Source organism: Rana temporaria, chromosome 7 (assembly GCF_905171775.1).
Source record: "Rana temporaria chromosome 7, aRanTem1.1, whole genome shotgun sequence".
In the NCBI taxonomy this organism is placed as follows: domain Eukaryota; kingdom Metazoa; phylum Chordata; class Amphibia; order Anura; family Ranidae; genus Rana; species Rana temporaria.
The window spans coordinates 172,626,822-172,771,000 of record NC_053495.1 but is presented as its reverse complement, the minus strand read 5'-3'; the positions used below and the strand labels follow the sequence as shown (position 1 = coordinate 172,771,000).

Below are 144,179 nucleotides of genomic sequence, written 5' to 3'. Positions count from 1 at the left end.
TCCCCACTGCTTGTAATAGCAGTAGAATGGCTAATTAGCTAAAATTGCTATTAGCTGACCGTTGGCTCTAAAAAAAAAAATAAAAAAAAATAAATAAAAAAAATGGTACCGGGATGATTCCTACCCCATTACCCCGGTACAACCACAAGTCAAATGATGAACCAGATATGCGATTTGGTCGAAAGTAGTTAATCGCCACTGTTTTTTTTTTTATTGTTTGTTAAATAAATAAATGAAAAAAAAAAAAAAAGTTGTAGTTTCTGTTATATTTTGAAATTCAATTATATTTGTTCATAAATTTAGGCCTGCTACATTTCTTTGGTGAAAGCAACCCAAATCAGTGTTTAGTCACCTGCAGGAAAGTTATAGAGTTAAAACTGTGGTGTGTGCAGGGCTCAAGTCCTGCGGGAACGCGTGGGAACGGAGTTCCTGCACTTTTTTCACAGCAGGAACGCAGTTCCCTTTGCAGGACTAGAGCAGCTGAGAGCAGCCGAGCCAATCCTTCACTGAGCGGCGATGCCCAGCTCGAGTCACTGTCAGGGGCAGGCGAACCTTAGTAATCCTTTATGTTACTGGCCGCTTCCTGTATATGGATTCATCGGGTAGTGTGCGGGTATTCCGTCACTTCCTCGATGCCGCAATGTCTCCTGGGAGCTTTTATCATTGTTCCCAGGAGACATTGCGGAGGTCTGTCGCGAGTTATCGCGGGATTTAGAAAGAACTTTTGAGAAAGTGACGGAATACCCGCACACTACCAGATGAATCCATATACAGGAAGCGGCCAGTAACATAAAGGATTACTAAGGTACAGTGGATCGAAAAAAAAACACATGCGGTTTAGTAATTATGCATATGAGTGTATAATTTATTTATTTTTGGTGGGGGAGTGGATCTTGGGTGGGAGTTCCCACACTTTTTTCCCCAGGACTTGACCCCTGGGTGTGTGTGTGTGATATATATATATATATATATATATATATATATATATATATATATATATATATATATATATATATATATAGGCATGGGAAGCCAGGACAGTACTCCCTCCCCCCCAAATGACCCCTTTTTGAAAAGTAGGCAGGTATTTAGTAAGAGGCACAGCAAGTTTTTTGAAGTTGTAATTTGTCACAGTTTCTTGGAAAATAAAGATATTTTTGACGGGAAGAGAATAATTAAGAAGTTGAACTCACCCCAAAAGAATTTGCCCATTGGATGGCCAGGCTTTGCCAAACTTCCAAAAAGCATCTCCTTACGATTAGAGTCTGAGGGCCGAGCAAGCTCATATTCTAAAAGTAATAACACACAAATGTTTATATTTTGTATATAGTACGTTTACTGGTGGAAAATGATAAAAAAAAAAACAGAGAACCAATCTTACCGCTATCCACAGCCTGCACTTCCCGATCAATGGCATCTCTGACCATCAGTGGTGCAATGAAGAACTGTGCCCATCTGAGGAGAAACGTGGAGATATAAAAGGTCTAAATACTGACATACATAAATAAACAAGTTAATCTTTGTAAAAAAAAAAAAAAAAAATTATAATATATATATATATATATATATACACACATATACACAACAACAACAAATCTTTTTTGCAGGTAAAAAAATTGCATTTTTCTTTATTAGGAGCCTGCAGAGAATTACATCCATAATCAGCAGATTATGGAAGCATCAATGATCTACCTGGAGCACTCATCAGCCATCAGCCAAAATGGCTAACAGTAGTTGTAGTTCCCCCATTTACAGAACTCTGTGAATGAATGACACAGTTGGGTGTGGGGAGAAGATCCCCAGCCTGCTGTCACAATGGAAGCAGCAAGGTTTAGCGCCAATAGAGTGCAAGGCTAACACTGGTACTTGTAGTCACCACAAGAACCTTGGAAACATTTTAGACCAGGTTCACTTGAAGTTTTCCCCTACCAAAAGGGTTGCTGCATTCACACCTGAACGTTTTAAGCTTGCTAAGCGCCCAGAGGCGATTCAGTGCGCATGTGTTGCGCTATATAAGTTTCTCACTCACTCACTAAGCTTGTAAAACGCCAGACAAAACGCCCAACAAGTGAAATTTATTTTATACTCTCTCATGGGATTTTTTTTCCCCAAGGTGCATTATTTTACATTTAGAAATATTGAACCACTGTCTCCACTGCTTTAACCAATCTTCCAGCAATGCCAAATCATGTTCCATCTTACAGACACCTCCAGGGATATCAACCCTATTACACACCTTTGCATCATCAGCAAAAATACATAACTTGCCCAACAAACAAATAGAACAGGACCCAGTATCGATCCTGGACCCAGTATCGATCCAGGACCCAGTATCGATCCAGGACCCAGTATCGATCCAGGACCCAGTATCGATCCAGGACCCAGTATCGATCCAGGACCCAGTATCGATCCAGGACCCAGTATCGATCCATCTCTGATATCTATCCTTTAGAGAACTGCATATCAATTGAACCACCCATGTCCTAGCTTTTGTATTAGATCATTATGTGGAACTGTATCAAATGCCTTGCTGAAATCAAGATATGCTATGATCACAGCACCACCCTGGTAATATAGTCCAAACATTAAATCAGATTAGTCTGACATGATCTGTCCTCAGTAAAGCCATGCTGCTTTGGGTCCAAGCTGTGTATTTTTAGGTGATCGATAATCCTTTTCAGGAGTGATTCCATTAAAGCGGGGGTTCACCCATAGAGAACACATTTTCCCCTTAGCTTCATGCTCGTTTTCTCTAGGGGAATCGGCTAGTTGTTTTAAAATATGAGCTGTACTTACCGTTTACGAGATGCATCTTCTCCGCCGCTTCCGGGTATGGGCTGCGGGACTGGGCGTTCCTTCTTGATTGACAGTCTTCCGAGAGGCTTCCGACGGTCGCATCCATCGCATCACGATTTTCCGAAAGAAGCCGAACGTCGGTGTGCAGGCGCAGTATAGAGCCGCACCGACGTTCGGCTTCTTTCGGCTACAAGTGACGCGATGGATGCGACCGTCGGAAGCCTCTCGGAAGACTGTCAATCAAGAAGGAACGCCCGCTCCCGAAGACCCTTACCCGGAAGCGACGGAGAGTATGCATCTCGAAAACGGGTAAGTACAGCTCATATTTTAAAACAAATAGCCGATTCCCCTAGACAAAACGAGCAGGAATCTAAGGGGAAAAGGTAAAAAAATAAATAAATGGGTGAACTCCCGCTTTAACTTGACTACAACTGATGTTAAACTCACTGGCCTGTAAGTGCCAGCTTCTACCTTGCTGCTCTTGTGGATAGGTACAAAATGATCTGTCCACCAGTCATGGGGAACTTCTCCTGTTACAAGAGATCGATTAAAAATATCCGTTAATGGTCCAACAACTATATCTCAAAGTTCTCTTAGAACTCTGGGATAAATACCATAAGGACCCATTGCTTTATATAGCTTTAACCAAGCCAGTTCCTCTGCTACCTCTGTCTCCAGAAATCCTAGAAATGAACCATCATGATTCCCCAACTTGTGCATTTTATTTCTGAGAAAACCGAACAGAAGTAATTGTTTAAATGATTTACTACATCCTTGTCTCCCTCAACATATGCGTTGTGCCCAGTTTTTATTTTAGTGATCCCATTGCATGTTTTCCTTTTATCACTAATGTAACTAAAAAGGTTGCATCTCCTTTCTTAATAGATTTAGCAATTTCCTCCTCTTTCTGTGCTTTGGTAGCCCTGATAATGTGTTTGGCCTCCTTTTTTATACTCCTCTCTGTCTGCTACACCTCCTGTTTCCTTGAATTTTCCATATGCAATTTTTTTTCCTTTACTATCCTACTTGCCTCTTTAGTGAACCATATTGTTTTCTTTTCCTCCCTTCCGTTTATTCTTACTAAGGCTTCTTTCACACTATGGATTGTATGTCCGTTTTATAATATCCGTTACTACTGTTATTACACCTATTAACGGACGTTTATTAACGGATTTAATAACGGATACATACGGATAAATATTTTACCATTCTTCCTTTATTGAAAACGGATAATGTTTATCTGTATATATCCGTATACATCCGTTATATCATTCCTTTCTAACGTCCGTTAATAAAAACCATTTCACCCTTTCTTGAAGTCCAGCTCCAGAAGTCTTTACTGAGCATGCTCAGTAAAATTAACGTCCGGTAACATAACGGACATTTACGGAGACATTTACTAACGTCCGTGCGCCATAGACTTCAATGTTAAAATATAACGGACGTTAATATATCCGTTACTTGCAACGGAAAAAAAATTAGTGCAAGACCCGTCACATATTCCGTAATAACTAACGTCCGTACGTTATAACGGACTATTACGGATCTTTACGGAACATAAAAAAATCCCATAGACTTTAATGATATTTTATAAAGGACGTATAACTTCAGTTTTTTAACATTATCTGACGGATTTTAATACGGATTATTAAAACGGATTTATTTTGTAGTGTAATAAAGGGCCTTACTTGCCTGACATACAATCTAGTCCCCCCCCCCCTTTTTATACTTGCCTAGGTGTATGCTGCATCTGTGTCCACCGCCGCCTCTGCACTGAGAACCGAGCCATCGAACACCGCCGATGGCTACGGTTCTCACAGATCCCCGAACGGAGAGCTGCCAACTGTCAATTAACAGCTCTCCTCTCTGCTCTTCCACACTCACTGGAGTGCTGAGCTGTGGGGGGGCGGGGAGCGGCCATCTCGGGCTCTCTGCGGCGACGCTGTGCCTGGATTGAATTGCACTCCTGTGACCCAGAGGAGAAGCCCAGCGAAACGAGCTCAGGCTGGACTTCTCCTTTAATAGTGCCCACCAATTACTTACTCCAGTCATTCAATTCCAACCTTTCAGTTAATTTCTTAGAAATTTCCCCATTTCACCAAAATTTGTCCTTTTAAAATCTAAAACGTTTGTACATGATTTTTCAGTTCCTGTTTTAATACCAAACCAAAATAAATCGATGATCACTAGAACCCAAATTCTCTCCCACCTCAATATAAGACATTCGGTCCCCATTTGTCAGTAGTAGGTCTAGAATATGGTCTACATTGTTAAGATTGTCACATTAATAAAAAAATAAAAAATAAAAAAAAGAAGAAGGACAGCCGATATGAGCTGGAATTTCAACAGAACTTTGCTAAGAGGTGTTAAAGTAAAACATACCGATCCAAAGCCTCTTTGAAATGTTTCCGCTGTACATCAAACTGGAAGATGGTGCGTTCGCAGTCAGTGGAGGCGTTGTCACTGCCACCATGTTTTTTAAGGAAAGCATCAAAGCCATTCTCATCTGGGTATTTTTCACTGCCCATGAACACCACTACAAAAAGACAAGGCACAGACACCATTATAGGCTATAAGACTGCAATAACACCAAAAATGTATAAAGTGTCTTTGACACCAAGTTTAAAACAACTATGGCAACCCTTCCCATTACACAGCCCTCTGCACCTCTGTCACCCCTTTACCTTACACATTCCCCTGCATTTCTGGACCTCTTTACATTACACATTCCCTTTGGGGGAAGAGAGAGAAGAGAAAAGAGGGAGAGAGGGAGAGAGAGAGACTGGGCTACTGCGCAGCCCTTTTCAAGCAAAACAGATAACATAGCATAAGGCCCCTTTCACACTGGGGCAGGGGCGACAAAGCAGGACGCTTTTAACCCCCCTAGTGACCGGAAAAGGGTTAAAGCCACCCGCAAAGCACCGCTGTAGCTGAGCTGTTGATTTCAATGGGCAGAAGTGGTACAGGAGCGCTCCTTCTCTGCGCCAAAGATGCTGCCGTCAGGCATTTTTTTTACGTCCTGCCAGCGCAATCACCTCAGGCTTTCATACTGAGACTGCAGGGGAGCCATTTTTCAGGCGCTTTACAGGCACTATTTTTAGCCCAAAAGTGCCTGAAAAATCGCCCCAGTGTCAAACATCTTGGGGAAACCTTTGTATAAGCTCACCCCAACAGCATACCTTGGAAAAAGATGGACACCCATGCACAACAATTTTATCACTGGGTGTAAGCTTGCTTTCCCTGTCTAACCACCGTATGTGGACAACTTAATGCAGCACACAATACTCACTATGTTCCAAGAAGTGCGCTAATCCTGGCAGGTCCTCCGGATCACTGAAACTCCCCACTCCAATGCAAAGTGCAGCTGCAGACTAAAGAGAAAGGAAAAATATAAAACAAATCCCCACAAAACTTACAGAGGCTCTAATCCTTCTCCTACTCCATCCAAAAACAAAGAGAAGGCCTCAAGGTGGCTCTACAAATCCGGGAGGCCGTCTTTTTTGGCCTCGGGTCCTCCGGCCACTGGGGGGGGGGGGGCGTGCGCGCCCAGCGCGTCACCGAGATGCCGCTGCGCATGCCTGGTGGCCGCGATGTCCACCAGGTACCCGCGATCGACAGGGACGTGGATCTCTGTGTGTAAACACAGAGATCCACGTCCTGTCAGGGAGAGGGGACACAGATCAGTCACCTCCCCCACTCAGTCCCCCCCCCACAGTTAGAATCACTCCCAGGGTACACATTTAACCCCTTCCTCGCCCCCCTAATGTTAACCCCTTCCCTGCCAGTCACATTTATACAGTTATCAGTGCATATTTATAGCACTGTTCGCTGCATAAATGTGAATGGTCCCAAAAATGTGTCCGCCATAGTATCACAGTGCTGACAAAAATCGCAGATCGCCACCATTACTAGTAAAAAAAAAATATATAAAAAAAGTCAGAATTCTATCCCCTATTTTGTAGCCGCTATAACTTTTGCACACGCTTATTGCGATTATTTTTTTTACCAAAAATATGTATCTGAGAAAAACTAAACTGAGAAAAAAATGTATTTTTATTTTTAAATTTGATATTTATAACAAAAAGTAAAAAATAGTGTCTTTTTTCAAAATTGTTGCTCTTTTTTTGTTTATAGCGGAAAAAAAATTAAACCGCAGAGGTGATCAAATACCACCAAAAGAAAGCTCTATTTGTGGGGAAAAAAGGGACGTCAATTTTGTTTGGGAGCCACGCCGCACGACCGCGCAATTTTAATTTAAAGCGACGCAGTGCCGAAAGCTGAAATTTCACCTGGGCAGGAAGGGGGTATATGTGCCCAGTAAGCAAGTGGTTAAAAAATATCCAGAGCTCTTTGTATTGCTTCCTTTGTGTGACATCCCTGGTGTTCCTGCTTGTCCTCTGCTTTCCTAATAAAAGCTGACCACACTAAGCAGAACACACTGTGGTCAGTTCTCTAGCTATGGTGGGAGCTCAGCCTGCTCTCCTCCAATGATCAGACTTATCCTGACACATGGCAAGACCAGTGTTCTGCTGTTTCTCCTCCCCCAGCTCGTATGCAGCTAAGAGGAGAGGGAATGTCACTCTCCAGTTTTAAAAAATCTCGCCCACTATGACCAGCGATACTAGAACATGAATGAATGAGAACCTTCATCCAACTTTATCACACAGCACAGTGACAGAACAATACCAGCTTTTCTGTACAGCCTTTCTTGTCCTTGGAATGCAAGCTGTCCGATTCCTCATTTTCATCCTCCTCCTCATCCTCATCCTCCTCCTCCTCATCACCCTCAGATTCTTCTCCTTCACTGTCTTCCTCAGAGTCATCTTCTTCATCATCATCTTCATCGTCATCTTCTTCTTCATCATCAGAGCAACCAGAGGCAGTGTGACCGAGAGATGTCATATCAGAGATCAGCAAAACCCTAAGGCCACCGTCAAGCTGTATAAACCTAGAGGGGGTGCAAAAAAAAACGGGTTAGCATACATACGTAATACAACCACTGTTGATTGGTCTCTGTGGGTTACTGAACCCTGCTTCCATTAAAGTAAAGATGTTGTGTGTTTTTATGTAAAAGCAAAGATTAAAAAAAATGGCAATTTCACTTTTCGGCTCTATTCAGACTGTGGTGGTACATTACCATATTCATGTTAACATGCGTTGCGTCAATGTAATACATCAGGGATATGCAATCAGCGGACCTCCAGCTGTTGCAGAACTACAAGTCCCATGAGGCACAGCAAGACTGACAGCCACAAGCATGACACCCAGAGGCATGATGGGACTTGTAGTTTTGAACAGCTGGAGGTCCGCTAATTGCATATCCCTGTAATACATGATCATCTAAGAGCAGCCATGCCACTGGAAAGAGATGCTAGTAGTGGAAGTTCTACTGCAGATAGAGATCTGTTGGTTAACTATCCTAGAGTGAATAGAACACACATTAAGGCCCCTTTCACACTGGGGCGGGAGGTGCGGTGGCGGTATAGCGCCTGCTAAAAAATAGCGGCGCTATACCGTTGGAATTGCTGCGGGATTCGGCTGCTAGCGGTGCGGTATTAACCCCTGCTAGCGGCTGAAAAAGGGTTAATACCGCCCCCGGCGTGGTTTGATGGACACCACGCCAGTCCTGAGGAGCTGCGGGCAGGAGTTTTTAGACAAGGTCGCGGCTTCGGCCTAGTCCACAGCGTCCGGCCTCGTGGACTAGGCCAAAGCCACGGGCTCGCCTAAAGACTCCTGCCCACAGCTCCTCAGGCTTTGGCCTAGTCCGTGGTGTCCGCCTGACACCGTGCCGGTCCTGGTGAAAAAAAAATATTAAAAATCTGAATCGATTTGACCTTGCAACTCGATTCAATAATAATAACATGATATTCTGATTTGAGTATCAACAATACCTTCATACTCTATCATATTCATGCCAAGATCTTGTTAGTACACAATGACTTTATACTCTTATTACAAATACATATTGAATCATTATGGGTGTCGTCTGTTTTTCCTAGCCCCCCTCCCCCCCTTCTCGCAGGTTCACACCCGAGACTCCCTGCAAGCCTGTGTTTGGTTGACTCCCGCCTGGAGTGATGGGGGACGTTCATCATGGGGATATTGGGATCCTTTGTCTGCACCACGGCCATCATCTCTGGTTACATGTCACCTTCTATATGCTTCGAGCGGTAAATATATCCTCACTATCTGTACTATGGGTGCCAGCATTTTACTTGAATGTTAGTATCCTAACATACTTTTTTTGACATCTTTCCAGAATACAAATCCCCCTGAAGAAGACCAAATTGTGGTCGAAACGCGTCGGGGAATTCTTATGGAAGCTACTTCATCAATGGCACTATATATTATTCCATTGTATCATTTAACATTTAATTGTTGTTGAGATAGGTCTCCAACTGTCTGTAACCTGAATGTATTTTATATTACAACTATCTGCATCTTCATTACTCGTGATACAGAAACCTAGTAAAGAATTTTTTTTATTTATTTCCATGTCTTTGAATTTAATATACCTTACACAATATGTCGCTTAAAAGCCCCCGGGGGGAATTTCTCCATTTTTGTCTCTACAACATTTTGGGGTGTGCGGCCCTTGGACTCTCAATATATGCGTTTTTCCTTGTCTGCAACTCGATTCAAATCCACTTTTCCCCAGCCCTAGGTTCCTACTGCACAAGCACCGCTCCTGCACAGTACAGTGGGGTCCTTATGCACAGGGGGAGATTTTTCGGCAGACCACCGGCCCTGCCCTCTGAGTTCACAGGAGGAGGGCATCAATACACGCTGGCAGTACTCACCGTCAGCACGCATTGAGAACAACACTGCACACAATATTTTTTGCCGGATATACATCTGCCACAATGATGATTTGTGGTGAACTTCTGGTGGATAGGGCTTCGCAGAACCCCAGTAGAGAAACCCTGCTTTAAACTTTATATAACAAGCAAATAGCTGTAATGTTATAACGGCACCTCCAGAACAAGTCACAAGGAGGATAGCAGTGTCATCTGAGAGACCTGGGAGGTTTATTCAAAGTGGAGTCAAAGAAAAAAACGACGGTGCCAAATGCCTTGATGTGTTTTGTGCTTCCTGCACTAAGGCCTCCTTCACACCTACCGTATATACTTGAGTATAAGCCGAGGCACCTAATCTTACCACAAAAAAAAAAATGGGAAAACGTATTGAGTATAAGCCTAGGGTGTCCATCTGCGTGCCTCACTGTGCCCATGCCTAGACTGATGTTTAAAATGGGAGTCTATGGAAGGGGTGCCCGGCTTTAAAAAATCACTCCCCAGCCAACAAACTTTGCACACTTGTAGAAGAGAAATGGGGCTACATGTGTGCCAAGTTCCGGGTCCAGGGGACCTACAACCGACCAGTACTGGGTCCCCAAAGTCACCAGAGAAATTACCATTTAACATGGGAGTCTATGGAAGGGGTGCCCGGCTTTGAGAAATCTGTGCTCCCTGGCCGTAGGTCCCCCAGACAACAAACTTTGCGCACTTGTAGAGGAAGAGTGAGGCTACATGTGTGCCAAGTTTGGGGTCCAGGGGACCTACGGTCAGCCGGTACCGCGTCCCAAATTCCGGGAGATCAGGTGCAAAAAGGTGACTCGAGTATAGGCCGAGGGGGGCATTTTCAGCACAAAAAAAATTTGCTGAAAAACTCGGCTTATACTCGAGTATATACGGTATATGTTTTCTGGTGCTTTGTGCAGAAACGCACTACAGTTCATTTAACATGTTTTCAGCCGCTGTATTTTTGGAAAGGGTCCGGGACTTTTTTAAATGCAAAACTGTGCGTTTTTTTTGCTTTTTAGGTTCAAAAGACTTTAATGAAGAAGCTGCAGAAAAGCATGTAGTGCGTTTTTGCCAACGATTTTGCCATGATCTGCTTTTTTTATTCTGCGCAACAACAAATTGGCCAAAAAAAAACATAAAAGAATGCAAAAAGCAAACGGAGGTAAAATCGTGTGTGCAAAAACGCACAGCAAAAAGCCCTGCAGAAATGATCAAAAGCAAACAGCATAGGTGCGAACCGCGTCTAATTGCACCAGGATTAATGCTTTATGCACAGGGGTGCATTTCCCCATACAGAATAAACATGATGCCCTGTACACACAATCGGAATTCCCGATGGGATAAAATCTGATGGAATTTTCCGTCGGAATTCCGTTCAAGTTGTCTTGCATACACACTGTCGCACCAAATTCCGACCGTCCAAAACGCGTTGACGTAAAACACCACGACGAGCCGAGAAAAATTAAGTTCAATGCTTCCGAGCATGCGTCGACTTGATTGTGAGCATGCGTGTTTTTTCTCCGTCAGAATTCCACACAGACGATCGGAATTTCTGATAGGATTTTTTTCCATCGGAAAAAAATAAAACATGTTCTATTTCTCCTCTCCCTTCTCTCCATCACAAGGATGCTGTGCAAGTCCTGACGACTTCCTTATCAAGCCGATAATGTCATTGGTTGGTAGGAGGCCAGTGGTTAGAAGGTCCTAATGGTGCGCAAACGAAAACCCGTGCCTATATAATAAAAGGCAGGCTTCACCCAATCACTGGCTTGTATACAATTTTTGGGCAATTTCTAGACATTTTGTCAAGACACCTGTGACAGTGATGGGGGTGGGGAGGAGATGTCAGAGGGTGCGGGGTGGAGGCAGTGATGTCAGAGGGTGGGGGGTGGAGGCAGTGATGTCAGAGGGTGGGGGTGGAGGCAGTGATGTCAGAGGGTGGAGAGGAGGCGGTGATGTCAGAGGTTGGGGGTGGAAGCAGTGATGTCAGGGTGTGGGGTGGAGGTGATGTCAGTGTGGGGTGGAGGCAGTGATGTCAGAGGTTGGGGGTGGAGGCAGTGATGTCAGAGGGTGGGGGGTGGAAGCAGTGATGTCAGAGGGTGGGGGGTGGAAGCAGTGATGTCAGAGGGTGGGGGGTGGAGGCAGTGATGTCAGAGGGTGGGGGTGGAGGCAGTGATGTCAGAGGGTGGAGAGGAGGCGGTGATGTCAGAGGTTGGGGGTGGAAGCAGTGATGTCAGTGTGGGGTGGAGGCAGTGATGTCAGAGGTTGGGGGTGGAGGCAGTGATGTTAGAGGGTGGGGGGTGGAAGCAGTGATGTCAGAGGGTGGGGGGGGAGGCAGTGATGTCAGAGGGTGGGGGGTGGAAGCAGTGATGTCAGAGGGTGGGGGTGGAAGCAGTGATGTCAGAGGTTGGGGGTGGAGGCAGTGATGTCAGAGGGTGGGGTGGGGTAGAGGCAGTGATGTCAGAGGTTGGGGGGGTAGAAGCAGTGATGTCAGAGGGTGGGGGGGTAGAAGCAGTGATGTCAGAGGGTGGGGGGGGGTAGAAGCAGTGATGTCAGAGGGTGGGGGGGTGGAGGCAGTGATGTCAGAGGGTGGGGGCAGTGATGTCAGAGGTTGGGGGTGGGGTAGAGGCAGTGATGTCAGAGGGTGGAGGGTGGAAGCAGTGATGTCAGAGGGTGGAAGCAGTGATGTCAGAGGGTGGGGGGTGGAAGCAGTGATGTCAGAGGGTGGGGGTGGAAGCAGTGATGTCAGAGGTTGGGGGTGGAGGCAGTGATGTCAGAGGTTGGGGGAGGAGGCAGTGATGTCAGAGGTTGGGGGAGGAGGCAGTGATGTCAGAGGTTGGGGGAGGAGGCAGTGATGTCAGAGGGTGGGGGCAGTGATGTCAGAGGGTGGGGGTGGAGGCAGTGATGTCAGAGGGTGGAGGCAGTGATGTCAGAGGGTGGGGGTGGGGTAGAGGTAGTGATGTCAGAGGGTGGGGGTGGGGTAGAGGTAGTGATGTCAGGGGGTGGGGGTGGGGTAGAGGTAGTGATGTCAGAGGGTGGGGGTGGAGGCAGTGATGTCAGAGGGTGGAGGCAGTGATGTCAGAGGGTGGGGGTGGGGTAGAGGTAGTGATGTCAGAGGGTGGGGGTGGGGTAGAGGTAGTGATGTCAGGGGGTGGGGGTGGGGTAGAGGTAGTGATGTCAGGGGGTGGGGGTGGAGGCAGTGATGTCAGAGGGTGGGGGTGGAGGCAGTGATGTCAGAGGGTGGGGGGGGGTAGAGGTAGTGATGTCAGAGGGTGGGGGTGGGGTAGAGGTAGTGATGTCAGGGGGTGGGGTGGAAGCAGTGATGTCAGAGGGTGGGGTAGAGGCAGTGATATCAGAATATGAGGACAGTGATGAAGCAGGAACAGGAATATAGTCAGGAGAGGCAAATAAGTGAGGTCAGAGAGTAGGACAGTGACGTCAGACACACAGGGCCCTCCTCTCTCAGGCACTCACCGGTATTTCTTGGGGTCACTGGGAGATTTAATGATATCGGCGTCCTCGGTGTTCTCTCCTGCCTCAGACTCCATCCTGCCCCCGGTATTATCACCCCGAGCGGCGGGGCACGGGCAGGCGGCTTTGTGAGAGTTCCTGGCAGGCATGTCTCGCTGATTCGGTGCCCAGAGTTCTCCACCAGCCGGTATCACAGGCCTCGCAGTGCCGGGGGTGAAAGCCTTGGCCAATCGGAGACTTACGAGAAGTGCACGTGACCTGCTCATCCTCTGCCAACAGGGAGCGAGGGCGGGGCTGAGAGTGGGAGGAGGGCAGGTGACCACGTGACATGGATGCGGAAGTAGGTACACGTGGTGGTGTAGTGATCATAGTGAATGCTGTGTGGTGGATGGAGGAGGGGGAGGAGATCTGGTCCCTCTGCTTTCATTGTACTATAGATAGTATGGAGGGAGGTGTACATTGCATTGGCTGAATTCCAGTTTGTTTAGATAGAGTAGGGAGGGAATGGATACAACACCGGTCAGTTTTTTTATTATTTGTTTATTCCTGTAGTAAACACATTGCAGGGATAGTGGGAAATCTTCCAGTAGGGACACTTCTTCTCTCAGTGAGCCCCATAGGACAGTCAGGCCTCATGCACTGGGGGGTTTGGTTCTGAACACTGTGTTCCTGGCAGGAGAAAAGCATTGTTTAAACTGCAGCTGCTGACTTTTAATACATGGACACTTCTCTGTCCAGGGATCCCGCAATGGCGGCACCCAGCTAGGGTCGCCACTTTTTCTTTAAGCCAACCCCAAACACTTTAGCGAAAACATTTATTTTTAATATACACTATAGCAGGGATATGCAATTAGCGGACCTCCAACTTTTGCAGAACTACAAGTCCCATGAGGCATAGCAAGACTTTGACAGCCACAAGCATGACAACCAGATGTAGAGGCATAATGGGATTTGTAGTTTTGCAACAGCTGGAGGTCTGCTAATTGCATATCCCTGCACTATAGGATTGTAACAGACCTGGGACACCTTTGGGCACTCCAAAGTGAATAGTAATGTGGCGTGCATAGTGCCCTCTCCCCCTCCTATCAGGCTCTGTTCTGAGCCACATTCCTGTCTGAAGATTTTGTCCCGGTTTCCAACGGACTGAAACCCGGACACATGATTCAAAACCCAAACTGTCCGGGTGAATCCCGGGCAGGTGGCAACCCTAAACCCAGCCTATCTTCATATCTGCTCTTGGGTGCTGCCATTCGTGGTAAGAGAACAAGGCAGTGAAGCCTTTTGGCTTCACAGCCGGTCCCCTACTGAGCATGCACAGAGCGCAATGTGCTTTCTAATTGGTCCAGCAGTGGAGGAAGAAGGAAGGGGGGCTGAACTTCTGAGAGACCGTGCTGCGGTGCCGTCTCCCAGAAGTGGGGAACGGTACCTATATGGCATGGCTTCTCTGTGTTGGGGGGTCGAGGTACTCTGAGTTGGGTATAAAGCTCCATAACAAGTGCACTAGATCAGTGTTTCTCAACTCCAGTCCTGAAGGTGCCCACCCCCGACAGGCCATGTTTTCAGGATTTCCCTCACATGAAACAGCTGTGGTAATTACTAAGGCAGTGAAACTGATCAAATCACCTGTGCAAAATAATGGAAAGCCTGAAAATGACCTGTTGGGGTGCCTTGAGGACTGGAGTTGAGAAACACTGCTCTAGATAACCTGAACTTGGGTATCCGCAACTGTGACTTGATACAGCAGGGTGCACTCCTTCCTTTAACCACTTGCCACACACCGATTTACGTCAGCAGCATGGCACGGGCAGGCAAATGGGCGTACCTGTACGTCCCTTTGAATTTGCCGCCTAGTGGGCGCACCCGAGCCGTGGGAGCGTACCCGTGGGTCCCACATACTCGATTTTTGCCGGCAGCCTGCGATTGTGACACGGAAAGGCAGAACGGGGGGGGGGGGGTTGCCTTTGTAAACAAGGCATTTCCCTGTTCTGCCTAGCAACATGACAGGGATCTACTGCTCCCTGTCATCAGGAGCAGTGATCTCTGTCATGTTGTAGTGAGACCATCCCCCAAACAGTTAGAACACATTCCTAGTACACACTTAACCCATTGATCACCCCCTAGTGTTTAACCCCTTCCCTGCCAGTGTCATTTATACAGTAATCAGTGGCTATTTGTAGCTCTGATCACTCTATAAACGACAATGGTCCCAAAAAAGTGTCCGTCATAATGTCGCAGTCACGATAAAAATCGCAGATCGCCACCATTATTAGTAAAACAAAAAAAATTATAATAAAAATGCCATAAATCTATCCCCTATTTTGCAGTTGCTATAACTTTTGCGCAAACCAATCAATATACACTTGCGATTTTTTATTTTTATTTTTTTAACAACTATGGGGTGGATTCAGGTAGACTTACGACGGGCGTATCAGTAGATACTCCGTCGTAAGTCTAAATACCCGCTGTCATATATTTAAGCGTATTCTCAAACTGCATATTTACGCTGGCCGCTAGGGGCGTGTATGCTGATTTACGCCTAGAATATGTAAATCCGCTAGATACGCCTATTCACGAACGTACGCCCGGCCGTCGCAGTAAAGATACGCAGTTTAGGTAAGGGGTTTTCAGGCCTAAAGATAAACCACAAAAAACATGGCGCAGCCAGTGTTAAGTATTGACGTCGGAACCGCGTCAAATTTTACGTCGTTTGCGTAACTCGTCCGTGAATGGGGCTGGCCGTAATTTACATTCACGTCGAAAGCATGACGATTTGCCAACGTCATTTGGAGCATGCGCACTGGGATACGTCCACGGACGGCGCATGCGCCGTTCGATCGAAACGTCATTTACGTGGGGTCACAGTTAATATACATAAAACACACCCACAGCTTCAACATTTGAATTAGGCGGGCTTACACCGGCCCTAATACGCTACGCCGCCGTAACTTCGGCGGCAAAATCTTTGAAAATACCAAAATCGCCTCTCAAAGTTACGGCGGTGTAGCGTATAGGAGATACGCTACGCCCGCCTAAAGGTACGTGAATCTACCCCAATATGTAGAAGACATATTGGCCTAAACTGTGGAAGAAATTATATATTTTTATATATTTTTGGGGGATATTTATTATAGCAAAAGATAAAAAATATTGCTTTATTTTAAAAATTGTCGCTCTTTTTTTGTTTATAGCGCAAAAAAAAAAAAAAATGCAGAGGTGATCAAATACCACCAAAAGGAAGCTCTATTTGTGGGGGGAAAAAAGGATGTCAATTTTGTTTGGGTACAATGTCGCACGACCGTGCAATTGTCAGCTAAAGCGACGCAGTGCCATATCGTAAAAAAATGCTCTGGTCAGGAAGGGGTAAATCCTTCTGGGGCTGAAGTGGACAACTTGAGATCTTTTCCTCCTCCTCTTCCGCATTACTCTACATTCCAGAAGACTGGATTCAAAGGAATTCATCTTTGCTATGCCGTCTGTCTGCCAGCCTCCAGAAACAACTCCTGGCTAAAATCTAGCTGACACCCACTCCAGCTTACGCTTTCCCACATATTTTTTTAAACCAATCACTGGGGGGTCTGACCATTGTCATAGTTATCGCAAACTTGGACCAGTATTTTATTATCGCATTTATTTATTTCCTATTGTGAATTGACTTTAATGCCTTTTTATGCAGTATTTGACCACTTAAAGACCGCCTACTGCAAATATACTGCGGCAGGGTGGCTCTATTGCGCAAAGCGACATACCTGTATTCCGTGCTATAGAAAGCGAGGGTGCGTGTGCACACTGATTGGCCAGAGGGGGAGCCAGTCAGCGGGTACGGCGAACATGATGTCCGCTGGGATCTGCCGATTGTTCTCCAGAGAGTATGTAAACGAGGTAGATCACCGTTCTGACAGGGGAGAACATAGTGATCTTGTGTTCCTGCTAAACAGAAATACGTATCTCTGTGTTTCCCCAGTCAGTCCATCCCCCACACAGTTAGAAAGCAGGGGACACACTTAACCCATTGATCGCCCCTGATGTCAACCCCTTCCCTACCAGTGCCATTAGTACAGCAACAGTGCATATTTTTAGCACTGATCACTATAATAATGTCACTGGTTCCCAAAAAAGTGTCAGATGTCTGATTTGCCTGCCGCAATATCACAGTCCCGCTAATAAAATCACTGATCGACGCCATTACTAGTAAAAATAAATAAAAATGGCCTCCTGCCACTCTTCTCTCTTCCCGGCTAAAGTCGATGGGGAATCTCAGCCCCTCCCATTGTAGTCCTCAAATTGGGGAAGGAAAGTGTCGGGAGGTCACGTGAGCGCACACCGGCGCTCTGAAAAAATGTATTTCCTTGCATAATTTTTGAAAAACGGACACTGCACAGTATATCTTTCTGTAACGGAGGCAATTCCAGGATTTGTGATTTTCCAACCACTTTAAAATAAAAATGAATGCAGTCATCACATCTAATGACTGTAAGCTGCAATATATTACATTATGCCAAACCATCCTCTCCGCTCTTCTCAAGACCTCCTACTGTCAAGCTCTCTCGTCTCCTCCTTCCATGCTCGTCTACAGGATTTCTCCAGAGCCTCTCCCATGCTCTGGAACTCACTACCTCAACCTGTCCAGCTATCCCCTACTCTTGCTACCTTCAGGCAATCCGTGAAAACTCACCTCTTCAGGGAAGCCTATCACGTCTCCAACTAATTTTTTACCACTTCCCTCAGGTCATTCCCCACAGTTACAACTTTTTGTACCACCTGCCCCACCCTACTAGATTGTAAGCTCTTCTGAGCAGGGTATTGTATTGTAACTGCATTGTCTCTCTTTTATATTGTAAAGCGCTGCGTAAACTGTTGGCGCTATATAAATCCTGTATAATAATAATAATTATTGTTCTTGGGTTTTGTTATCCTTTAGTCCTTCTGTTGCAAGACCATTTTTTTATTTTTCATTTACATTCTAAAATGTGTATTTTTGACATGAAAATGTACTTAAAGCGGGAGTTCACCCATTTAAAAAAAAAAAAAAAATCTCCCCTTAGCTTCCTGCTCGTTCGGTCTAGGGGAATCGGCTATTTATATTAAAATATGTGCAGTACTTACCCGTTTTCAAGCTGCATCTTCTTCCGTCGCTTCCGGGTATGGGTCTTCGGGAGCGGGCGTTCCTTCTTGATTGACATTCTTCCGAGAGGCTTCCGACGGTCGCATCCATCGCGTCACTCGTAGCCGAAAGAAGCTGAACGTCGGTGCGGCTCTATACTGCGCCTGCGCACCGACGTTCGGCTTCTTTCGGAAAATCGTGACGCGATGGATGCGACCGTCGGAAGCCTCTCGGAAACCTGTCAATCAAGAAGGAACGCCCATTCCCGAAGCCCATACCCGGAAGCGACGGAGAGGATGCGTCTCGTAAACGGGTAAGTACTGCACATATTTTAAAATAAATAGCCGATTCCCCTAGTAATAACGAGCAGGAATCTAAGGGGGAAAAGTGCCCTCTAAGGGTGAACCCCCGCTTTAAAACTCCCCCAAAATATAACTTGCCTAAAGAATAAAATACCTTTACAGTTAACCTTAAAGCGGGAGTTCACCCGGAAAAAAAATGTTAAGATTAGATTGATGCTCATTTTGTCTAGGGGAATTGGGTAGTTTTTTTAAAAACGAAGCAGTACTTACCGTTGTAGAGAGCGATCTTCTCCACCGCTTCTCCACCGCTTCCGGGGTATGGTCTCCGGGACTGGGCGTTCCTATTTGATTGACAGTCTTCCGACAGGCTTCCGACGGTCGCATTTATCGCGTCACGAGTAGCCGAAAGAAGCCGAATATGTGTGTGTAATGTTGGGGGTTCTTTAAATTTTTCTTACAGTATACAGTATTTCACATTTAACCACTTCCATACCGGCACATATACCCCCCTCCTGCCCAGGGGAAATTTCAGCTTCCGGCACGGCGTCGCTTTAACTGACAATTGCGCGGTCATGCGACGTGGCTCCTAAACAAAATTGACGCCCTTTTTTTCCCCACAAATAGAGCTTTCTTTTGGTGGTATTTGATCACCTGTGCGGTTTTTATTTTTTGCGCTATAAAACAAAAAACGCAACAATTTGGAAAAAAAAATCAATATTTTTTACTTGTTGCTATAATAAATAGCCCAATTTTTTTTTTCCACAAATTTTTTTCTCAGTTTAGGTCGATACGTATTCTTCTACATATTTTTGGTAAAAAAAAAAATCGCAATAAGCGCTTACAAAATATGGGGCAGAATTATTATTATTATTATTTTTTTTTATTTTTTTTTTATAGTAATGGTGGCGATCTGCGATTTTTTTTTTTTATTGGGACTGCGACATTATGGCGGACACATCGGACACTTTTGACACATTTTTGGCGCCATTCACATTTATACAGCGATCAGTGCTATAAATATGCACTAATTACTGTATAAATGTGACTGGCATTGAAGGGGTTAACACTAGGGGGTGAGGAAGGGGTTAAATGTGTACCCTAATTAGTGTTCTAACTGTGGGGGGAGGGGGTGACTGGGGGAGGTAACCGATGCAGATACAGATCGGTCTCCTCTCTCCCCTGACAGGACGTGGAGCTCTGTGTTTACACACAGAGCTCCACGTCCCTGCTCTGTCATTACCGATCGCGGGAGCCTGGCGGACATCGCGACCGCCAGGCACGCGCATCGGCATCTCGGGGACGCCGCCGCCGGCGCGCTTGCGCGCCCCCCAGTGGCCGAAGGAATCCAGGACGTCAATTGACGTCCTGTTGGATTTCCAGAGCCACCGTGAAGCCGTCATTTTACATGACGCGGTGCTCAAGTGGTTAAAATATCATCATAGTTTTCTTTATTATTCTCTTGGCATCAAGGTTTTTCTGGAAACATGTGGAACATTGCCTGACCTTGTGACATGGCCAAGACTTCCAGGGAAATTAAAGACTTGTCCTTGGCTAAGTTATGTGTCGCCTTAATGTCTAATTCCTTTTTTTCTTTTTTTTCAGCATGCAACAAAAGTTTATCTGAATGAGCATACCATTCGCATAACATTATAAAATACATTGTTTTCAATGAGGCTGGTTCACATATGTGCGATGCATTTGCACTGTGCATTGCCGAAAAAATGTGTGCTTTTTCTAGGCATTGCAGTGCGGCTCAGGTGCGAATTCAGGCCCATTATCTTCTATGGGCACGCATCTGATTCGCAGATGTGTTCATTTCTCTTCAGGATTTCTCTCATTCAGCTCAATACACTTCCCCCCTCCCCCTCCCCTCTCCCAGGTCTCCAAATTCGCATTTAAAATGGAGCTGATCTGCTGAACAGTTCTCCATTTCGCACCACACAAGTGTGAATCCGGCCTCAATCCAGAAAGGTACAGACTTGGCGAATGCATGGGTTAATCTAAAAATTTTAAGTGAATCTACGAAGACAAAAATATGGTAACTTCCATTGCTAACTTGTTTTTAGAGGTGGTTCTGGTTCCAGTTTTAAAACCGGGTTGGCACTAACCAGGGCCACCATCAGAGGGGTACAGGCAGTACACCTGTAAGGGGCCCGGAGGTCCCCAGGGGCCCGGATGGCAACATCCTTTTTTTTTATTATTATTATTTTTTTGTAAGGGGTCCGAGGTCCCCAGGGCACCGGATGGCAACCCCCCCCCCCTTCTTTCTTTTTTTTTTTATTAAAGGGCCCAGAGGTTTCTTTTTTTTCTTTTTATTAAAGGGCCCAGGGTCCCGGATGGCAACCCCCCTTTTTTGTCTTTTTTTTTATAAATTTTTTTATAATAATATATAATTAAAGGGCCCAGAGGTCCCCAGGGCACCGGATGCCCCCCCCTGTTTTTTTTTTAAATATATATATATATATTCTTTATGCCTGTTCTTTCAATTAGCGGCGGCACCCCCCCCCCCAGCTTCTCAATTTCAGGCGGCAGCACCCCCCCGCTTCTCTGCTCCAGGGGGCCCATGCCTGAAGCTGTGTAAGGGGCCCCATAATTCCTGATGGCGGCCTTGGCACTAACCAAAAACAAGTCTGAAGAGGCTAAGCTCTTGTCCTGTTTACTTGCTTCATGTGAATGACTCGGTGGGTAGCAATGCCAGAACCAAAGCTGCTTCCATATCTCAATCCTTACAGGTTCTCTATGAGGACAATCGCTTCCTGCTGACAAGTAGAAGACAGGGCATGCTGCAACTTGTAGTTCCCCTTCAGGTACGATGCCTTATAGGAAAAGCAGGCACACAGATGACTGTGGGACAACAGATTAGCTGTCATGTGGAGATGAGGAAGGGATTATTCTAATCAGATAAGATTATGCGGAAGAGAGACATCACAGCAGGAGGAAACAAATTGCATATGTTGTCTTTGGATCCACCTAAAATCAGCAATTTAAACATGGGATAAAAGTTGAAATTATTAAGGATTAGTTTCACGTGCAATGTCATAGTAGCCTTGGTTCTGCACTAAACAAGATGCATTGTCTGGCATGGACAAAACAGGTTCACCTTAAAGTGGAGGTTCACCCTATAAAAAAATTCTAACACTACATCCAGCCCAGTTCTGCAAATAAAATGACTCTGACCTTTTTTTTTTTTCCCTGTAGATAGCGTTTAGCCATAGAATTCACCGCGGCTTCCGGGTAGGGAATCCCGCGGGAGTGGGCATTCCTATTGACATGCCAATTGATTGACATGCTAAACGACGGCGCACACAGCGCGTCACGACTTCCCGAAAGAAGCTCGGGTCGGCTCGGCTCTATTTGGCTGTACTTCTCCTGTGGATCACATTATCGCTCGGTTCTCACAGCTTCCTGAGCAGAGAGCCTGTGACTGTCAGTCACTGGCTCTCTGCTCTGCCCCTCTTGCTCACTTGAGCGCTAGGCTGTGAAGGGGTGGGAGCGGCCGGCTCAGGCTCTCAGAAGCCTGTCAGCTGACATCACAAAGCCAGGCCAGTCAGAGAGCCGGTGACGGACAGTCCTCAGCTCTCTGCTCAGGAAGCTGTGAGAACCAAGCAATCAATGGTGTGTGAACACTCAGTTCTCAGTGGTCCCCAGCGGTGGACAGATGCAGCATCCACTTGGGTAAGTTTAAAGAGGGGGTTCACCCTATACATTTTTTTTTCTAGCATTAAATTAAGCATAGTAGCGCGAGCTACAGTATGCCTTTATTTATTTTTTTTGCCCCGTACTCACCGTTTAATCCTATAGTGAAGATTCCGACTCCCCGCGGGGAATGGGCGTTCCTATCCAGAGGGAAGATGATTGACGGCCGGCTCTGGTGCGTCACGCTTCTCCGGAAATAGCCGAAATAGGACTTGGCTCTTCACGGCGCCTGCGCATAGTCTGTGCGCAGGCGCCGTATAGCGCCGTGAAGAGCCGAGACCTACTCCGGCTATCTTCAGGGAGCGTGCCGTGCCATAGCCGGCCGTCAAACATCTTCCCTCTGGATAGGAACGCCCATTCCCCGCGGGGAGTCGGAATCTTCACTATAGGATTAAACAGTGAGTACGGGGCAAAATAAATAAATAAAGGCATGCTGTAGCTAACGCTACTATGCTTAATTTAATGCTAGAATGTTGTTATTGAGGGTGAACCACCACTTTAAATCTGCAAAAAAAAAAGTCCATAGTGTTCAACTTTACATAAAAAAAAATTAAAAGGTAAAATAAACACTGTACACCCTCCCACCCCCTGGTCCTGCTGTACTTACCTCTGATGATGCTTAGCTGCCAGGGCTCCTGCAGCCGGTCCAGTAGTTCAGAGATTTGAAATCCATGCTCCCCCCTACTTTTCTGTACATTACTTCCGGGTGGACCAAAATGATTCTGATTGGTGAGCGCCTGCACAATGAATCTCCCTGATCCATGCCGGAAGTGCTGCACAGGGTAGAGGTAAAAGAGGGATTTCAAGTCACTGGACCGGCTGCAGTAGCGCTGACAGCTCAGCATAGCTAGAGGTAAGAACAATTGGGGGGGGGGGGGGGGGAGGTAGTCCAGTGTTAACTTCTTTATTTATTTTTCTAAGGGTGAACATTTTACGTGGAAGATGTGCAGCGACAAGGTCTCTTTAAGCTATACTAGCTAATGATAGTAGTAAGAGTCCTGGTTTGGTAAAATCCAGAAGGGTGCTGAATGCTAAGTGTGAGGCCCCGTACACACGTCCGAGAAACTCGACGGGCAAAACACATCGTTTTGCTCGTCGAGTTCCTTGTGAAGCCGCCGAGGATCTCGGTGAGCCAAGTTTCCTCATTGACTAACGAGGAAATAGAGAACATGTTCTCTATTTGGCTCGACGAGTTCCTCGTCGGTTTCCTCGGCCAAAAGTGTACAGATGACCGGGTTTCTCGGCAGAATATGGCTCCCATCAAGTTTCTGGCTGAATTCTGCCGAGAAACTCGGTCGTGTGTACGGGGCCTAACACTATTTTCATGCAATGATTTTCAGTGATTTTTATTCTCTGTTCTTGATCAGTCCAAAATTTTGTTCAGCATTGTTGAAATTTATTACATACAAAAATGATAAAGAAAACATACAACCAAGATTCATTCCTAACAAAGAATGACTTTAATGGCAATGTCTTTAGATTTAACATCAAAATATATTTATATATGTACATTTCTAAAACATTAAAAAATACCTGCAAACACATTGAAGACACAAAGATTTCAACAGTAATAAAAATGCCAGTATAAGAACAAAGACTAACACAAATCACACACAAGTAAGACAATGTAGTCACTGTAAATGGGCAAGGGCATGCTGCCACCTTCAAGACTTCGCATACACAGTTGGCACGGCATGCTGGAACTTATAGTTTATCAACTGATGAACAGCTGATTCTTACTTCTCAGTGAGAAAGTGGACTTCTACCAAAATTCGGTCCCAGATTTGACCATATTTAGCAGAGACCATTTCCCACCTTTGGTAAGACGTGTTTTTTGTCACAATAAGATCATGACTGGTCAATTTTAGGACAGTTGGGATGTATATTGTAGGTTGCCCTTGCTTATTTTAAAGCATAATATGACACACAGGCATTACCCTTCCTTTGCACACAGAGGTCAGCAGCTAATTTCTAGGGATTGATATTCTGCTTTGTGGGATCAGATCCCAGCCCTTTTATCTGGGGAGAGTTCTAAGTATTGGTATGGTGGCTCCAATGAAAATGTTACCATGGTTTGGAGTTCAAGGGGTCTTGGTTGGTCCCAGACAAGGTGGTAATTGGGTTAACATGAACACTTTTGTTGTATAGGGGGATTGGAGTCAAAGCGCAAGTTTTTGCCTCCACTGGCCGCCGAATTCTCATTTTCAAGACTCTCGGACATCTTGTCGCAGATGATATCAACAAGGCGTTCAAAAACTTGTTTCACCTGAATATTCTCCTTGGCACTGGCTTCAAAGAATTCAAAACCTGTGTACATAAAAAAATATGATTAAGGACTGAAATCTGTATATATTAGGCACATTAGGTGGAACTATATACAAAATTAAAAAAATACAAGTACAGTGCCTTGAAAAAGTATTCATACCCCTTGAAATTTTCCACATTTTGTCATGTTACAGCCAAAAACGTAAATGTATTTTATTGGGATTTTATATAATAGACCGACACAAAGTGGCACATTATTGTGAAGTGGAAGAAAAATTATAAACCGTTTTCAATTATTTTTACAAATAAATATCTGAAAAGTGTGGTGTGCATTTGTATTCAGCCCCCTTTACTCTGATGCACCTAACTAAAATCTAGCGGAATCCATTGCCTTCAGAAGTCACCTAATTAGTAAATAGAGTCTACCTGTGTTTAATTTAATCTCAGCATAAATACAGCTGTTCTGTGAACCCCTCAGAGGTTTGTTAGAGAGCCTTGATGAACAAACAGCACCATAAAGGCCAAGGAACACAACAGACAGGTCAGGGATAAAGTTGTAAATAAATTAAAAGCAGGGTTAGCTTATAAAAAAAGAAATCCCAAACTCTGAACATCTCACGGAGCACTGTTTAATCCATCATCTGAAAATGGAAAGAGTATGGCACATCTGGGCCAATAACCCCTTTGGGAGGAACCTAGTCCTCTATTCACGATACATAGATGACATCCTTATTATATGGAATGGCAGTGATGAAGAACTCGATGGCTTCCTGGCACATTGTGAGAGCAATCTATTTGGTATCTCATTCACACATGTAGTGGATAAAGAGTCACTAGTATTCCTTGACTTGGAGCTGAGGGCTGAAGATAGTGGTAAGATCTACTCAAAAATCCACTTTAAGGCTAGTGCGGGCAATTCTTATCTACATGCCCGCAGTCACCATCATCCAAGATGGATTAAAAATGTCCCATTTAGCCAGTTTTGCCGACTCAGGCGGACCTGTACTCTGAAAAGGGACTATGAAGACCAAAGTTTGATCCTAAGGAACAAATTCAAGGAAAAGGCATATGAATAAGTGCATATCGAGGAAGCCTTCCAAAAATTTCTACAACTATATGAAGAAGACGGTCCAGTCAGCAATAAAACTGTGAGGCAAGCCACTGATGAAGCACCAATGGTACGATTCTGCACTAGGTACAATAACAGAGTACCAACGATACAGAAAATCTTCCAAAAAAACTGGAAGATCTTGGTATCAGATCCTGTCCTAAAGAAGTGTCTTCCGCCCCACCCAAATCTAGTCTTCAGAAGGCCCAAAGATTTGAGGAGCATTATTGCCCCAAGCAGAGTAAGGAAACGTAGAAATAACTGAATGGATGGTCCCTGGACCACAATCTTTGACCAAAAAGGTAGCTATAGATGTGGAGTGAGCAACTGTGGAAACTGTGTGCATATGTGCCACAGGAAAAAAGCTGTAACTGGGGTAGACGGAAGAAGCCACAGGATAAAACAATTTATCAATTGTGGCATTGCCTACGTCATTTATGGCATGCTCTGCCCATGTGGTCTCTTATATATAGGTTGAACATTATGACCAATGAGGACCAGGATGAACGAGCACAGGAGCAGCATCCTAAAAGAAAAGGATAAATGTTCAGTGCCAGGACACTTTAAGGAAGTCCACGACAGCAAAGTGGACGGTCTCAAAGTGTTTGGCATAGAGGCCATCTCAAGTACTTTGGACAGTGGTAAGAAGTATCAAATCCTCTGTAAAAGAGAGGCCTTCTGGATATTTACTTTGGGTACCAGGGCCCCACAGGGTTTGAATGAGGAGATAGAGTTGCATAATATTGTATGAACCTGGTAAGAGGGGTAGGGAACATATGGATAGTGAGTTCAGTCACCACTTTGGACCCTCCTTTTTTTTACCTTCTATGAGTATGTCATGCCTTTGGGTTGTGATCATGCTCTACTGTGTGTGGGGGGTAGTTCTCCCAGGTTGGGCCAGATAGTACTGGGCGCTGTTGGTTGTCCACCAGCTGGCCCAGTGGGGCCCTCCCTTGGTGAACTTCCCTCATTTAAGAGGGATCTGTTTAATAATCAATTATTAATTTATAAAAATTTCACATTTTTAAGTGTATGTATAGACTATCATGGAAGGAGGTATTTTTGTAGCAATTTAATTACTGCATTGTGATTTATTGGGTATATGTGGTGGTCAGTGGTCTCCCTGCAGGCCCGTGAGGTCTCGGACATTTTGGATGAGGCATATGGGTCTGGTACGCAGTGGGGTAGAAATACTACTAATGGGCTGATTATATAAGGATCTATACGTGTATTTTACTATTATACATATTTTATCATTTTCATTTATAATAATTTTTTTCAGCCACCCGATGAAGGAAGCCAGGGAAGGACCTATCCTGGAGAGGGCCATGCAAGAGGCTGGTACCTTGGGAGAAGGCCTGGAAACGTCATCGAAGAATGCACCGTATACTGAGAAGCTTGATAGTGTCGCCTGTCGGATCTAAAGTTCTAAAGAAACAAAGCTAAAGAGATCCGGGTGCTGAATCCTGTGGCAGGGGATTCCGGACCAAAGTGTCTCATCTAGAAAGGAAGGTCTGTGTCAGAGACTGTACTTTACTTTGTGCGCCATCCCGGCTGCTAGGTCAGTGAGAGGGACCTATCCGGGTGAGCAATACCCACTTTGACTAGAGTGGCGACGAGAACTGTATGCTGAAAAAGGTGTGTTTCCCTACTTTGATTATGCACCTGAACCTACCTACCCTTCCACCCCTCATCCTTCTTTTCTTCTAAAGTTCTTGTTACAGCCAATCACGGTGGTCACATGATCAGAAACCCTGCCTCCCAGCATCAGAAAGGGCCGGGAGGCACCGGTGTCAAGGTTCTTGCATAAGCCCAGTCATAACTGGTTCCCTTCAAGGAATCTGCAAGATACAATCTGCATTTTTTTATATATATATTTCAATTTTTTTGAGCTTTATGACATGCTTATCAACAGAAGAAAATTTAATCTTACAGGACTTTAGGTTTCAGTAGAGATGGATAGAGCATAGTTATGTGTTGCCCCTATCTAGTCTGGATCAGAAGTTAGGATGGCTCTGCTAGCTATACAGCAGGTTTACAATGCAGACTGATGACTAGGGATGTTCTATAGAGCAACACTACAATGCACACAATCAGCTGGAAGGATAACAAAGAGGAGCATGGATTTCAGCTGATGCTGTACTTGTGACTTCTTTACAAAACCATCAGCTGCCATTGTCATCTAGTGCTGATCACAGGGTGATGGGTAGAACGTGGGGACATGTGGTATAGGATACTTATATAGCAAGAAACCTGAATCGCAGCAGGGCTCATTCAGGCACCACAGGAGTTAGTCTACCCCACTTCTACAATATGATTGGCACCTCTCCTTCAGAAAAAAGGATTTAAAATTCACCACACAGCAGGGCTGTGGATTCTCACTCCAGGAAAGATGAAATCCTGGGAAGATTGCTTTGCATGCATCATGCATATTCTCTGCTCAGTACACGTCAGATAAAAATCCTATAGGGTGTCTGCTAAAAGCTGATCAAAAATTAAAGTTCAGGTCTGCCCTAAAAAAATCGAGAGGTTGGGAAGGTGCACAAGGGTGTTTAAAATCCGTTTAGCACTTTTATAACTAGGTCACGTTCATTTTATTATAACTGATGGCTGAGTTTTTAAGTGCATTGTTATGACTGCAAATACCTGCATTAGTCTTCAAACTGAGCTATGTACCCCATAGAGCAGTGGTCATCAACCCTGTCCTCAGGGCCCACTAACAGGTTTGCAAGATAACTGAAATACATGACAGGTGATATCATTTGCTGCTCAGTGATTGCAGTATTCTAGTCTGCATCTCCCCAAGGTAATACATAAAACCTGGCCTGTTAGTGGGCCCTGAGGACAGCGTTGATGACCACTGCCATAGAGCACCTGGAATCCTAGAACCTAGTCTGTACATGGATTCTCTATTTCAATAAACCCAACCGTCTGTCATGTAACCGTCAAATGCAAGGCCTTAATAATCAGTACAGGCTCTGACATTTGACAGCCGAATGATGGAGCAGTGGTGGTCAAGTTTCTTAATATGGTGGGCTTCAAATGTGGTCCTCAACTTGACCAAATGGCTGCACATAAAATTCAGTGAATATTTAGCATCAGAAACAGCAGACACAGAACAGGACAGACTAATTGCATGAAACAAGAGATGGTTAGAGACTGCAGACAATGGCACAGGAGACATTCGAGGACTGCAGACATGATGCAAGAGATGGTCAGAGACTACAGACATGATTAAAGAAATGGTCAGAGACTGCAGAAATGATACAAGACATGATAACAGACTGCAGACATGGTACAAGAGATGGTCAGAAAGTGTGGACATGATGCTAGAGATGGTCAGAGACTGCGGATATGATGCTAGAGATGGTCAGAGACTGTGGATATGATGCTTGAGATGGTCAGAGACTGCGGACATGATGCTAGAGATGGTCATAGATTGCAGACATAATACAAGAACTAGTCAGACTGCAGATCTGATACATGAGATGGTCAGAGACTGCAGATATGATACAAGAGATGGGCAGAGACTGCGGACGTGGTACAAGAGATGATCAGAAAGTTTGGACATGATGGTAGAGATATTCAGAGACTGTGGACATGATGCAAGAGATGGTCAGAGAGTGTGGACATGATATTAAAGATGATCATAGATTGCAGACATGATACAAGAAATGGTCAGAGACTGCAAATATGATACATGAGATGGTCAGAGACTCTAGCCAATATGCTAGGTTGATGCACAAGGTTGTCAGAGGCTGAGAACCTGCTAATAGGAGTTATTGTAGACTGAGGATAAGTGTCAGGAACGTTACTTACCGAGGCCGAGATGCTGAGGGCGGCTCACCTTTGCGACCCTGTGCAGACCACTCCCTGGAGTTAGAACAGAGGAGGGACGGCACAAGGAGGCACCTGTGCCGGGAACTGGTAGGCAGACTTGGTGCAGCTGACGAAAACAGGGCAGGTGCAGAGGACTGGAGACAGTCGTTGATCAGGCAGGAACAGGCAGGTAAGTCCAGAAGGGACCAACAGGAAACAAAGGCAAATCCGGGTCACAGGCCGTGGGTCAGGAGTTGGAGAGATCAGAGGAAGTCCGTGAGAGCAAGCCAAGGTCAAGGGGCAGGAGACAACAGCAAATCCGATAAGCAGGCAGGGGTCAAGTGTAGGAGACGGCAGAGAATCGTCAAGGTCCAATCCGGGTCAAGCAGGTCTGGGTATACAGGTTTCCAAGGTTCTCTCACAGGGTAAAGCTGACAACGAACCAGCAATTAGCAAAGGGGAAGGGGCTGGCTTAAATAGGCCGCACTGGCCACTGATTGGTCCACAGAAGTACAGGTTTCAGAACCAGGCTCCAATGGACAGCACACAGAATAGAACTGAGCAGTGGCTCAGAGACAAAAGAGCTGGACCTTCAATGGAGAGATCCTGGGTTCGATTCCACCCAGGACCAACTAGGGAAAGAGACCGTAAAAGGTCTGTGCCCTGACAATAAGCTTCAGGACATGTATTACATGAGACTGCTGGAAATCAGTGCTATAACAGGGCAGTAGGGAAGCACAGATTACTCCCTGCTGGAGCCCTGAAGGCCACACAAATAGTGTCATGGGCCATAGGTTGGGCACCAGGGGGCATAAACAGTTGAAGTAAATATATTTTTACTATTACACCTTCTAAAGAGATTGTAATTCTGTTCAGCCCATCATACACCTCTATAACCCTGCACAGAGAGCCAGGCAGGTGACTTCTTGCTTCACCAATGCAGCTTTAAATATGTAATTCCTCTGGCTCTAGCCTGCTTAATGCCAGATGACCAAGCATTATCACCTCTGTCCAATGTGCAGGGATGCTAAAATAGGAGGTAGCATCACTGACTCAAATAGGAAGTTATCATATAATTGAATGGGGCAAGGAGGCCGGGTGGATGCTAAATATGCATTTTCTGTAACCGGGGATTCGCAGCAGAAATTCAGTTTGCCGCGAAACTACCAACTTCACTTTTTGGACAAAATGTTGTCAATGTTTGCTTCCAATGTACTCCAATGCATTCTGCTGCAAATCATCGTTCATCCCTATTTGTAAGCAATCTTCCATTCTAGCACCATCTTCTGTTGTAATTATCACCATCTTTCAGTGTCTCCAGCTGCCATCATCATTGTAAGGGTATAAAATCTATTATTTTTGAGCAGGTTAGTAATAACTATTATATCAGTGGGAATGTGAAATTTTGCTAAAATAGCCATATACATTTAGGACTCATCTTACTGGGTAGGACAAAGAGGAAAATCTACACAAGAGACAATAAATATACTTAGCAAAAAAGTGCCTTTAAATTTGTCTGAATGCCAGCAGAGGGTGCTGCAGCACAACACATACCAAGTTGTTCAGCTAGGTGCTTTCCTTTCTCTGCAGGTATCACTCTCTCATCCTCCATGTCACACTTATTTCCAACCAGTATGACCTGTGCATTGTCCCAGGAATAGGTTTTTATCTGTGTAGCCCTAAAAAAAAGAAGACAACATCGTTTAAGGAATCAATTATTAGACTTGTGTATAGATTTCCTATACAATGCCCGCAGAGTCTCAACACAGGTGCCAAAAGACATCCCTCCTTACCATCTAAGAAAGCTGGTTTGGTGGCATGTAAGACCTTTCTTGCAGGGAGTCATTTTATATATCATATATATATATATATCATTTTATATATGGAAAAAAACTTCCATTGACATTTATTTCGAAAATCAACAGCTGAGATCATATATTTGATTTGGTGCAATAATACAATGACAACATTTTGCACTTGTCTTGTTCATAATTAGTCTTGTTACTCATTGAAATTACATTGAGTGATGCCCTAGCTGACCATTCTGCGATAGGGACTAACAAGAAAACATTGTTCGACTGCCACTATTCCCTTGCAGATAAGATGGTGCTGCAGTCTGAGCATCACCAAAGCTCCAATTCTTTAACCTTTATGTGGAGACTTACAATTACTACATCAGTTTTAATTATTACTGCTAAAAAAAATGCAAATTTTTTTTGCCTTCATTTAGCACAGTGTATAAGCTATGTTTAGTAGCATTAGTGTTAAGGAGCGGGGCCGCCACGTCCTTAACAACCAGTCAATATCTGCTTGTTAAGGAGTGGGTCAGCAAGCCGGCCGATGCGTCCTTAACATAGTATGAGTAAAAAAAAAAAAGTCCGCACCCGACGAAGTAGCCATCAAACAGCTCTGCCACCTCCCACCCCTAAATAAACAAAAGGGGTGGTGCCACCCAGTGGCATCACTGTGTGGCCCCCCCCCCCATTGTTACATCATCGACTGGGGCAATGACATCACAAGGGGTGAGGGTCACCCAGTGGCTCCACCCCTTAGTTTATTAGACGTCTGACGATTGACGATGGATCTATACATTTTTTGTTTTTTTTTCAATAGAGGACTTTGTGTGTGTTATTTACTTTTTTAAACTTTTTGGGTGAATAAATAGGGGTACAATGTACCCCTACTCATTCACAGAGGAGAGGCCCTGGGATCTGGGGCCCCCTTGATAAAAGTGGCTTCCAGATTTTGATAAGTCTCCCCCCACACAACCACCAAGGCCCTTGTCCTCATCAACATGGCAAAGCACCCCCCCCTCCCCATGTTGTGGGCATGTGGCCTGGTATGGTTCAGGAGAAGGGGGCTCGCGCTAATCCCCCCTCCCCTTTACTGGCCTGCCAGGCTGCATGCTTGGATAAGGGTCTGGTATGGATTTTGGGTGGGATCCCCACACAGTTTTTTTCTACAATATTATATTTCCGGCAATTGTTTTGTTTACATTAAGCTGTCAGCGGGGGAACCCTGCTAACAGCTGATGACTCGCCCGTTGTAAAGGACATAGTGGCCTCCGTTTAGAGAAAAAAATGCTGGGTACCCGCATTTAGCAGAGTTTAGGATTTTTTTCTGCCAAAAAGCTGCTGTTCCAGAACACGCAGGCAGTGGGGGGTGGGGGGTTAGGGGTTTCCGTCACTAAACTCTCTTGCCATTAAATGCTGCTAAAAGCCTATGTGTACATGAATACATAGGATAACATGCAGGGGAGTTTAGAGGCAGTAAAAAAAATTATCCGACGCCCATAACAGTAGCGTCAAAAATGTCTAGTGTGCATGAGGCCTCAATACCCAATCCCAATAATGACATTTTTTCAGTAAAAAAGTATAAAATGTCTTACCGAGAACTTTTATCCAAAACATGACAGTAACAAAATTAACAAATGGCATGCCTTAAATGTGAAAAACTCCAGTGGAGTGTGGGGTGTAGCAAGATGGCGGCGACGGAACGTCACCTCCATTACAAAAGCTGACGGGTCGCCTAATCTGACGAAACACTGCAATAGCTGGAGGGCCACAGGTTGAGCAGCCATGGTCTACTTCAACGTTTCTCAACCAGTGTGCCGCGGCACACTGGTGTGCCGTGAAGAGTCCCCAGGTGTGCCGCGGCAAAATGGTCCCAAATATTGTAACACTACTGCTGGGCATTTGTCTTTACAGCGGTGCCGGTCCGCTGTGTAAAACTCACTTCCCGGCACTCGGGAAGCTGTGCTGGCTGTGCGGGCCTCCCGACCGCGTCTTGCCAACCGAATACGTCATCGGTTGCTATGGGAGGGTCGGATGCACGCACTGCTTCTGTGACGTGAGAGCCGCGGGTACCGTCCTTAACTCTGCCTGGTGCGCTTTTCCCTGAGGGGGAAGAAGAAAGGGTAGAAGAGCCACTGTGACCGACACTCCTCCCCTGCACGCAGACATGGCCACCCACTCAGAGAGGGAGAAGGCCCTGAAGCTGAAAAAGCAGCACCAGGCCATCCTGTCTCGTATGCTGAGGGAGGAGGACAACAAGTATTGCGCTGACTGCGAGGCCAAGGTTAAGGTGGTGAGGGGGGGCTCTGCTATGAATAACCAGCTGTCACAGTTACTGACACCCCACATCCTCCATTCATGGCTACAGCACTCTGGATCTGATTGGTTGTTGTGCAGCTCTGACAGTTCTTCTTTCAGTGTATGTGTGCATGTGTACACATGTCTGTTAGTGTGTGTCTGACAAAAGTAGTTCTGATGGTACAGGAATAGGGGGGGGTCAGGATTAAAAGTAAAATACATACAGACAGATGCGCACGCACACAAACCGACGCACAAAAACGTGTGTTTGTACGTGTGTCTGTTTGTGTGCGTGCGCATCTGTCTGTATGTATGTTACTTTTAATCCTGACCCCCCTATTCCTGTACCATCAGAACTACTTTTGTAGGGCTTGTTCGAGATAACAGCAAGGACTGCTGCTCCTCTGAAAAGCAATTTGTGTTCATATCGCTTTTCAGGGGCATTTGTCAGCCAGTAAAGAGGCATATCTTGCCTCCTCACCACCTGTTTTAAGCCCGTAAATGCAATGCACACAGTTGCGGGGTAGTTGCAGTACAGCCCCAATCACCCTGGGTATACCTCCAGCTGCAGCCACAGCATGTTTACACCCCAGCTGTTGCCTCTGCAGCTAAAGGGGCAAAAGTTGGGGGTGGTAAAAACGGCTCAACCATGTGGTTTTACTGCCCCTCCAGCCTGACATGCGAACAAGCTCTTGGTTCTGTATGGATGCGTGCTGCGTGTAGGGCAGCCCATTCATTTCCCTACCCACAGTAATGCGGGGAAAGAAGTCCCCGACCCTTTTTTTTTAAATTGTGCCACAACAAAAGCAACCCATGTTTGCCAATGGATGGGGCACCATTAAGATTTAATGGCACCCCTAAAGAGCAGAGCATTTGTCTGTGTGTCAAGAACGAGCGCGATTTTGCACATGTTCCGCAACACACAGCGACGTGAACCAAGTCTTGGACAGGGGTGCCTCAAGACTGAAAATATTTTTCAAGGGCGCCCCGACTGGAAAAAGGTTGAGAAACACTGGTCTACTTTATAGCCTTCCCACAGTTACAGCCCAAGCTGTTCTTATGTTGCTGTTCCAGCTGAACTACTAAGTAAACAGGAGATCTTCAAAATAAATGCTGCTGTCTAAAGCATTGGTGACCTTTATTGAAGTGAGAGATCAGCCAATGTGAAATCTGATTATTTACCTAATAAAAATCATATTACCAAAACACATAGGCTTGGAGTCATGTTGCTCAGCACTGAAGGGAGCTTAGAACAGCATTTTCTCTAGGAAAAATATTTATTTTGTCTATTACTCTGCCTCATCAGGCAAGTATGTTAACATGGCTTTACATCCAAGTTAACCACTAGGCGCCTGCGCTACAATGGAAAGACGGCTACAGCGTGGACCCCAATTGCCGGAAGGATGTCAATAGACGTCCTCCACTTTGCACGCGCCCCCTGACGCACTGTGATCACCGAGTCACTGAGACTTACCACGTGGTCAGCTGAAGCCTCATGAGCGTATATTAACCACTTAAGGACCGCCTCCTACACATATACGTCGGCAGAATGGCACGGCTGGGCACATCCACGTACAGGTACATCCTCTTTAAGTGCCCAGCCGTAGGTCGTGGGCGCGTGCCCGCGACATGCTCCAGCGACCCGGTCCGAAGCTCTGTGACCGCAGGACCCGCGGACCCAATCGCCGCTGGAGTCCCGTCATCGGTCCCCGGAGCTGAAGAACGGGTAAACACAGCTTCCCCGTTCTTCACTGTGGCGCCGTCATCGATCGTGTCATCCCTTATATAGGGAACCACAATCAATGACGTCACACCTACAGCCACACCCCCTACAGTTAGAAACACAGATGAGGTCATACATAACCCCTTCAACGCCCCCTTGTGGTTAACTCCCAAACTGCAATAGTCATTTTCACAGTAAACAATGCATTTTAAATATTTTTTTGCTGTGAAAATGACAATGGTCCCAAAAATGTGTCAAAATTGTCAGAAGTGTCCGCCATAATGTCGCAGTCACGAAAAAAATGATCTCCGCCATTAGTAGTAAAAAAAAAAATAATAAAAATGCAATAAAACTATCCCCTATTTTGTAAACGCTATAAATTTTGCGCAAACCAACCGATAAACGCTTATTGCGATTTTTTACCAAAAATAGGTAGAAGAATACGTATCGGCCTAAACTGAGGAATTTTTTTATATATATATATATATATATATATATATATATATATATATATATATATTTTTTTTTTTTTTTTTTTTTTTGGGGGATATTTATTGTAGCAAAAAGTAAAAAATATTGCATTTTTTTCAAAATTGTCGCTCTATTTTTGTTTATAGCGCAAAAAATAAAAACCGCAGAGGTGATCAAATACCACCAAAAGAAAGCTCTATTTGTGGGAAAAAAAAGAACAACAATTTTGTTTGAAAGCCACGTCGCACGACCGCGCAATTGTCAGTTAAAGCGACGCAGTGCCGAATCGCAAAAACTGGCCGGGTCCTTTAGCTGCCTAAAGGGCCGGGTCTTAAGTGGTTAATGAAGGAGAAAAATTACCCGTTTGGCAATTTTTTTTTTTTTTTTTCAAATTCTGTCTTTATTTTTTTTTAACAAAAAATAAAAACCGCAGAGGTGATGAAATACCACCAAAAGAAAGCTCTATTTGTGGGGAAAAAATTATTTCCAATCACTCAATTTAGCAGATGTGGCAAGGACCACTGCTGGATAAAACTGAACTGTGCACTTGACACTCCTGGAGGATTTATCTTCTACTTACCAGTCCTGAACAGCATTATAGGACTCCTCATTTGTGATGTCATACATGAGTATAAATCCCATTGCACCTCTGTAATAGGCAGTTGTGATAGTCCTGTATCTCTCCTGACCAGCTGTATCCTAAAAAGAAAAAAAAAAATTAAAGTAAGAATTTCAATTCTATAATGTGCTTAAAAGGAATAGTGGATGTATATATTATTTATTTCTTTATAATACCCCGGAATTCAAATACATTTTTAGGTCAGTTAATATTAATATGCAATATGTCATATTATGTCCTACCAGAAGGTGGCACTCTAATCTTACCATTTCATAACCCTCAGCTATGCGAAAAGAATTGCTTTTCTTCATAGACCTGTCATCAGAGCGTTGACTCTTTCCTTATCGGATACCTCAATCTAAGGTTTCTATCAGGCAGACGAAGCTACAAAGCAAGATGCTCTGCTCTGCTCTGCTGTTTGTCCCCCCCCCTTTTATTACCTGTAGTGTTTTGGGGACCCATTTGTAAATAAACGGAAAAAAAAGCTTAAAGTGATACTAAAGTCTATTTTTTAAATAAAAAAAAAGAGATCGGTCTTACTTCCTCTGTGCAACTATATTGCACAGAAAGGTCCTTTACCTCCTCTTCTAGCAGTCCCCCCGCTAGCATTGTCACGTTTTCAAGGTGACTCTGTAGCAAGTTAGGTGCTAAGAAGTCCCCCATGTGTGCACACTCCCGTACCGGGTTGTGTAAACCCTTCTGAACAGGAGCCCATGGCTCTGCTGTCCTCAGTTTCACCTGTAAAAGCAGAAGTGAGGAGAGCTTTGCTACAGCTGGAGCAGTGAACACACCAGGTACGTTTTTAGAGACTGGGGACCTAGGACAGATAGTGTTTTTTTTTTACCTTAATGCAGAGAATGCGTTCAGTTAAAACACTTTAAAGTGGAGGTCCACCCAAAAAGTAAATTTTTAACATTAGATTGATGCTCATTTTGTCAAGGGGAATCGGGTAGTGTTTTTAAAATCGGAGCTGTACTCGTTTTAGAGATCGATCTTCTCCGCCGCTTCCGGGTATGAGCTGCGGGACTGGGCGTTCCTATTTGATTGACAGGCTTCTGACAGGCTTCCAACGGTCGCATACATCGCGTCACGATTTTCCGAAAGTAGCCGAACATCGGTGCGCAGGCGCCGTATAGAGCCACACCGACGTTCGGCTTCTTTTGGCTACTCGTGACGCGATGTATGCGACCGTCGGAAGCCTGTCAATCAAATAGGAACGCCCAGTCCCGAAGACCATACCCGGAAGCGGCGGAGAAGATCGCTCTCTAAAACGGTAAGTACTGGTTCAATTTTAAAAAAAATACCCAATTCCCCTTGACAAAATGAGCATAAATCTAATGTTAAATTTTTTTCGGGTGAACTCCCGCTTTAAGACTTTGAAACCACTTTAACAAATGAAAACGAATGCAAACACCAACTGTAAGCATTGGTAACCTGAAATATAATAAATTGCTTTTGGGTTTAATATTGTTCCAGAGGTTTACTTCCGTCTTCAACCTCACTGTTCAGTCCACTTCCTGTCCCTGTGACCAGGGCCGCCGATAGGGGGGGGGGTACCCCTACAGGAGGCCCAGGCACACAGGGGGTCCCGGACAGCAGAGGATCTGTGTGGCGGGACAGGAGGACATTTGCAGAATGTGCCTCTCCCTACAGCAGCTAAAAGCTGGTTCCTCCTTCTCTCCCTCTAGCCGGCTTTCAGCTGCTGGAGGGAAAGACACAGACATAGTGCATCATTCTGTAATTGTCCTCCCATCCCACTGCACTGATCCCCCCTCCCTGGGCTGCCCACATCCGATTCCCCCTGTGTAGACAAGCCCCCCCCAGCATCGCTGCAAGCATTCCTCTCCCACCGGCTGCTGCGGGTACACAGGGGAATGGAGAGTGGAATGGAGAGTGGAATGGAGAGTGGGGGGAAGGGGCCAGTAAATATGTCATTTACTGGCACCTTCCTTTTCTGAATTGCATGCAGTGAGCGATCTGTACTGATTGCTCCTGTGTCCATTGGTAACTGAGCATAGAAAACTGTGTTTACTATGCTTCAACTTATGAATTAACAGAACCCTCTCTTTCCTGTTCAATACTGCACTCTAGTCCGGTCACGTGATCTCCCTGTATCAGCCAGTGCTCGATAATGGTTGGGAGCAGAGACAACACCCATAGGCTCCCAAGGCCCATCCAATGTCATCGCTCCCTCCTCTCCCTTGCAGCTGCCACTGGCTGAGGCAAGGGAGCTGAATCACATGACCAAACTGAAACGGCTTGAAGATAGGTAAGCATACAGATCTTTCTTACTCAGGTTAGTCAGAATACATGGTTTGGATGGGGAGGGGCATTTTTAAGAGTAGTTATGTTTTGCCTAGAATTCTTCTTTAATAATATTGCATGTATTAACCACATACAGGTATCAAAATACAGTATTTTTTGTGATAGGACATAAACACAGGAATGGATTCCAAGAAACCCCTCGGGCTTTACCACTGACAATTTAACTGATAAAAATAAAATAGCAAAATCCTTAATTAAAAAAAAAAAATCATATATGGCTCCAGTCAGGGACTTCCCCCCCCCAAAAAACAGGAAGGGGGGGAGCGATAAGTCAAACTAAATGGGTAATAGCCAGTGGCGGCTGGTGAAGTTTTAGGATGGGGGGGCGCAATACCCAGCCCTTCCACATTTGGTCCCTCCCACTTCTCATAAGCCACACCCCTTATAGAATCCACCACTCCGTCCCCTGTATTCCACTTGCTTCCACTCAATGTCAGGAGTATACAGCTCAGCGTCACAGCACAGAGTATATAGCCCCAGCATCACAAATCATGGTATATAGCGCAGCCTTACAGATCGGTGCAAACAAACTAAAATATGACACTGTTAGTAATGAAGGACTCGAAATGGGCAGGAGATTACCAGAGACTGCGGACATACTGCACAAGATTACCAGAGACTGTGGACATACTGCAGGAGATTATCAGAAACTGCGGACATACTGCACAGGATTACCAGAGACTGCGGACATACTGCACAAGATTACCAGAGACTGTGGACATACTGCAGGAGATTATCAGAAACTGCGGACATACTGCACAGGATTACCAGAGACTGCGGACATACTGCACAAGATTACCAGAAACTGCGGACATACTGCAGAAGATTACCAGAGACTGCAGACATACTGCAGAAGATTACCAGAGACTGCAGACATACTGCACAAGATTACCAGAGACTGCAGGAATTACTTGTCATGCGACTTGGGACTTAAATGTTGCATGACAAGTCGTACCCCATGATTTCCAATGAGAACCGTTCATATCTGTGCGACTTCAAAGTAGTCCCTGCATTACTTTGGTCCCACATTGATGCAACTTGAGGTCCATAGACCTCCAGAATACACAGGCATTGCTTTAAGTCACATCAAAATTGCAGTAGAATTGTGCAACTTTCAGACTGCATTAGCCTGAAAGTTGCAAGATTCTGCCACAATTTTTTGGTGCGATTTTGCAGCGACTTGAAGCAATGCCTATGTATTCTGGAGGTCTATGGACCTCAAGTCACATCAAGGTGGGACAAAAGTAATGCAGGGACTACTTCAAAGTTGCACAGATATGAACAAACTAAATGGGTAAATCATCGGGTCCAACTTATCCTGCAACTTTCCAGTCCCAAGTCGCAGGACAATTTGCAAGCGGGGGGTGGTGTGGTGTTGACGGACGATATTTTCCCTGCACATTAAGTATAAAAAAAGTTTTTTTTTTAATAACTGAATTTTTTACATAGAAAAGAAATGTTGTTAATAAGTGGGTAAATGAATTATAAAAAAAGCCGGTTATTGAAAAAAACTTTTTTTATAATTCATTTACACACTTATTAACAACATTTCTTTTCTATGTAAAAATTCATTACAGCACAAATAGCGGCCGGTAACACTACCCCACCAGACCACCCCCCCAAAAAAACATTGATTGGGGGGGGGGGGTTGTTGCCTGGCATTATTTTCACTGAATATTAAATATTAAAAAATATAAAAAAAAAAAATTGGATTAAGCAGGGGGGGGGGGGTGGAGGGTGGATGCCAACCGCCAATTTTTTTTTTTTTAAATAAGCGGGGGGTGGGGGGGGCCGCCGAATAGTGACGTCGGAACGAGCACAGAGACGGGTGGGTGCACACAGAAAGTGTATGCACCCGCCCGGCCATAACAATACACTCCATCGCGCGGGGAAGCAAGTGGCGCGATGGAGAACGCCACAAAGGCATATTTTTTGTGCCAATGTAGCGCCGCGTCTGCAATCCCGTGATTGCACAGACGTGGCGCTACTCCTACAGCACTGTGCCCGGCGTCTGGCGCGAGGACACAGTGCACATAAGGCCCTTTTTTGAATTTTTTTTTTTCTTAAAGGGACAGATTTAAAAAATGTTTTTTTTTTTTTTTTTAACTGACTGGGGGATGGGGGGCGGCGCCCGGGCGCCCCTATGGACGGGCCGCCACTGGTAATAGCCCTCAACACCTCTACAACTCCCCAAATTGACCAACCAAATCTCTTAAACTGGACTCACTAACAAATGTGAGATATTACAGATACTCGTGCCATCAGATCAACATGTATAAATACATAAGTGGTCCATAGTGTGAACTTGGTGTGGAGTTATTCACTTTAAGGTCATCACAGAGGGCAAGGGGCACTTTTTATGTCTGGAGTAAAGGAGATTTAATCTCTAAATAAGGAAAGGTTTCTTCACAGTAATGCCCCATACACATGATCACTTTTTTAAAATGTCATTTTTTGTGTCGTAAAAAATGATCGTGTGTGGGCAAAAACAAAGTTTTAAACCCGCACATACCCAGAAGCAAGTTATGAGACGGGAGGTAAAACTACCATTCATAATGGAGTAAGCACATTCATCACGCTGTAACAGACAAAAAAGCACAAATCGTCTTTTACTAACAAGTAACCAGCTAAAAGCAGCCTCAAGGCGAATAGAACTTCCCCTTTAGAGTGCCATCACTTTGTTCATCATTTTTCAAAAACGATGGTGTGTGGGCAACATCATTTTTAATGATGAAGTTGGAAAAATTTCATTTTTTTTATGATAAAAAATGAAATTTTTTTTTCATCACAAAAAGTGATCGTGTGTACGCGGCATAAGAGCTGTGAAAATGTGGAATAGACTTCCTCAACAGTTGGTTGTGTCCAGCTTAGTAGATTGCTTTAAAAAAAAAAAAAAGCCATGACTTCTTTCCTAAATGTACATAATATAACTGGATACTAATATTTATAGGTAAAGTTGATCCGGGGAACATCCGATTGCCTTTTGGGGGATCAGGAAGGAATTTATTCCCCCTGCTGGAGCAAATTAGATCATACTTTGCTGTTTTTTTTTGCCTGCCTTCCTCTGGATCAACTGTGGGTATGGGATTGTGTATATAGGATTGTAAAAAATAAAATACAATTATATTTATATATATATATATATATATATATACACACCGTGTTTCCCCGAAAGTAAGACCTACCCTGAAAATAAGACCTACCTTGGTTTTCCAGGAGGGCTGCAATATAAGCCCTACCCCGAAAATAAGACCTAGTTTGAAGTGGTTGTCTCCTCCTCTTCTCCTGCTTGTCAGCGGGGGATCTTGACCCCCCTCCCTCTGCAATGCTCGGCTTGTGGAAGATAGCTCAGGCGGGCTATGGAAGCCCAGAACGGCACTCAGATCTCCTTCTCCTGCCTGTCAGTGTGGGATGTCTGCCCCCCTCCCTCTGCAATGCTCGGCAAAGAGAGCTCAAACGGGCTGTGGAAGCCCAGAGTGGCACTCAGATCTTCTTCTCCTGTCAGTGGGGGATGTCGGCCCCCCTCCCTCTGCAAAGCTTGGCTTGTGGAAGAGAGCTCAGGCAGGCTATGGAAGCCAGGAGCAGCGCTATAATAAGGTGCCTGACACAATACATTTTACTTTACTTCACACACGGGATTCCTGTCAGGCAGAAAGGGAGAGGGGTAGAGAAGACCGCACAATAGTAAGCCCTACCCCGAAAATAAGCCCTACCGTGTTTTTGGTTGCCAAAATTAATATAAGACCCGGGCTTATTTTCGGGGAAACACGGTATATATATATATATATATATATATATATATATATATATATATTCCCCATTTTATTGCTTTTTCAACCAGACTAACTATGTAACTAAGTATTGATGCACATCTACAAAACATGTAGAAAATTCCAACACCCATCACCAACCACATGGCACATAAGAATCTATTATACGTTATATTCGTTAGTAATATAGTAATATTAGCTCTTAAGTATAAGTGGTGTGGTTGAAACCTATTTGGGGGGTTGTACACATTTTGGGGGCTAGTACCCCTTTGGAAAGTTGGTACCATTGTTCTGGAATACATTCCTATCTCTATATTCTATATAAATGTGGGATGTAGGTACTTGAATTGTGCTGACAGACAGCCCACACACTATTGATGCAATAATATATAGTATTTATCACAATTGCAGTTCTTCAAAAATGGTATTTTGAAAAAGAAGGTCACAAAAATTGCAGCTTTAATGAGGCATTCCAAGGAGTCTACGTCAATCTATAATCCTCCATCATTATCTTTCGTACATCAAAAGTTATACGCCAGTAACACAATATATATTTAAATAAAGATGTTATGATTGGTGTCTAAATTTCTCAGCTTAGCAGGTTAAAAAGCTGCCATTTCACCACAGATCTGTCCTTTCAAACACTCTAAAAGGTCCATCTGTATTTCAATGCAGGTCAAGTCGATCTTTGATGACAAGTCATTTTGCTAATGACCTGATCCATTTGCCTGCAGCTGAGCAGAGCAATTTATACATATCCAGTGATTATGCACAGCAATTAGCGGCATCAGTAAAATGAGCACTTTCCACGAGAAGGTTACAGACTCTTTCAAACTCCTCCACAGCATCAAATTGTACCTACGGGATGGAAGGTGAATTGGGAACTCTTCAGCTATGATTGTGAAACAGCTACGTAAGTATCTAGGCAGAGTGGAGAGAGGATAATGGTTGTTGACTTGTCCTCATGAAAGTCCTTACAGAGAAGAGGTTTTGCAAAAATATCTGTTGCAATTTATAGTTAAAGAGAACCTATCATTGAAAAAGTATATTTTATTAATAAAATAATCTTTCACGACATTTTCATCCTTTGTTGCATCTCAATACTGCTGATCTGCAGCCTCTTTGCATTCCTTTCCTGGCTTCATGGACAGCAATGGCTGCATGGAATTTCTCATGGTGATTTTCTGCATAGTGACAACAGTGGATCGTGCCTTCGTAATGTGTGTTGAAACAGCTACTAGTTTTTATCAGACGTTCATGTGACAGGATAACAAAACAGGAGCACAATTGGGAGACAGAGCATTGTCACCCTATAACAGGAAGGGCCAGATCCACGTAGCGCCTCACATTTTTACGCCCGCCGTAACTTACATCGTATTTTCCGTATCCAGAAAGAATTTGCGCCGTAAGTTACGGCGGCGTAGTGTACATGTGTCGGCGTAAGGGCGCGCAATTCAAATCACTAAGTTGTGGGCGTGTTTTATGTTAATACATCTTGACCCGACGTAAATGACGTTTTTTCTGAACGGCACATGCGCCGTCCGTGGGGGTATCCCAGTGCGCATGCTCCAAATTAACCCGCAACAAGCAAATGCTTTCGACGTCTAGGCAAAGCCCTATTCGCGAACTTTTTACGCAAACGACGTACACAACGGAAAATTCGACGCTGGCCCGACGTCCATACTTAACATTGCGTACGCCTTATAGAGCAGGGGTAACGGTACGCCGAAAAAAGCCTTACGGAAACGACGAAAAAAAATGCGCCGGCCGAACGTACGTTTGTGGATTGGCGTATCTAACTAATTTGCATACTCAACGCGTAAATTGACGGAAGCGCCACCTAGCAGCCAGCGTAAATATGCACCTTACATCCGACGGCGTACTAAGACGTACGTCAGACGGATCTAGCCCAGCTTCAGGCGTATCTTGTTTTGTGGATACAAAACAAAGATACGCCGGAGCAACCTAGAAGTTACGCGGCGTATCAATAGATACGCCAGCGTAACTGCTTCGTGGATCTGGCCCGAAGTGTCTAAACAAAGACCTACATGGCAGGACCATTACGTATAATTTTAATGAATTTGGTAGACTTATATTAGCTACTTTTAAAAGTACATTTGCGACATTTGAAATGTAATTGAGTTTACATATAATTAATAGGAGTACCAAAGAGGAGTTCCAGGCTCCTCCCGCAAAAAAAAATAAAAGTCAGCAGCTACAAATACTGTAGCTGCTGACTTTTAGTATAAGGACACTTACCCATCCAGGGATCCAGCGATGTGCTCACCCAAGCTTTATCTTCAATCGTCTTCGGATGCGGGCGCCGGCATCTGAAGTGAGGGAAACAGGAAGTGAAGCCTTGTGGCTTCGCAGCCTGTTTCCTACTGCGCATGCAAGAGTCGCGCTGCGCCTTGTGAATTGTCCCGTAGTCTTCTGGGACCTGTGATGTGTGCCAGAAGACTGCGGGGGAAGGAGGGGGCTGAACTTCCGGCTCAGTTCATCATGGCAATCTGAGTCAGAAGTGGGAGCGGGTACCTGTCAAATGCATTCTATGTATTAAGGTGAAAAACCTACTGTGCTACAGCTGCCCTCAGAGCACCCCCCTTTTTCTTACCTGAGCCCGTCCCTTCCAGCGATCTGCACGAGTCCAATGGCTCCCGTCGCTGTCTCTATCCTCATTGGATAGATTGATAGCAGTGCTGTCAATCAAATCCAGTGACACAGGAGCGGGGTTGGCAGGGCTGAGTCCCGCTGTCTGTGTCAATGGAGGCAGCAGCAGGACTCAGGAGCTTTCCATGGAAAGCAGCTCTCCGTGGCGGCACCCGATGAAGGGAAGGAGCCAGGAGCCCCGTCGGGGCACCCCAGAAGAGGAAGATTGGGGCTGCTCTGTGCAAACCCTTGCACAGAGCAGGTAAGTATAACATGTTTGTTATTTAAAAGAATACATTGGAACCTTTACAATCACTTTAAGAGACACTGCAGGTGCCAGTAGCTGTCCATCAATGTGTTTGGAGGGGGGAGAAGGAAGTAGGAATATGGCTTGCTGTGGACTGTGCGCTGTATGGATGCATATATGTTCAGTTGTAATCCCAGCTGGGGGCATGCACACAAGGGAGGTTCATAGGTCAATGTAAAGGAAAGGAGCCAATGATTGCTCACAAAAGGTTTTTCAGCGTTGTGCCGAAAGAAAAAAAGTGCCGATAATGGATGTCGAAAACGCAATTTATGATGCAATTTTACCTTGTTTATGATGTGTTTTTCATAGGTCATGTGACGTTCTTGCTGCATTTTCAATGCATTTCAATGGGGAGGTTCGTTTTTGGTGCGGTTTATCAAATATGCACCAAAAATCCAGCAAGCGAGACCTTTAAAAAGGTGCTGATAATGGCCGACAATAAATTCATATTCATTATATTAATTACAAAGTCAAATATAATACAATTATTTATAAAAATATATATATATTTTTTTAAAACCGTCAATTTTGGTTTAATTTTTGGCCTGAATTTTCGGTTTCGGTTTTCATTTTGATGCACCACTAACAGAAACATGTATTGTCTTTCAGTTAGGACGTTATTTACGGTACTACTTTTTATGGCACTTGTGAGGTCTGGGACAGAAGATGCCGCAAATTATTAAAAGGTATAATTACCAGTGATAAGCAGGGCCGGATTTGCTCTCCCTGCTGCCCCAAGGCCAGGTTCCACAATGCACCCCCTCCCTGCCAACCGATCCACCCCCCCCCAAATCAACGGAGAATGGCAACTGGTTAGTTCAAATATTTTTTGTTTCTTTCTTTTTTAATTTTTTATCACTTTTTTTTATTTTGGAGCTTGTCGTTTACGTTTTTTTTATTTTTGTATAATTTTCTTATTTATTTTAATATTATTTTTCTTATTTTTCACTTTTCAATTAATTTTTTATTTTTATAATTTAATTATTATTTCTTATTTTTATTTTTTTTATCAATTTTTTCACTTAACTTAATTGCTATCACACAGGAGAAAGCAATTCCCTGTGTGATAGCAATTGGAGGTGACAGGTTCTCTTTATCGACCCTGTCACCTCCAAAACAGGAGTCCTAGCACTGTGCTAGAACTCCTGTCACAGCTGAGATGGGAAGAGCACAGCTCACCCCTCTCACTGTGTACATCGGCGGCAGGGACAGTCACAGGAGACAAACTCGGTGGCCTGGGGGAGGACGGAGTCCGAAGACAGAGCCAGTAGAGAGAGGTATGTGGGGGGGGGGGACGGACGGACGGACGGCAGCACACATTTTACAAATGATTGCGGTGACATCACCGAAATCACTTGTTGACGAGCGAGCGGATTCCAGAAAGCAACTTACCGCCCTAACTAGCCGTCGGGGGATTCCATTCCACTGCCGCCCCTCTGCACCCTTCCACCCCAAGGCCCGGCCTTGGTGGCCTTGTGGGAAATCCGGGCCTGGTGATAAGTGAATATGTAAGGATCAAGCAAATTCATCTCAGCAATACATTTTTTGAAGTGTGGATTATTCACCATTGCCCAATGGCAGTCAAGTGAATTGGCAGTTGACTACTGCATCCTGTGCTAGCTTCTGCCCCCTCCAATTTGTGAGTGATTGGCCCTATAGCTGGCTGTCAAACCTATAGAAACTGGCGTAGAGCACTAAAATACTCATCCCAAATATTTTTCCCCTCTTCTGGCCACCTCTAGGTATCTGTGACTAAATCCAAATAAAGCATAGTAGGTAGCAGACAAGGTCCACAAGATAACAAACAATGTCTTCTGTTGTGTAGCCAATCTGTACAGACAATATGCTGCTCTCGATAATACATTCTATTTTGCAAAAAAATTTAAGTGACAAAAATGAGCCTGTAAAAAAGGATGGTGTCATCGTGTACGCCCAAGGCAGCATGATGGCAAAATTTCTTCTCTTTTCCAGGTAACAAATGACAGCAGAAGCAAAGAACAATCAAACCCATTTTGATTTCCGTCACGCCGGTGCCAGTGGTATACATGACTGGTCTATTGAAGATAACTGCAAAATAAAGAGTCTTCTGTGACTTGTTTCTGTAAAGCACCTCTCAGGCATTGCTCAGAATAACTTGCAAACATCAGGTCCTTATCTCACAGACACACTCACATCGCAGATCCGGCTCGCTTTGCCACGCTGTGTTTACCGATGAGCTATGCTGACTCAATAAAAGATAATTACACATCCTGGTTTAAATGGGATATCAATCTGTAGGTGAAAGAGTTATTAAAAGTGGTCAACGGTCAGAAAAATCATTAAAAAAAAAAAATGTTCCTTCTACTCACTATCCACTTCCAGACCTTAGGTGTTTTTCAGATTGGGTGTTTGCAAAACTAAAACAGTTTTTTCTGCTAGAAAATTACTTAAAACCCCCAAACATTATATATATATATATATATATATATATTTTCTAACACCCTAGAGAATAAAATAGTGGTCATTCCAATACTTTTTGTCACACCGTATTTGCGCAGCGGTCTTACAAGCGCACTTTTTTTGGAAAAAATTCACTTCTTTGAATTAAAAAATAAGACAACAATAAATTTGGCCCAATTTTTTTATATATTGTGAAAGATAATGTTACGCCGAGTAAAATGATACCCAACATGTCATGCTTAAAAATTGCGCCCGCTCGTGGCATGGCGTCAAACTTTTACCCTTAAAAATCTCGATAGGCGATGTTTAAAAAATTCTAGAGATTGCATTTTTTGAGTTACAGAGTAGGCCTAGGGCTAGAATTATTGCTCTCGCTCTAACGATCGCGCCGATACCTCACTTGTGTGATTTGAACACCGTTTTCATATGCGGGCGCTACTCGCGTATGCGTTCGCTTCTGCGCGCGAGCTCGTCGGGACGGGGCGCTTTAAAAAAAAAAATTTTTTGTTTTCTTATTTATTTTTATTTATTTTATTACTTTTTACACTGAAAAAAAAAAATTGATCACTTTTATTCCTATTATAAGGAATGTAAACATCCCTTGTAATAGAAAAAAGCATGACAGGTCCTCTTAAATATGAGATCTGGGCTCAAAAAGACCTCATATTTAGACTAAAATGCAAAAAAAAAAATTTAAAACTGTCATTTTTTCAAATGACAAAAAAAAAATTGTCTCTTTAAGAGGCTGGGCGGGACTGACGTTTTGACGTCACTTCCGCCCAGCAGAGCTATGGGGACGGACGAAGGAGATTTTTCCTTCAGTCTCGTCCCCGCTCAGCTGCCGAACAGTCGCGATCTCCTCCGCCGCTACCGACGGCTCCGGTAAGTGGCGGAGGGCGCGGGAGAGCGGCGGGAGGGGGGGCCCCTCTCCCGCCACCGATAACGGCGATCTCGCGGCGAATCCGCCGCGGAGACCGCCGTTATCATGTACCAGACCGCGCACACTAAAGATCGATACCTCGGTTGTGGCAGCAGCTGCTGCCGTTACCGAGATATCAATCTTTAAAAACAGGACGTACATCGTCGTGCGCAGGTCTGGAAGTGGTTAAAGAGCGTAGGTCATATTTATAAAATTATTTCAGGTGGCTTTTACATTGGAGTATATAGAGCAGTGTTTCTCAACTCCAGTCCTCAAGGCGCCCCAACAGGTCATGTTTTCAGGCTTTCCATTTTTTTGCACAGGTGATTTGATCAGTCTCACTGCCTTAGTAATTACCACAGCCATTTCATATGAAGGAAATCTTGAAAACATGACCTGTTGGGGCGCCTTGAGGACCGGAGTTGAGAAACACTGATATAGAGACATTGCTGGTCAGTGATATATGTAGCCTGGCAGAAAAGCCCAAATCCCAGTCTGTCATGTAGAGAAAGTGATGCATTGATTGAACAGAGATCCCAGACAGCACTGAAGACCCAAACATGTCCTAGCACTTACACCAAAATAGACTATGGGGTTCATTTACTAAAACTGGAGCGTGCAAAATCTGCACAATATGCCGTTTTTTGTCAAAGCTTAAAGGGGTTGTAAAGGTTCGTTTTTTTTTCACCTTAATGCATCCTATGCATTAAGGTGAAAAAAAAACCTGGCAATGACGGCCCTCCCAGCCCCCCCATTTTACTTACCTGAGTCCATTCACCTGCTGCGCTCGCCCCCGACGTCCTCTTCTCCACTCAGTCTGGCCGTTGCTTGGCTAGATTGGATGGATTGATAGCAGCGCAGCCATTAGCTTGCGCTGCTGTCAATTACATCCAATGACAAGGCGCCCGGGGGGGGTGGGGCCCCCATGAAGGGGGTTAGTTCTTGCGGGGAGGAGCCGAGACAGCCGCAGAGGCACCCCAGAAGACCAGGACCGGGGCCACTGTGTGCACAACGAGCAGCACAGTGGAGGTAAGTATAACATGTTTGTTATTTTATTTTTTATTTTTAAAAGGGAACCTTTAGGCCCCATTCACACCTGAGCATAGCGGTTTCAGGCAGAAAGTCGCACAATTTTACTGCGATTTTTGCCGAGATTTTGTACAGGTCAAAAGGTCACCAATGTAAAAATCAGAAATGCCCAAATCTGCCTAAAAAAAAGTCCCAGAACTTGTTTGAGCTTCAGGCATTTTGGAGCTTCTGGCTTCAGGCGTTCCTCGATGTCTTCTTCCGTCCTCTGCTATGATTGGACGCCTGATAGGCGCTGTCCAATCACAGTGCCTGTTGTTTCAGCCAATCAGGTAGCAGCCTTGAGCACCTGATTGGCTTAGAGGCGGTTCAGTGTTAGGAAAGCGATTCATTCGATTTCCTAACACAACGCTGAGTGAACAGCGAATGCACAGGATGGCGCCCGCTGTTCACCTTTTTGGACGCCCATTAGCTCTAATCAGGTGCTACCAAAAAAAAATACCCCGCCGCTGTAATTCAGGTGCCCGGCGCCCAAAAAGTGGTCAGGCACATGAATAGGGTGTGGCAGCAGCGATCTGATCTGATGGGGGGGGGGGAGGGGTGGTGAACTACATATTAATGCCCATGTTTTTGAGTGGGTTGTCCAACAACCAGCATATAGGTAAGATGGTCAGGAATCCATAAATGTTTGACCATATAGTTTAACAACCACACTTATCTCGGGAAGGGAGGTCAGCTAAGGAGGTATGCTGATTGGCTGCCTTTAAATATGACGGAGTTCAGCGGCTTTAATCAATGTGATTTTAAACTTTATTTTTTTATAATGAGTTGTTAAACACAGAGAATAATATTAAAGCAGATGAAAGCAACAGGTACATGTGTTCTCACGATAAAAATAAACTAGGTGTTTCATCCTCTTTCGTCACACTCAGGAAACCTTGAATACCTTAATTCTGCAAATGACACAGAAGTATTAATACTACAAGTGTTACCAGATTAGATGTTGTCCTGTATGGTCACTTTTGGAGTTATGAAATAGATACATTTAGACTAAAGTTTCTCAACTGCTGTACTGTGTATGCATTAGCAAGAAATATTTAAAGCAGAACTCTAGCCTAAAACAAGATAAAAAGGTCTATAGCTAAAAATTACAAAACCAGCTTTTCCTACAATATTCACCTTCAATGCAGAATATTCCCTTGCAGTAGTTTTTTTTTTTTACTGGCACTAGTCTAAGGCCGGGTACTAACGAGCAAACATGTACGATGAAACCGGTCCGTCGGACCGTTTTCACCGTACATGCCTGCCAGAGGGCTTCTGTACGATGGCTGTACTAACCATCATACAGAAGTCCGCGCGTAAACAATACGCGTCGTCGCCGCGACGATGTGGGCGGGCCTGCCATTTAAAGGCTTCCACGCATGCGTCAAAGTCATTCGACGCATGCGAGGGACGGCGGGTGCTCGGACATGTACGGTAGGTCTGTACTGACGACCGTACATGTCCGAGCGGGCAGGATTCCAGCGGACGGTTTTAAAACACGTCCAGGAATATTTGTCTGCTGGGAAAAGGCCCGGCGGGCAAATGTTTGCTGGAATTCGGCCCGCTCGCGCCTACACACGACCGAACATGTATGCTGAAACTGGTCCGCGGACCAGTTTCAGCATACATGTTTGGTCGTGTGTACGGGGCCTAATGGTCATCACATAACGCACATCCTCTGAGCCTGGGTTGTCCTTAACCTGTCCCAGCCTGTGAAAGGAGAAGCAGCAGGGCGTACGACTTTATACGGCCGCAGGGTGGTTGTAAATCTCGCGCGCCCGCCGCATTACTGAGATGCCGATGCGCGTGCCTGGCGGCCGCGATGTCCGCCGGGCACCTGCGATCGTCAGTTAAAGAGACAAGGACGTAGACACTTGGAGTTCAGACCCATACCCTGATCTGGTAATAGGAGGTGAAGCATAGACAATGTAAGGACCATACCTACTCCCAAGGGCCCCTGTAGCTTCCAACTCAGCTATCAAAGACTGGGAAGAGGTTCTGCAAGATGCAATAGCTCCTTCTGTATTTCTGTTATGTGCAACCCGAGAGGTATCTAGGTAATGCTTAGCTAGACATGCCTAGAGTTATGGTGTGAGGTTAATTGTTCTGTCTGTTCTTTTATATTGTTATTTTTTTGCACGTTGCTACGTGCAACGATTGGCCGGGGTATGCCCCTATGCCCCTGTTTTGTATTTCAACAAAGCTGAAAATACCTTAATAAAAACAATTTACTAAAAAAAAAAAAAGAGACAAGGACGTGGATCTGTGTGTGTAAACACACAGATCCACATCCTGTCAGGGAGAGAGGAGACCGATCTGTGTCCCTTGTACATAGGGACACAGATCGATCACCTTCCCCAGTCAGTCCCCTTCCACCACAGTTAGTAACACTATGCAGGGTACACATTTAACCCCTCCCTCACCCCCCTAGTGTTAACCCCTTCAATGCCAGTCACATTTATATAGTAATTAGTGCATATTTATAGCACTGATCGCAGTATAAATGTGAATGGTGCCAAAAATGTGTCAAAAGTGTCCGATGTGTCCGCATAATGTCGCAGTACCAATAAAAATCGCAGATCGCCACCAATCCTAGTAAAAAAAAATAATAAAAAATAATAATTCTGTCCCCTATTTTGTAGGCACTATAACTTTTGCGCAAACCAGTCGCTTATTGCAATTTTTTTTTACCAAAAATATGTAGAATACGTATCGGCCTAGACTGAGAATTTTTTTTTAAAAAATTGGGCTATTTATTATAGCAACAAGTAAAAAATATAATTTTTTTTTCAAAATTGTCGCTCTATTTTTGTTTATAGCGCAAAAAATAAAAACCGCAGAGGTGATCAAATACCACCAAAAGAAAGCTATATTTGTGGGAAAAAAAGGATGTAAATTTTGTTTGGGATCCACGTCGCACGACCACGCAATTGTCAGTTAAAGCGACGCAGTGCCGAATCGCAAAAAGTCCTCTGGTCAGGAAGGGGGTATATGTGCCCAGTAAGCAAGCGGTTAAGGTACAATCTGTCTATATCCAGGGCAAGTCACATGCAAACAGCGGCAGACAACCACAGCTCCTGCCAGCCTGTCATTGCTTTGAGTGGCCACAGCAGTTCCCATACACCTGTGATTCCAGACGCAGGAATTCACTGATTCTCGCCACGGAAATCCATTGTCCTGACCTTAGAGATCTATGCGAAGTATAGGGAATGGGAGGGCTTTCATTCAACTTGTTCTATTACTTTATAGATAATATAAATAATCTTTGTAATATTTTTATAGTTAAGTATACGTTATAATGGGATTTTAGCAACATTTTGGTTATCAGGAGAAGTGGGTTGTATTTACAGTTGGTGGGGGGTTGATTTCTATAACTACTATTAAACATATATAAGTTAATAAAAATTAAAAAGAAACTGCGTTTGAAGAAAAATTTACAAACACATAAAAAAAAATAAACAGTGAAAAAGCAGCAACTGTCACAGTGGGACTCAAATTAGCATAAAGCGTTGCAATACAAAAAAGTCAGCACGTGGCTCCGCCATACGCGTTTCGTCACAGGTGACCTCTTCCGGGGCACGGGTGCCATGCTGCACCATTGCTGCATATGTACACAGTATTTAATCAAGCCTCAAACAAAGTCACAAGTTGACTAGCAAAGGTAAGACCTGGACAGTTGCACTCCAATGCAATCTCCTTTATTAAATAGCCCATGCAGCAAACAGAGGTACAAAGGTCAGCTGTAACTAACGCATTTCACACCCTTGCTGGTGCAAATTGGCCATTCAAAACTAAAACCAAACCTCAATTCCAGACTCATCTATTCAAGACAAGAACACATTTATTAAGGAAGTTAACCAAGCCTCAACATCATGGGCATCTGTCAGGGAATTGGTAAGACCAGACTGTGTGGACTGCACAGAGAGAACCAAAAACGCATGTAAGTGAATAATTACGTTTATTTAAAGATAAGTGATAACAATTTATAAACAGTAAACAACCAAACAGTGACCCACAAACAACAAATAACTATATACAAATAGAAGGGAAGTACTGCAATCTTAAACATAGCCAGGCCCAGGTCATCAATGGGAGATCAGCAGATGGGGACAGGGAACAAACAGGACAGGGAGAGGATGGATCAGGCTGCAGGGTAAAGGTAAAGGTAACAGGGTCACAGGAGGGACATGTTCAGGGAACAGGGCACAGGGTCAGATATCAGGTACAGAGACAAGGTCAGGATCCGAGATAACAGGTTCAGATCAGGGAGCAAGGAAGAGATACCAAGGCAACTAGAGTGTGAGTTGCCGGGTATTTATACATATCTCCTGCAATCAAGCTCAGGCGACGCCTGATTGCAGGAGATAATGACGACTCAATACTCCCGGAAAACACCCGCTGATGGACACCGGTACTACAGCCCATGGATCTGACAGTGCCACCAGCAGGTGAAATCCTTTATTACAGATCCTGGCTGCAAGAAGACACCCGCTGCAGCTGATCGGCACTGCGATCCACAGGACTAACAGCGCCACCAACGGGTGAACCCTTTCCTGACAGCATCTAATTACATCGGCAATCTGCCTCTAATTAAAACACATGACAGACGGAATATACTCACACTCATGGCTATTCATATAATACACAAAACAACTAACCATATGGGTGCAATCAAAAATCAATCTGTTAGATGTAAATCGTCGCCTGAGCATGGCACCTTTGCCCCGGACGATGTCATCGGGGATGAAACGCGTAGGGTGGAGCGAAGTGCTGACGTCATCGTGTATCTGTTCCCGGAAATGCAGGTTGTCTGCTGTATGCCGGCCAGTGAAGATTTATTTTATGGCATTTGTTGCATTGTATGGAAGTGCAATCTTATATTTTTAATAATGTTGTAAAAGGTTTTATACTATGTGGAACATCTTTTTCATGTCCTTGGGGATGAGCCTGTGGGGATAATATGGAGAGGAGTATCACTGCCCAGAAATCTACCTCCAAAGGGACCCTATAGGAATACCACATGAGATCCAGGTGGGGTTGTTAGACCACTTGCTCTACTGACCTTTTTTCCTAGAAGGTCTTGTAAAGTTGGTAAGCCTCCATTTATTCCACAATGAGGTGGTAATGTCACATCCTAGATTTATAATGGTGATAGATGCTTACTACACATGGAATTCTTTGAATGCATATATGAAGAGGACTACATTTTCTTTCACTGAATTATTCTTCGACTTTATGTTGATTGGAACATTTTTGAGTATATTTTTTGATCGTTATACACATGGGCGTCCGCTGAACTTTTTTTAGGGGGGGCATCATTTTAAGGTCATCCATGCTCGGTCCCTTTTTGACAATGTCATGAAGGGGAGGGGCTTAGTCATTATCACATAAAGCGCAGGCATGCAAAGGTTTGAGAAACCTGATGCAACTATCAAGCAACTAGCAACTTTGAATAACAATATCATAAAAAATGGTGCCCCCCCCAAGAAAATAACAACCCCCTCCCCCTCTCTGTCAGCTGGAGCTAGAAGAGAAAGAGAGCGGCTCTAACTGGATTTGCTGTGCCGCCGCCTTGCTTCCTGCCCGCTGTTTTTCTCACCCAGGACCATGGCACTGATTTCTAGGGGGGGGGCAAGCGCCCTCCCTTGCCCTATGGAGCGGACGCCCATGGTTATACATTTATTTGTTCCTGTAATAGTACAATTTTAGATCATGCTGCTGGTAACAGTCACGACATTTTATTTATTTTTTGCTGTTTTTTCAATTTTTTGTAGCGTGACTCTTTTCATATAAAAAGTTAAATACCCCAAAAAATGACTAGATTTAGATTTTAGTTGTAGGGCATGTTTAATAGAGATTTTAGATGTAACAAGGTTTTGGGAAGGTATCACAATTATTTGGAAAATGCGTAATTTTGTATCTCTGTAGTTGTATTAGATATATTAACAAGTTATTTATAAGGTAATCACATAACGTTTGGAGTTTAATATCAGAGGGGGGATTGTGGAGGAAGGCCTTTATTGTTATTTTATAGCGAGTACTCAATTTATTATCTCTAAAGTGGCATTACATTTAGTGATAAGTTACTGTTTAAGGCAAAGCTTATTATAGATTAAAGTTTAATATGGGGAGGGGAATATTATTTTTAATTATTTTTTATATGATACTATAATTTATCATCACTGTAGTGCCATTCAATTAGTTCATTAATTTAAAGATAGTCCCATTATAAATTAGAGCATATTGTTTGAGTGTGATTTGGGAGGGGGCAATATTGTTATTAATTTATGGATAATACTTTACTGAATCATCTGTGTAGAGTCACCACATTTAGTAATTAGTTATAAGGTTATATACTGTAGATTAGAGCATATATTTGGGTGGGGGAGAGAGGCAGTTTTCATTGATTACCATATATCTATTATTATGTACTCGTGGTTAAGAAAAGTGAAGATAAAATGTGTTTGCTGTTGTTCATAAGAAGTGTGGTGATGTATATGTGTCAGAGAACTCACCTTGCCAGACATTCTCGTGGTCGACTTGGTGCGCGTTCCGATGCGCGCTGACGTGTGTGCTCGGGTGCGTGCTGGTGTGCCTGTGGCGCCGGGCAGTCTATTTAAACCCCTGGAATACTGCAGACCGGTGCTGTCTGATCTGCAGCTTCCTGTTTATCCTGCATCTGCTATCTGCCTGAACCTGGACTTTCTGACCACCCGGCTTGTGACTTGGACCTCTCCTGCTTTCCGCCTGCACCCGACCCGACCACGAATCTGCCTGCTCCTTTGTATCACGTTGTCTGACCATTGCCAACCCTGTCTGTTACTTGACCATTCTCCCCGGCTTCTGCTCAGCTCCCCCTCCAGTGTTCCTGCCTACCTGCCTGCAGCTTGTGTGATTCATTTTCCCTTCTGTATCCAGATCCTGAGCCATCTTCCAGCAACTCTCACCAGGCTCTCATATCCTTCTGCACTCCTGTGCCCCCTGTTTGCACTACCAGGGGCCGCGAGTCAGATCCGTACGGGGGACCTTCCTCTGCTCCATTAGGCTCGTCGACCAGGTATATGTAAGTCTGACAATATGTTCCCCTTTTGCATTTTAATATCTGGACAGTTCTTGGACAAATACTGCAATGTAGTTTCACAAGTATCCAGAAACATGAGCATAGAAAAGCACCTCCACCTTAATGAAGCACTGCCTCTTACCAGCTAAAAACGATCTCTTGTCACAGGAGATCACAATCACATATATGAATCCACACGAATCTCCACCAGGAAAAGCGTCAATGCATGGTAGCCTAATTCAGTGTATATTGCTAGATGTGCCATATAGAAGAAAAGAGCCTGCCTAGCATAAAATCCAAGGTACATTTATTATAAACTTAAAAAATGCGCACTTACAACAAGTTCCAGTGCTATAAGCATAAAATTATGGAGCCGGCCGGCTCCTCGATCTGCATGCCCGTGTCTTCCGGGTTCAGCTAGTGAGGGGTCACTAGCTGAACCCGGAAGACACAGGCAGGCAGATCGAGGAGCCGGCTGGCTCCATAATTTTATGCTTATAGCACTGGAACTTGTTGTAAGTGTGCATTTTTTATGTTTATAATAAATGTACCTTGGATTTTATGCTATGCGGGCTCTTTTCTTCTATATGGCATTCTGCCGACGTATATGGGCAGGAAGCGGTCCTTAAGTGGTTAATTAATTAAACCCCCCCCCCCTCCCGGTTCTCTGCTCCAGGGGGACCCTGCCTAAAGCTGTGTAAGGGGCCCCAAAATTTGTGATGGCTGCCCTGTTGCTGACATCTGTAGAAAAAAGTTAAGTCAGCTTTCTGGCAGGGTTGTGTACATCTACAAACTGGCTGAATAAATAAAAAATTCTCTAGTAAATAAAACTTGTATGTGCTTATACATTATTGTTAGCTTTGCTTTCAGAGCATACAGAAGTGATTAAAAAATTCTTTAAAGTGGAGGTTCACCCAAAAAATCTATTTTTAACATTAGATTGGGCCTAATTACGGGAAGCAGAATCGGGTGTTTTGATTAAAATCAATGCAGTACTTACCTTTTTAGAGATAGATGTTCTCCCGCCACTTGCGGGTATGGGCTGCGGGACTGGGCGTTCCTAGTTGATTGACAGCCTTCCGACCGTCGCATACATCGCGTCACCAGTTTCCGAAAGTAGCCGAACGTCGGTGCGCAGGCACTGTATAGCGCCGCACCGACGTTCGGCAACTCGTGACGCGCTGTATGCGACCGTCGGAAGGCTGTCAATCAAATAGGAACGCCCAGTCCCGCAGCCCATACCCGGAAGCGGCGGGAGAACATCTATCTCTAAAAAGGTAAGTACTGCATTGATTTTAATCAAAACACCCGATTCTGTATCCCGTAATTAGGCCCAATCTAATGTTAAAAAAAAATTTTTCGGGTGAACTCCCGCTTTAAATACACAAATTTTATTTATTTAGAAACAATACAAAGTGTTCACATTAGTCATCGAGTCAGACCCATTTTCAGTCTTATTAGACTGACATCTGTACATGTCACAGGTTTCAGAGCAGCTGTGTGTATCCAGATCCTGTGCGCTTGATCTGAAAATAGTGCTACTGTGACAAGTGATATGATGTTTGGACAGCTGCTGTTGTTCCCCAAGGAGTAAATACTAAATACAGTATTGTGCGAGCACATTCGTGATCAACTATTTTCACAAAATGCATGAAAAAAATAGGATAAATCACCACGAGGGTTGGCAGCTGGCTGCTGAAGGGGTTTTCCAGGGTTTTTTTTATTTATTTTTTTCGGATTTGTCTTGATCCTTCAGAATTAAATTTGTAGCATCACAATATATTTGGAATACAATGTGATGGGAGAAGGCTTATAATGTTGTGTGGCCATAAATACACAAAACACGTTTAAAGGTTTATTGCTGTAGACTTAAAATTCATCAAAGTCTTTAGACTGGTAGCAGAGACCATCAGAAGGAGCAATACAAGAATTAAAGTGTTACTAAACCCAGGAGCCTGCATTCACAATATCGGGTCTCCCGCAGTACACAGACCATGTAAATGCAATAATTTTAGTAAATATAAACTGCTAAATACCTTTTCTCGTCAGCAGTATAAGCAGTCTTGTGACTTCTATCAATGTCTGGTTAAAGCTTGCAGGAGGAGTTTTCAGTGCCCCCTGACTGTCCTATGAGGCTGCAGGACCATTGACCCTCTGTCTAGACAGTGCTGATTGGCCCTGTACTGATCACATTCACCCTCCCAAACAAAAAAAAAACCTCTCTAGCAATACACACCAAACTGAGCATGTGCAGAATTACTCCAAAGCGAATCTTAATACATTTTAGATAAAAATCTGGGGTTCCTTAACCACTTAAGGACCGCCTCATGTACATATACGTCAGCAGAATGGCACAGGCAGGCACATCAACGTATATATACGTCCTCTGCTTGACGTGGGTCGGGGGTCCGATCGGGACCCCCCCCGGTACATGCGGCGGTCCCCGTGGCTTCAGGAGCGATCCGGGACGACGGCGCGGCTATTCGTTTATAGCCGCTCCGTCGCGATCGCTCCCTGGAGCTGAAGAACGGGGAGAGCCGTGTGTAAACACGGCTTCCCCGTGCTTCACTGTGTCGGCGCATCGATCGCGTCATCCCCTTTATAGGGAAGACACGATCGATGACGTCATTCCTACAGCCACACCCCCCTACACTAGCAAACACATACACAGTGATCCCTAAATGTTACAGCGCCCCCTGTGTTTAACTCCCAAACTGCAACTGTAATTTTCACAATAAAGAATGCAATTTAAATGCATTTTTTGCTGTGAAAATGACAATTGTCCCAAAAATGTGTCAAAATTGTCCGAAGTGTCCGCCATAATGTCGCAGTCACGAAAAAAATCGCTGATCGCCGCCATTAGTAGTAAAAAAATAAAATAAATAAAAATGCAAAAAAACTATCCCCTATTTTGTAAACACTATAAATTTTGCGCAAACCAACCGATAAACGATTATTGCGATTTTTTTTACCAAAAATAGGTAGAAGAATACGTATCAGCCTAAACTGAGGAAAAAAAAAATGTTATATATGTTTTTGGGTGATATTTATTATAGCAAAAAGTAAAAAATATTGCATTTTTTTCAAAATTGTCGCTCGTTTTTTGTTTATAGCGCAAAAAATAAAAACCGCAGAGGTGATCAAATACCACCAAAATAAAGCTCTATTTGTGCGGAAAAAAAGACGCCAATTTTGTTTGGGAGCCACGTCGCACGACCGCGCAATTGTCTGTTAAAGCGACGCAGTCCCGAACTGTAAAAACCCCTTGGGTCTTTAGGCAGCATTTTGGTCCGGGGCTTAAGTGGTTAAAGTAAAATATTATTTTGTGCAAAAAATAAATAAAATTGAAATGGTGGGAAGCCTGCTAATATGAAAAGTGGGTAATGAACCATATAAAGGGTTAACCCAGCATGAATATATCATCTCATTATTTATCTTAGCATCTGTTCAGCCGCACCAGTTCAGGGGTATTTCTGACAATAACCATCAGATATATGACGCCTTAATACAAGTCTGCTCCGATCTTGTCAAATAAAATCAAGAATTGATGCCGATCCTCCCATCATCTCTAAACTTCCAGACAGAAATAACTGCGAAATGACAGAACCCTTGGGAGAGGGATGAACAGCAGCCAAGCGGAGAGATCGCTGAGAATACTAATGACATACATATGAAATGAGCGGTAGAAGGACAAGTGTGTATACACCATAGAAGTAAAGGATGCTTTGCATGATAAGTGCAGGTATGGGACCACTTCTGGGACCTAGACCAACTTTTCTAAAGCCAACCTCCAGCAAGCAGCTAAATACACTTTTTTTGATAAATTAGTGGGAGCCACTGTTCCTGTATCTGTAACTCTGTGGAGACAGTTTTGTGATTCAGGTACTCCTTCAGGTGATCCTAGACCTGCAGCAGCACAGCTTGGTTAAGAATACAGGGTCAAACCACACCCCCAGATTGAGGAGTGGACAATGACGCAACAGCAGCACAGGGAAGAGTTTATCCCTCTACTCTTACCCAGGGATGGACTGGCCATTGGGACTACAGGGAGTTTCCCGGTGGGCCGATGGCTCAGTGGGCTGGCTTCAGTGACAGCGGACTGCCGCCCCCCCTCTGCTCCTCTGTCTCTCCCTCCCCGCATCACTCACCTGGGGGGAACAAAGAAGCAGGGGGAGGACCAGAGGAGCAGGGGGGGCGACAGAGGAGTATGGGGGGAGGGGACAGACAGCTGACTCAACAGCTATGGCCTGGGAGTTTCTCACTTCTGCCTAATTGTATGTCTGGCCGCCATGGGAGAGACCTCTCAAATTGGGCCAGTCTAGATGAAGTCCAGGGACAAATTTCTGTCCCAGTCCAGCCCTGCTCTTACCCTTCCTATCAATTTCCTTCCAGCACATGTGCATGCAACACAGCCAATTGGCTCCTAGTGCTGGCATTTCTCTCCCAGTCTGACTGCTGCAGGAGGCTGTTAGCAAGTCAAAGTTAGAGAATTACAATAGTTGCAAATAAAGGAAATGTTTTCCATGAGAAATATGGGGGCTGACACTTTTGACCACTTTCTGAAAATGCTAGCTGCCCGATCTCTTTCTGACCTTCTGGCTTCAGTACATATTGGGTCACTGACCCGTAACCACTGTACATAGAAGGAACGTCAAAGTGAATTCAGAAATCCTTTTCTGCACACTTTTTCTGATTGAGGAACTCGTGGTATTATTATACAGGATTTATATAGCGCCAACATTTTGCGCAGTGCTTTACAACATGAGGGCAGACAGACAGTTACAGTACAAATCAAGCCAATACAGGAGGGATCAGAGGGCCCTGCTCATTAGAGCTTACAATCTAGAAGGGGGGGGGGGTCAAGCGGAACAAAAGGTAATAACTGTGGGGGATGAGCTGATGGAGAAAATGAAAATACAGTTGTTAGGTGTGGGTAGGATAGGCTTCTCTGAAGAGGAGGGGTTTCAGGGATCGTTTAAAAGCTAATAGAGAAGAAGATAGACGGTAAGGGATTGGGGTAAGGCATTCCATAGGATTGGAGAGGCTCTGGAAAAGTCCTGAAGGCGAGCATGGGAGGAGGTGAGAAGGGAGCTAGAGAGTGGGAGGTCTTGAGAGGAATGAAGAGAACCAGTAGGTTGGTATTTAGAGACTAGGCTAGTGATGTAGCTGGGGTCTAAATTGATGTCAGATTGATGTATTGATGTCAAAGTTCAGCTTTACTGCAAGGCAACCTACATTTTCAGAATGAGAAGTCTTCATTTGCCTTTAGATTTTATGAAAAGGTAATGTATTAATTTATTGTTTTAATTTTAATAGTGTTAGACCTTTTTTCAAGTTTTTATTGTTGTCTGTGTCCCTGCTGGGGAGATTCACTCCTCCAACTTTTCTGGTGATCATTGTAATCAAGACAGAGAGTGAAGGAACATCCAAAATGTGAGGGCTGATCCGCATTGCCATGTGGGGACTGTACATACACATTGTTTTGGAGACTGTGGAGTCTGAGCAATAGAACCGTTCTAATAGGAGCAACGCAAGTCTCTCCGACTTAGAAAAAGAAGGGGACGTGACTCGTCAGGCGGCTGAGCTCAGACTCTTCTCATCTTTTCATCAATTTTTAAGGGATATCCAGTTCTTGGTAATGTCACTGTTGTGCCATATTTTCTCCACTGGATGAAGACGGTCTTCAACGTGTTCCATGGTATACCAAATGCCTTGGGAATTCTTTTGTACTCTTCTCCTGACTGATACCTTTTTAAAAATGAGATTCCACTGATGCTTTGGAAGCTCTCTGCGCACCAGGGCTTTTGCTGTAGGATGCGACTAAGAAAATGTCAGGAAAGACCTACTAGAACAGCTGAACTTTATTTGGGGGTTAATCAGAGGCACTTTAAATGATGGCAGGTGTGTACTGATCATTATTTAACATGAAATTTAATGTGATTGCTTAATTCTGAACACAGCTACATCCCCAGTTATATGAGGGTGTGCACACTTATGCAACCACATTATTTTAGTTTATAGGTCACATTAAAAAGGTGGAAAAAGTTCTGAAATTATTTATCTAGGTCTCATTTTTTAACATCACAGAAACCTGACATTTTAACAGTGGTGTGTAGACTTTTTATATCCACTGTACATTAGGAGGTTACATAGCGTTTTGCTGTTAAAGGACAATGGTTGATAGAAACATACAGGCTGCCACTGGTGACCCTGCTTTCTGAAAATATTAGTTGCCTGGCAGCCAGGCATACCGATCCTCAGACTTTAGCAGATTTAAAGACACTGACTTAATCAGAACACATAATTTCACTTGCTGCATGCTTTTCAGGAGTAAAGTACTAAGAACAGATGGAGTCAGGCATCCTTCATTCTTAGAAATTGATAAAAAGAAAAGAGCACTCGGTGTCCAGAGAAATAGGACTTCCAAAATATGGTTCATAGACGTTTATTAAAAAGTAGCAACATGTACATCAAGACAATGCTTTTCAGGGGAATAGACTCCACCTTCATCAGGGCAGAAACCAGTATGGCAGGATGCCGGTGTCCTGACAATATGGGTCCCCGGTCGGATAATGCCCGGGCTGGAGCCGCCGAAAATCTCCAAGGATGAACAACTGTTCGTCACCTGTACATGGCGCATGCGCAATCCACACGCTGCTCGCTCCCGATGCTCGGGGCAGTTATTCATTGAATACAACAAGGGGCAGAATACAACAAGGGGCAGATGCTATTCTCAAAGGGGTGGATGTATGGTTATACATTCAATACAACAAGGGGAAGAGGCCGCATGATGGGCAGTGCTTTTCACAAAGGGGCGGATGTATTATTAAGCAGTGCTTATGAGCTCTGCCCATCATGCGGCCTCTTCTGTATGCATCCGCCCCTTGTTCTGTTCAATCAATAACCCGCCCCGAGCATCGGAAGCTTACGGCAGCGTATTGCGCAGGCGCCGTGTACAGCTGATCCTCGCCATTTTTCAGCTGCTCCCTTTGCACATGCGATGTGCCTGCGCAGTCCAGCCCGGACATTATCCGACGGGTACCCATCTCGTTGGAACACCGGCTTTAGTTGTATAAGCAGCAATGCCTATACAAGCAATGCTGCCTGTACAACTAAAGCTGGCATCCTACCTTCCTGGTTACTGCCCTGAAAAAGGGGGAGTCTATTCCCGCGAAACCCATTGGCTTGATGCACATGATGCTACTCTTTAATAAATGTCTAAAAACCATATTTTAGAAGTCACATTTCTCTGGACACTAAGCGCTCCTTTCCTTTTATCTATGTCTACATGCTGAAACAACCTTAAGGTGGCACAGAAAAGGCAGCAGCCCAATCCTCGAGAAGGCCCATCACCACCATCCATCATTGGGCACTATCCATTGGAAGCAATTTTTTATCCTTTTTGCCCCCAAGGAATACCCATTCAGGACCAGTGACCAATTCACTCAGTCCAGCGCGGTCTCCAACACAAGCTAGATCATTCTCAGAATAACCTCTTTAAACTTTTCAATATGGAATTCCTTATAACAAGTGTTTTGTACTCATGTTTAGGCTGTAGCCTGCGTCACTCCTGTGAAATCCATCCAGCACATGGTTTACTGGTAAACTTACAAATTATCACATTATGGGTCTTGTTTTTCTGGCTGTGAGATGTAACAGCACATGCAATGAAAGCTGAGAAGCCTTTAGAAGCAGTAAACATCACCTTCTTCAAGAAAAGCAGATGCGGTGTTGATTCGAGAATGGAACAGGTTGCACTGTGGGCAATGCCTACTGTGTTGACTGGGACCCACAGAATCGATGACGCTGTCTGAGAAAGGATTTTTTTTTTTTTTGGGCAGAAAAACTTTAGAAACTATTGAATCTTCCTTATTGGGATGCAGTCTTAACAGTAAAATGCAGATGATCAACAACGAGTGGAAGGCACTTTGGACCATCTACCCTTTATGTAGCTCCCCACGCACCCCACTATTCGAGTTTCTGGCTATTCAGCAGCATCAGGAGCCATCTCTGTTCCATCTAACATTTTAAGTCCCCGTCCCCCCCATTTAGAGTCTTCCTTTACAATTTTGATTCTGTAATGTTCTTTTTGGGTAGTTAGTAACTGTAAACATCTCTCTAAAGTATCAGTTTGATGAATGGGCCTCACTATAAGGCCCTGTATACACGATCGGACAAAACCGATGAAAACGGACTGAAGTTTAGTTTCATCGGTCCAAACCGACCGTGTGTGGGCCCCATCGATCCGTTATCCTTCGGTTAAAAAATTTAGAACTTGCTTTAACCACTTGCTTACTGGGCACATAAACCCCCTTCGTTCCCAGGCGAAATTTCAGCTTCCGGCACTGCGTCGATTTAACTGACATTTGCGCGGTCGTGCGACGTGGCTCCCAAACAAAATTGACGTCCTTTTTTCCCCACAAATAGAGCTTTATTTTGGTGGTATTTGATCACCTCTGTGGTTTTTATTTTTTGCGCTATAAACAAAAAAAGAGCGACAATTTAAAAAAAATATATATATTTTTTACTTGTTGCTATAATAAATATCCCAATTTTTTTTTTAAAAAAAACATTTTTTTTTCTCAGTTAAGGCCGATACGTATTTTCCGACGTTTTTTTGTAAAAAAATTAATAAAATCGCAATAAGCGACTGGTTTGCGCAAAAGTTATAGCGCCTACAAAATGGGGAACAGAATTATGATTTTTTTTTTTTTTTTTTTTTTTTTACTAGTAATGGCGGCGATCTGCGATTTTTATTGGGACTGGGATATTGCGGCGGACGTATAGGACACAAATTTGGGACCATTCACATTTATACAGCGACCAGTGCTATAAAAATGCACTAATTACTGTATAAATGTGACTGGCAGGGAAGGGGTTAACACTAGGGGGGAGGAAGGGGTTAAATGTGTAGCCTGGGTGTGTTCTAACTGTGTGGGGGGAGGGGGGTGACTGGGGGAGGTGACCGATGCTGTGTCTCTATGTACAAGGGACACAGATCGGTCTCCTCTCCTCTGACAGCACGTGGAGCTGTGTTTACACACAGAGCTCCACATCTCTGCTGTTACCGGCTGTGTTCCCGACGATCACGTGTACCCGGCGGACATCACGGCCGGCAGGTACACGCATCGGCTTCCCAGCGATGCGCCGGGACAGTGTTTACCCGCTGCGCGCCCCCCAGAGGCGCGCGCGGGTAATGCTTTTAAAAAGACGTCCAAAGACGTCCAGTTGGTACCTGAGAGCCGCGCTGTTGACGTCTTTTGTCAATAGCGCGGGTCTCAAGTGGTTAAAATTGAACCGATGGACATCTAACCGATCGGTCAAAACCGACGGTTAGTACGCAAAAGCATCGGTTCAAAACCCGCACATGCTCAGAATCAAGTCGACGCATGCTTGGAAGCATTGAACTTCATTTTTCTCAGCACGTCGTTGTGTTTTACCTCACCGCGTTGGACTCGATCGGTTTTTAAACTGATGGTGTGTAGGCACATCAGACCATCAGTCAACTTCATCGGTTAACCGGATGGACCGAGCGTGTGTACAGGGCCTATTACTATTGTAAGTTTAGAGTTACAAAATTCAGCTACAGATGGCTTAGTGCCTGGGTGTTATTGCCGTCAGGAGCAGCTACTGATTATTCAGTGCTGATAAGAGTCCCTGACGTCAGCCTGGCGACTATGATTGCAGAAAGTTACTATCAGAGACCCATCTATCACTTTATACAATGTATGGGCTTTAGAGTCACAGCTAATCCATTTGGCTCATCCGTACAGGTCCCTCTGTGCTGGAAGCAGCTGGCGGGGCTAAAAATAAATCCATTTACTGAGGCACTCACCCATCTAACACTTCTCTCACTGTTTAACACGCTGAGTACCTTACATCAGACAATGTTAGTACCCTCGCTGATGAACTTTGCTTAGTATAGCTCAGCTTCCAGTGCCTTAGGTTGACTCTGGATTCCAACAAGTACAAGTAAAGATCTCCATGCTCATCATCGGTGGTATTTGGGAATATTTTGTCAGAAATGTGTTTATTGAATACTTGGGAATCTTTAATCCCTCTACATAAAATAGGTAATTGATTGGGATCTGTTTGCAGAGAGAATTTAAAACCTTGGAACATTTAGAAGTCTGCAAGTCTGAGATCAGATTCCCGGGCCAAGGGGACAGGTTTAACAGTAGGGCATGCCACAATTAAATGCAGGCTGTGTGTTGTGGCAAATCCAAAAGGTTTCACAGGGTCACACCTGGGTGCACTACAGCAAAACTTGGGGATAATATGGTGTGACAGTGGCAGGCCAGCAGGGTATTACATATTGGTACTAAGAGGTCCTTTAAAACAGTGCTGAGTTTACAATACGTAGGCAAACGGCAATCCTGACAATATGCAGACGGCAAGTGAGCAATAATGACAAAATGTGGGCAACAAATAGGTAATCGTGACAATAAGTGGCATTGACATAAAAGTGACAATCCTATCAATTAATTTACTCCAATATTTAATCTAATTCCATTTTTTTTATAGCGCAAAATAAAAACTGCAAAAGGTGATCAAATACCACCAAAAGAAAGCCATTTGTGGGGAAAAAAGGACCTCATTTTTATTTATTTTTCAATTGTATTTTTATTGAAAATTTGCAGAATACAAACATCAGAGAAAACCGTCCGCATATGTGACGTATCAGACAAAGTACAGCACTATTACAAATACAGGAACAAATGCCACAACGGTTGGGTACAGCATCGCATGACCACGCAATTATCAGTGAAGGTAGTGCAGTGCGGCATTGCAAAAAATGGCCTGGTCATGAAGAGGGTAAAACCTTCTGTCGCTGAAGTGGTTAAAAACATAATACAATATTTACACAATGTTTACTTGTGTAACATAATAAAATAACAGATTTTACAAATTGAATAATGACAGTTTAATTTTTGTAAACCTTTAAAAGAAAAAGTTAGTACAGCAATCCTAAAATACCGATTGACTACATTCCTGGAATGAGAAATAGGTGAGGGGTTCAGGGGACCCCCGTAAACCCTGAACACCTACAATAGAAAATGGGCAGGGAGGACTATAGCGGTACTTAGTAAAGACAATGGGCCAAATCCTCAAAAGGGATACGCAGGCGGAACTGCTGTTCAGCCTGCGTATCCCTGTGCCTATCTTTGGAACTGATCCTCAGAAGCAGTTTTCCAAAGATAGGCAGAAGATCCGACATCTGTAAGAGACTTACACTGTCGGATCTTAGGATGCAGTACCGCATCCGCCGCTGAGGGCATTTCGTGTCGAAATGCCGCCTAGCGTATGCAAATGAGGACTTACGGAGATCCACAAAGCTTTTCAGCTTTGTGTTTTCTGGGTAAGTTTACGTTTGCATACGTAAAATTAGTTCTGCTTTTACAAAGTGTAAACTAGTTACACCTTGTAAAAACAGACCTTTTTTTCGATCGCCGCGATTTTTTTAAATTTTTTAAAAAAAAAATTCGGCGCGTAACTTTTTTTTTACCCGACGCAACTTTATTGTCCCGTCGCAATCCACAAAGCCCGGCATAACGTAATTTTGCGCGCTGCCCGTCGGGAAAATTACGTCACGAGCATGCGCAGTACGGCCGGCGCGGGAGCGCGCCTCATTTAAATTGTCATCGCCCCCTGGAGAAGAGGACCGCCTTGCGCCGGGAGAATTTAAGTTACACGGCCTGAAATTTCTAGGTAAGTGCTCTGTGGATCGGGCACTTAGGTAGAAATTTTAAGGCAGTGTAACTTAAATGGGAAAAGATAAGTTAGGCAAGATCTTTGAGGATTTGGCCCAATATACTCAAAATTGAGCTAGTATTGAAAAGAGTTTAACAACATTTATTGACATAGTATAAAAAAACACAAGAGTTAAAAACACAACATATTGATAAAACAATACAAGAGAACGTGACAACAAACTGATCACCAAGCGTGTAATCCCTCAAGAAGGGGCAGGAACTTTTTATATATTTTGTTGATGTTTTTGTAATTATTGTGTTTTTAATCTATAGATTGTCTCCCGATGAAGCGATACTAATCGCGAAACTAGTAGAGACTCGAGATTGTCCTCTACTTGACCCCAACTCCTCACCTGAAACCTAGGGATTACACGCTTGGTGATCAGTTTGTTGTCACGTTCTCTTGTATTGTTTTATCAATATGTTGTGTTTTTAACTCTTGTGTTTTTTTATACTAGGTCAATAAAAGTTGTTAAACTCTTTTCAATACTAGCTCAATTTTGAGTATATCTTCTTTACTAAATACCGCTATAGTCCTCCCTGCCCATTTTCTATTGTAGGTGTTCAGGGTTACGGGGGTCCCCTGAACCCCTCACCTATTTCTCAAATACTAGGATGATGGTACACTTTCAATCAACTATTTTTTTCTAATGCTAGAGGTTCAATTTATTTACATTCCTGGAATACAAATTCTCTGATTTACAATCCCAGCACTGACATCATCCCTGAAACTATCCAATCCCCCCCCCCCCCCCCCCCATATAAATGTTGATCAGGGAAAGGAGAAGTGTAGGAAGTAGCTAATCACAGAGTAAGGCTGGAAGGGAGAAAATGCAGATAGCTTGCATCCAACTCATTATCCCATTCAGGTTTCCAGGAAGCGTCTCTGGGAGACTGAAATGAAAAAGTTCCACTTGGCTGAGCTGGTTATCACGTCAGCTGTGGTCTCAGCTAGACAGGTGAGATACAGATACAGGTCACTAACTATGAATCACTTTGTAGGTGGAAAGCTGTATCCATTAACCCTTCCCGCACCACCACGCTTCACGCTCCATTATTCTGTCTGTACTCATCAGAGCTAGGATTGTGATACGACAACGCATGTTTGTGTCTCTATGGTTTCATATAACCACTTCGGCCCCGGGAAGACTTGGCTGCTCATATTGCCATTTTTTTGCGTTGCTTTAACTGACAATTGCGCGGTTCTGCGACGCTGTACCCAAACAAAATTTACATCCTTTTTTTCCCACAAATATAGCTTTCTTTTGGTGGTATTTGATCACCTCTGTGGTTTGAATTTTTTGCGCTATAAACAAAAGAAGAGCGACAATTAAAAAAAAATACAATGGCCCGGATTCACAGACAGCAGGCGCACATTACGCCGCCGCACCGCATCCTCCTGTGCGCTATGCCAACACAGCGCAGAGAGGCAAGCATGGAATTCAGGAAGCCAGTGCTCCCCACGCTGCGTCGGCGTGGCATAGGTTTCGAAGGCGCAGGCCGGCGTAGGTGGAAGTGGGCTTGACCCATGCAAATGAGGCGTGACCCCATACAAATGATGGTCCGAGCGCCAAACAAGTACGTTTAACGAACTGCGCATGCGTCGTGCCGTGGACGCATCCCCCTGCGCATGCTCACAACCGCCACATCCAGCCTACAGGCAATGTGTGATTAAAGTTAAGCAAGCCATTGAAGATGTGGGCATCGGAGACCCTCTCCTATGAATTTCTGGGATTCCGTGCCGCTGACTACCCAGCATGCACCTCTCGATCTCGCGCTTGCACAATAATGTCACTGCGTGGCGCACTTTGTCGATAACAGGTTGCCATAGCAATGGTGGTGGAAGGTCTATTCTACTATTCTTACAGAATGTATAGTAGCATACTGTACCTTTCATCCAAATAAAATCTCCCACCCCCTTAATCTTAAACAAACCCAGGATGAACTTTGGTCTCTGGCCATGTAATCTCTTCTTAATGTACAGAGCTTAGATTGGACAGTCCTTGACTTCAGCAGAGATCATGTGACCATCTGCCAAGGAATCCCAGAGCCAAACCTATTTTCCTTTTGAATATACTGCAGTAGAGAAGAATCTAGAACCACTGTCCTGTCCGAGCCCTAGTCAGGGCGATTTATTTTACATTGTTTTTATTGGTATTGTATGCATACAGATAGGCATAGAAAGGAAAGGAAAATAACAGGGGATAATAAGGAATGTCATGGATCACAGAATGAAAGGAGCCAGAAGATCATAAAGACTTGTGTGCATAGGCCAAAGAAAGGATATGCTCCCTAAGGCTGGATTCACACCTATGCAGTTTTAGTGCTTTTTGCATTTTGCAGATTTGCACTACAGTCCATTTAACATGGTTTCCTATGGAACACGTTCTGTAGTGAAAATCTGCAAAATGAAAAAAGCACTAAAAATGCATAGGTGTGAATCAGGCCTAAGCCCAGGAACCCCATAAAACGACTCTGAGTATAACATTGGCTTCCATGGGGCAGATCCACAAAGGTATTACGCCGGCGTATCTCTTGATACACTGCGTAATTTCAAATTTTGCACGTCATATCTTTGTTTTGTATCCACAAAACAAGATACGACGGCATCTCGGCTAGATCCGACGTCTTAGTACGCCGTCGGATCTAAGCTGCAATTTTTCGGCGGCCGCTAGGTGGCGTTTCCGTCGAATTCCGCGTTGAGTATGCAAATTAGCTAGTTACGGCGATCCACGAATGTCCGTCCGGCCGGCGCATTTTTTTACGTCATTTGCGTTTGGCTTTTTCCGGCGTATAGTTAAAGCTACCGTTATGAGGTGTACTCAATGTTAAGTATGGCCATCGTTCCCGCGTAGAAATTTGAAATTTTTACGTAGTTTGCGTAAAGCATTGGCTTGTTCCGGGTTAATTTCGAGCATGCGCACTGGGATACCCCGAAGGACGGCGCATGCGCAGTTAAAAAAAAAACGTTGTTTACGTCGGGTCACAACGTATTTACATAAAACACGCCCCCATTACATCCATTTGAATTCCGCGCCCTTACGCCGCCAAAGATACACTACGCCGCCGTAACTTACGGCGCAAATTCTATGTGGATTAAAAAAAAAGTTACGGCGGCGTAGTGTATCTTAGATACGCTGCGCCCGGCGCGGAGGTACGTGGATCTGCCCCAATGTGTTTTTCTTGAGTTAAGTTCAATATTAAAAATCCAGATCAGGTTATGTAGACTCATACCAGTGGGTACATACATGTGAATAGGGCTTTTGACCAGTCCTGGATGCGTACAGGGGCAGCCGTTCTGGCTACAAATGGGATACAGCTAATCATTCAGATGCAAAGTTTTGCCACATTTGAAGCCACCTCTAGTCTCCTGTCTAAATAAACCCTAATATGTTTGAAAAATAGCACATTTTTAATAGAGGGACAGATGAACTTTCTATAAAAAAAAACAGAGACATATCCCTCTAAACGAGGGACAGTTGGCTGCTATGACTACAGTAACATGTGTACAGGACGCCAAGGTTGGGTCCTGGACGGGTGCTATATAGCACGGATATTTGAGTTACGGTCCCTTGAAGGGAAGTGTGGAAGTATTCAGGGGGTCACCCAGGATGGGTGAGGAATTCCCAGGAATAGCCATAATCAGGAGAGGACTGACTTGCAGTTCTCTCTGGGTTAATAAAGGCATATTTGGGAACCAGAATTTTGGAGGCCCTGAAGTGAGTTCAGAGGGTGGTGATAAATGTGGAGTACTCGGAATGGTCAGGGGTGAGTAGTGGGCCCCCCCAGGGTTCTGTGCTGGGACCAATTCTATTTAATTTGTTCATAAACGACCTGGAGGATGGGGTAAACAGTTCAATCTCTGTATTTGCAGATGATACTAAGCTAAGCAGGGCAATAACTTCTCCGCAGGATGCGGAAACATTGCAAAAAGATCTGAACAAATCAATGGGGTGGGCAACTACATGGCAAATAATGTTTAATGTAGAAAAATGTAAAATAATGCATTTGGTTGGCAAAATTATGAACCTCTGGGGGAATCAAGTATGGAAAAGGAACTGGGGGTCCTAGTAGATAACAGCAGCTTGGCATTGCATGCCATTGCTGAGCCTAACAAAGTAAACAGAATATTGGCATGCATTAAAAAGGGGATTAACTCCAGAGATAAAACGATCATTCTCCCACACTACAAGACTCTGGTCCAGACGCACCTGGAGTATGCTGTCCAGTTCTGGGCACCAGTCCTCAGAAAGGATGTACTGGAAATGGAACGATTACAAAGAAGGGCAACAAAGCTAATAAAGGGTCTGGAGGATATTGGTTATGAGGAAAAGTTGTGAGCCCTGAATATATTCTCTTTGGAAAAGAGACGCTTGAGAGGGGATGTGATTTCAATTTACAAATACCAAACTGGTGACCCCACAATAGGGATAAAACTTTTTTGCGGAAGGGAGTTTAACAAGACACATGGCCATTCATTAAAATTAGAAAAAAGATTGAATGAGTTGAATACAACTCAATCAAAAAAGGGCGGATTTTATGGGCACAACATGAGACAGTAATTTATTTAAAAAAAGGTATAAATCTTTATTACAAATATGTAAATTTAAATAACATAAAACAAATCAAATCACTTAACTGACAGGCTCAACAAGTACCCAATACAATCGGCATGGAAATATAGATACAGACAAAATCCATATAGATAGTTAATACTGTATTAATGAGTAGAGTTCATGAGTTTTTACATGCATTCTTGTTGACGCGTTTCACAAATTGCTTCTTCTGAATTTTTTTGGGGGTTGGTGCTGGTGAGCCACAAAGACAGGTGTAGAAGACACCACAAGGGGGGGGGGGGATTCGAGATTATATATATAATTCCTGTTCATCAATTGTCAAACAGCAGCAAGTAATTGCTCTAACACTTGATTGGGAAATCTCTGCTGTAGCCACGATTAGTGAAAGTTCTCAAATCTAGAAATCAAGTAGATTGCAGTAAGTAGATTACAGTGCATATGAAGAGTGGACCCTATATCAGGACATCACCATTGATATCAAAAATGATTACCATTATCAACTCTCGGAAAGGGGAACAAGATAGAAGACCCAGGTGTCCGCTGGATATATCCACCCCAGTATACCTCCAGTTTTCAGCTAATTATGCTGACTGGAGCCTGTTTCCAGCACTTCCTCCAGCGGGGACACCCTTGGTCATACCCATCTTTGTGGATAGTAGATTCCCATACTCCATCTAGGAAGTGATTTGAGTGTGGCTATACTCTTTCAGCTCCCCTAAATAGGAGGAATTATTTTTTGGATGTTGGTACAGTGGGGGTCTTCCCTTTCTCATTAAAATTATAAGAAAAGAGGGTTAACCCTAAACTACGTAGAGGGTTCTTTACTGTAAGAGAGGTAAGGATGTGGAATTCCCTTCCACAGGCGGTGGTCTCAGTGGGGAGTTTCAAAAAAATATTAGATAAGCACCTGAACGACTACAATATACAGGATATACAATGTAATACTGACTTATAATCACACACAAGACTTAATGTACTTGTGTCTTTTTTTAACCTCACCTACTATGTAAATATGATATTCGGGTGGGAAAGAGCCTCCATCCCTGACTACAGGGATTCCAGCACACACAGGGTTAAGAGCCTCCAGGAAACAGCTCCTAAAGACAGGAAATGGTGTTAGGTGAGGAGGAGTTGTGTGGAGACACCTGCACTGGCCATAGAGGGGACAGCAGGGGCTGGCTCAGGCTCTCGGCAGATCATCGAGAGGCTGAGCCAGGTGCCGATCCAGGCTTCTGGGTGGATCCCAGTCATATGATCAGGATGGACCGGTGATCTGCCGAGCTGGTTCCGGCTATCGTGAAAGTTCCTGCGCAGGCGCAATCTGATCTGCCGAGATGGTTCCGGCTAACGGGAAAGTTACTTCAAGGACTGCGCAGGCGCAAACTTGCCGACAGAAATCTCTGAACCTCGGCCGGCATCCAGGGCGACGTGGATTTCGAGGTAAGTGGCCAGTCGGCCTCACGTCCTCGCTGCGCTCGGATGGCTCGCTCAGCTCGCTCGGCCTCCTGGCTCTTTTTTTAACATCCTCCAATCCACGAGGATGTTAAAAAAAGGAGCCTGGATGCCGGGCGAGGTTCGGAGATTTCCCTCGGCAAGTTTGCGCCAGCGCAGTCCTTCAAGAAACTTCCCCGTTAGGGGAACCTTAAGGACAAGTCAACGGCTTTGTGACGTCAGACAAAAACGGGTCACAGGATTGACAAACTAACTGCACTCCTATGATCCATAGGTGACGTATCGCCCAAAAACCTTTGGCTATATTTCTCCTTTTACTTCACGTTCGGCCTATAGCAGAATGACTGCCGGGCGGTGGTTTTGTTATCCTGACTGGGTGTCAAATTACAATACATATACAGTCTGACACCTCTGACGGAGGCTCTTTACCACGTGATCAGCCGTGTCCACGTGATTCGCTGTTTATCGGCTTCTCCTTACTAGGACGCCCACCAGGTATGCTACCCTAGATCACCAGGGATATGCCAATAAGTGCCAGGGCAGATGCCAATCAGTAACCATTAACAATACATGCCAGTGCCATCAGTCATGCCTATCAGTGCAATCGATTAATGCCAGCCATCAGTGCCACCTTTCAGTGCCCATCAGTGCCGCCTATCAGTGTACATTAGTGCCGCCTATCAGTGTGCATTAGTGCCGCCTATCAGTGTGCATTAGTGCCGCCTATCAGTGCGCATCAATTCCCAACAGTGCCGCCTATCAGGGCCACCCATAAGTATCCATCAGTGCAGCCTTTCAGTGCAATCAGTGCCAACCATCAGTGCCCATTAGTTTCGCCTATCGGGCCCATCAGTGCCCAGCAGTGCCACCTATGAGTGCACATCAGGGCCACCTATCAGTGCCCATTAGCGCCATCTCATTGGTGCCACCTCATCGGTGCCGCCTTATCAGTGCCCATAAGTGAAGAAGAAAACATACTTATTTACAAAATGTTATAACAGAAACAAAGAAAAACATTTTTTTTTAGTTTAGCAAAAAATAAATACCGCAGAGGTGGTTAAATACCACCGAAAGAAAGCTCAGTTTGTGGGAACAAAATGATAAAAATTTACTTTGGGTACAGTACAGCATGACTGCGCAATTGTCATTTAAAAAGTGACAGCGCTGAAAGCTGAAAATTGGCTTGGGCAGGAAGACAAATACTTATTTCTTGTAAGAAATTACAAAGCATTGTTGTCAGTACGTATGTTAATTAAACAATACTCACAAAACAATTTCAACAAAGCAAATAGGTTATAGCGAATGTTAAAAATTGGACAGCTCTGTAATAGGGTCACTGACTAGAGAGATCTGAAGCAACTGAAGAGCAGAGCCAGGTTTTTTTTTTTACAATATTGTTTAGTCAATTTTAGATTATAATTTGTAATTCTATGCAGACATATAGCCCCAATTCACATACATCGGCGCATATTTATGCCGCCGTAGCGTATCTCTTTTACGCTACGCCGGCGCAACGCACAGAGGCAACCACTGGATTCACAAAGCACTTGCTCCCACTCGCTCTTAAAGCGGGAGTTCACCCATTTTAAGAAAAAAAAAAAATCTCCCCTTAGCTTCCTGCTCGTTCGGTCTAGGGGAATCGGCTATTTATATTAAAATATGAGCAGTACTTACCCGTTTTCGAGCTGCATCTTCTTCCGTCGCTTCCGGGTATGGGTCTTCGGGAGCGGGCGTTCCTTCTTGATTGACATTCTTCCGAGAGGCTTCCGACGGTCGCATCCATCGCGTCACTCGTAGCCGAAAGAAGCCGAACGTCGGTGCGGCTCTATACTGCGCCTGCGCACAGACGTTCGGCTTCTTTCGGAAAATCGTGACGCGATGGATGCGACCGTCGGAAGCCTCTCGGAAGCCTGTCAATCAAGAAGGAACGCCCATTCCCGAAGCCCATACCCGGAAGCGACGGAGAGGATGCGTCTCGTAAACGGGTAAGTACTGCACATATTTTAAATTAAATAGCCGATTCCCCTAGTAATAACGAGCAGGAATCTAAGGGGGAAAAGTGCCCTCTAAGGGTGAACCCCCGCTTTAAAGATACGCTGGGTTTCCTCGGCGTAAGCCAGCGTAGGTGAAGTGGGCGTGGGCCATGCTAATGAGGCGTGACCCCATGCAAATGATGGGCCAAGCGTCATAGAAGTACTGAAAATGAACGGCGCATGCGCCGTCCCGTGGCCACATCCCAGTGCGCATGCTCAGAATCACGTCGAAACCACTGCCTAAGATACGTCGAATCACTGCCTACGACGTGAATGTAACCTACGCCTAGTCATATTCACGTACAACGTAAACGACAAAAGATACGAAGATGCGCCTACTATATGGGGAATAATTTTACGCCGGACGTACGACTTACGCAAACCGCGTATATTATGCGCCGAGTGCAACTACGTTTGTGAATCGGCGTATCTCCCTCATTTGCATATGTGCATAGAAAATCTATGGGAGCGGCAAATGAGCCCGGTGTAAATATGCGCCCACAATACGACGGCGTAGACAAGTTACGTCGGTCGGATGAAGCCTATTTTCAGGCATATCTAGTTTTGTGGGCACGGCGCATAGATACGACGACGCATATTTACACTTACGCGGCGTATCTCAAGATACGTCGGCGTAAGTGCTTTGTGAATCCGGGCCATAATGTTTATTTTTTTTTCCATTCCTTTGTGCACATCCTCTAATTAATGAAAACCGAATTGTGTTCAAGTGGAAAAAAAAAAAAAAATCAAGTTAGCACAACACAATCTGTGATAAGAGAACAGACAGGTCTAGGCAGAGATTGGCTTGCAGGTGTAAATCTGCAATTTGTTTCTTAGTAACCAGTGTCTCGGGAATGCTTAATAAGGGATTGGCCTGTGTGCAGGGACCCTAAAATATAAAAATAAATTAAGCCTTATAAAAACACACATATACATGAGGGATTATATTTCCCACACTCCCAGCAAACATGCAGAATGCATTAATTTCCGCACTTACATTTACTGCACAACAATAAAAAGGAAACGATGGGTTAGTATAACCAAAACTGACATTTTATGGTAGTGGCTGGAGAGCCGATAGTTTTTTATACTAAAGGCTCATTGACACCAGTGAACACTGGTATACATTGTGCATTGCGATGCACGGTTAGAACACGTTACGGTACTTGGTTTTTCTTAACTTTATTTAAATTACACTTTATGTAACTTGTTGCATTGCAGTCATGTTCTGCACTGCGATAAAATGTAGTGCTGCATCAGTTTATCGTAACACATTAGTGTGAACAAGCGCATACAAAGCAAAAGTCTTTGCATGCAGATTGCAATGAGCAGTAGCCCAATCAGGCTGGTGTAGACAAGCTCTGAGGCTCGATTCACATCTATGCATGTTGCTTTTGAGCGTTTCGGCCGCGTTTTTTACTGCGAAGAAGAACACCGGACAAAGAAGACAGGAGAAAGAAGAAAGAAGAAGAGCGGAACAAGCCCGGAGGAGGAACATGTGGGAGAAGATGGTGGAAGACCGGAGGAAGAAGCGGAGGAAGATGATATTTTCAATAAAAGACTTGCCAAACTGTCTACTGTATTTTTTCACATTACACAATTTTTTTGGACAATGGGTAGGGGAACAATGTACCTGATACTAATATACATGGGGGAGGTCGGGATCTGGGGGCCCCCTTGTTAAAGGGGACTTCCAGATTCCGATAAGCCCCCCCGCCCGCAGACCCCAAAACCAAACATGCAAGGGTTGTCGGTAAGAGGCCCTTGCCCCCATCAACCTGCAGTGCCGGGCACTGGGCAGCAAGTTCTTTTTTTCCATTTAGCCCTGCGATGGTCTGCTCACTTGTAAAAGTAATCTGACCGACTAACTAGCTGCTGGATCACTTTTACAAGCAGTGGGACGGGGACTCCCAAGCAAAACAGCAATTCTCTCACACATGTGAGGTATCACGACGAATGTCACATCAACAGTAATTCTAGCACCAGACCTCATGTGTAAATCTATAAATTGGATTGTGTATTGTGTTTTTTTTGCATTAGAATTAAAAAAACAAGAAGTTTGAAAAAAGCTGCGCAAATACTGTGTGACATAAAAAATTGCAACACCCACCAATTTATTCTCTAGGGCCTCTGCTTTAAAAAATATATATAATGTTTGGGGTTGCTATAAAATTTTCTAGCCAAAAATAAGTCAAGCCGCCATGAAGCCCCGGTCACTTTTAAAAGCCCTAGACATTCCTAAAAGCGCAACTGCCATATTTTTTTTTTTTTGGAGGACAAGTAGATTGTCAATGGGGGACGAGTAGATTGGGACCCCAATTTAGTCCCTTGGACGAGTATTTTTTATTTTTTTTTACATTTCCACACCACTGCATCAGGCTATTGAAATGAAATAATCTTTAATTAGGCTTTTTGATTTAACATGTTGATGTACTTTCTCTGGACTCTCCATAAAATACATCCAAAAAATACAATTGAGAAATAGGGGCAGAGCCACAAAGAAATTACGCCGGCGTATCTATTGATACGCCGGCGTAATTTCAAAATTCCCGCGTTGTATCTTTGTTTTGAATCCTCAAAACAAGATACAACGGCATCTCGGCTAGATCCGACAGGCGTACGTCTTCGTACGCCCTCAGATCTAAGCTGCAATTTTTCGGCGGCTGCTAGGTGGCGTTCCCGTCGAAATCCGCGTTGAGTATGCAAATGAGCTATTTACGGCCGGCCGTCGCTTTTTGTTACGTCGTTTGAGTTCGGCTTTTTCCGGCGTATAGTTAAAGCTGCTATATGGTGGCGTACTCAATGTTAAGTATGGCCATCGTTCCCGCGTACAATTTTGCATTTTTTACGTCGTTTGCGTATGACGTTCGCGAATAGGAATTTGCGTAGAATGACGTCACAGGTTCCGGTTTAATTTCGAGCATGTGCACTGGGATACCCCAGGGACGGAGCATGCACAGTTCCAAAAAAACGTTGTTTACGTCGGGTCACGACGTATTAACATAAAACACGCCCCCATCACAGCCATTTGAATTACGCGCCCTTACGCCGCGAGAAATACACTATGCCGCCGTAACTTATGGCGCGGATTCGTTGTGGATTCAATTTAAAAAAGATAAGTATCTTATAAGTATAGAGTAAAGATAAGTATCTTAGATACGCTGCGCCCGGCGCAGATGTCTGTGGATCTGCCCCATAGCCTTTGATTGGGTCTCCTGCATAAATCCTGAATTTACCCTATCTCAAATAGGCCTTGGCCCCAATCTTCTTTACAGGACCAACAGGTGTGTTTATTTACTAAATTCACATCAGTGAAAGATAAAGACCAAGAATTGGATTTTGATGATAGCATGCCGTGTCAAGTTTTCATACAGCGTTACTATGCAAGGTAACAAAAATCAAGAGAAAAAGGAAATGTCAGCTGTCTGAGCTGCAGAGGCTCATGTGACTCCTCAATAAAGTAAAAATACAATATTTAATTATGTGCTATGGTGCTGTACTAGTCCAACATGTTACTCATGGGCCCCCTATGACCCAACATTGAACTCATCACCAGATAATTAACAATAAGCATTCAGAATCCAGACATTTTCACTGGTACTAGGTCATATATTCTACATGTACTGTTCTTTCTTCCTTCTTCTATTTTTTAAGTCCTAATGGTAAATCTAATAGAGGTTGGAAAAGTACTCCCACAGGAAAGTGAGTCATAAGTTACATTAAGATGATAGACTGTCCATTATATAGCAGAGCATGTCCTATGAGATTTTATACAACATCAGAGACAAAAATTGTCAGGACCTCTCTGTGCCACCATAAAAGTGGTCATAGTCCTGGTAGTTAAAACTCCACATGACCAACAATACTTGTAAAGATAATGATGTACTATCCTGTGCTCTTAGCCAAGACACATCGAGATTTGTAGTGCTTAAAGAGAAACTTCAGCCAGGTTTGCAAAAAGTAAAACTTAGCAGCTACAAGTAATGTGACTTCTAAGAAAACAGGTATTTACCAGCCCTGTCTTGGTACAACCTGAAAACCTTCAGTACTGTCTTTTGGTCCTGTGTGGCCATCTTGGATTAGGGGGTTGGCTGTGATTCCTTATCAGTTACAACTGACTCCCCATTGTGCATGTGCAAGATGCATGGATTGGAGAAGCCTGAACTGAAGTCGACCTGAGATATATGACATATCCCAGAAGACTTGGGAGGACCCAAATGTCATCCTTGCCTAAGTCAGAAATATAGCGAGGAAAGTAGAAAAATAGCATTGGGCCTGTAAGGTTATCTTATTGGTATTGCCATTTTTAACTACGGATGTTGATGTAATGAATCTGGATCCCAGGCAGGATGCTTCTACACCCCGGGGGATCTCCACGGTCCCCTTGGCTTGTAGTGTAATATATCAAAAATGCAAATGGGAGCTCCACATCACTGCCAAGAGGTCCAGATACAACTTTATTCTAATATACACTATATTGTCAAAAATATTGGGATGCCTGCCTATACATGCACATGAACCACGCGCAAGCCTATGACTGACATCCAATTCCTCATTGAGGCCCTCAGGCAAGAGGGTGTCTAGGATAAATATCCAGTAGGTCTCCCATTGGCAGAGCCGTTTGAATCGCTCTGCCTCAGGGAGACCCCCGGGCATAGCCTCAATGATCCACACACGCAGACCCTCTGTAGACGGATCATGAAATTCCTGAAAATTACGAGGTACACTAGGTTTATCCTTTTCCTCCTTGATAAAGTGGTGATATTCGCCAAATCTTTTCTGAAGAGGGCGCATAGTGCGACCCACGTAAAAGAGACCACAAGGACAGGATAAACAATATATGACGTGATCCGTGGAACAACAGTAAAAATCATCTTTGGTTTTACCGTCGACTGTAAAGTTTTTTTTCCATAATGGACAAACCTGCAGGTTTTGCACAATGGTTTGCAGCATTGATACATCTCCTTAAGGGGAAGTGATGGTCTGCCATAACAGGCAGATGTGTTTTTCCTCCCAAAAAGCCATGGTCAAGTTGGCATAAGAGGGTGCACGATTTGCACCCATAGCAGTGCCATGAATCTGCAGGTAGTAATCATCAAAAGGTGAAATAGTTGTGTGTCAGACAAAAGGATGTGGCTTCCAGGACAAACGTGGCTTGTGCTAAATGTATCTGGGGGTCTTGAAACAAAAAATGTTGTATGGCATTAAGGACGACCTGATGGGGGATGAACTTATATAAAGAATTCACATCCAAACAAACCCAAAGGTAATGGCTCTCTCAGGAATATGGTCTAAGGCAGGGATATGCAATTAGAGGACCTCCAGCTGTTGCAAAACTACAAGTCCCATCATGCCTCTGACTGTGGGAGTCATGCTTGTGGCTGTCAGAGTCTTGCTATGCCTCATGGGACTTGTAGCTCTGCAACAGCTGGAGGTCCGCTCATTGCATATCCCTGGTCTAAGGAGTACCAGGAGGTGGACCTCATCTCTAATATATGAGTGTTGTTCTTGTGCTAGCAGTTGAAGAAAGACATCAATATACTGAAAAAAAAAACACTAGTCTATGGTGGCAACTATGGGTCTTCCTGGAAACTCATATTTATCAATCACTCCATCAGCCAAAGCTGAGACCAGTTGTTCTGCCTTAAAGTGGTTGTAAACCCTCTCTGAGAACTCTCACCTACAGGTAAGCCTAGATTAAGGCTTACCTGTAGGTGCTTGCAATATCTCCTAGACCTACACGGCTTAGGATATGCAATAAATTATGCACTGATGTCTACGGCGCATGCGCGCTGTACACAACGGCGCAGGCGGACTGAGCGTGCCTTTGCTGAATGGCATCATGCCGTAAGTGTCGGCTCCGGCCAGTCAAAGCGCCGGAGCAGCGATACCTGGAAGGAAAAGGGTGAAAGATGGACGCTTCGTGGAGGCGAGGAAATTGGGGACATTGCAGGCTTCGGTTTCAGGTAAGCGACACATAATGGGCTACTATACTATACTACTATAATGCATAGTAGCCCATTATGCTTTACCTTTGCAGGGAAACAAAAAGGAAGTAAACACCATCAGGGTTTACTTCCTCTTTAAATTTAGGTAATGGGACTTTGGTTAATTTTAGTAATTGGGCCTATCTTGGAAGATGATGCCACCCCACTTATCAGCTGGTTTTATGATGACCTCAGTATTATCCATAAGTGCTTTTAGGGCAAGGATCTCACTGCGTTTCGGGAAGGGGTTTTGGGGGTCGTGCTTGAGTTCCAGCACCTATTGTTTGAGGAAAAAAAGGCCTGACTATAACTAAAGGCAACACTTGTTAGTTTTAGATAGAACAGAGAGGGATTAGAACATCTGTCAGGTCTATATTGATGTCTGTACCCCCGTTAGGGAGGTTCACCCTCTCCATTTGTCCCCATTAGGGATACTAGTTCTGGTGACAACCAGGGATTCCCTAACTTTGGAGAGATTTCTTTCCACCTCCCGTTTTGGCTATAGAACAGGAAATGAAGGTACATTTGTCCAATGGGATAGAGATGGTAAAAAAGTAGCAGGGGTTACAAATCTTTTACAGTATCCAAAGGTTTGCTCTTCAGTTCTACTTTAATAAAATAAAATACAAAGTAAAATGATAAAATTCATATTTAAATTAACTTCTACCCTAATGCCGCGTACACACGATCATTTTTCGGCATGAAAAAAAAGTTTTTCCAACTTGATCATTAAAAACGACGTTACCCACACACCATCGTTTTAAAAAAATGATGAACAAAGCGTGGTGACATACAACACCTACGACGGCACTCTAAAGGGGAAGTTCTATTCGCATTTGGGCTGCTTTTAGCCGATTCCTTGTTAGTAAAAGACGATTCGCGTTTTTTTGTCTGTTACAGCGTGATGAATGTGCTTACTCCATTATGAACGGTAGTTTTACCAGAACGAGCGCTCCCGTCTCATAACTTGCTTCTGAGCATGCGCGGGTTTAAAACTTTGTTTTTGCCCACACACAATTATTTTTTACAACCCGAAAAACGATTTTTTTTTCAGAAGCCGAAAAATTATGTGAAGCCCACACACGATCATTTTAACTAGTTGCCGACCAGCCGCCATCATTCTACGGCGGCAGGTCGGCTCTCCTGGGCGAGAGCCCGTAGCTCTACGTCAGCTCTTTTAGTGGCCACTAGGGGCGCGTGCGTGTCCGTGACTCCCGTGCAGGTGCCCTGGCGGGCGCGATCGCCGCCGGGCAACCACGATTGCTCGTTACAGAGCGGGGAACGGGAGCTGTGTGTGTAAACACACAGCTCCCGGTCCTGTCGGGGGGAAACGCTGATCCTCTGTTCATACAATGTATGAACAGAAGATCAGTGTTTCCCCTAGTGAGGCCACCCCCCCCCCCCCCCACAGTAAGAACACACCCAGGGAACATACTTAACCCCTTCCCCGCCCCCTAGTGTTAACCCCTTCACTGCCAGTGGCATTTTTATAGTGATCCAATGCATTTTTATAGCACTGATCCGAATAAAAATGCCAATGGTCCCAAAAATGTGTCAAAAGTGTCCGAAGTGTCCTCCATAATGTCGCAGTACCGAAAAAAAAATCGCTGATCGCCGCCATTACTAGTAAAAAAAAATATATCAATAAAAATGACATAAAAATACCCCCTATTTTGTAAACGCTATAACTTTTGCGCAAATCAATCAATAAACGCTTATTGCGATTTTTTTTTACGAAAAATATGTAGAATAATATGTATTGTCCTAAACTGAGGAAAAAAAAACGTTTTTTTTTTATATATTTTTGGGGGATATTTATTACAACATAAAGTAAAAAATATTCTTTTTTTTCAAAATTGTCGCTCTATTTTTGGTTATAGCGCAAAAAATAAAAACAGCAGAGGTGATCAAATACCACCAAAAAAAAGCTCTATTTGTGGGAAAAAAAAGGACGCCAATTGTGTTTGGGAGCCACGTCGCACGACCGCGCAATTGTCAGTTAAAGCGACGCAGTCCCGAATCACAAAAAGAGCTCTGGTCTTTGGGCAGCAATATGGTCCGGGGGTTAAGTGGTTAAATGAAGTTTTTAAAAACGTCGTTTTTTTTTTAATGCCGAAAAATTATCGTGTGTCGGCATTAGTTTTAGGTTTCACATATATATTTTTTAAATAGGTACAGAAAATTTTTCACTAGTGACAAGCACATGAAGCTATAGGGAAAAAACATTATTTGGAATTGCTGCTTGAAGTAACTGGCAGACACATCTAGCAATCAGCACCACAGACAGCTCCATAACGAAAGTCATTATAGAAGATAATAATGACGATAACATATACACAAATGTCTGTATTTCTATGACATGTAATTATGTCAATTTATTTCTATGCTCCTTAGAAAAACACAGGACAGCGATGTAACCTACGCAGCAGAACACGTGCACCTGGATGATTCATTGTTTCCTAAACTTGTCTCCATATTTATTCAAGTCATACTAAAAGCAGGAGGTGGAAAAAAACATCATTCTGTAAGAGAAATATTCGATTTGGATGTATAAAAGATGCCACTCTGATGGCATCTTGTTGTTCAGGAAAACATGATAAAAAAGTAAAAAATAAAAAAATAAAAAAATCTGCTTCTGCTAAAAATAAAAAAAAAGAATGGTTATTTCAACAAGCCCTATCAGCTCCTAGCAGATGGACGGGAAAAAGTGAATTCAATGAGAGATGCTTTTTTTCTGGTTCTAAGATCTGTATAGATGGTGACTGCAGCTAGGGAATTAAAGTGGACCTATATTTAGATGTTAAAGCTAAGTTAGCAGTCTTGTGGTGATGGATAAATAAACTGTCAAAGAAGGATTAAATAACTTGCCTTTCCTGGAGCAAATGCTTCTCCAGACTTTCTTCAGTGCTAGCCTTGTGTTTGAAACCCCAGGCATTTGTGCCTGTGATCTCAGTTGAAGAAGGATATCGGAGATCAGATTGGCTAATCCTTCCTTTTAGTAGAGAACGCATGACCAAATCACTACACTTTTAGACATGGGGCCAGCACACGAGGGAACATGGAGCAGCGCTTTCTTTGGAAAAGGTGATATTTCAGCCTATTTCTCTTGGATTTCTCCATCCATAGTTACTGGATAAGGCTACTGAAGAAGTCCCCACCTTGGACGTAACGCATATACGGGAGTGAAGCCAAAAGCGTGACACCAACCCACAGGCATCTTAGCTCCCGGTGTTGTTTCTTATTCTGTGTTTTTATTCACAGCAGGAATAAACTAAAATTTAAACGGAGAACACTAGATCTTGCTTTTCTCTATCTTTCTATGCATGTACCTTTGCTCTGATGATGGGATTTCCCTATGTGTATAGCTGTCACTAAACCAAGTATCTCCATTGGAAGATTTCCCCTTGTTTCCTGTCCTGCTGACAACTCAAAATGTTGGCTTTTCCTATCACACTCTGATGCAGCGACGATGGTCACCAGGACAAATGGAGAAAGTAAATTTGGGGCCCTGAGCGTTCAGGGATGAATGTATGGAACACAGGTCAGAGTGCTTTAAAACAATGGAAGAAACGCTCTGCTCCTAGACACCCCCATTTGTAAGTTGCCTTGTGAAAGTACAAGCCCAGCTTACTATACCCTTGACACCCAATGGGGTAATTTACTAAAGCTAGAGAGTGCAAAATCTGGTGCAGCGCTGCATAGAAACCAATCAGCTTCCTGCACAGAAACCAATAGGCTTCCAGGTTTTATTGTCACAGCTTAATTGAATTAGCTAAAGTTAAAAGCTGATTGGCTACTACACATAGCTGTACGAGGTTGTGCACTCTTTAGTTTTAGTAAACTAACCCCAACATGTCTAGCCTTTCTCAGATGTGCAGTGCTTCTTTAACATAGTGATGTATGTCCTCTAGAGAACTGCAACCTGAACAACAGTATTGCCGCGTACACACGACTGTTTTTGTCATTACAGCTGTAATGAATCATTACAGCTGTAATGATTGGCACCGCGCCGCGTATAGACACTCCCCCTTGCTCGGGTGAACTGTCCAATCCCGAGCAAGGGGGAGTGTCTGTACGCAGCGCGGCACGAATCATTACAGCTGTAATGATTGGCACCGCGCCGCGTAAAGACACTCCCCCTTGCTCGGGTGAACTGTCCAATCCCGAGCAAGGGGGAGTGTCTGTACGCAGCGCGGCGCCAATCATTACACTACCCGCGCGTGTTAAACAGTCGGCGGCAGCAGTGGATGCAGGTAAGGGGGATATGGGGGGAGACAATGTCTGCATATGGGAGACAATGGCTGGATATGGGGGAAGACAATGGCTGGATATGGGAGACAATGGCTGGATATGGGGGGAGACAAAGGCTGGATATGGGGGGAGACAAAGGCTGGATATGGGGGGAGACAATGGCTGGATATGGGGGAGACAATGACTGGATATGGTGGGAGACATTGCTGCATGGGGGAGACAATGGCTGGATATGGGGGACATGGCTGCATATGGGGGGAGACAGTGGCTGGATAATGGGGGGAGACAATGGTTGCATATGGGGGGAGACAATGGCTGCATCTGTGGGGGGACATGGCTGTATATGGAGACACATTTAAAAAAAAGTATCGGTATTCGGTATCGGCGACTACTAAAAAAAAAGTATCGGTACTTGTACTCAGTCCTAAAAAAGTGGTATCGGGACAACCCTAGTTTTAATGATCAAGACTGAAAAAAATTGTTTTTTCTAGAGCCTAAAAAACGTAGTTTTTTGCAACCCGAAAAATGATCATGCGTACGCGGCATAAGAGTAAAGATCTGACAAATGTTAAAACGAGGATCATCACAGCAGATACTGGAAATGCAGAAGGACTGGTAAATGTTTTACAGCAGCATCTTTGACCATTGTGACATGGTGATGGGTCTGTGCTATATATGAGGGCGCCTAACACAATCACTCACTAATCAAGCAAAGAAAATGATTAGATAAGCATGACGCATTAATGGCAGAGTAGACACCCCCTCACTGGACGGCAGAGGTGAAGATTCGGGTGATCCCAGGCTTAATCACAATGCTCATTATATGCCCGAGATAATGTATAGTCATTAAGGACTGCAAATGGCAGAATTAGATAATACTGTACTTTATTTTAAGACATGAAGTTCTTTTATTAAACAGAATTTTCGTCATTAACCCCTTCAGGGTATAATCTGCACATACAGGATCCATATTACGGGTCAGATTAATTGTTTCAGAAATATCCAAATAACATCGTAAGATATCAATAGTGTGCAGTTCGCTGGGTATTTAATTTGACCAGCTAATGCAGTGGTATGTAATACTCAAAAGCCCAACCCAAAAAAAAAATATTTTAATTGTCTACAAAAAATCCTGTTTAATAAAAAAATAAAAAATAAATCACCTATCCAATGCAGTATACCCCCTCTCATGCTATACTCCTTGTCCTCCTGTACAGATGTGCCACATGGTTCTCTCAGAAGCCCTGTGGCACAACTGCTCATGCAGGGGACGGGGAGAAATTATCACCTAGGTGAGAACCGTGGAAATGTTTCTTTGCAGCACAAATAAAGCTCTTAAAAAATTCCATTGGTAAGTGAAGGGGGAGGGGGGGAGCAGGACAGCCCAACATGCCCCTTAGAGTGAAGGTTTGCTTTAATTTCCCCCTCCCCAGCAGCCTATATTCTCCTTTCTGTCACTTGGCTACCGCTCCATTCAGCCACCAGGAGCAAAGAAAATACTCAGTACTTCCAGGTATGAAAGAGCATGTAACTAACTTAAGGATTGGCCAAGGGCTGCCACATAAGCTCAATGGACACAAGGGGGCAGATCCACATAGATCTGCACCCGCGCAGCGTATCAGAAATACGCTACGCCGCCGTACCTTACCTAGCGTTCTTTCAAATCCTCAAAGATTTTGCGCCGTAAGTTACGGCGGCGTAGTGTATTTCTGGCGGCGGAATTCAAATTGGCGATTAGGGGGCGTGTTTCATTTAAATGAAGCGCGTCCCCGCGCCGAATGAACTGTGCATGCTCCGTTTCGAAATTTCCCGCCGTGCATTAGGCGAAATGACGTCTCAACGACATAATTTTTTTAACTTAGACGTGATTTACGTCCATCCCGATTCACGGACGACTTACGCAAAAAAAAAAAAAATTCAAATTTCAACACAGGAACGACGGCCATACTTACCATGGCAAGTCCATCTATACGCCGCAAAATACCAGCTTTAACTATACGCCGGAAAAAGCCGACTAGAGACGACGTAAGAGAATGCGACGGCCGTGCGTACGTTCGTGGATCGTCGGAAATAGCTAATTAGCATACCTGACGCGGAAAACGACGCAAACTCCACCCAGTCGGATCAAACCCAGATGCCGTCGTATCTTGGTTTGAGGATTCAAACTAAAGATACGATGCAGGAAATTTGAAAGTACGCCGGCGTATCAGTGGATACGCCGGCGTACTCTCACTGTGGATCTGGCCCAAGGTCTTTTAGCTTTTGTGCATCCCTCCTGGCATTTTAGTGCTTCCAAGAGGGGCAAGTGTAGTGTTGGCCACTCCACCTGCACCATGTCAAAGTCTATCGCAGACTGCGGCTGGACAAAGCTGATACGCTGAACTGAGTGGTGCTCGCGTTTAGGGCCCCATGCGTTCAATGACCAATGCCCATAATACAGACCTGGTGACATAAAAGCAAACTTGTGGCCCTGACCTGCATGAGCACAGGTTTGCTTTGAATTCTAAATGGATAGCATTTGACTATATATCTCTTCTGAAAGGAAAGGTCACTATTAAAGCGGGGGTTCACCCTAAAATACAACTTTGTGCTTTACTCACAGTACAACTTTTTTGTGCTGTACTCACAGTTTAATCGATTACTTTAGTTTCAGACTCCCCGCGGGGAGTAGGCGTTCCTATGAAGAGGGGAACATGATTGACGGCCGGCTATGGCGCGTCACGCTTTCCCCCAAAAATAGCCGGAATAGGACTCGACTCTTCACGGCGCCTGCGCACAGACTAGATGCTGACTGCGCAGGCGCCGTGAAGCGCCAAGTCCTATTTCGGCTATTTTCGGGAAGCGTGATGCGCCATAGCCGGCCATCAATCATGTTCCCCTCTTCATAGGAACGCCTACTCCCCACGGGGAGTCTGAAACTTAACTATTGGATTAAACTGTGAGTACAGCACAAAAAATTTAAAATAAAGGCATACTGTAACTCACGCTAGTATGCTGGATAGCATGGTAGACAAAAAAATATTTTTTTTTAGGTGAACCCCCGCTTTAACTACAATAAAGTTCTTCATTAAATAAAAAAAAACAAAAAACAAACAGCAACAGCAGTCTCTAGGATCTGAATCGCCACTTTCAACCCCACATACTGCCATTGCTTGCCATCAAGTAGCATTGTTTCCAGGCATATGGGGAGACTGGGGAAACCTTTGCAATGCAGAATTTATTTTTATAACTGTATAAGTGTGAATATAAAACATATTACAAAACAAAAACACAAATCACAGGCAGCAAAAAGTGGATCTGAAGCAGCACACCATTAAACTCCACATTGTGGGCAATACAATGAAGGACGACTAGTTGAACATAACCCATGCCATATACCAGTATCAGCAAGCCAGGGGGCAAACGTGGTCATAGTTCTACAAACGTAAGGATTAAAATAATAGAATATGCAGTTAGCTGTAGTAAATTCTAGCAGATGATTCACAAATCTATGCCATAATCAAAGTTGAGCTAATTGTCTAAATCCAGGTAATATGTCAAAGTTGGCAAAACTAGTTTGCAAAGTGCTATGCTTAGTTAAAACTATAAATCAACATTTTCTTGCTTTCACTATTCTATGTACAGACAATGGGGTGGATTTACTAAAGGAAAATAGACTGCAGATTGAAAGTACAGTTGCTTTAGAGCTTACGTAATAATTGAGATGAAGTTTCAGTTTGCAAAGAATACCCAATCACATGCAAGGAAAATAAAAATAAGTTAATTTTTCTTACACGTGATTGGATGATGGAATTTTGTAGAGCTTCCCCTCATTCGCCAAACTCTGGAGCAACTGAACTTGCAGAGTACACCTTGCTACTTCAACTGGAGAGAAAAGACAGGTCTTTTCTCAGAGAGGGCTGTGCTGTGTACAAGAGCTCTGTAAATATCAGAATTGGACAAACAGAAATACAAATCCTTTGGTTAGTAATACAGAGATACTCTTATAAGAAGCTTCACTGTTTATCTGTCAGATTGCCTGGCGTTCAGCTTTAAAAAGTATAGTTCCTTGGCTCTCATGCTAATACAATGGCTTTAGTGCTTTCCAAGTCCATTGAGAACAAGTATGCCAGTTAGGAGTTTGGATTTTACTCTGAGACACAAACAAGCTTACAGATCTGGAAAGTCAAAATATTGAAGCCAAGCAACTAGCTTTGATGGGAGTCATCAATGGCAGACTCTCTTTTAATGAGGAGGTATCAATTAAAGTCTTATCTCTATAAAGTCTCTCTATTTTAATTTTTTAAGTTAGATAGAGTAGGGAAGGTTTAAGAGGAATTTCATGTATGGATATTTTCTGTTTCACTAGATTTAGTTAAAACAAAATCTTTGTTTTTTTTAACAGAAAAATATCATAAAGAGCTACAAAATAATAAAAACAACTGAAAAATCATTATATACATCCAGCACATTCTGGAAATATACGGTAGTTAGGAGAACTGGAAAAGAAAAGCACCCTGAAATTGTTACGGGTAAGCAGCGCTTAGTGTAGGCCCAGTATCAAAGAATGGATTGAAGGTATACAACAGTCTATCATTATTTTAAACTTATCAATAATGCAATGGTCAACATATAAAAGGAAAACAATAGACATAAAACATGCTAAAGAAACATAACGTAGTCTAGCAGCTAACTTTGACATCAGGCCTCAGATAGTGGTAGTTTTTGTGAGTGGCTACCCTAACCGGTATACCTAAAATGAGGATATTCATTCTTCAAAAGGGTGTATCAATAGGACTACACAATACGAAGCTTTGTTGGTAAATTAAAAAGAAACGAGAAAAAGATGAGTAGAGAGGAGATAGGAAGAAAAGAGAAGAAGGAAAAAATCCTGTCCATCCAGAAGCTCCCCACCAACCACATATTGCCATTAAACATCCGGTACTTGTAAAAAGAAAAGCCAGGGCTTCCATATCTTATCAAAAAGTGCTTGTTTATCCTGTAGGATGCTCACAATTTTTTAATTAAGCATAATCCAGGTCAACTTGTGTTTAACAGGGCCAAGTTGATTACAGGGCTCTTCGAAGCTTTTGCAATGGCTATCTTGGCCGCTAAAAAGTCAATTAGGATCTGCAATGTCTTGAAATGTTATCTACTGCATGTTCAACAGCGCAATCCGAGTGTCCCTAACAATATAAACCAATGTAACGGAATATATCAAACTTTCAGAGGGTGGCATTTCCAAATGCTTCACAAAATTTTGAGAGGGGCGTATGGCCCTATCCGAAATAGTCCCTTGTCCATTCACGATCAAAACTGATGAGATTGTAGGCCTGGGGAAAACAAGGGGTTGTTAAAGAGGGGGGCGACCGGGATATAGGGGGAGCAAAGGGACACCTCCTAAATGAAAAAGGGTTGCCAGGTATGGATATTTTATACATATTACATATACCTTGGACCAATGTATTAATTATATGAGATACCTGGCTAATGTCCCACTGAAAATGGAAATCACTGAAGTAGACATCACTACTCCAGTGATCTCTACGTGATCTGCATCCCGTGCGGAGTGGCTTGCCTGATGCATTGTGAATACAGGAGGTCGGCCACTCAGCATGGTTGCCATTCAGAGAATGTTTAGCATTTTATGAATGAATACAAAGCATTCTCTGATTGGACAGGGTGGAGAGGCAGGGTAATGATTTAACGCTCTCCACCTTGTCCAATCAGAGGTAAATGCAATGCATTTTCTGCATGGTGCCCATGATGAGTGGACCCAGAAGTGGAGATGACTTGAAAAGTGGTATCTACTTCAGTGATTTTCAGCTTCCAGGCATTTCAGCCAAGTATGGTATATACATAGTAAATTGGTCCAAGCTATAAAATATCCATACCTGGAATTTATCTTGAAAACTCTGTCTTTTTTGCTTTTTGTCCTGCTGAAAAGATTTTGCCTTCCTGTCACAACAGGAAGTGAGATGAAATATTTTGATAGAGAGGAAAATCCCTACTTAGCTATTCCCTATTCACACCACAAGATTTCCCCTTACCTCCTTCTACAGTTACAGTTATAGAATTTTGGATTTCACATTTTTCTCTTCAAGTTACAATGGTCACCAAAAAGCTTTTCCTACTCCAGTGTTTCTCAACTCCAATCCTCAAGGCAGCCTTAGGCCCCTTTCAGACGTCCGTTCCGCCTGTCCGTTCATTACAAGTCCGTTAACGGACTTGTAATGAATCCCTATGGGAACGCGCCTGTTAGCGGATGGAGCATCCGCTAGCGTCCGCGTCCGTCGGGATCCGGTTTTCGGACGGAAGAAAACCCTATTTTTCTTCCGTCCGGCGGAACGGAACTGATGCAGACGGACAGACGGTCCGTCTGCATCCGGTTCCCCATAGGGCAGAGCGGAGCTCAGACAGGGCGGTCCCTGCACTGTGTGCGGGGACCGCCCTATCCGCCGACAGCTCAGCGGGGATTGCCGATGAGCCGACGGAGCGGACGAAAGAAACTGAAGGGACGTGTGAAAGAGCCCTAACAGGTCATGTTTTCAGGCCTTCCATTATTTTTGCACAGGTGATTTTATCAGTTTCACTGCCTTAGTAATTACCACTGTTTTATCTGAGTGAAATCCTGAAAACATGACCTGTTGGGGAGACTTGAGGACTGAAGTTAAGAAACACTGTCCTACTCTATCCAATACTGAAAAAAAATGTTTTGATTAGAGATGAGCTGTAAATAGGAAAATGCAGGTCAGCAAACACATATCCACTGCGCAACCCCAGCACATTGTATCTGAAGTGAATGCAGTGTATTAGGTCATAGGAATTATTAGGAAAACCTTCTGCTGCAAACTCGCCTTTGACAAGGATACATCTCCGTTTTAGTGAAGTCAGCAGATCTGAGCAGTTCACGGCCTATATAAGGCAAACAAAGCTTCTTCAACCAAGTCCAATCTGACAAAACATGCCTGGAGTAGAAATAAAACAGATGCTACAGGACGTTCAGCAAAATGTAAACATAGAACATGCAATCAGCTCTGTACAGGCTGGTGCGTGCTTGGCCCCACAAGGGGTTAAAGAAGGAATTAAGGACGATTAACCAGGGCTCATCCATACATTCTCAAGTGCAAATGCCAACTAATTCAGCTGCATTTTTTTTTTTTACAGGTTTAGTCACAGGACATCCTCCATATATACAATGTGAGGCACATGGTCACCATACTTGCCTACTATAGAGGAGTTAAAGCGGGGGTTCACCCAAAAATAAACTTTTTTTACATTAGCTACATCCCTTCAGCATACTGCTAACATCTGCAGTATGCTGTTTTTTTTGTACTTATCGTTATACGAGCCCTTGTTATCCAGCTCCGAGCGGGGGATGACTTCCGGGTATAGGGGTTCCTAAGCAAAGAGGAGTTGATTGACGGGCTGCAAAAGCGTGTCATGCCTTCCGAAACGCCCGAGTGTGACTTTGTGTATTTTCGGAAAGCGTGACGTGCCTTAGCAGCCGTCAATCAACTCCTCTTCGCTTAGAAACGCCCATTCCCCGAAGGATTCCCCGCTCAGAGCCGGAAAACAAGGGCTCATATAACGATAAGTACAACAACAACTAAAAAAAACAGCATACTGCAGATGTTAGCAGTATGCTGGAGCTAATGTCAAAAAGTGGATTTTTGGGTGAAGATCCGCTTTAAAGGGCAAACCAAGCCAATACTGGATTTTCAGTTTTGTATTTTTGCTGCCAAGCTCACACTCCTATCTTCTAGCTATGACTAAGCACTGTTATTAGTGTGAAATGTGTCAGATTTTTTATCCTGTACCCTGCTGTGGTTTGTACTTTTGTTATTTTGCACAATAAAGGTGTTTTTATTGGAGTGCGGCTGTTCAGACCTTCCCTCTTCTAATAGGCCTTGTACATATGGGCTTCGGTAGAAGTATTTGAAAAGCTTTCAGCAAGCTTCAAACATCGCTGAAGCATTTACAGTAAACCTCAGTTCCAGAAAGGAGGACAGGAAACAACGTTTAATGGGAATGCTAACTGTCACTTCACCTCCGGAATATTTTCCCCCCTTCATGACCAGGCCATTTTTTTGCGATACGGCACTGCGTTAATTCAACTGACAATTGCGCGGCCATACTTAACATTGTTACGCCACACTTATGCCACCATATAGCAGGGGCAACTATACGCTGGGAAAAGCCTAACGTAAACGTTGTAACTTTACTGCGTTGATCGGGTGTACGTTCGTGAATTTGCGTATATAGCTGATTTACATATTTCGATGCGTAAATCAGCTTACACGCCCCTAGCGGTCAGCGGAAAAATGCAGTTACGATCCGACAGCGTAAGAGACTTACGCCTGTCGGATCTAATGGATATCTATGTGTAACTGATTCGAAGAATCAGGCGCATAGATACGACGGGTTGGATTAGGACTTACGACGGCGTACATGGCGCTGCGCCGTCGTAAGTCCTTTCAGAATCTGGCCCTTCCTGTCAAGGTGACCAGTGTCAGGAAGAAAGAGAAAAGAAGGCCAAGCTCCCAAAGCTCTCTATAAAAATGTTGTTACCTGGCTATGTCTGGCTACATCAGTTCTGAGTCACAAACCCGGTACACACATGTGGCAAATGAAAGCCATAAAAGTCGCTCCATGCTGTCTTTGTACTTGTTTCAAGTCAATGACTCAGAATGATTTTGAAGATAAATTCTCAGCTTCATGTCCAGGCAAAACTAGCATTTTCATAAGAAGGGGTCCACAACAGTAGCCTACATTCATCTCTCATATTCTGCTTCTATTTACAATGGCACATTATTAGAAATGCAAAACTGAACGACAGTCTATTATGGTAGTTTTGATAAAGTGTATCTGTAGCTAAAATTCTTTTTCGTTGTTGTTTTTGATAGAGAAAGATTAGAAGCCCTGTCAGGTTTACTTCCATTGTAGGCCCAGCTGAAGAGATTCACTTCCTGTCTGGTAAAAAAAAGTTGTCCCAGGACAAAAAGCAACAGCAGCAGCAATAAACAAGTAAAATGCTTTAAGTTATACTATAACTACTGTAAATTGGTGAAGGGATGAAACCCTTGTCTGTTTTTTATTGCTGCCGGGCTGGTATGGGAAACAGGCGCGGGTGTTATGCTGAACATAAGGCCTTGTACACACAACCGAACATGTCCGATGAAAACGGTCCGCGGAGCGTTTTCATCGGACATGTCTGCTGGGAGATTTTGGTCTGATGTGTGTACACACCATCAGACCAAAATCCCCGCGGACAGAAAACAAGGCGACGTGGAGGCGACGATGACGCGGCGACGTGTGCGAACCAGGAAGTTCAATGCTTCCACGCATGCGTCGAATCACTTCGACTTATGCGGGGGATTTCGGTCCGATGGTTAGGTGTACTAACCATCGGACATGTCCGATGGACAGGTTTCCACCAGACACGTTTCTTAGCATGCTAAGAAACTTTTGTCCGCTGGAAACCTGTCCGCTAGGCCGTACACACGGTCGGACATGTCCGCGGAAACTGGTCCGCGGACCAGTTTCAGCGGACATGTTCGGTCATGTGTACGGGGCCTAAGACATATGTAATTTTCCTATATCTACACATACGGGGATTAACGTGGATGTTTTCTTCCTACCCCTATAGTGCATTTCCTGTATAGAACAGAGGAGATATCAGGGGCTGCAAGTCTAATTCCTTCTCCCTCGTGTATATCACCTGTGTGCCCTGGGCTGGTCCTTTTGGTCTGCGCCTGTCCTTGGCTCCATGTTGTGCGTCTTTGATGGGCCTCCACCCGTATGAACAGTAATTATCTTTTGATGATATGTTTGATCCTGCACCCCGCTTTGGGACTATACCCCTCCCCACAATCTATACAACATGATATGTATTTCCAGCAACATTCCGAATTATTTTGATCACCAATGTCAGCGGGAACAAACGTAAATACAAAATTTTGAGTTGGGATAAAAAACTATTTCAATTTAAATTCTTTCAATGTCAACACTTGTTCCAATGACAAGTAAGAGGGGATTGCATTGGAAAGGTATCTGCTCACTTCTGATTTAGTCTACAGGACAGGATGTGAATGGAAATCTGAGACACAGATGGTACAAAAAAAAATGACTGTGGTTTTACCCTCCCCTCCCCTCATCTATTCACGAAAAAAAATATGTTTTGCTGTTCGATAAACTTTAAATCCTAATATTACCTAAAACAAAATAAATGAGCACAAGGGATATTGCATACCTTCATTGAGATGTGTCAGTAGTGCTGCTGTGTCCTCCTTTTGCTGAAGTCTTCTGATGACCCCCACCACCATAATATTCTGGGGCAGCAGAGGCTAACAGAACTAAGTGGCTGTGACAGGCACGCATCAAGTGTTCACCACTATGCTCACCCTTTCCATCCAGCCACTCTATTCATAGAAGCTTTCACTACAGCTTCTATGAATGACAAATTACCTATGAATGGAGCCTTGACGGGGCCTGCAGCTTACACATGTATTTGCAAATGCGTGCAACTAAACTCCTGTTTTTAACGCACTGTTAGACAGGAGGATTCGGTTGGTTGGTAAGTTGAGCTTGGAAATTCTGTGTTTTTTTGACATGCGCTCGCCCCTTCCAGTGCTCCTTGCTGTCAAGACCAGTTATAGGTAGGGGCAGTGACTGTTTTATGTATTGTTGTCATTGTGGTCAGGCAACGCACTAGCACCTTTGCTGCCATTGTGCAATGTGCTGGGTGTTTAGTGTGTTCCTGCTCCTTTAAGGAGGGTTGGGCTCCCTCCAGTCATCTGCCCTTCATCTATCCATCAGCATACATGTGCTTCCACTGAGGAGACTCTTTACATTTCAGGTTTAGGGTCAGCAGTACATAGGGAGCCTTGACAGGGCCTGCAGCTTACGCATGTATTTGCAAATGCATGCAACTAAACCCCTGTTTTTAACGCACTGTTAGACAGGTGAATTCGGTTGGTTGGTAAGTTGAGCTTGGAAATTCTGTGTGTTTTTTGACAAATTACCTATGAATGGAGAACGTACAGATGAATGATAGGTCTGCCCCTCTATTCATAGATTGTGTTTCATACATAGAAGCTGAAGCACCGGCTTCTATGAATAGAGCAGCTGGGTGGAAAGGGCGGGTATAATTGGGCATGCTTGAACCCCCTGGTTCCATTAATCCCCGCTGCAACAGAAGATTACAGCAGTGAGGGGATCTGGGGTATTGGAGGAAGGAGGAAACAGCAGGACAATTGACACATATCAATGAAGATAAGTAATGTCCCTTGTGCTGATTTTTTTTATTTAAGGTAAACTTAGGCTTTAAGTATGTAAATGCTAGAACCCCTGTCAGCTTTTCATTGTTATCCATTCCCCTGTTCTGAATTTATCACTTTCTGCCTGCTAAAACATTCTCTACAGAAAAGGAAGCAAAGGGAAAACGCTCTATGGAAGCCCCTCAAAGCAGTAAAACCTGAGAGGTTATTTCCCCAAATCTTTACATAAAAGAAAAAGACTGAGGTATTAATGCAATTAAAAAATATTTTCTTACCCAAATCTGCAGCTTCACCCTCTTGTCATTTCGGTAAACGGTCTTCACCTTAAAGTCAATTCCCACCGTGCTAACGAAGGCAGATGTGAACGTATCATCGGCATACCGGAAAAGAAAGGAAGTCTTCCCCACGCTGCTGTTCCCAATGATCAGAAGTTTAAACATGTAGTCAAAGTTTTGGTCCGAGACATCTCTATGTCCATATCTCGCATCTGTGGCTGAGGCCATCTGCAACACACAAAGTCAGAAATCACAGGCTTGGGATCTATGAATCCTGTACAGAAAGCAACAACTACAGAAGATGCAAGTTGCAATGAGAGGTGAGGTTTAAAGGGAGGGCTAAACAAAGTAACCGAAGCATGCCAAGACATTCCTCACGTAGGGTGCAGATCTCCACATAGGAGTGAAAGGAATGCGCTACACGGGCCAGCTACATCTACAAAAACACTGGAATACCTTCTATTATTCTACCATGTCAAAGGCATACTGAAGTGAAAATTGCCCATTCTGGTAAAACCACATATGAAGGTATTTTTACTGCAACATTTGGAAACCAGTTGACATTCATGTTTAGGAAGTGGCAAATATTAAAAGTGTATATAAACCCAAGAACAAAGATTTACTATTGTAGCACCCTCTAGTTACAGTAGGTAGGTGCTAAGTTAGATTTTTTCATATTCCAGTTATGGATTGAGATCGGGCTCAGGTAAGTAAGTAAGTGGGTGGGGGATGCTGCACCTGAAATTAAATTTTTTCTTTAAGCATAGTGCAGTGAGTGCAATACAGGTAAAAAAAATAGCCTTTAAAACCCCTTAAAGGGGTTGTAAAAGTACAATTTATTTTTCCTAAATAGCTTCCTTTACCTTAGTGCATTCCTCCTTCACTTACCTCATCCTTCGATTTTGCTTTTAAATGTCCTTATTTCTTCTAAGAAATCCTCACTTCCTGTTCTTCTGTCTGTGACTTCACACAGTAATGCAAGGCTTTCTCCCTGGTGTGAAGTGTCATGCTTGCCCCCTTCCTTGGACTACAGGAGAGTCAGGGCGCTCTCTACGTTGCAGATAGAGAAAGGAGCTGTGTGTTAGTGGGCGTCCTGACTCTCCTGTAGTTCAAGGGAGGGGGCGAGCACGACACTCCACACCAGGGAGAAAGCCTTGAATTACTGTGTGGAGTTAGGCTGGATTCACACCTGTGCATTTTTAGTGCTTTTGGCATTTTGCAGATTTGCACTACAGTCCATTTACCATGGGTTCCTATGGAACATGTTCTGTAGTGCAAATCTGCAAAATGCAAAAAGCACTAAAACTGCATAGGTATGAATCCAGCCTTACAGACAGAAGATCAGGAAGTGAGGATTTCTCAGAAGAAATAAGGACATTTAAAAGCAAAATTGAAGGATGAGGTAAGGAGGACTGCACTAAGGTAAAGGAAGACATTTAGGGAAAAAAATGTACCTTTACAACCCCTTTAAAGTATTACATCACAAAAAAAAAAAAAAAATCAGAACACTTCTGCACAGCATCATCAATTCAGGAGGTGAAAGAGTTAATGTGATATATTCCGGGGCCAAAGTAGCAATTGTGCTGCCATTTAATAAAAACAGCAGTTTCATTAATGAGCTTCGTTGGCTCATGATTACTCATCTACCGATATTCATGAGCTCCACGGAGCTTCCAGCCCTAATCAACATCTAATTTCTATGATTTGATGAAGGTGTCATTTAACCCTCTAACTACAACAGAATATTTAAGGGTTGGGATCATTTGGTAAAGTCATGTAAGTCACTTTTGGGACCCAGTAGTCAAACAAAATTGTAGAGCAGGGAGCAGAAGTCTTAAAGCAGAACTGAAGTGTAAAAACAACAAATTAAAGCGGGAGTTCACCCTAAAAAAAATGTTTAACCTTAGATTGATGCTCATTTTGTCTAGGGGAATCGGCTAGTTTTTTTAAAATGGAAGCAGTACTTACCGTTTTAGAGAGCGATCTTCTCCGCCGCTTCCGGGTATGGGCTGCGGGACTGGGCGTTCCTATTTGATTGACAGTCTTCCGACAGGCTTCCGACGGTCGCATCCATCGCGTCACGAGTAGCCGAAAGAAGCCGACGTTCGGCTACTTTCGGAAAATCGTGACGCGATGGATGCGACTGTCGGAAGACTGTCAATCAAATAGGAACACCCAGTCCCGCAGCCCATACCCGGAAGCGGAGGAGAAGATCGCTCTCTAAAACGGTAAGTACAGCTTTGATTTTAAAAAAAACTAGCCGATTCCCCTAGACAAAATGAGCATCAATCTAAGGTTAAAAATTAACATTTCCAGGTGAACCTCCACTTTAGGAGCAGGTAGGCTATTTATCGCAGAAGAGACATAAAATAACCTTACCTGCCTGTTCACAACTCACAATCTCCTTTACAATGTACATTGGGCTACACTTCTGTAGCTCAAGGTACATTCTCGGCACAGCGCCTGAGTGTCAGCGCAATCAGCGCTCTGATCGGCAGAAATGCCTCTCAGCTTTAAACAGAACAGCGTGTAATACACACGCTGTTCTATTATTGTCAGCCGTAGCCGGCCACGCTACAAAACTACTGGTACCATCGTTCCCCAAGCTGGACATCATGCCAAGCTCGATCCCTACCACCATTTAGCTCATGCCTTAACTGAAGCCACGCTGGCATGCTGCCATTGCTGGGGACACCCTAAAGATATCTTCCTTCAGGAGACCCTACACTACAGAAACCCTTGCTGCTAAGATACTACAACACTCATCCTCTGCAAAACGGATAAGTAACAATTTCTGCTCTAGAACTACCTGCTTCACTTATTGCCCTTACCAAGTACTGTATTTAAATCTAGCCTACTTAAAGTGAAGTTTCCATCCCAAATTTTTTTTTTCATTATGGTGCTCATTAGACCTAAAAAATAAAAAATAAATAAAACATTTTTTTTACTCATCTGGAAATGCCTGTTGCTATGCGGTCCCACAAAATCTGCCTTTGGAATCACCAAGGATTCTGACATCATCTCCCTCTAATGCTCCTGAGAAATGTGTGTCATCATTTCCCAGAATGCAGTGCGCTACCCAATTATCACTCCCCATCCAAGACTTCCAGGAAGTAAGTGCTTGTGGGCTTCACAATGCCCACAAGCAAAATGACAACGGTGTGGACATAGTTTATAAAACTATCTTTTTTGAATAACAATGCGGAGAGGCGGAGGCGGATTGAAAAAATAGTAAGTGACCGGATTTATATTATAAAAACTCATGATGAAAGGAGGACATACATTTAAAAAATGCTAATTGTGGTTGGAACCCCGCTTTAATACAAACTTACTGCTTGGGATTACTTAGTGTATTTTCAGTTGCCCGCTGTGAAATATCTTAAAGGGACATACACTCAATTCAGCTGAGCCATGCTTGCCTCCCTTACGCAAATATTACTTGCCTACAGTTTTCTTATTTGCTACGTGCTTGACATACGTTGTGTGCTTGACATACGCCCTAAATTACTGAACATGTTCGCTCAAATTTTTTCATGCTAAGGGTTGTAGGTATTTTATACCTGCTCCCTTAGTAGCCCAACGCATTCCTTTATGTTAAGTGATATGATGTAGAGAACCCCCAAACTCCTGTTCTCTGATTGGAGTGACGCCTGGGGTCCGGTACTGATAATCACTTGCATAGAGAAGTGCATTGGAATCTTTAATGCAGTTGTGCTCGTTGGTCTTTATTGTAATTTTTCTACGCTAGTGGTTGGAGGCATGTTGTAATACCTCCGCCCTTAGTAGCTCAACGCATTCCTATATGTTAGAGAGATGATGTAGTGAACCCCCAAACTCCTGTTCTCTGATTGGAGTGACGCCTGGGGTCCAGTACTGAAATCTCACATAACATAGGGAGGTGCATTGAATTCTTTCCTTAACCGCAGTTGTGGTTCACTCCCGTTCACCATAGTTTGTGACAGATTGCTGGAGAAGAGGTATTTGTGGCTTAATGGTACACATGATCAGAAATTCCGACAAGAAAACCATGGATTTTTTTCCGACGGAAAGTTGGCTCAAACTTGTTTTGCATACACACGGCCACACAAAATTCCGACCGTCAAGAACACAGTGACGTACAACACAAGCCAAGAAAAATTAAGTTCAATGATTCTGAGCATGCGTCGAATTAATTTCGAGCAGCGTGTTTTTTTTGCGTACATGACGATCGGAATTTCCGACAAAAACTTTTCTTGTTGGAAAAATTGAGAACCAGCTCTCAAATTTTTGATGTCGGAAATTCCAGACAGAAAAAGTCAGATGAGGCCTACAGACGGTCAGAATTTCCTGCCAAAAGCTCACATCAAACTTTTCTTGGTCGGAAATTCCGACCGTGTGTACACGGCATTAGTTCGGCTTTAAAGTGGAAATAAACCCACTGATTTAACGCTTTCTTAAAAGAATGATAAATGTGATTAAATCTTTCAAGACCAACTCCAGGATATAGGAAAAATAAATCTACTATTGGCACCTCCATTCTGCAAGGGTCAAATACTTGTTAAGTCTAGGAGATACAGGAACAGGAATTAATTCTTACCCCGGTAGCCTGCTTTAGCGCAATCCGCTTCTCCCTGATGCTTTATTCTGTGGGAAGCCCCTCGGTGTCATCACGTACAATGCAGGCCTATTAACCCTGTATTGTACGTGGAGGAGCGTGCGACCCCTGCTGGCTACATCTTAGAGGGAAGGCTGCAGTGCAGCACTGCAGGAGGGATCCTACTGCAGGGCAGAATAAGGTAAGGTAATCATTTCTGCTTTTGAAGGCACTCCTAGACAAAAAAAACATTTAACCCTTGCAGAGGGGTCCCATTGCAAGCAGTGTTAAGGACATCAAATTTCTATTTCGTTATAGTCTTTTGACTAAAATGCCATTTTAGTTATATGAATTGTTTTAGTTTTAGTCGTATTTTATCTAAAATCGAATAGATTTTTACTCCAGGAGTATATAAATGAGTTCGGCAGTTCTAAAGAAATGCTTAAATAATGCATTCAAATTGAACTAAACCTAACAACATGTTATAGGTTATGGTATTAAGGTTTGAACATGCACTACAGACACAAAGGTAGCCGTTGCGATATAACGTCTTTATAAATAAATTAAGAGTTTATGAGATAGTTGTCAGATATGAAATATATGTAATAATATAAATATAAGTTAAGATGGCACCATCTTTGTCTAGCCAATGCAGGCCCTGACCTTAGCCTACCCTTGACTATGAACTTGGCTGCTAATTCTACCATTTCATCCTCTGCCAGTTACTGACCTTAGCTTAGCTTGTATTATGAAATACGTCCTCACCTGCCATCTTTATGCTGTCTGTCTGCCTGCTGCTGACCCTGGCTTGTATTCAGACTTTGCCCTGCTGCTTGACTTTGCCATAACCCAGCACTGTCTCTGACATGTGCCAAACCTGATTTCTGTACCCACCATCTTAAAGGGGAGTTCCACCCACAATTTCACTTTTTAAATATAAATACCCCTGTAATACACAAGCTTAATGTATTCTAGTAAAGTTAGTCTGTAAACTAAGGTCCGTTTTGTTAGGTTGTTACAGCATTTAGATAGTTTATAATCTAGAAATAGACCGTGGCCATCTTAAGCGTGGGCATCATGAAGCCAGACTGTATGACTTCCTGGATTTCAGCTTTGCATATCTCGCACATGCTCAGTGCACAAGCAATGTAATAGGTTTCAGTCAGGTTTGCAAGGACTACTGGGAAACATGATGCCTATCCCAGAAACCCTTGCAAATAGCCTAGGCAAATAAGGAGGAGGAAGTAATGAAGGACTACAAAATAAAGGTATTTACAAGCAACAAATTAAATAAAAATTGTCCATATGAGATTAGAGCATGCAGCACAGACAAACATAAAAAAAAATGGGTGGAACTCCACATTAAACATAATCAAACACTGACATCTCTGCACAGACAGGGCTCCAGTTGCTTATGGTTTGTCTATTCTCCAAGCCACTTCATGCCAAGAAGTGCTTGAACTGGAGGTCCAAGGGAGGCTCCCTTATAAACGGATTCTCCACCAGGACTGTGACAGCCTGTCAAAATGTTACATAAGGAAGAAGATGCAAAGCTAGATACTTCTATCTTTTTTTCTGTCGCTCCCGCTTTCCTCCCACCCTCTTCTCATAACACAAGTGGCATTCACACCTAGCACGTAGAATCTACTCCTGTAATTGGTGGGTCTGTCTGAACATAGCTCTTGAAGGTTGACAGTAGCCATGTGTCCCCCCAACCTGGCTTGGTTCCAGGAATGGTAGCAAGAAGGCAACTGGTAGGTATCATAATGCTTTTATTAGCAAGTTAAAGGATAGAAAAGTGGCAAGAGATTGATATGTTAGAGAGGTAGTTTTAACTCTCTTACGTCAAAATTTGGAGCGACTGACCCGTAACAGGTGGCAGATAAGAACTCTTATGAGACTTTACTGATCTGGATGTCCGCTCTAGGTCAGCAACTCAGCCCCAGTGGCCTAAAATAACAGCCAGGCAGAAAGTTTAACTGCTGCAGCCAGGTGAGCAATGGTAGTCTCTGTATTTGTCCATCAACAGGTTTACTTTTAAAATAAAGTCTGAATAAGTGACAGGTACTCTCAATGCTGGCAAAGCACTTCCAGAACAATTTTCTCCTTATACGTTGTACAAGACAACGCCCAAATTACTGGACAGTGCTGTGGAGCAACAACAAAGAGGTAACACTACCACATCTGATAAATCTATGTTTATTTAGGTCCAAAACAAGTCAGCAATAGTAATCCCAACACTTTATGTCCCTCATCAGCAACACGCAACATTTTAAAGTGATTCTGTGATTAAAGGGGTTGTAAAGGTCCATTTTTTTTTTTTTTCTAAATAGGTTCCTTTAACCACTTCCATACCAGGCACTTACGCACCTTCCAATTTTCAGCTTTCAGCACTGTCGCACTTTGAATGACAATTGCGCGGTCATGCTACACTGTACCCAAACAAAATTGGCGTCCTTTTTTCCCCACAAATAGAGCTTTCTTTTGGTGGTATTTGATCACCTCAGCGATTTTTTTTTTTGCGCAACAACTAAAAAAAAGACTGAAAATTTTTAAAAAAATATATGTTTTTATTTTTTTCTGTAATTTTTTTTGTAAATAAGTAAGTTTTCTCTTTCAATTACGGGCACTGATATGGCGGCACTGATGGGCACAGATGAGATGGCACTGATGGACATCGATGAGGTAGTACTGACGGGCACAGATGAGGTGGCACTGATTGGCGGCGCTGGTATGCGGCACTGATGGGCACTCATAGGCGGCACTGATGGGCACACATAGGCGGCACTAATGGGTAACACATAGGCGGCACTGATGGGCACACATAGGCGGCACTGATGGGCGGCACTGATGGGCACTCATTGGCGGCACTTGGCACTCATAGGCGGCACAGATGGGCACTCATGGGTGGCACAGATGGGCACTCATGGGTGGCACAGATGGGCACTGATAGGTGGGCACTGGGCATGGATGGGCACTGTGGGGTGGCACTGATGGACACTGTGGGGTGGCACCGATGGACACTGTGGGGTGGCACTGATTTACCCATGTTGCCAGTCAGTGCCCATTTGTGGGCACTGATTGGCATCTTTTTTATTTTTTAATGCTTTTTTTTTCCCAGACTTTTTTTTTTGCCCCCTTTTTTTTTTTTTTTGCCCTTCCCTGGTGGTCCAGGGTGGGCTTCCCTGGTGGTCCAGTGTGGCGATCCGAGGGGGGGGCTGCGCTGATAAACAATCAGCGTCAACCCCCCCTGTCAGGAGAGCCGTTGATCGCTCTCCTCTACTCGCGTCTGTCAGTCTGTCAGACGCGAGTGAGGAAGAGCCATCAACGGCTCTTCCTGTTTACATCGTGATCAGCCGTGATTGGACACGGCTGATCACGTGGTAAAGAGTCTCCGCCGGAGGCTCTTTACCGAGATCGGAGATGCAGGGTGTCAGACTGACACCCCGCATCACCGATCATCGCGCTGCACGCCCCCACGGGTGCGCGCGGCATGAAATCCTGCAGGACGTCCATGGACGTCCAGTAAGGATTTCAAAACCACTTCCCGGACGTAAATCCCCTATGGACCGGGCGGGAGGTGGTTAAGCTAGAGCACTGTTGGTTCACTTACCTTTTCCTTCCATTTCCCTTCTAAATGTTTTTTTTTTTCCTTTGTCTGAATTTCTCACTTCCTGTTTCTCCTCAGTAAGCTTTCCACCATCATCCGAGTGGTGGAAAGTCAGTCAGAACAGCTTACTGAACAGCTTACTGAGGAGGAACAGGAAGTGAGAAATTCAGACAAAGAAAACAAAGGGAAATCGAAGGAAAAGGTATATGAACCAACAATGCACTAGCTTAAAGGAACCTATTTAGAAAATAAAAAATAAACCTTTACAGCCCCTTTCAATTTTAAAAATCCTCATGCAATGAAGACATGGAATCACATCTCCTGCTGCCCACACCATTGACCTTTGCAGAAGTGAGGAGAAACCACCGGCTGTAGATCCTGCACAAACCAAAGTGCAGAGGGGAACTAGGAACCCAACACTCTGGCAACGGTCAGATTCCTCATCCCCTGCTGCACTCCATTGTTTGATCCGCTGGCCCCTACGTCACTACTGTATCATGTAGCGATGAAAGGGCCAGCGAGAGTAACCATAGTGCGCAGCAGGGGATGAAGTATCCAACACCCCTGGAAGTGTCACATTCTGCGTGATCTTCACCTGCGGTTCAGAGAAAACAGAGCGGGTAGCAAGAGACATGTCTCCTTGGAGGGAGTCGATTCTTGTGACATTTCCCACTGGGTAAAGAAGATGAACATGAATCCTGTACATGCTAGGATGTAAATACTGTTTACAAAACTGGTTATCTTAATGTGCTGATTTTTTGTATGAAATCTGTCAAAACGATAAAATGAAGGATAATAGAAGAAAATTATTTTAATCTGGGAACATATTTCCTGCTATAGTATAGAATCACTTAAAGGACAGGCATGCTTTGAAATAACATTAGAGTCCTATAATTGGCATACATCACCAAGGTAAAGAAGAAAAAATGAATTGGTAAGATCTGGTTCAAATCTACGGGATGGGCAGCGGGTTCTTGAGAAAGGTGGAGGGATTCATATCAGTATATAACAGTAAGCCTGACAGAGAACCCCCTTTATTCCCCACACTGATCACGGATGGATGTCTCTATAAGCCTTAGCAACAGAGAATCACTACTTCAGTAAAACAGTACAGAACACAAACAGCTACTTGTGATTATCCTCATAAACAGCATGCCTCTCAGTGAAGTCATGGTAGAGCTGGCAACACAGGCAAACAGCTGGAGGGAACCAAAGCCCAAGGACATGGGGGGGGGGGTACTGGAACTGTAGTACTCTGATAGTTCCCCACAGTAATTTAGTCCTCTAGAAAAGCTGCATGCAAGGCTCTGTCTTGACCTCCTGCACAGTAAAAGGGCACTTCAATACACAACTAAACCCAAAAGATTACAGTTTACCAGTCCTTAGATGTGGTGGCTGAATTTAATTTATTTTTGGGCTTTTTTTCCTCTTTCATACAGACATCCCGTTTACTTCAAACGGAACTAAATCTTTTATGATACATAAAACGAATGGTTGGTGAAGTCAAATTGACATTCATGTTCGACTGCAGTAATGAGATGATTTAACATTTTTCTTGAACCAACAATTTCCATTCAAGTAGCAAGTCTGGGCAAAATTTGAAGGGCTTGCAAATTAAATTAGTTGTCAGGCTCCGGATCTGAACCTACAACCTCTGAAGTGTCTTCTCTCTGTGTCACCTGAGATGCCGAACAGCTCCCTATCTGATATCTTAGGACAATCTTGCCTTATCTCTTGTATCTCTTGAACCCTTTGCTCCTCTGACAAACTTCATAATTTAAGTAATGTCTCTGAACTGTTTGCCAGATTAATGTGCCATCTCCAGCATACCCAAAGCTGTTCTGCCGGGATATCGTGGTCAATGAATTTTTGAGCCACCTCGCGGATCACTCGCCAAAAGTGGCTCAGACTGGGATATGACCAAAAAATGTGCAGTAGCGTCCCCCTGTCGGCACGACAGCGCCAGCAGAGGTCCGACGTTTCCGGAAAAAACTTGTGGAGCAGCACTGGGGTCCTGTACCACCGTGATAGGAGCTTGTAATTTGTCTCCTGTGTCTTAGCGCAGATGGAGGACCTATGTGTGAATCTCAGGATGCGGTGGCGCTTGGCCGCGTCAAAATTGCAGCCCAGCTCCTCTTCCCACTTAAGTACACCCGGGGGCACAAAATCCGCGCGCGGGGCATTTAAAATATTGTAGGTTAGGGAGAGCGTGTGTGATGTACTACCCGAGGTGTTGCAGATCTCCTCTAGTGCAGTGAGGGGCCGAGTGTTGGTGACCGGGGGTGTCAGGGAGCGGAGAAAGTGGTCCAGCTGACGGGCTCTCAAAAAATCCAGACGATACGGTCCCTCCGGATCCGAGAGCTCGGCTACACTACACCACCTCCCCCCCACACAAAATTGGGAGGACTGGTGGAGGCCCGCACCGCTCAGTCTCCGGAAGACCGCATCCTGCACGCCCGGCGTGAACCGGGGGTTCCCCAGTATGGGGTATAGAGGAGAGTTGGTTGAGGATATCGACGCCTGCGGTATAAGTCTAGCGCAAACACGTATCGTATTACCGGCCAGTGGATGACGTTTGGTTTCCGCCGAAACATCCGAGGCGCACCAGGGGGCTCTGTTCAGGGGGAGCTCGCACTGGTCCTGCTCTATCTGCACCCAGAGCTTGTTATCCTGGTTACGGCACCAATCCACAAGCCTGCTTAGATGAATCGCGTGGTGGTGGTAGGTGCGGACATCTGGTACCGCGAGGCCCCCCTGGGATTTAGGTAAAACCAGGAGTCTCGCTGGGAGACGTGGTCTCTTTTTAGCCCAAATGAATTCCGTGAGCATGGTTTGCACCTGTTTAAAATATGAGGTGGGAACGTGAATGGGCAATGCCTGCAGGAGATACAAAAATTTCGGGAGGATTGTCATCTTCACGATGTTACAACGGCCCACCCAAGAGTGTAGTCCCGTATGCCATTTGTTTAGGAGCGCTCGAATTGACCTCAGCAGGGGTGGGAAGTTAAGATCATACACCTGGGAGATCGTCTGGGGTATATGCGTGCCCAGGTACTTTAGGGCGGTCGTCGTCCATTTCAGCCTGAACCTCTCCTGTAGATGCATTAGTTGTGTTCGTGATAGCCCAACCCCCATGGCTTCTGATTTGGTGAAATTGATTTTTAAATTCGAGAGTACCCCGTATCGCTCAAATTCCCCCATGAGGGCGGGGAGGGAGACAGTAGGATTGGTGAGGGTAAACATGAGATCATCAGCATAGGCCGACACCTTGTGTTGGGTGCGGTTCCCCGCGACCCCCGATATACCTGGGTGCAGCCGCACCTGGCATAGAAATGGCTCCAGTGAGAGAGCAAAGAGAAGGGGTGACAGCGGGCATCCCTGTCGCGTCCCGTTAGTGATCGGGAAGGGGTCAGAAGACACCCCATTAGCCCGTACCCTGGCTGTGGGGGACGCATAAGTCGCTGCGATCCACGTCATCATGTTACGGCCTAGTCCCACATGTCTCAGCGTCGCGAGCATGAAGGCCCAACCTACTCGGTCAAAGGCCTTCTCCGCGTCGGTGCTCAGAAAAATACTAGGTGTCTTGGTACGGGTGGTGGTGTAGAGCAAGTCTAGGACTTTGGTGGTATTGTCCCTCGCTTCTCTCGTTGGGACAAAGCCCACTTGGTCAAGGTGAATGAGACGGGGCAGGTGGGGCTGTAGTCTGGTGGCAATAATTTTGGTAAACAATTTAAGGTCCGTATTAAGGAGGGAAATGTGTCGATAGCTTCCGCAACACGTCGGGTCCCTGCCTTCTTTAGGGATAACTGCAATCTGTGCTTGGAGTGTGGAGGGGTGTAGGGCACCGCCCTCGGTAAGAATATTAAGCATCTTTACCAGGTGGTTCCCCAGGGATGGCAGTAGCGTCTTGTAATATTGGAGCGTGAGGCCGTCCGGCCCGGGGGCTTTCCCTGATTTGGTGTTGCTCACCGTGAGCTGAAGCTCGGCTAACGTGATTGGGGCCTCTAACAAAGCGCGCGTCTAGGCGGATAGGGTAGGCATGCGGGAGGAGGAAATGTAATCCTCCATTTGGTCCGGGGCTGGGGGCGTCGCGGGTATATTATAGAGTGACTCGTAGAAGGACTTAAACTCCTTCGAAATCTGTTGGGGCATGGTCACCTTCAGGCCCGTCGGGGAGCGTATATGCGGGATGTAGGACGCAAGTTTTTGGTCACGGAGGGATTGGGCTAGCCCAAAGCTGTTCTGATCTTCACTACCACTTTTTACCGACCTTTGGTTTGTTCTTTGAATATGCTTCTGCTTGATCCCAACCTGCAACCACTTGTTACTGACTTTTGGCTTGTTTACCAACTACTCTTCTGCTTGATCTCTACCTGCTATATCTGCTACTGGACCCCGGCTTGCTCACCTCCTTGTAGGGCAATCCTGAGGACCGCGACCTGGTACTAACATGCAGCAAAACCCATCTCCTTCATTAGGAGCTCTGGTGAATACCAGTTATTGTTTAGACCCCACAGGTCAGATGAGCCTGCATGAAAATCATGATACCTACCCTACTAGTCAGTGGGAAACTTTCTACTGCTATAGCTACTGGTCCCTGAGCCTGACCCCTGACCGTGACATTAGTTGATCCAATGGTGGCAAGAAAGAATGATGTTCTGACGAACAAGATTTTTACAAACATTCAAACAAAAATCTAACCCTTTAGACGGTTATTCTTACTATGTAACCCGTGTTACAACCCCTCTCCACTGTATACACAAGAAATGCAAAAGATTTGCCTGTAGCTTGGCTCCAAGTGAAAAATGGACTCTGAAATAAAACTTATGTGAAATAAAACTTAAGGTGTTACTAAACCCACAACAGTAAAATCAGTCTGCATATGCAGTAAAGCAGTCTTGTTCTACTCAGTGTGTAACCTAAGGGGTTAACCCTATGCATTATGTAAAAGAGATGTTTGAACCCTGTCTTCTGTTCCTCCCCATCTTCCACAGCCCCCAAATCATCTCCTGATAGAACAGAGGCAAGGACAACCTGTACATGATTAGCACAAGGCCAATCAGCACTGTCAAGACTGAGGGCCAGGGGTCCTGCAGCCTTATAGAATAGTCAATGCAGAATGAAAACTCCAGATTTCGCGTCTACAAGTCATCCAGGACACGGCAGCCAGACTGGTAACAGGTAAAAAAACGTGGGAATCTATCGCCCCAGTCTTGAGGTCCCTCCACTGGCTAGCGGTAAAGGATCGGATCACATTCAAGACACTCTGCCTCACTCACAAATGCGCACAAGGAAGCGCTCCGCAATACTTAAACAAGAAAATTAAACCCTACGTCACCAATCGGGTGCTCCAATCAACTAACCAAAACCTTCTCGAAATCCCCACAGCCTGCTACAAATCTAAGGGAGAACGTAGATTTTCAGTCCAAGGACCTCGGCTTTGGAATGCTCTACCCACGACCATTCGCATGGAAGAAAACCATTGGGCTTTTAGGAAAAAACGGAAGGCCCATCTCTTCTGAAGGATCAGCACGACTCTGGATACAAGCGCATTGAGGCGATTCGGTTCGCATTTGTCAGCGCTATACAAGTTACTCACTCACTCACTCCTACAAGCTTTAAATAGACACTGATAGAAGTCACAAGACTGCTATCTGCTGCTGATGAGAAAATGTATTTAGCAGTTTGCATTTACTAAAAATATTGCATTTCCATGTACTGTGGGAGACCAGATATAGTGAATGCAGGGTCCTAGGTTTAGTAACACAAGTTATATTAAATCCTTTTTTTTGTTCAGATTAATTTTGAGCAGGCTAGAAATAATTAAAATACAATGTGGAAATCATAGGGGAGGGCCTTGTGATCCCAGGCTATGTGGCTGTGTATTTCTATTGATAAACACAGAGTAGGGAGATGGAACTCTAGTTCCTGCATGCAAGGGTGACCCCATAGGATGCTGCCAGGGAAAGGAGCCACCCTGAAACAGGAAACTTGGAGCAACGGTTATGGCACCAGCTTAAACTGGAACATAGGCAAGGATTAAAGTTAAAGAAGCTGCGTACCCAGTAAGTGATTAAATCAGCGACTGGTAGTACTTAAAAAAAAAAACACACACTTTAAGCCCCACAATAGCAATTTATTTTTCATATAAAAGATGTAAGCAGTACAGATTTATCCTTTCCGCCATAATCACTGGACTAAACGCTCAAACAATTACATATAACAAGATGCCAAAATAGATAAAAATAAAAAAATGCCACGAACATTAGATGTACAGTTTAGAAGGATGCGGTTATCAAATTAATAATTCAGCTGGATACAAATGCTATCCCTCTATTTTTATGTTTTTCACCTTTTCCATAGACCCCCATTTAAAGGTCATGCTTCTAAAACCAGACTAGCCTGCCCATACCAGTTGTCATGCCGATGGAACATGGCTGGATTTATTTTTTATACTTCATTAACTACAGAGAACGTTTACCTGTGTGTCTTAGAAGCAGACCTGCATGGATTATGAACCTTCCTGATGAACCGGCATTACACTTCTTCCATTTAATTCACACAAAGCTTGTGAAATAAGTGCAGCTTTTAAATTGCTAATAAGAATTGTGTCATATTGCGTTTTCACAATCTCCAGTAATTCAAAATAAGAAATTCATGCTGTGAAATGTGATGTTGAAAGAGGACTTTGCATACTTTTCATACCCACCATAGAACACCATTTTGTTTATGAATTTAGGGTCAGTACCCCAAGGTATATTATATGCAGTTTTTTTTTTCTTGTGAGCTATTTTATACTTTTTCCCCCAATTTTTTTATTATTATTACTCTACAGTTTTCTTTGATAGATATTTTGTTTTTGCTAGAAAAAAAAGCATTATTAAAATTTATATTATAATAACATGTTTTGCATTTTTTTTTTCCTAATGTAAAAGTCAGTTCACTGTAATTATTACACAAGTTAAAATATAACTAAAAGGCAAAACTTTTTTTTTATGTTTATCTACTTAACTTAATGAAATTCCAGGTTTTCCTGAAGGCAGTGGTGACGTAGCCCAAGTTGTACAAATGCCCCCTGGTAAGGCAATATCACCATTAGCTTCATGGAAATCTGGTAGCTAAACTGCGAGATTGTCATACATGACATGACAAACATATGCTTCATCTCGTGCATGTGCTGTTCGAAATTACATTTGCTGGGGGGGAAGCAGATAGTTTTACCACTTAGCCACTGTGCTGCCCACTCTGTAAACTACAAACACCTCTTCCTATGTTAAAGCGGGAGTTCACCCGAAAAATCTTTTTTAACCTTAGATTGATGCTCATTTTGTCTAGGGGAATCGGGTAGTTTTTTTAAAAACGAAGCTGTACTTACCGTTTTAGAGAGCGATCTTCTCCGCCGCTTCCGGGTATGGTCTTCGGGACTGGGCGTTCCTATTTGATTGACAGGCTTCCGACGGTCGCATACATCGCGTCACGAGTAGCCGAAAGAAGCTCTATACGGCGCCTGCGCACCGACATTCGGGTACTTTCGGAAAATCATGGCGCGTTGTATGCGACCGTCAGAAGCCTGTCAATCAAATAGGAACGCCCAGTCCCGCAGCCCATACCCGGAAGCGGCGGAGAAGATCGCTCTCTAAAACGGTAAGTACTGCTTCGATTTTGATAAAACTACCCGATTCCCCTTGACAAAATGCCCACATATGTAAACGCCGTTCAAACCCCACATGTGAGGTTACGTCGCGTGCGTTAGAGCGTGTGCAACAATTCTAGCACTAGACCTCCTCTGTAACTCGAAAATAGTAACCTGTAAAAAATGTTAAAGCGTCACCTAAGGAGATTTTTAAGTACCGAAGTTTGGCGCCATTCCATGAGTGTGCGCAATTTTAAAGCGTGACATGTTAGGTATCTATTTACTCGGCGTAACGTCATCTTTCACATTATACAAAAAATTGGGCTAACTTTACTGTTTTGTTATTTTTTAATTCATGAAACCGTTTTTTTTTTTCCAAAAAAAGGCGTTTGAAAAAATATTGCGCAAATACCGTGCGAGAAAAAAAAGTTGCAATGACTGCCATTTTATTCCCTAGTGTGTCTGCTAAAAAAAAAAATAGATAATATTTGGGGGTTCTGATTAATTTTCTAGCAAAACAATTGTGATTTTTACATGGAGATAAGTGCCAACATAGGCCCGGTGGACAAGTGGTTAAAGCCATGATAAGTTAAAAAGGGCCCTTTGGGACTTAACAGCCCTGTTATACTACAGTACATAGGAGTTGGGCAGGTGCTGGGACCCTCTCCCTCTATCATAGAGGTTACTCTACATCAATCTATGTTTGGACTTTGGTAGTAATCAAATGGGGGTTCAAAATGTGTTCTCACATAGGGACTGTTGAGTGATCATTGTCTGCCACTGGTGACATGTTTTTTTAAGGTACAAGTTTCAGGGGCCTAGTGACTTCCTAACAATTACCAAATCTTAAAGCAATTTCTTATTTAGGAAAGGCTTATCTGCTCTGTTATATATAAAAAAGAAAACTTTGGTCTTGACTATTTCGTAAAAGAATAGAAAGCTAGTAATCTTTAACTGTATATTATAGCAAGCAAGAAACAGAGCCAAAGGACCAGGGCAATGGAAAAACGTTGGTCCCAAACAAATGCCCTCAAACAGAACTGAGGATGGAATTTTGTTATCTACAGTATTTGATCCTATAAATATCCTATGAAAAGGAAGAGTTATGCCCTGTACACACGATCGGTTCATCCGATGAAAACGGTCTGATGGATTTTTTCATCAGATATCCGATGAAGCTGACTTTCATCAGTCTTGCCTACACACCATCAGTTAAAAAAACGATCGTGTCAGAACGCGGTGACGTAAAACACAACGACGTGCTGAGAAAAATGAAGTTCAATGCTTCCAAGCATGCGTCGACTTGATTTTTAACCGATGGATTTTCCCACAGACGATCGTTTTTTTTTCTATCGTTTTTTTAATCATCGGATAATTTTAAAACAGGTTCTACGTTTTTTCACCGATGGGAAAAAAACGATGGGCCCACACACGATCGGTTCATCTGATGAAAACGGTCCGTTTTCATCAGACGAACCGATCGTGTGTACGCGGCATCAGTGTTCTCTCTCTTCAGTCAGGTTCCTGCAGCATTGCTCTTTGATGACCTTTCCCCAACCTTGCTTATGGCTCTCGTGGCTTTTTAGAACTATGCCTGTCAACAAATGACCCTTTAGGGGCCATTTCGTGGTCATTTTAGCCCCCAGCATTATTTCTATTCCAGGAATTAGAGACAGGAACAGGCTATGGGATATGTTTTAGAATAGATTCTATATGCAACTACAGTAGTTTATGAGAATAAACAATGACAACCTCAAGAAGCCCTGGAGTTATGGCAAATAAAAATTCCTGCAACATTAAAGGAACAAGAGAACTGGTGGGAAGACACTGCATCTGATTACACAAGCAACATACACTCTTATGTGTTAAGACTGAGCAGTCAAACGTTGCTCTGGAAAAAGTGTAAAAAATTGAAAATTTAAAAGAAACATGTTCTAGGAAACAAATATGTAGGCTAACATTGCCGAGCTGATTTTGAAGATACTAGTCCCCTGGCTGTCTCTTGCTTCAATACCTTGAGCCACTAAGGGGCCCTTAAACAAAATGCTTCTTTATACTGATAAGCTCAAATATATGACAGAGCTGTAAAGCAGCCTGAACTAAACTGATATAATTACTGCTTACCTAGCAGCAGACTGGAAATAAATCCAGCTCTACAGACACCAGATGGAAAGCTGAAAATGCTTCTGTGTTAATCACCTGCAATAAGCAACTAACAATATTGTGTACTGATTGACGCATGAAAGCACAAGCTTGTCAATTCTGCATTGTGCAGGTAATCTCTGTGCCATTTTCAAAATTGTCATAATTCCAGTATCCAAGAGTAAAGTGTAATATATTTAGACAGGAGCTAAATAAAACATATCTCTTATATAACTGTTGTACATTGTCTATCCAAATGTAATCTCACCATATATGTGCCAAATATAGGCAACAAATTGCCCTTTAAACAAAAGTGTCCAAAAATATCTACACGTGATTTTCCAGTATAGTGATTTAGGGCTTTTTCACACGGGCAAACCAACCTGCCGAATTCACTTTGCTCAGCGGGGGATCGATTCGCTGATCTCCGCTGAGCAGGCGGATGACAGGTCCATCTCTGCTCACTGTGCAGAGACGAACCTGTCAGAGCCCCACTGTCCTCTATGGGGAGATCGGATGAAAACAGGCTGCCTGTCCGTTTTCATCTAAAGGAAAATAGGGTCTCCATCCGTTTGGATTTCACAGGCAGGATCAGATAGCAGCGAGTGTCAGCGGACATGTCACCGCTGACATCCACTGCCCCATGGGGCAAATAGAGTGTCCAATCAGGTCTACCTGAAAAACTGGCAGGCCTAATGCCCCTTTTACACAGGCTTTCAGATCAGGTCCTTCTGTCAGTTTTTCAGGCGGACCTGATTGGACGATCCATTCACCCGTATGTAGCAGTGGATGTCAGAGGTGACATGTCTGCTAACACCCACTGCTATCCGTTCCAATCCGTGAAATCCGGATTGATGGAGACTCTATTTTCCATCCGTCTGGCAGATCGGATGAAAATGGACAGGCTGTCCATTTTCATCCGATTTCCCCATAGAGGACAGCAGGACTCTGACAGGTCTGTCTCAGCACAGTGAGCTTGCTCAGTGGGGATCAGTGGATCGATCCCCCACTGAGCAAAGCAGAGTCCGCCGAGTGGACCGCCCATGTGAATAGACCCTTAGGCCCCATACACACGATAGAATTTATCCGCGAATACGGTTCAGCGGACCGTATCCGCGGATAAATCCTCTCTAAGATTTCAGAGGATTTCTATGCGATGGCGTGTACACACCATCGCATTGAAATCCGCGCTGAAATCCTCTGCCGATGACGTGTCGCGCCGTCGCCGCTATTATGACGCGGCGACGGGCGCGACGCTGTCATATAAGGAATTCCACGCATGCGTCTATTCATTACGGCGCGTGCGGGGAATCCCTTTGGACGGATGGATCCGGTAAGTCTGTACAGACGAGCGGATCCATCCGTTGGAATGGATTCCAGCAGATAGATATTCTGTGCATGTCGACAAATATTTATCTGCTGGAAATCCATTCCAGGGGAGATTTATCTGCAGATAAATATCCGTTGGCGTGTACACACCATAGGATCTATCCGCAGAAACCCATTTGATGGGATTTATCTGCGGATAGATTCTATGGTGTGTATGGGGCCTCACACATACTAGGGGGGAGAAAAACTGGGGGAATCAATGGTGGAGAAGGTATATATATATAAAATATTGCGCCAAATGTGAAAAGTAATAAAAAAGCTGCTAACACAACAAAAGGACAATATTGTAACAGAACAGAAGTGATAAAGTGTAGCGCTAAGTGTAGGAAGAGGTGGGAAGCCCCTCTATAACTTGAAAAAAGTTAAGTGTATCCACACTAAACCCATACAAAAAATATCATATATGTGTGTGTGTAACGTAGACACTGAATTCAGGCACCCCGAAAATCAAAGTGAAAAAAATTATTCAGCAAGCTAGTCCATTTTGCTGAAATTTCATTGCAACAACTCAAAATGGTCCTCAGTTTGTATGGCCCCCAAGTGCTTGTATGCATGCCTGACAACATTAGGGCATGCTCCTAATGAGACGACGGATGGTGTCCTAGGGTATTTCCTCCCAGATCTGGACCAGAGCATCACTGAGCTCCTGAACAGACTGAGGTGCAACCTGGCGGCACCGGATGGAACGAAACATAATGTCCCAGAGGTGTTCTTTTGGATTTAGGTCAGGTGAGCGTGGGGGCCATTCAATTGTATCAATTTCTTCATCCTCCAGGAACTATGCCTCCCCAGACCATCACTGACCCACCACCAAACTGGTCATGCTGAACGATGTTACAGGCAGCATAAAGTTCTCCGCAGCTTCTCCAGACCCTTTCACATCTGTCACATATGCTCATGGTGAACTCTGCTCTCATCTGTGAAAAGCATGGGGCACCAGTGGCAGACCTGCCAATTCTGGTGTTCAATGGAAAATGCCAATCGAGCTCCACAGTGTCAGGCAGTGAGCACAGAGCACACTAGAGGACGTCGGGCCCTCAGGCCACCCTCATGAAGTCTGTTTCTGATTGTTTGGGCAGAGACATTCACACCAGTGGCCTGCTGGAGGTCATTTTGTAGGGCTCTGGCAGTTCTCATCCAGTTCCTCCTTGCACAAAGGAGCAGATACTGGTCCTGCTGATGGGTTAAGGACCTTCTATGGCTCTGTTCAGCTCTCCGAGAGTAACTACCTGTCTCCTGGAATCTCCTCCATGCTCTTGAGACTGTGCTGGGAGACACGACAAACCTTCTGGCAATGACACGTATTGATGTGCCATCCTGGTTACCAGGACCCAAAAGGGCCAGGGTGGAGGTAAGGTAAGTATCACAAGCTGAACTGTATTGTTCCCTAAGGGAAATCTGCCTTTGTCTAATAGCCTTCATATCAGGAATGAAGAGGAAAAGAAGCTAGAGGAGGAAAAAAGAGAAATAAGAAAAAGTGAGCGAGAGGGACCCCCCCGGGAGGGCGAGAACCACGGATGCGGGATCTGCAAAAGCGAAGTTCACAGTTGACCATAGCTAGTTGGGAGCAGGGACAGGCAGGAGTGAGTTATCCATGGGTCCCAGATTTTCAAGATTTTTTTTCAAGAATCCTTAAAAATTCTGGACATCTGCTCGTCAACCATCAGGGCAGTCATCCTGGTTTTCACTTCCTGAAAAGCAACGGACGGAGTCTTCCGGGCCTGAGCTATAGTTCGCTTGGCAGATATAAAAAAGGTATGAGGCCAATTTCCACTAGTACATGAAAAAACCTGTAATAGGGCAATGTAAAAGAGCCAGTCGAGAGTCTTTACGTATCGTTACATGAAATAAGGATTGTAATAGGCCAAAGACCCTGGACCAAAAGCCGATCAGACGTAGGCATGACCACCATATATGCAAGACATCCCCACACTGACCGCAATCCTGAAAATATCTGTCACTGCTACCAGGCTAAGTGGGGGCAAGCCTCGCCTGGACCCAGTACCACAGCAGGAGCACTTTATATGCTGCCTCAAGAGTGTTAGTTTTGAATGAGCATTTCGATATTATTGACCAAGCCTTACTCCAGGCACATTTTGTTTTTATCTAGGAGGTGCCTCTTAAAGGTGAACTTACCCTTTAAAGCTCCACTTTCAGATCGGTTTCACCTCCCACCCCCTCTATCTGATTGCTGTAAATAAAAAAATTATTTCTCTAGCTAAATGCCCTTTTTATCTATCTTAAGCGGTATTCACGTGTCATTGCAGCACTGAGCCTCTTCACATCAGTGCCTGCATGACATGGACACTTGACATGATATGGCTGTCCAGCAGCGAGGTCCTCTCAGTATCCAAAAGAGGACAACATTATCATGCAAGACCGACGGTCTCGGGGGGACATCGCAGAGCTGGATCAGCGGTCCTCCTATCCAGGACTGGTGGTGACGAGGGACCTGAAGGGGGACGAAGACGACTTGGGTGAGTTTATCTGTCTTTAGGGAGGAAGGAAGAGTGCATTCATAAATATGAAAGCCCACTCAATGCTGCTGTGCGGTGTGATCCATCTACCAGGGCTGTGCATTTACAGGCCACATTTAGCTCACAAATCACTGCAGCTGTAGGAATAAGCGTTATAGCACCTTACAGTAACAAGCATAAGCCTCATGTGGCAATTTCCTCCAAGGTTACACACATAAGAAACAAGGAAGGAGGAGGAGGAGAGAGACAAGTGCCTGTGTGGCATCACAATAAAGATAGATGAATGCAACAAGCGTACCTGATTACTAAATCATATCTATGGTCAAAATGTAAAATCATGCATTAATTTTTAGATTGTATTTTGATTATTTCTTGCCTACTCACATTATTTTGAAGGATCTTGACGTTTGTAAACGTACATTGTGAAGCTCCCCACACATTTACTTCCTTAAATTCTCTGACACGTAGCCACTATGTCCTGTTAGTAGGCACTGCTGTGTCAGACATTTCACAAAGCCTGCCTTGTGAACTACAGAGGTGCTGAGAGGAGGAGTTTCAGGAGACGGAGTCAGTATAGGATTCACTGCTTGCAGACAGCAAGGTACCATGGGATATATAGTTCTTAGACTAAGTTTACACAAGCTTTAAAGCAGGTGTTCCGTCAGATTCGACGACCTGTCAGATTTGACAACGGAAGTGACGTTGCCAACAAAATGTGCTTACTGCAAAATGCGTTCATTAGGTAAAACAATATGAACCAGCTTTTTACAGTACAAAATATCATCCAAAGAGTCCTAGAATCTGGAGAAATCTCTGTGCATTAGGAATAAAAGGCTGAAATGCAATATTGGATGTCTGTGATCTCCAGCCCCTAAGACAGCGCTGCATTAAAAACCAGGCCTGATGGATATCACTGCATGGGCTCAGGAATACTTCCAAAAATTACTGTCCGTGAACATACTTCACTGTGCCATTCAAAAATGCAAGGTAAAGCTCTATCATGCAAAGAAGAAGCCATATCTGAACACGATCCAGAAATGCTGCGGTCGTCTCTTGGCCAAAGCTGATTTGAAATGGTCTATTGCAAAGTGGGAAACTGTTGTGTGGCTAGAGGAATCAACATTTTTAATTCTTTTGACAACCATGAGTGCTGCATCCTCTGGACTAAAGTAGTAGGGAACCTTCTTGCTGGTTATCAGTGTTCAGTTCAAAAACCTGCATCTCTGATGGTATGGAGGTGCAATAGTGCGTATGGAATGGGTCGCTTGCACATCTGGAATAGCACCATCAATACTGAAAGCTACATCCAGGTTTTAGAGTAGCATATGCTCCCATCCAGCTGACATCTTTTTCAGGTAAGGCCTTGGATATTGTCCAGCTGGACAATGCTAAACTGCATACTGCATCTATGACAACAGCATGGCTTTGTAGTAGAAGAGTCCGGGTGCTTAACTGGCCTGCCTGCAGTCCAGACCTTTCACCAATAGAAAATATTTGGCGCATCTTGAAATGAAAAATACAACAAAGACACAGGACTGTTGAGCAGTTAGAATTCTATATCAGGGAGGAATGGGATAACATTCTTCTCCCAAAACTTCAGCAACTGGTCTCCTCAGTTCCCAGATGTTTACAGAGTGTTAAAAGAGGGGATGCTACACCGTGCTAAACATAGCCCTGCCCCAACTTTTTTCAAACGTGTTGCTCTCAATTTCAAAATTATGATAATTTTTTCTTTAAATGGTACAATTTTCTCAGTTTAAACATTTGATATGTTTTCTAATTTCTTTTGTGAATAAAATATGGGTTTAAGAGATTTGCAAATCATTGTATTCTAATTTTTTGGATTTGTTGTTGTAAATACGGGCTGTGATGCAGACGGCCAGCGGTTTCCAGCATCAGGGCACTTCTTTGTGCTTAGTCTGCACTGTATGCTGAACACGGCCCATACAACTTGTGTTTACTAAGGATCATAATACAAATTGAAGAATCGTCTGATGCACTGGAACTCTACACTGGAGATCAAAATTAGAGAACAATTTATGAACACTTGAGTTTTTTCAGAAATAATGCAATCTTCATTGCTCAACATTTGATGGAAATTTTCTTGTGGTCTATACAATGCTAACAGAACAGGGATTTTCAAAATAACCAATATACTGAAAAAAACAACAAAAAAACATTATTTTGTAGAAAAAACAATGATGAAAATGAGAAAACAGAAATGATTGTAGCACGGAGAAGGATTGCAACTAACATTTCTGAAGGTTACAACACCCAACAATTAGTAGGAAGTGTACAGGCCCTTGCTTTGAATGATTTCAGCACATCTGCGGTCATAGGACATCACTAGTCTCACACTGCTCTGGTGTGATTTTGTTGCACTCTTCTTCCAGTCTCTTCCACAGTTTGGTGACTGTAGTGAAGGGTCACAGCTGATCACTCTATCAGAGGCTTCTTACCACGATCGGAGATGCGGTGTGCCAGACTGACACGCTTCGATCGCCACACTGCACACCCCCACGGGCGCTCGCCGGCATGTTATCCTGCTGGACGTCATATGATGCCCAGTCAGGATAACAGAACCACTTCCCAGTCATCATCCTGCATACGGCGGACAGGAAATGGTTAAATGGCGAGACACTGTATGACGAGACAGATCCTTACTCTGTTCAGTGCTGAACTGATTGCCCGTTGAGATTCTCCGCTTTATCCTGTCCTCTATTACATTTGTCTTTTGTGGACGACCAGCCCTCTTGGGGGATTTGAATACGTTTGTGACGTTGGAAGGATGCAATATTCTAAAATTCACAGATTTGGAACAACAAACTTCTCTTGCTATGGCGGAAAGGGTCATTCCTTTTGGCCTTCATCTGGACAACCAGCTGCTGGAGGGTTTCAGTCCCTTTAGGACGACTCACCATCTTGCAAAGTCAGTGAAAACTGGAAAGTTAGGCTGCCAGCTAAAGAAGTTGTAAAGGTTTTATTTTTATTTTTTAAATAACAAACATGGTGTACTTGGTGCAGTTGGTTTTGCACTGAGTGGCCCTGATCCTCCTGTTCTGGGGTCCCCCAGAGATGCTCCTGGCTCCTCCCTGCATTGAGTGCCCCCTTAAAGACCCGCATTCCGAGGGGGCACCCGTGCAGGAGCGCGCTCCCAAATACTGCTGCTGCGTCCATTGACACAGACAGCAGGACTCGGCCCCGCCCCCCACGTCACTGGATTTGATTGACAGCAGCGGGAGCCAATGGCTGCTGCTATCAATATATCCAATGAGGACCCGAGACAGTGGCTGGAGTTGATGGGCTCGTTCTCATCGCTGGAAAGATCGGATTCAGGTAAGTAAAAGGGGGCCTCTGGGGGGTGGGGTGCAGAAGGTTTTTCACCCTACTGCATTAAGGTGAAAAACCTTAAGGGTTTACAACCCCTTTAAATAGGGTTTGTCAGATAATTAAAGAAATTAGCACAAGGTGTCAGATTAACACCAATAACTGGGAGGTATCGGAAAGTGTTCTCTAATTTTGATCAATGTTCTTTTTTCAAATCTCATTGAATTTTTTTATTCTGTGCTTCAATATATGTAACTCATGAAATATGCTTAAAGCGGAGTTCCACCCAAAAGTGGAATTTACGGTTTAAGCACCCCTAGTCCTTGCCCCCTTACATGCCACATTTGCAGTGTTGCCAACCTACCAAATTGGAATTTACTGACACAACACCCAAAATTTACTGGCACAGCCAAGTTTTTACTGGCATTTCCAAAAATTACAAAATTACAGTTTTAAGTGCAAATTAGAGCATTTAGGCTACAAACAAATACAATATGCAATTAGCAATATGATTTAAGGTAGATTATTAGGCAAAAAACATAGGGCCAGATTCACAGAAGAGATACGACGGCGTATCTCCTGATACGCCGTCGTATCTCTGTGATCCGCCCGTCCTAACTATGCGACTGATTCATAGAATCAGTTACGCATAGATAGCCATAAGGTTCAAAAGGTGTAATTGACTTACACCGTCGGATCTTAGGATGCAATTCTAGGCCAGGCCGCTAGGTGGCGATTCCATTGCGGTCGGCGTAGAATATGCAAATGACTAGTTACGGCGATCCACGAAGATCCGCGCGTTCGTCGCAATCCCGTACGTCGTCGCTAGTCGTTTTTACCCGTCGCAAAGTTACACCTGCTTCAACATGGCTTATCTTTAGATCAGCCATGTTAAAGTATGGCCGTCGTTCCCGCGTCGAATTTCGTTTTTTTTTTTTGCGTAAGACGTCCGGGAATACGAAATGCCGTAACGCACGTCGCATTTCAAAAAAACTTTGGGGCGCCGTAATTTCGCGCAATGCACGTCGGGAAATTTCCTAACGGAGCATGCGCAGAAAGTTCGGCGTGGGAACGCGCCTAATTTAAATGGTGCCCGCCCCATTTGAATTAGGCGGGCTTGCGCCGAGCGCATTTACGTTACACCTTACACCGCTTTAAATAAACTAAAACACAGGTGGAACTCCGCTTTTACAAAACTGCTCTTTTACTCGTGTTTAGATTATTTCAAATAGGACTAAGCAGTGACCTTCTAATTTAGGAAATTGTAGGTTGTTCTCTAATTTTGATCTTTATGCGGCGTACACACGACCGTTTTTCATGTCATGGAAAAAAAACAACGTTTTTCTCGACGTGATTCTTGTCAAGCCTGCCTTGCATACACACGATCGTGAGCAAAGCGCAGTGACGTACAACGCGTACGACGGCCCTATAAAGGGAAAATTCCATTCAAATGGCGCCACCCTTTGGGCTGATTATGCAGATTTCCCTTCTCATAACTTGCTTCTGAGCATGCACGTTTTTTTCTCCGTCGTTAAAGTGGAGGTTCACCCGCAAAAACATTTTTAAGATTAGATTCATGCTCATTTTGTCTAGGGGAATTTGCTAGTTTTTTTTAAAAACAAAGCAGTACTTACCGTTGTAGAGAGCGATCTTCTCCGCCGCTTCCGGGTATGGTCTTCGGGTCTGGGCGTTCCTTCTTGATTGACAGGCTTCCGACAGACTTCCGACGGTCGCATACATCGCGTTACGATTTTCTGAAAGTAGCCGAACATCGGTGCGCAGGCACCGTATAGAGCCACACCGACGTTCGGCTACTGGTGTCGCGATAGATGCTACCGTCGGAAGCCTGTCGGAAGCCTGTCAATCAAGAAGGAATGCCCAGTCCCGAAGACCATACCCGGAAGCGGCGAAGAAGATCGCTCTCTAAAACGGTAAGTACTGCTTCGTTTTTAAAAAAACTAGCCGATTCCCCTAGACAAAATGAGCATGAATTTAATCTTAAAAAAAAATTTGCGGGTGAACTCCCGCTTTAAAGTCGTTAAAGCGTACACACGACGAGAAAAACGACGACGTGAAAAATAGAGCATGTTCTAAATTTTTAACGCCCATTTTTCCCCCCTGAGAAAAATGCTCTGGAGCCTACACACGATCGTTTTTAATGACCAATTTAAAAAATGCTATTTTTCTCGTCATGAAAAAACGACCGTGTGTATGCGGCATTAGTGTATGTTGCCAGTATCCCAGAGACCTACACAAGATTGCCTTTTCCTGCTTATTCAAATCAATGTCTAAAAATAATACATAAACAAGAAAAAAAAAAAAACTCACTTGACTGTACATGAGGCACAGAGGGATTCATAATTACTTTTAATGCCAGCATGCCTGAAATGTATTATGAAATCTGCAAACTTCCAGGTCACTTCCAGCACACACTTCACTTTAAGCCTTTGATTAGCGGTATTTAGACACAATAAATAATGAGACGTGATCATTTGAGAAACGTTACTTTTAGAAATGTTGGAGAGTGCAATTTCTACAGAGTATTTAATTATTGCAGTATATAAAAGAATCACCTGTTTATTACTTTGAAGTACTGGAAAATACAACCTTCAAATCCCCCATGCTGTTTACTCATTAACTGACGTCAGCCATCGCCAACACGCTCTTCCAAATTAACCATTTTAGCCCCACATTCAATGAAGGTAGGAATACACGTTACAGCACCCTACAGTAACAAGCGTAAACCTCATGTGGCAATTTCCTCCGAGATTACACATATAAGAAACAAGGAAGGAGGAGGAGAAACATGTGCCTGTGTGGCATCAGGACAGAGTTGGATGATTGCAACAAGTTTACCTGATTAACCACTTCAGCTGTGAAAATAGAAAAAATTCAGCGCTGGGAAATAACAATCAATAATAAAATATATATGCAAGCCAGCACTGTGAATGTATTCATAAAACAATTCCCAAAGTGTAAAAAAGAAGAAAAGTGCAGCGCAAAATTACAAATAAAGAATAAAAAAATATATATAATATATAATGTCCAAGTGTAGAATAAAGTGTCCTTTAAATAAACAAATCCGGCAGGGGTGAGAGTGGAGAGGAGACACCAGAGGAAAATCCACCACCAAGGTAAAGATGGACTCTCACCTCATTGCTTCGACCCATAAAGAGTCACAAAGCATATCAGCATCCAAATCTCAGTCAGGACCAGCCTCCAGCATAACACCATATCACATAGATATCCGCAGATCACCATAAAAGAAAAACACAAAGATCTAAGTGCTCTCTGTATGTACCGGGGATTTTTAATAAGGAAAAAAATGGTACACTTACATTTAAAATCACTCTAAGCCGAGTGCAAGCAAAGCAGCATGTACAGCAGATGCCAAACACAGCAGCGATGATCGAGGGTGACGTCCGTGCGTAACTCCTCCACCTTCGTACGCGTTACGTCCCGTGGGCGGGACTTCCTCAGCGTCGGGTGAGAGAGAACTTTTTTTTTTTTTTTTTTTTTAACCACTTCAGCTCTCAAAGATTTACCCCTCTTCATGACCAGGCCATTTTTTTGCAATAGGGCACTGCGCTACTATAACTGACAAATATATATATTTGTAGCTATTTTGGCAATTTTTTTTTTTTTTTAGGGTGGACCTCCGCTTTAATACAAGTCCATAATAAGGAATACAAAAGCAGCTTGAAGCAAACTGATGCAGCTTAGGAAGTGGAAACATGCAGGTCAGAAGGCTACCAACTGAATAAGAAATAAACTTGGTAATGAACCCCTGAATGATCTAAGAAGTGTCACAATCTCATCTTAAATGTATCTGAAAGCAAGCTGCATTTGCACATTGACCTTGAGGTACTGTCACATAACATCCACTGAGCTAAATGGAGTTCCAGCACACAGCAAGAGGAGTTTACTAGAACATCAGCATTTACATAGGTTTTACATATCCCCTATGTATATACTGACATTTCTCAAAGTCATCACCATCAAGACCCGTCGGAAGAGAAATAAGGCAACTGCCATTGCTAGCATTGTCTACTTCATAAAGTACTGCATAAAGTATGTAGCCAGTAAAGTCAGGACACGACTCACTAAAAGCAAGATGACAAGATCAAAACGTGGACTTTTTGATCTTTCATTTGGACCTTTGTTCAAAGCTTTGACCTTTAATATGGGTCTTAAACCTTTATTTGGCATTTTGATCTTTGATTAGGACCATGGACCATTGATCAAAACTTGGACCATTGCCAATGGTAGCTCCCATATCACTATCATTAAAGTTTCACTTTAACCCTGTAAATATAATCAGACACCAACATATAACAGCAGGTGCCTGTATATATTCCTTTGACGTTTAATCTGAAAACCAGAGAGTTTCATTTCATGTAATGTTGAAGCTCAGACAACATAGTTCTGGCAATCCCAGTGCCACTCTGAACTAAAAAGGTTTGTATGCCTCTTGCCGCTCTACCTGGTGTTAAGCCCAATTCTCATACTTACCCAGCCAGCCAATCCAGTGATGTCCTGCTATGATCCATCATGCCTCCGTCACATGCCGTGTCCTTGTTCTGCCATCTTTATTGCGGACGTCATCGTGTGCCGGCTGCCTCTTTCTGGGCCAGGCAGCCCCCCGAAGTTGTACAGCTGGATCTGCCCTCCTACGGCCACTGTATGAAACCTGAAGTATCCTGGGATACATGATGTGCATATCCCAGAAGTCTCCAAAACAGAGGAGACACCGTTCTCACCTAGACAAGATTGGCGGATAGGGAGAGAAAGGGCAGATCAAAAAAATAAATAAAATATATTTTTTTATATTGCTCGGGAGGAAGCAGGGGGCTGCAATAATGTCTAATTTATCCACTGAGTTAAGGTCAGCTTTAAAGCAAAGTTTCAGATCAACCAGTAAACTGCAGTTAACCAGGAAGTGCTACAAATGTGCTCAGTAAGCCCATTCAGGTCTCCATAATCTAAACACATACCAGTCATAATTCACAGAGCTCCACACATGTTCATTGGATGGTCTGGTTCCTGATGCCTGTACTGGCTAGAGGGGTGACTGCTGCACCACAGATACACACGATTGATAAACTAAAGCTCCAATCAGGTTGGCCTAATTTGACAGACATGTCTCTGTAACTGCATAACACCAGTTAAAGCGGAGCTCCACCCTAAAGTGGAACTCCCGCTGATCGGAACCCTTCCCCCCTCCGGTGTCACATTTGACACCTTTCAGGGGGAGGGGGGTGCATATACCTGTCTAAAGACAGGTATTTGCACCCACTTCCGGCCACACAGTCTAGGGCAGACTGGGGGCATGACGTCACCTCCTGTCCCCGTCCCCCCGTTGTGTTCTGGGAACACTCGGCTCCCAGTACACAGCGGGAGCCAATCGGCAGGCGTAGCGTGACTTGCGCATGCGCCATAGGGAACTGGGCAGTGAAGCCGGAGCGCTTCACTTCCTGGTTCCCTCACCGAGGATGGCAGGGGGGGGAGGCAGCAGAGTGACGAGCGATCGCTCGTCCTCTGCTGCGGACGGCGCTGGACTCCAGGACAGGTAAGTGTCCTAATATTAAAAGTCAGCAGCTGCAGTATTTGTAGCTGCTGGCTTTTAATATTTTTTTTTCAGCAGATATCGGCTTTAAACAACATTTAAAAAATTCATATAGAAATACATAAAATTCACTATATACAATGCAAAGAAAATTGCAAAATATATATATTTAGGCTAAGTGTTGGATGCTGGGTACTACTATAATATTCTGTATCTTATCTTGAACAAGATAGTGGATGACCACACTAAAGTAAAAAAAATACTTCTTTATTGGTACACATTCATTAAAACCCATTACATCAAGTCTCAATTTTCCTGTTGTATTGGCTTTAATGGATTTGTACCAATAAAGAAGTCTGGAGTGCGGTCTTCCACATATCGTGTTTATTACTATCTCAGCAATGAGCTGGATGTGCACCCGCAGCCGTGCGGACATGATGGACCAGCCTGGAGCGTTATTGGATCGATTTTGGCTGAATTGTATCTTGCTCATCACAACCAGCCTGCAGGCAGAGATACTGGTGTACACAGAGGAGTCTCAACTTCTCTATTCCACAATGTGATCTACTTACAAGTCCAGGGGCTATTACATAGGGTGCATTGAGGACACACCTTAGTCCATAGCTCCCAACTGTCCCTGATTTAGAGAAATGTCCCTCTGTCCCTCTTTCCTCCTTATTTGTCCCTCATTTTGGTCTGATCTATATAGTTATATATAAAATGCACTTTTTATCTTTCAAAAAATGTTCCCCAGTGCTAAACCTTTCATCACATTTATAAATTCCTGCATTTGTAAATTCCAAAAGCTAATAGAAAGGAATAGTAGTGGTAAAAAAAAGCAATTGTGGGTTTAACCAATCTTGTTTTTTTATACAATTCTCCTTTAACCACTTGCCTACTGGGCACATACACCCCCTTCCTGCCCAGACGAGATTTTAGCTTCCGGCACTGCGTCGCTTTAACTGGCAATTGCGCGGTCATGCGACGTAGCTCCCAAACAAAATTGACGTCCTTTTTTTCCCACAAATAGAGCTTTCTTTTGGTGGTATTTGATCGCCTGTGTGATTTTTATTTTTTGGGCTATAAACAAAAAAAGAGCGTAAATTTTGAAAAAAAACACAATATTTTTTACTTTTTGCTATAATAAATATCCCATTTTTTAAAAAAAATATATATTTTTTTCTCAGTTTAGGCCGATACGTATTCTTCTACATATTTTTGGTAAAAAAAATAAATAAAACACAATAACCTGGTTTGCGCAAAAGTTATATTGCCTACAAAATAGGAGACATAATGATTTTTTTAATTTATTTTTTTACTAGGAATGGTGGCGATCTGCGATTTTTTTCAGGACTGACATTATAGCGGACACATCGGACACTTTTGACACATTTTTGGGACCATTCACATTTATACAGTGAACAGTGCTATAAATATGCATTAATTACTGTATAAATGTGACTGTCAGGGAAGGGGTTAACCACTAGGGGGCGGGGAAGGGGTTAAATGTGTATCCTGGGTGTGTTCTAACTGTGGGGGGAGGGGGGTGACCGATCTGTGTCCCCATGTACAAGGGACACAGATCGGTCTCCTCTCTCCCTGACAGGACGTGGAGCTCTGTGTTTACACACAGAGCTCCACGTCCCTGCTCAGTTACTGGGCAATCACGGCCGCCGGGCACGAGCACTGTGTTCCCAGTGAAGCGACGGGGGCGCGCGCGCCTTAGAGGCTTTAAATGACAGGACGTCATATGAAGTCCTGTCGGAACAATAGAGCATTCCGCCCGCCGTCATTTGACGGTGGGCAGATGAGAGAAGGTTAAGAGGGCTTGATAAGGGGTGTGTCCAATGCCTGCATACTTTTGCTGATAGGTGTCCCTCATTCCCATCTCAAAAAGTTGGGAGGTATGTCTTAATCTATGCAAATACTGACTTTCAGAAAGTCACAGCCTGCGTAAAACCTTCAGAGGCTCCAACTGTGCCTTCAGAAAGCAGACTGTGACCAGAAAGGCACAAAATTACCTCCTTATCTTAGATAAATACTTATTTGCGCAGTACAGGTACACTTTTTATTGATCTTATATTTGCTCTCCTCTACAGCTGTAAGACTGTAATACACATTCATCTCATTACTTCCAGAAGAAGCAATATCTGTCAAGTGGACATTGATGGTCAGACTTTCAGGCCAGGGAAGTATGTTTTTTAAAAAAAATATTTAATAGCATATAAATTAATAGACAAAAATACAGTACAATATTACAGAAATTTTTTACAGAAAAATTATCACTGTACGTTCCTCAGAAGTCGCCAACGCACGTTTCGCCGTGGGGCTTCTTCAGGACGAAGACGAGGAATATATGTTTAGCAGTGAAACAGAAATTTATCTGTAATGATACAGTATAGTAAATTAATAACAAAAACATATAAAGAAAATTAAAATAAATGAATGTTTAGAGGTGTATTTACATGTCCAATGGTCCTTCAACGGATACATCCATGAGGCATATAAGGCACAGATAGAAAAAATCGTCATAAACAGCAATGAGCTTGAATAAAAAGTGGCGTCTAGTTCCTTAACCTATGGACCACCGTGCTTGACCTTATTGGCCATTCCAAGGTGACTATTGTGGTGTAACACTGTTGCTGTTACTATATGTCATTAGGCACTATTTATTTATTTAACCTTTCCTTTTTATTTTTTGTTACTCTTTACTCTCCCTATCCTTACCTTTCACTTCTTACTCTTCTTTGGTGCATGCCTCCACATTTTGGCAGCAAGCGGCATCATGCAATGATAATAAGCTCATTTATTTTTTTAGCAATTAGATCCCTGGCTTACGAGAACTTTTTATTCAAGCTCATTGCTGTTTATGACAATTTTTTCTATCTGTGCCTTATATGCCTCATGGATGTATCCATTGAAGGACCATTGGACCTGTAAATACACCTCTAAACATTCATTTATTTTAATTTTCTTTATATGTTTTTGTTATTAATTTACTATACTTTATCATTACAGATACATTTCTGTTTCACTGCTAAACATATATTCCTCGTCTTCGTCCTGAAGAAGCCCCACGGCGAAACGTGCGGTTGCGACTTCTGAGGAACGTACAGTGATAATTTTTCTGTAAAAAAAATCTGTAATATTGTACTGTATTTTTGTCTATTAATTTATATGCTATTAAATATTTTTTTTAAAAAACATACTTCCCTGGCCTGAAAGTCTGACCATCAATGTCCACTTGCTAGATATTGCTTCTTCTTCAATATTATTACAGATGTGGCCCATGTGAGTGCTATCCTCATGTTTTCATTCTTTCTTATCTTTCTTTTCTTTCTTTTCTTTTTCTGTTTCTGATCCCTTTCTCCTTTTTTTTTCCTCCCCTTCTCATCCTCTCCCTCCTTTCTTTCCCTTCTTCTTTGAATCTCATTACTTCCAGTAATGACCAGGGCAGCATTTTTTTTTTCCAATCAGCATTTGAAAGGAGCCTTTGAAATCATGTTCAGGTCCCCTGCTAAAATAAGTTCATTGGGGGATCATTGGGAAAATTCCCCTTATGTTGGTGGCCAAGGAGAATGACCCCCTGAAACAGTCATTAACACGGGCAGCCGCTGGCAAGAATCAGTCGATTGTTGGCAGCGATTCTAAAGGCTGTTTGCGTACGGTGTGTGCGAACAGCAACAGCTGTCAGATTTGTATTCTGTACAAGCCAATGGCTGGTGCCGCGTGTAGCCGCTCATCCGAAGGGGTTACATGCAAATAGAGGCTCTGACTGACCCTGGACAAGTTTCTGCGGAGCTTCTTGCGGCACATAAAGTGGCTTCAGCTAATCAGCCAGTTTGTATGCAGCCATAGCACAAAGTGCATCAGCGTCTAGAGGCTGCATTTAGCAATCTCTGAACGCAGCAAACTATTCGACCTCCATTGCCTGTGTGAATGTAACCTTACAATGGTAATCAGAATGGCCGTCATGCTCATCAGGGATGAGCTCAGGCATGTTTAGAGTCCAAACATTCATGAGCTATCCCACCAGGAAGCGATCACTTTGGACAGCCAATCTTGTGGTGGAGCCATTCCCTGCCCTTTGTGTATGTGCGGTTGTGGGGAGAGGAATTGGCTGTCCGCAGTGACAGCTTCCTGGTGGGATAGCGCATGCGAGTTTGGACTTGTGTCTTAACTAGGGTTGTCCCGATACCTCTTTAAGACGTACAGGTACCGAATTTTTTTTTCAAGTACTCGCCGATACCGATTACCGATACTTTTTGTTAATTTCATGTGACAGTGGCATTAATATGCAGCACTGATGATGAGTGGACTGACTCAGTAGTTTTCCATTTTTATTTTACAATTTAATTTTTTTATTTATTTATTCCATTTTTTTTCTTTGGGGGGGGGGGTGAGAGTCAGTGTTTTTTTTTTTTTTTTACAATTTAACCTTTTTAAATATTTATTTATCACAACTCTTTATTTATTTTTTTATTAGCCCTGTTGGGGGCTTTGGTGAGATATCAGGGTCTTAACAGACCCCTGATATCTCCCCTTTGAGACAGGGAAAGGGACTAAGGACACAGATTCCCCAGTCCCTTTCTCTGCAGCCTCATCTGCACTGGAGATGAATGGACAGGAGGACAGAGGCTCCTCTCCATTCATAAACTGAAGCATCGTAGACACAGGTTACGATGCTCAGTTATGAATGGAGAGTCAGTGATCACTGACTCTCCATTCAGAAATGGAAGGAGCAGGTAAATGACAGATTTACTGACTCCTTTCTCTGCTCTCCATCCTCACAGATCGAGGACAGAGGGGGCGAAGAAGCACGGAGGGGGTCACAGGAGCGATACGTGGAGGAGTAGGGAGGAAGACATAGAGGGGGACTGGAGGAGGATATGGGGACAGTCAGGGATGAGTGGTGCGGCGGTGGGGGAGAGTTACAAGCACCGATCCCCATCTATAGATTTCAATAAAGCAGCTGGGGGGGGGGGGGGAGCAGCAGAAGCGGCTGTCAGGCTTTATTGAAATCTATACAGGGCGATCAGTGCTTGTAACTTCCCCCACCGCCGCATTGATCACCCCTGGCTGCCCAGGTATCAGGTGAAGCATCAGAGCATTTGCCCAAATACAAGTACTCAAGCAAATTCTTGGTATCAATACCGATACTAGTATCGGGACAACCCTAGTCTTAACCCATCTGTAATGCTCATGGCTTTGCCAGGTGGTATTGGTCCTAAGATGTTGCAGGCATCTCTAGATGAGAGGCCAATCGACCACAGCTATAAGAACTCCTAACACCCTCAGCAGCCATTGTCAACCAGGATTCAGTGGAATCATAATGTTCCTCCAGAGGTTTCTAGTGGTTCCTTGAGCTGTGGCTCAATGCCCTCCCATTTGATGGCACCTGCATAGTTCTGGAGCCAATGCTAGTTGGAAGAGCCAGCACCATGGCACCAATATTCTTTTCAGCTGCCTGTAAGAGTGGAAAATTGGACCACCACTGTAAGGGGGGTATCCTCATTGACCACTAATGTAAGCATCATTATCCCGCTGATCCCTGGTAATTTGGATTTAGCAGGGAATCCCCCAAGAACTAAGAGCCAGATTCACAGAAAAGGTACGCCGGAGTAATCTGCTGATACTCCGGCGTACTTTCAAATTTGCCGCGTCGTATCTTTATTTGTAATTCACAAACAAAGATACGACGGCATTTGGCTAAGATCCGACAGGCGTACGGCTTTGTACGCCTTCGGATCTTAGGATGCAATACTTCGGCGCCCGCTGGGTGAAGTTTGCGTCGTTTTCCGCGTCAGGTATGCTAATTAGCTGTTTACGGCGATCCACGAAGGTACGCGCGTTCGTTGCATTCTCTTACGTCATCGTTAGTCGGCTTTTCCCGTCGTAAAGTTGCGATTGCTATTTAGGTGGTGTAAAATTAGACAACCCATGTTGAAGTATGGCCGTCGTTCCCGCGTCGAATTTCAAATGTATTTATTTTTTGTGTAAGTCGTCCGGGAATACGAAAGTACGTAACGCACGTCGCAGTTCAAAACATTACGTCGGGTGACGTCATTTCGCGCAAAGCACGGCGGGAAATTTCAAAACGGAGCATGCGCAGTACGTTCGGCGGGGGAACGCGCCTAATTTAAATGGTACACGCCCCATTTGAATTAGGCGGGCTTGCTTTACACTACGCCGGCTTTACACTACGCCGCCGCAAGTTTACAGGTAAGTGCTTTGTGAATCAAGCACTTACGCTGAAAACTTGCGGCGGAGTAACGTAAACGGGATACGTTACGTCGCCGTAATTCTACATGAATCTTGCCCTAAAAGCTTTACATTTTTAAGGTTCCCATGGGGAAAAAAGATTGAGAAAGGCTGCTCTGAAGGAATTCTGGTTGAGAATGACTGGACTATAGTAATTAATAGCAGGGTTGCCAACCCTCATGAAATTTAAGGACGGTTTGTAAAATCCATGTTTTTTACTGTCCATGAATACCGGACATTCATGCACAGATGTAAAAATCATGGATTTTAAAAACTGTTTGTGAATTTAACGACAGTTGGCAACCCTGATTAATAGCTTATAAAGATACATGAACTGTGTTAGATTAGCAAAACAACATAAGTAGCATGAACACATTCCAATCACATTTACAATAATTAGTGTAGCGATATCAATTTAAAATCATTATGTCAGGGATACCAAACATGTTACAATCTGACAATACAATTTCTGCACAATCAACTTTAGATTTACTAAAACAATGTAATACGAGGAAGATCTTTATAGGTCTAAAAGAAATGTTACAATCAGATTGTAATGTGTGTGGTGAGCTTAACAGAACACCTTTGTGATGTGTCAGGATAGACAAAGCAAACTCCTTCCTACATAGTTACATAGTTGGCGAGGTTGAAAAAAGACACAAGTCCAACCTGTGTGTGTGCTTATATGTTAATAGTACATTGTATACCCCTGTATGTTGTGGTCCTTAACCACTTCCAGACCGCCGCATGTATATGTACGTCGGCAGAATGGCAGGCACATTGGCGTACCTGTACGTCCTCTGCTTGACGTGGGTCGGGGGTCCGATCGGGACCCCCCCCGCTACATGCGGCGGTCGGATTCCCGCGGGGAGAAATCCGGGACGACGGCGCGGCTATTCGTTTATAGCCGCTCCGTCGCGATCGCTCCCCGGAGCTGAAGAACGGGGAGAGCCGTATGTAAACACGGCTTCCCCGTGCTTCACTGTGGCGATGCATCGATCGAGTGATCCCTTTTATAGGGAGACTCGATCTATGACGTCAGTCCTGCAGCCACACCCCCCTACAGTTGTAAACACACACTAGGTGAACCCTAACTCCTACAGCACCCCCTGTGGTTAACTCCCAAACTGCAACTGTCATTTTCACAATAAACAATGCAATTTAAATGCATTTTTTGCTGTGAAAATGACAATGGTCCCAAAAATATGTCAAAATTGGCCGAAGTGTCCGCCATAATGTCGCAGTCACAAAAAAAAAAATCGCTGATCGCCGCCATTAGTAGTAAAAAAAAAAAAAAATTAATAAAAATGCAATAAAAATATCCCCTATTGTGTAAACGCTATAAATTTTGCGCAAACCAACCGATAAACCCTTTTTGCGTTTTTTTTTACCAAAAATAGGTAGAAGAATACGTATCGGCCTAAACTGAGGAAAAACATTTTTTTTATATATATTTTTGGGGGATATTTATTATAGCAAAAAGTAAAAATTATTGAATTTTTTTCAAAATTGTCGCTCTATTTTTGTTTATAGCGCAAAAAATAAAAACCGCAGAGGTGATCAAATACCACCAAAAGAAAGCTCTATTTGTGGGGAAAAAAGGACGCCAATTTTGTTTGGGAGCCACGTCGCACGACCGCGCAATTGTCTGTTAAAGCGACGCAGTGCCAAATTGTAAAAACCCCTCGAGTTATTTAGCAGCATATTGGTCCGGTCCTTAAGTGGTTAAGGTGCCCATCTAATAGTTTTTTTTTAAATGATCGATGCTCCTCGCTGATACCACCGCCTGTGGAAGAGAATTCCATATGTTTTGCACTATGCAGGTAAATGATCAGTAAATAGAAATGCAAAGTTTTTAACAAAGATCAATGGAATAAAGCAGGATTCGGGGAGCACCTGCAGGGCAGTATGTGCATGCTGGGGGTTGTAGTTCCCCAGCAGCTATTACAGAATGTCTGGAAACTTTCTTACCTTGGTCTCCTGGGATCCTCCTTGTGGATGCTATTTTGCTGAGAGGCACGTCTGTTCTTCCTCTGAGCCCACCTTGGTGTGAAATGAAATCCCCCCCTCTAGTCTTGTCTATCTGACCCTACTGTAATGCTGCCAGCTCTCCCTGCAAGCAGTCAGATCCCAGCCTCCTAGTGATCAGCCCTGGCCATATCTCGTACACAACTTTCCATTCTCTCTCTTCTGGTTTAAATCCCCTTTCATATAATCAGCTCAGGTTTACAAGGAGCAAACCCTTCCAGGCGTGGCCAGCTGTCATGACGTCAGAAGGGTGTATCTAAGCCACCCAGTTCTGCATCCCAGGGGGAGAGCTGGCATTAACCCTGTCTGTGCAAGGTGCATGCTACAGGGGCTTAGAGAGGAGCTGCTGCCACTGCCAATTACTTCTCTTTGTGCTAAATGTATTAAAGAAAAAAAATGTGTTCTACATTTCTTCTGTTACACATCATGTATGGAGATAGTTTTTTTAAGGTTCACCATAGTCGTTACAATCTGACCATACAATCTTTATACAATCGACTGTTGATTTACCAAAACTACGTTATTTAAGGACCTACGCTACCTTATCTATCCAATCACTTTTAGCTGGATTCAGGTAGCCGTGCCTAACGTTAGGCAGGCATAGCGTATCTCATATACGCTACGCCGCCGTAAGTTAGAGAGGCAAGTGCTGTATTCACAAAGCACTTGCGTCCTAAGTTACGGCGGCGTACCGTAAATGTGCCGGCGTAAGCGCGCCTAATTCAAATTGTGAAGAGGTGGGCGTGTTTTATGTAAATAAAGCATGACCCCACGTAAATGACGTTTTGAACGAACGTTCCCAGTGGACGTATCCCAGTGCGCATGCTCCAAATTACGCTGCAAAGACTCATTGGTTTCGACGTGAACGTAAATTATGCCCAGCCCCATTCACGGACGACTTACGCAAACGACGTAAACATTTAAAAATTTTACGCGGGTCCGACGTCCATACTTAACATTGGCTGCGCCATCTTTTTGGTGGAATATCTTTACGCCTGAAAACGGCTTGCGTAAACGGCGTATCTTCACTGCGACGGGCAAGCGTACGTTCGTGAATAGGCGTATCTTGCTGATTTACGCATCCTATCGGCCAGCGTAAACAGACAGCTAAGATACGACGGCGCCGGCGGTCGTATCTTAGCTTTATTTAAGCGTATGTCAATTTGAGAATACACTTAAAATGTACGACAGCGCAGACTCGGAGTTACGACGACATATCTACTGATACGCCGTCGTAACTCTACGAGAATCTGGCTATTTGTATCCAATCCAATCAGGCAGACCCTTGCACTACATAACTGATGATGGGTATCAAGGACATTGTAAAATCAGATTGTAATTAACCACTTCAGCCCTGGAAGAATTGTCTGCCCAATGACCGGGACATTTTTTGCGATTCTGCACTGCGTCGCTTTTAAATGGAAGTAAACCCTCCATTACAACTTTCACCTACAGGTAAGCCTAGATTAAGGCTTACCTGTAGGTGTTTGCAATATCTCCTAAACCTCCACGGTTTAGGAGATATTTGCCAAAAAGAATGCACTGTTGTCTACAGACAAAGGCGCAGGCGCACTGAGTATGCCAGTTTTCTGAATGAATAATGCCGGCTTAGACCACTCCCGCGCGCATGCGCTGAGTGACGTCATCACCGATCCAGCCAATCACAGCGCCGGAGAGGCGGTATCCAGAAGTAACCGCCCGGAGAGATGTCTGCCGCTAGAGGCGAAGACGAGGACGGCTTCGGGGGTTTCGATCTAAGGTAAGTAAATGCATAATGAGCTAGTATGCTGGTCATACTAGCTCATTATGCCTTTGTCCTGCAGGTTTTTATTTATTTTTAACTTTTCTGGGGTTTACAACCGCTTTAACTGACAATTGCGCGGTCATGCGACGTGGCACCCAAACAAAATTGACATCCTTTTTTTCCCCCCACAACTTGAGCTTTTGGTGGTATTTGATCACCTTCTGCAGTTTTAATTTTTTGCGCTATAAACAAAAAAAGAGCGACAATTTTGAAAAAAATGCAATATTTTTTATTTTTGCCCCCCAAAAAAATATAAAAAAAAAATGTTTTCCTCAGTTTAGGCCAATACGTATTCTTCTACATATTTTTGGTAAAAAAAATTGCAATAAGCGTATATTGATTGGTTTGCGCAAAAGTTATAGCATCTACAAAATAGGGGATAGTTTTATGGCATTTTTATTATATTTTCTTTTTTTTACTAGTAATGGCGGCGATCAGCGATTTTTATCATGACTGCGATATTGTGGCGGATACATCAGACATTTTTTACACTATTTTGGGACCATTGTCATTTATATCAGTACTATAAAAATGCACTGATTACTGTGTAAATGACACTGACAGGGAAGGGGCTAACCCCTAGAGGGTGAGGAAGGGGTTAAGTGTGTCCTAGGGAGTGATTCTAAATGTGGGGGGGGGGCTGGGCTACCAGAGACACGACATTGATCACTGCTCCCGATGACAGGGTGCAGTAGATCACTGTCCTGTCACTAGGCAGAACAGGGAGATGCCTTGTTTACACAGGCTTCTCCCGTTCTGCCGCTCCTTGACACGATCGGGGACACCGGTGAACGTCGAGTCCGCAGGTCCCGTGGGCACGGTCACGTTGCTTTGCTTTGTCTGCCGTGCCATTCTGCCAACGTAAATGTACATTAGGCATTCGGCAAGTGGTTAAGGACACATTTACACTTGCAGTTGGGGGGTGGTAAAACCCTGTTGTTGAGCTGCATTTTTTCTGTCCCCCAACCACTCCGCACCCCCTTTAACAGCAGAAGCAATGGCCTGGGGTATACATATGCTGCAGCCACCATGTCTTGCTTGGTGGCCTTGGCAAGAATTACACCCCCCTCTTTGGGGACGAATTGCAATTGCCACGCATGATGCATACATATGCGGCACAGTAGTCTAGCCATTAAGGGGGGGGGGGGGGGTAAAACAGACGGGAAGGAGGTGATACAACACCTCCTCACCGCCTGTCAAATGCTCTCTGAGGAGTGATGCGAACATGGATTGTTCTTCAGGAAGCAAAGCAAGTGTAAACGAGCCCTAAAAGTGAGCATACAACCAATCTGGTTGTACAATCTCCATTGGACCTACCAACAACTATGTAGTGCAAGGGCTTGTCTGATCGGATTTAAATTGATTGGCTAACCACTACACCCCCGAAGGATTTGGCTGCCCAATGACCAGGCCATTTTTTGCAATTCGGCACTGTGTTGCTTTATGTGATAATTGCGCGGTCGTGCAACGTGGCTTCCAAAATTGACGTCCTTTTTTTCCCCACAAGAGCTTTCTTTTGGTGGCATTTGATCGCTATAAACAAAAAAAGAGTGACAATTTTGAAAAAAAAGCAATATTGATTAGACATGTGCACAACAAAAAAAAACATTTTTTGTTTCGTTTCGCCTCGTTCCGTAGATTCGTAAAGATTCATAAATTCGTAAGACTCAAGTTTTCCTATTCGGACCCGTTCATATTTTCGTAACAGTTTTATTTTCGTTTACACTAAATGATTTGTAATTCTGTCTAATTTATTTTCGTTGATTTGAAATTCGTAATTTTGTTAGATAATAATTTTCGTTAAATGGATTCGTAATTTTGTACTTTCGTAAATACATAGCAACACGCGGCTAATCCATATTAAGATATTCCTTTCTCTTAAGCCCCGTACACACGGTCGGACTTTTTGCCAACAAACTTCAAAATGAGCGTTTTCCCAAAAACTCCGACTGTGTGTACGCTCTATCGAACAAACTTTTTCGGTTTCAAAAGTCCGGCCAACTCCCTTCAGACAAAAATCCACGGAAAAGTTTGTTTGAAGTCCGATCGTGTGTACGAGGTCCAATGTGACTTAGCACAAAAGAGATAAGCTGATTGGCTAAGATATTAAGTAATCACTCACTAACTACACTGCCCAGTGCCCATTTGAAAGAACGATACAAGTACACAAATTTACGAACAGACAAAGAAACGGATATACAAAACACACAAATGTAAATACGAACATACGAACGAAAATACGAACAGACAAAGGATTTAAAATACGGAATGCAAATCATTCGTTATAGATGTCATTTTTGTTCTTTTGCTTTTTCGGTGTTTCGTATTTTAGTAAGATTGTCCAATCATACGTTCGTATTTTCACTTGTTCGTTATTTTGCTTATCCGTAATTCCGTAATTTTCGTATTTTGGTTCTTTCAGCTTTTCAGATGTTCGAATTGATCCGAATGTATGAATACTAACAAATTTGTACGAAAATCCATTTGTTACGAACGGGAACGTACATGTCTAATATTGATGCCTCACCTCCACTCCATAATATCCTGTACCTTCAACAACCATTCCTTAATAGTAGGTGCTGCCTGGGACCTCCAATGAGGTGGGATAAGGCTCTTACCAGCATTGAGGAGGTGAGGCATCAAGGAGCGTTTATAGGACCCCACCGATTTAGCGGTATCATGAAATAATATGAACAAAGGAAAAATTGAATCGCGTAAAATCAAGGTTCCACAAATCAATCTTTCAGATTTGTAAATAAAAAGTTCTTATAAAAGTCCACCAGTGCTTGTAACTAGAAGCTTTTCAAATATTCATGATGAAATGGTCCACCAGGTATCACCCTATGTGAAAAGTCCACCACCAAATAATGTGATTTACTTCTTACCAGCTCCGATTGACCCCCTACTACAGAGAGTCAAAAAGTGTGTTTAATATAAATCCAAACCAGATCTTTCTCCCACTGCAAGCATGTATCTGCACCTCTTATTCGCTCATACGGAAGGATAAGTGGATTTATATGACAGATAAAAAGGGCTCCATATAGAGTAAATCCTTTTTAAATTTATTAAAAAACAACAAAGTATTGTACTTACATGTAGATGTACGTTAAAAGCCTTTAAGTCTGATGTTCCGGCCGGCGAACAAACAAACCCATACTCCGGGACACGAAGGAAAGCACGAGGTGACGTCAGCGCATCGCTCTGCCCTGTGCGTTTCGTCAGAGATGACGTTGTCCAGGAAAAGGAAATAATATAGATAGAGAATCATCTGTTATCTGTCATTGTGCCACCTTAATAATCACATTACGGACATCAAGCCAAAAAGGTGATAAACAATACCATGGCAGTGACATTATCAACAAAGTCATCAACTTGTCACACTTTTAAGGGGGGTCTGATTTGGCTTAAGATTTTTTTTAAAGATAATTCAGCTAGCAGTTCTAAAGGTAATGGTGACCAGGAAAAATCGGTTGGCTTTGCCCCGCAGAGATGCAGCAAAAAACCCTAAAAAAAAACTCAGTTTTGAAATGTAGCCTAGCATTCTAATCACATGTAATTTGATGCATTCTCACTGATATTTTAACTGCTTCTCAGGCACTCAATACTTCTTAATATGCGGTTTAGCTCTCTGTCATGTGATGTCAGCCTGCCCTAGCATTGCTGAATTTTGTCACATATAATGATTAAAGTAGATCTATACCCAATCAATAAAATCAATTATAAAGCGAGCTTTACCACTTATTGCAATTTAAAAAGTTTTCAATAGTTTTTAAATATGTAGCTTTCATTTAAGGAATACCTAGTGACCCTGCTATAAAAATAAATTGTTCAGGGATTGTTATAAGGTGACAACTATCTCCTACTTGTGCTTCTATGTTGCCATCCTTTCAACTAAGACCCTAACAAGCTACACATGGTGTAGGCCTGGTCCACCATTGTCATCAGAAAGCAGGTTTAGGCTCCATCAGGGGCGGACTGACCATTCGGGCCCTCAGCACTGCCCAAGGGCCCCAGCCACTAGGGGGGCCCCATCAGGGTTGCCAGCCTCAGTAAAACCAGGGACAGTATGTAAATATCTGTGTGTTATTGTGTGATTGTGTATTCTGTGTATATGTATACTGTGTGTGTGTGTGTATGTATACTGTGAGTGTATACTGTGTGTCTGTATGTGTATACTGTGTGTGTATACTGCATGTGTATATTGTGTGTCTGTGTGCGTATACTGTGTATGTATACTGTATGTGTGTACATACTGTGTGGCCCCATAATCTATTGCTTGGGCGCCCCATAATCCCCTATTGCCCGGACGACCCATAATTTCCTATTGCCCGGGGGCCCCATGAGTTGTCAGTCCGCCCCTGGGCTCCATTCACGCTTGTAGGACTCCAAAGTTGCGCAGACTTTGGAGTGCAACTTTGGATGGGTGCAACTTGGATACGACTTTGGCTTTGACAAGTGATAATGGACAACTGTTGCACAACTGCATTGTATAACATTTAGGTACGACTTTCATGCAATGTTTGAGGGTTAACATTGAGGGCTATGGCCCTCAAGTTGCATAAAAGTCATATCAAAGTAGTGTAGGAAATTGTTCAGGGATTGTTAGAAGGTGACAACTATCTCCTATTTGTGCTTCTATGTTGTCATTCTTTCAAATGAGACCCAAACAAGCTACACATGGTGTAGGCCTGGTCCAACATTGTCTCTATCAGAAAGCAGATTTAGGCTCCATTCACATTTGTAGGACTCCAAAGTTGGGTAGACTTTGGTACAACTTTGACGCAACTTTGGATGGGTGCAACTTGGATACGACTTTGGCTTTGACCAGTGATAAGGGACAACTGTTGCACAACTGTTGCATTGTATAACATTCATGTACGACTTTCATGCAACATTTGAGGGTGAACATTGAAGGCTATGGCCCTCAAGTTGCATGAAAGTCGGACCAAAGTAGTGCATGAACTACTTTGAAGTTGCCGCA

At 43.8% G+C, this 144,179-nt stretch overlaps 2 protein-coding genes across 2 annotated transcripts in view; both read right to left on the bottom strand.

Annotated features, from left to right (window-relative positions):
* Nucleotides 1-13,342, bottom strand: part of NRDC (nardilysin convertase) — a 64,154-nt gene extending 50,812 nt beyond the window's left edge. The window contains exons 1-6 of the mRNA XM_040360484.1: nucleotides 13,074-13,342; nucleotides 7,483-7,744; nucleotides 6,086-6,167; nucleotides 5,179-5,332; nucleotides 1,382-1,455; nucleotides 1,194-1,289 (exon numbers count right to left, since the gene is read on the bottom strand). Of these exons, the coding sequence (XP_040216418.1) occupies nucleotides 1,194-1,289; nucleotides 1,382-1,455; nucleotides 5,179-5,332; nucleotides 6,086-6,167; nucleotides 7,483-7,744; nucleotides 13,074-13,336 (931 nt within the window). The 5' untranslated portion in view covers nucleotides 13,337-13,342. The remainder of the gene's footprint in view (nucleotides 1-1,193; nucleotides 1,290-1,381; nucleotides 1,456-5,178; nucleotides 5,333-6,085; nucleotides 6,168-7,482; nucleotides 7,745-13,073) is intronic.
* A 10,264-nt stretch (nucleotides 13,343-23,606) lies between these two features.
* On the bottom strand, nucleotides 23,607-137,614 carry RAB3B (RAB3B, member RAS oncogene family). The gene is made up of 5 exons (XM_040360483.1): nucleotides 137,338-137,614; nucleotides 98,389-98,616; nucleotides 36,227-36,345; nucleotides 30,916-31,040; nucleotides 23,607-24,476 (listed from the first exon to the last, which is right to left on the bottom strand). Exons 2-5 carry the CDS (start codon nucleotides 98,614-98,616, stop codon nucleotides 24,292-24,294), a joined length of 657 nt encoding a protein of 218 aa, XP_040216417.1. The 5' UTR covers nucleotides 137,338-137,614; the 3' UTR covers nucleotides 23,607-24,291.
* Nucleotides 137,615-144,179: the final 6,565 nt, after the last annotated feature.

Bases quoted from the DNA above. Each gene is read 5' to 3' on its own strand.
- RAB3B (XM_040360483.1), bottom strand. From the start codon at position 98,616: ATGGCCTCAGCCACAGATGCGAGATATGGACATAGAGATGTCTCGGAC. The intron at 36,346-98,388 runs GTAAGAAAATAT...TTTTCTTTTTAG, and splicing joins GGGTGAAGCTGCAGATTTGG to GATACAGCTGGTCAGGAGAG. The intron at 31,041-36,226 runs GTAAGTAGAAGA...TCTTTTTTTTAG, and splicing joins TATAATGCTGTTCAGGACTG to GGCTACACAGATAAAAACCT.